The 141,500-nt window shown below is 33.2% G+C and overlaps 17 protein-coding genes, 1 non-coding gene and 1 pseudogene across 30 annotated transcripts; 9 read left to right on the top strand and 10 right to left on the bottom strand.

Annotated features, from left to right (window-relative positions):
- Positions 1–14,736: 14,736 nt before the first annotated feature.
- Positions 14,737–15,996, bottom strand: LOC110620263 (nicotianamine synthase). The gene has a single exon (XM_021763926.2). It carries the CDS (start codon positions 15,915–15,917, stop codon positions 14,949–14,951), a length of 969 nt encoding a protein of 322 aa, XP_021619618.1. The 5' UTR covers positions 15,918–15,996; the 3' UTR covers positions 14,737–14,948.
- Positions 15,997–22,297: 6,301 nt separating this feature from the next.
- On the bottom strand, positions 22,298–24,660 carry LOC110620264. The gene is made up of 2 exons (XM_021763927.2): positions 24,338–24,660; positions 22,298–23,383 (listed from the first exon to the last, which is right to left on the bottom strand). Exons 1-2 carry the CDS (start codon positions 24,411–24,413, stop codon positions 22,587–22,589), a joined length of 873 nt encoding a protein of 290 aa, XP_021619619.1. The 5' UTR covers positions 24,414–24,660; the 3' UTR covers positions 22,298–22,586.
- Positions 24,661–30,144: 5,484 nt separating this feature from the next.
- On the top strand, positions 30,145–39,441 carry LOC110621016 (lon protease homolog 1, mitochondrial). Its single transcript, XM_021765009.2, has 20 exons — positions 30,145–30,603; positions 31,402–31,467; positions 31,590–31,781; positions 31,934–31,999; positions 32,142–32,183; positions 32,289–32,411; positions 33,008–33,106; positions 33,244–33,309; positions 33,401–33,487; positions 33,580–33,619; positions 34,660–34,831; positions 35,620–35,744; positions 35,899–36,029; positions 36,117–36,221; positions 36,403–36,516; positions 36,784–36,951; positions 37,238–37,339; positions 37,692–37,910; positions 38,119–38,637; positions 38,927–39,441. Exons 1-20 carry the CDS (start codon positions 30,292–30,294, stop codon positions 39,110–39,112), a joined length of 2,934 nt encoding a protein of 977 aa, XP_021620701.1. The 5' UTR covers positions 30,145–30,291; the 3' UTR covers positions 39,113–39,441.
- An 8,738-nt stretch (positions 39,442–48,179) lies between these two features.
- Positions 48,180–51,148, top strand: LOC110620627. Of its 2 annotated transcripts, none has more exons than XM_021764428.2 (6): positions 48,180–48,614; positions 49,171–49,392; positions 49,478–49,651; positions 49,750–49,856; positions 49,942–50,246; positions 50,338–51,148. In XM_021764428.2, the coding sequence occupies exons 1-6, from the start codon at positions 48,408–48,410 to the stop codon at positions 50,958–50,960; spliced, it is 1,638 nt and encodes a 545-aa protein (XP_021620120.1). In that variant the 5' UTR covers positions 48,180–48,407; the 3' UTR covers positions 50,961–51,148. The 2 variants fall into 2 exon arrangements, with proteins under 2 accessions (XP_021620120.1, XP_043815357.1); XM_043959422.1 differs by having other exon boundaries at positions 50,359–51,148.
- Positions 51,149–52,556: 1,408 nt separating this feature from the next.
- Positions 52,557–54,698, bottom strand: LOC110621765. 4 transcript variants are annotated; one of them, XM_021766055.2, is made up of 4 exons: positions 54,552–54,698; positions 54,281–54,436; positions 53,856–53,971; positions 52,557–53,318 (listed from the first exon to the last, which is right to left on the bottom strand). In XM_021766055.2, exons 2-4 carry the CDS (start codon positions 54,395–54,397, stop codon positions 52,934–52,936), a joined length of 618 nt encoding a protein of 205 aa, XP_021621747.1. In that variant the 5' UTR covers positions 54,398–54,436; positions 54,552–54,698; the 3' UTR covers positions 52,557–52,933. The 4 variants fall into 4 exon arrangements, with proteins under 4 accessions (XP_021621747.1, XP_021621748.1, XP_043815358.1 ...); XM_021766056.1 differs by having other exon boundaries at positions 54,530–54,663; XM_043959423.1 differs by having other exon boundaries at positions 54,523–54,653.
- Positions 54,699–56,105: 1,407 nt separating this feature from the next.
- On the bottom strand, positions 56,106–59,300 carry LOC110619940 (peptide chain release factor PrfB2, chloroplastic). Its single transcript, XM_021763461.2, has 7 exons — positions 58,585–59,300; positions 58,133–58,345; positions 57,648–57,749; positions 57,319–57,456; positions 56,812–57,116; positions 56,572–56,725; positions 56,106–56,478 (listed from the first exon to the last, which is right to left on the bottom strand). The coding sequence occupies exons 1-7, from the start codon at positions 59,158–59,160 to the stop codon at positions 56,344–56,346; spliced, it is 1,623 nt and encodes a 540-aa protein (XP_021619153.1). The 5' UTR covers positions 59,161–59,300; the 3' UTR covers positions 56,106–56,343.
- Positions 59,301–59,427: 127 nt separating this feature from the next.
- LOC110619939 (pyrophosphate-energized vacuolar membrane proton pump) lies at positions 59,428–66,835 on the top strand. 2 transcript variants are annotated; one of them, XM_043958859.1, is made up of 10 exons: positions 59,428–59,651; positions 61,036–61,420; positions 61,562–63,552; positions 63,733–64,307; positions 64,411–64,790; positions 64,869–64,955; positions 65,057–65,387; positions 65,804–66,214; positions 66,287–66,346; positions 66,430–66,835. In XM_043958859.1, exons 3-10 carry the CDS (start codon positions 63,330–63,332, stop codon positions 66,634–66,636), a joined length of 2,274 nt encoding a protein of 757 aa, XP_043814794.1. In that variant the 5' UTR covers positions 59,428–59,651; positions 61,036–61,420; positions 61,562–63,329; the 3' UTR covers positions 66,637–66,835. The 2 variants fall into 2 exon arrangements, with proteins under 2 accessions (XP_043814794.1, XP_021619152.1); XM_021763460.2 differs by lacking the exon at positions 59,428–59,651 and having other exon boundaries at positions 59,850–61,420; positions 61,615–63,552.
- LOC110621563 (RNA pseudouridine synthase 1) lies at positions 60,059–60,956 on the top strand. The gene is given in 7 exon segments (XM_043958860.1): positions 60,059–60,266; positions 60,269–60,348; positions 60,350–60,407; positions 60,410–60,494; positions 60,496–60,562; positions 60,564–60,626; positions 60,628–60,956. Coding segments are annotated over 7 exon segments (636 nt in total). The 3' UTR covers positions 60,703–60,956.
- Positions 66,836–68,699: 1,864 nt separating the features above from the next.
- Positions 68,700–72,336, top strand: LOC110619942 (calreticulin). The gene is made up of 14 exons (XM_021763462.2): positions 68,700–68,860; positions 69,679–69,786; positions 69,914–70,106; positions 70,203–70,461; positions 70,544–70,600; positions 70,706–70,753; positions 70,838–70,924; positions 71,012–71,069; positions 71,154–71,221; positions 71,296–71,391; positions 71,469–71,516; positions 71,755–71,784; positions 71,876–71,980; positions 72,074–72,336. Exons 1-14 carry the CDS (start codon positions 68,728–68,730, stop codon positions 72,083–72,085), a joined length of 1,302 nt encoding a protein of 433 aa, XP_021619154.1. The 5' UTR covers positions 68,700–68,727; the 3' UTR covers positions 72,086–72,336.
- Positions 72,337–77,700: 5,364 nt separating this feature from the next.
- On the top strand, positions 77,701–79,543 carry LOC110620816 (GTP-binding protein SAR1A). The gene is made up of 3 exons (XM_021764706.2): positions 77,701–78,048; positions 78,426–78,557; positions 79,067–79,543. The coding sequence occupies exons 1-3, from the start codon at positions 77,920–77,922 to the stop codon at positions 79,385–79,387; spliced, it is 582 nt and encodes a 193-aa protein (XP_021620398.1). The 5' UTR covers positions 77,701–77,919; the 3' UTR covers positions 79,388–79,543.
- Positions 79,544–80,204: 661 nt separating this feature from the next.
- LOC110621564 lies at positions 80,205–82,921 on the bottom strand (annotated as a pseudogene).
- On the top strand, positions 82,912–84,944 carry LOC110620817 (GTP-binding protein SAR1B). The gene is made up of 3 exons (XM_021764707.2): positions 82,912–83,266; positions 83,753–83,884; positions 84,359–84,944. Exons 1-3 carry the CDS (start codon positions 83,138–83,140, stop codon positions 84,677–84,679), a joined length of 582 nt encoding a protein of 193 aa, XP_021620399.1. The 5' UTR covers positions 82,912–83,137; the 3' UTR covers positions 84,680–84,944.
- A 1,220-nt stretch (positions 84,945–86,164) lies between these two features.
- On the bottom strand, positions 86,165–87,964 carry LOC110620706 (pentatricopeptide repeat-containing protein At1g09190). Its single transcript, XM_021764526.2, has one exon. It carries the CDS (start codon positions 87,859–87,861, stop codon positions 86,407–86,409), a length of 1,455 nt encoding a protein of 484 aa, XP_021620218.1. The 5' UTR covers positions 87,862–87,964; the 3' UTR covers positions 86,165–86,406.
- A 585-nt stretch (positions 87,965–88,549) lies between these two features.
- TRNAP-CGG lies at positions 88,550–88,621 on the top strand. Its single transcript has one exon. It is a non-coding gene; the product is annotated as a tRNA-Pro (tRNA).
- Positions 88,622–92,851: 4,230 nt separating this feature from the next.
- LOC122724446 lies at positions 92,852–93,292 on the bottom strand. Its single transcript, XM_043959407.1, has one exon. It carries the CDS (start codon positions 93,290–93,292, stop codon positions 92,852–92,854), a length of 441 nt encoding a protein of 146 aa, XP_043815342.1.
- Positions 93,293–96,417: 3,125 nt separating this feature from the next.
- Positions 96,418–98,219, bottom strand: LOC110620046. Its single transcript, XM_021763607.2, has one exon. It carries the CDS (start codon positions 97,917–97,919, stop codon positions 96,711–96,713), a length of 1,209 nt encoding a protein of 402 aa, XP_021619299.1. The 5' UTR covers positions 97,920–98,219; the 3' UTR covers positions 96,418–96,710.
- Positions 98,220–102,107: 3,888 nt separating this feature from the next.
- Positions 102,108–107,263, bottom strand: LOC110620065. 6 transcript variants are annotated; one of them, XM_021763641.2, is made up of 7 exons: positions 106,850–107,263; positions 106,658–106,734; positions 106,092–106,202; positions 105,896–105,954; positions 104,040–105,803; positions 103,311–103,443; positions 102,108–102,845 (listed from the first exon to the last, which is right to left on the bottom strand). In XM_021763641.2, the coding sequence occupies exons 3-7, from the start codon at positions 106,192–106,194 to the stop codon at positions 102,244–102,246; spliced, it is 2,661 nt and encodes an 886-aa protein (XP_021619333.1). In that variant the 5' UTR covers positions 106,195–106,202; positions 106,658–106,734; positions 106,850–107,263; the 3' UTR covers positions 102,108–102,243. The 6 variants fall into 6 exon arrangements, with proteins under 6 accessions (XP_021619333.1, XP_021619332.1, XP_021619330.1 ...); XM_021763640.2 differs by having other exon boundaries at positions 102,108–102,893; positions 105,896–105,951; positions 106,850–107,262; XM_021763638.2 differs by having other exon boundaries at positions 102,108–102,893; positions 106,850–107,261.
- Positions 107,264–109,357: 2,094 nt separating this feature from the next.
- On the bottom strand, positions 109,358–116,417 carry LOC110620931. Of its 3 annotated transcripts, none has more exons than XR_006351726.1 (11): positions 116,058–116,417; positions 115,142–115,313; positions 114,062–114,743; positions 113,842–113,926; positions 112,820–112,907; positions 111,611–111,801; positions 111,348–111,480; positions 110,817–110,953; positions 110,613–110,745; positions 109,829–109,948; positions 109,358–109,686 (listed from the first exon to the last, which is right to left on the bottom strand). XR_006351726.1 is itself a non-coding variant. In XM_021764883.2 (11 exons), the coding sequence occupies exons 2-11, from the start codon at positions 115,287–115,289 to the stop codon at positions 109,591–109,593; spliced, it is 1,755 nt and encodes a 584-aa protein (XP_021620575.1). In that variant the 5' UTR covers positions 115,290–115,313; positions 116,058–116,417; the 3' UTR covers positions 109,358–109,590. The 3 variants fall into 3 exon arrangements, 1 of the variants encoding a protein (XP_021620575.1); XM_021764883.2 differs by having other exon boundaries at positions 110,613–110,687; XR_006351727.1 differs by lacking the exon at positions 110,817–110,953.
- A 17,801-nt stretch (positions 116,418–134,218) lies between these two features.
- LOC110620650 (calmodulin-binding protein 60 D) lies at positions 134,219–137,367 on the top strand. The gene is made up of 8 exons (XM_021764460.2): positions 134,219–134,678; positions 134,786–134,861; positions 134,937–134,989; positions 135,094–135,590; positions 135,717–135,877; positions 135,959–136,162; positions 136,261–136,432; positions 136,659–137,367. The coding sequence occupies exons 1-8, from the start codon at positions 134,599–134,601 to the stop codon at positions 137,084–137,086; spliced, it is 1,671 nt and encodes a 556-aa protein (XP_021620152.1). The 5' UTR covers positions 134,219–134,598; the 3' UTR covers positions 137,087–137,367.
- The last annotated feature ends 4,133 nt before the right edge of the window (positions 137,368–141,500 follow it).

The following is a 141,500-nucleotide window of genomic DNA, read 5'->3' on the forward strand; positions in this document are numbered from 1 at the left end:
AGATGCTGCTTCCAAGAACCGCCAAAGTCTAACACACACATTCTGAGCATATCCTCTATGGTCTGGATGGTCCTCTCCGTCTGCCCATCAGTCTGTGGGTGGAAAGCAGTACTAAAATCTAACCTCGTGCCCATCGCACTCTGCAGACTTCGCCAAAATTTGGAGGTGAACTGAGGTCCTCTGTCTGAGACTATAGACATTGGAACTCCATGTAACTTTACTATTTCGTCCACATAGACCTGTGCCAGCTTATCCACAGAATAGGTACTCCGTACTGGAAGAAAATGAGCAGATTTCGTGAGTCTGTCCACAATCACCCATATGGAGTCTATCCTGCTGGACGCTGCCGGTAAGCCCACAACAAAATCCATAGCTATATTCTCCCATTTCCATTCTGGAATCGGCAGTGGGTTAAGCATTCCAGCCGGCTTCTGATGTTCAAGTTTCACCCTCTGGCAAACCTCACAAGCTATCACAAACTGCGTCACTTCTTTCTTCATAGCTGGCCACCAATATATCCTCTTCAGATCTCGATACATCTTGGTGGCTCCTGGGTGAATACTATACCTTGCATTATGAGCTTCCCTCATAATGTCTTCCCTCAGATTACTATCATCTGGTACACAAAGTCGACTCCCATAACGAAGGATCCCTTGACTATCAAATCTGAACTCTGCATTATTGCCTGACTGAACAGTCTTGGCAATTTTGTCCAACTCAGGGTCTTCATGCTGTTTCTGAGCTATCTGCTCAAGAAACACAGGTGTCACTCTCATCTGTGCTATCAACGCACCTGTATCAGACAACTCTAATTGTAACCCTTCATCAATGAGCTTATAAAGCTCCATCATCACTGGTCTCCGCTCTGCTGCTATCTGGGATAGACTGCCTAATGACTTCCGGCTTAAGGCGTCTGCCACAACATTTGCCTTACCCGGATGATAGTGGATCTTACAATCATAGTCACTGAGCAATTCTACCCATCTTCTCTGTCTCAAATTCAGCTCTCTCTGACTCAGGATGTACTGTAAACTCTTATGATCAGTGAAGATCTCGCATTTAACCCCGTAGAGGTAATGCCTCCACATCTTGAGTGCAAAGATAACTGCTGCCATCTCTAGGTCATGGGTGGGGTAATTCAACTCGTGCTTCTTCAACTGTCTAGAAGCATAAGCAATCACCCTGTCTCTCTGCATCAAAACACAACCCAATCCCACTCGAGACGCATCACAGAACACTGTGAAATCTGTATTACTAACAGGCAGAGCTAACACTGGTACTGTGGTCAATCTCCTCTTGAGCTTCTCAAAGCTCTCTTCACACTGGTCTGACCAGACAAACTTCTGGTTCTTCTGAGTCAATTTGGTCATAGGAGCAGCTATTTTCGAGAAGTCCTGAACGAACCTCCTGTAATAACCTGCCAGTCCCAAAAAGCTTTTAATCTCTGTTACTGTAGTGGGTCTGGGCCAGTTAGTTACAGCCTCTATCTTCTTGGGGTCTACCTCAATCCCTTCTGCTGATACTACATGTCCCAAGAAGGAAATGCTCCTTAACCAAAATTCACACTTTGAGAACTTGGCATATAATCCACGCTCTCTCAGTGTCTGCAGAACTATTCTCAGATGCTGGGCATGCTCCTCTGCATTTCTGGAATACACTAAAATATCGTCAATGAAAACAATAACAAAGTGATCCAGATACTCGCTGAAAACTCTATTCATGAGATCCATGAATGCTGCAGGGGCGTTAGTCAACCCAAACGGCATTACTAAGAACTCATAATGCCCATATCTGGTCCTGAAAGCTGTCTTAGGCACATCTGTCTCTCTGACTCTCATCTGATGATATCCGGATCTCAGATCTATTTTAGAAAAACAACCTGCTCCAGCTAGCTGGTCAAATAGATCATCAATCCGAGGTAAGGGATACCTATTCTTGATAGTGACCTTGTTCAACTGTCTGTAGTCGATACAAAGTCTGAGGGATCCATCCTTCTTCTTGACAAAAAGCACTGGAGCACCCCAAGGTGAGGTACTAGGGCGGATGAAACCCTTATCTACCAAGTCCTGCAACTGCTCCTTCAATTCTTTTAACTCTGCTGGCGCCATCCTATAGGGAGGAATAGAGATAGATCTAGTACCAGGCAACAATTCAATTTCAAACTCTATCTCCCTATCAGGTGGTAGTCCTGGAAGTTCGTCTGGAAAAACGTCTGGAAACTCTTGGACTACTGGTATCGAAGCTGGCTCTCTAACCTGACTGTCTAGCTCTCTCACATGAGCTAGAAACCCCTGACAACCCCTCCTAAGCAAACGACGAGCCTGAAGGGCTGAAATCAAACCTCTGGGTGTACCTCTCTTGTCTCCTCTGAAGACACACTCTGACCCATCCTGGTCTCTGAGACTAACTATCTTATTTCTACAGTCCAAGTTAGCACCATATGTAGACAGCCAATCCATCCCTAGAATGACATCAAAATCAGTCAAGTCTAGAACCACAAGGTCAGCTGGAAGGCATCTACCCTCTATGAACACTGGACTGAAACGACAGACTGACACTGCCACTGATGGGTCACACTTGGGTCCACTGACCCAGAGAGGATACTCTAACTCAGAAATGATCAAACCCAATCTCTCTATGGCTCTCGAAGCAATAAAGGAATGAGAAGCACCGGGGTCCATCAAAGCATACACATCAGAACACCTAATGATGAGATTACCTGACACCACTGTGTTTGACGTGTTAGCCTCCTCCTGAGTCACAGTGAAAATCCGTGCTGGGGCTACCGGATTTCCACCTCGGGAACCTGCTGCTGAAGTAGAGGCTGCCCCTCTCCCTCTACCTCTGCCACTACTCTGAGGCATGACTGGAGCTGCTGGCTGTACTACACTGCCTGAACTCATCTGCTGAGATGGTGCCATAAAAGTCATCTGAGGACAATACCGAGCAATATGCCCTTCCTGTCCACATCTATAACAAGCTGTAGATCCCAACTGACAAGCTCCCCTATGTGGTCTTCCACATCTCTGACATACTGGATTAGCTGTGCCAGAGCTTGAGCCACTACCAAAACCCAGACCAAACTTAACTTTACCCCAGAACTTTTTCTTTGCTCCTTTTGCCTTGTCCCATCTCTTACTGCCTGACGTACCTGTACTAGGGGCCTTAGAACTCGAAGCCTGTGCTCTTGATTGTTTCTGAATATTGGAACTTGCCTCCATTTTCCTGGCTGCATCCACTATAGAGTGGAAACTCTCCTTTTCTGCTGGAAGAATCAAGGAAGAATACCTGGGATGAAGTCTCATAGTATATCTCCTTGCCTTCTTCTGATCAGTATCATAGGCTTGACCCACATACTGAAGCAAATCCAGGAACTTGTCTGTAAATTCATCAACACTCATTTCATCTGTCTGTCTCAACTGCTCAAATTCCACTACTTTCATCTCCCTAGAACTGTCAGGAAAAGCCCACCCTGCAAATTCATTGGCGAACTCTCCCCATGACATACTGGCCATCCTGGGTTCCACATAGTTTTTAAACCATTCCTGAGCTTTCTTGCATTTAAGTGTGAACCCTGCCATTTCAATGGCTCTACAATCATCTGCTCCCAACTCACTGGTTATCATCCTGACTGATCTGAGGTATTCAAATGGATCATCTCCTGGGTTAAACTTAGGAGCATCCAATTTCAGGTACTCTGTCATTTTCACCCTTCTTCTCTCGGGTAAATGAGGTCGAGGTATCTGAATTACTGGTTCTGGTTGTGGTGGAGGTACTGGTTCATCTTGTTCTGGATACGCTATACTTTGATGCACAGGTGAGGGTGGATACATGGGATATGGTGGATCATAATGAGGTATGTATGGCATGTAAGGAGAATATGGGATGTAACTGGAGTACTCCGACACATCTCCCATTGAATAATCTGGGTCCTGAAAAGAGAATGGATAACCAAACCCCGAGGCCTGAGTGCCTCCCTGAAACTCTCCCATACCCTCATCAGACCTACCAATACCCATGCTTTCATCCAGGGCCTGTTCTACCTCCATAGCTTCTCTCACTTCCTCCGATCTTCCTCCCCTAACAACGCCTCTTCTGCTCTCGTCTAAAGACCTTCTAGGGTCCATTGACATACCCTCCCTGCTTGATCTCTGAGATCTTGCCCTTGGCAAAACAGGAGGTTGAGCATCTACTCTCTCACTTTCTGGTGGATCTCTAGTCAATCGAACTGATCGACGAGCTCCTCGCATCTTAACTTTCTGAGAACAAAACACACAATATAGCACATCAGCATATATACAGCACATGTCAATAATACACATGCATATTCATGGCATATCATAACATCAAAAGACAGGACTAACATCCTATCCGAGTGGACATGTTTTCCTATTGTGCTTGACCAATTCTATCCTCTATGAGCCCGACACTCTCTCTATAGGTCTGATCATGTGAACCTAGGGCTCTGATACCACTCTGTAACGACCCGGAAATGGACCGTCACCGGCGCTAGGATTCAGGTCGGCATAAGGCCGCCAGAACCCGTAGCAAGCCTGCTATACTCTCTGTGTACCTGTAAAAACTCATACATGATCATATATTTTCTGTGAAAATAAAAACTTTTCTTTCTCTGAACTATGGCTTAACCTGTGCATGCACAATCTCTATACTTTGTACTCTGTACCCCTGACTAGAGCTTGCTCTAGATGGGTTAAATCATACCTGTTAAGCCTGGTTTTTCACCTGGTTGTAAAACAGTTATATAACTTGATCATGTATACAAAAGACTTATAAAATAGAATAACTAAGTCAAGCACACTTTAACTATTTACACAACTAATACATCTCTTTAATATTACATATCCACTCTAACTATTACAAGCTCTTTATTTTTTTTATGCACCTCTGACTTGCCCTTGTACAACCTGTATACTGAAACCTGCAAAACTGGGAATAAGGGAGAGGGATGAGCTCTATAGCCCAGTGAGTAGAACAATAAAACCTGTCATTAAAACATGATCTTATGGAATGCATCATATCACAGACAATTCACATCTAGGGTAAACCTGTCACCACATAGTCCCAGTATCTAATCCGTGCCAGGCCGTCGACTGGGGTCCTGGTCTTCCTGTAATGCATACATACATCCATACATACATACACACATATTTTAAATTTCCAGGCCATTGATGAGGTCCTGGATTTTTCCTGTATAAATAATAAATCTGTCAGGCCATCGCATGGGGTCCTGGACTTCCTGTACAAAAACAAACCTGTCAGGCCGTAGAATGGGGTCCTGAACTCTCTATACCTGCCAGGCCGTAGAATGGGGTCCTGGACTTCCTGTCTGGGACTATTGGATCATTCAGCATTCACCCACATCAACAATTAACTATGCAATGCAACATATTCGTGATTTCTAATGCAATCATCCTATGCATACTCATGATGAATGAAATATGCTAAAAACATTACATTTCGTAATTAAAAGAATTAAGTGTAGTTCCACTCACCTCTGACTGACTCTGACTGACTCTGCAGGCTCCTGAAACGGTACTCACTGCTGAACTCTCTGGTTCCTCTGGTCTGTGCCTACACAGATAGACTTAAATGAGGGACCAAACATACTCTAACATATCTCTAAACATCTCCCCAAAAACCCCTTAAAACACCTTAGAACAACCATGGAAAACATGCAAAGGAAAGCTGGACAGGGCACTTTCGGGGGCACCTTCGGCGGCCGAATGTGCATGACAGATCCGAAAGTCCAAATGTTCGGGGGCAACCTTAGGCAGCCAAAACTGCCTTCAGAAGAGGTTCGGCGGCCGAACTCCCACATTCGGCGGCCGAACCTGAGTTCATCCAGAACTCAGCTTCGTGCACAGCCATGCCATCCAAACACCAACCCTCCAAACATGCATCCCACCTCTCCAAACATGCTCTAACACTTAATCATGCATATAGGAGTCTTAAACCACATTAAAACTCCAACCAACAACACACATCAAGCATACATATAGCATAAACGATTTATGCACCCTACTATGCACAACTTATGCATACACATGCATAACTCCCCTTCTCCTTCATCAAGCTTATGTAAAACATGATAAAAACTAAGGATTCACACTTACCTCTTGAAGAACAAAGGCTGGTGTGACTCCAAACTTGAAGAGATGGAGTTTCAAGCTTCACAAGTTCTTAAACTCCACAACTTCTCAAAACTATCTTAAACTCACTTTAAACTTGTTTTTCTTTGACAGATTTGATGAGAAACTAGGTAAGTCACTAAGGGGAAGCATGAACATGTCTCTGACCCAAAGGAAAGCTTAAGCACCTCCTTTCTCGGCCAAAAGCACCTTTAACAAAGAACCACCGCTTCACATTTGGTGGCTAAAGCTACATGCAACACCTCACCACCTTCGGAGGCCGAACATTAGAGTTTAGGGGGCCGAACATGGGGTACTTTCGGCGGCCGAACTTCAACTTTCGGGGGCCAAAAGTGGCAAAGACTTCCTTAGCCTTTTCTCTTCAAAACTCATTTCTTTTCTAAAACAAAAGCTTAAAACATGTAAAAACATTTTAGAAAACCTTCACTCTACCCTTCAGGGATGCTTTGACATCCTAGATTCCATCGGACGGTAGGAATTGCGATGTCTAAACATGCCGGGTATTACACTTTTCATCCTTGTCAAGCTTGGTGTTTGTGCTCATTGGAGTTCTACTTGGCTTGCTATTCTCCATTCCAAACCTTTTGATTAGCTCCTTGGTGTATTTGGCTTGGTTGATGAAGATGCCATCCTTAGCTTGTTTGATTTGAAGCCCAAGGAAGAATTTGAGTTCTCCCATCATGCTCATCTCAAACTCACTTTTCATAACTTTTGAGAACTCTTCACACAAACACACATTAGTAGCACCAAATATGATATCATCAACATATATTTGCACTACAAGGATGTCATTTTCATGATTTTTTACAAAGAGTGTTGTATCCACTTTGCCTTTTGAAAAATCATTTTGCAAAAGAAAATTGCTTAGTCTTTCATACCAAGCTCTTGGAGCTTGTTTTAAACCATATAAGGCTTTAGACAATTTAAAAACATGATTTGGAAGGTCATGATTTTCAAACCCCGGAGGTTGCTCAACATAAACCTCCTCCTCAATAAAACCATTTAAAAAAGCACTTTTCATATCCATTTGAAAGAGATTAAAATTCATGTATGATGCATATGCAAGCAAGATTCTAATGGCTTCTAATCTAGCTACAGGGGCAAATGTTTCATCATAGTCTATGCCCTCCTCTTGGTTATAGCCTTTAGCTACCAACCTAGCTTTGTTTCTAATGATATTGCCATCTTCATCAAGCTTATTTCTAAACACCCATTTGGTGCCTATGGTGGGGTGATGTTTTGGTTTAGAAACTAAGGTCCAAACCTTGTTTCTTTCAAATTGGTTGAGTTCTTCTTGCATAGCAAGAACCCAACTCTCATCACTAATAGCCTCATCTATAGATTTAGGTTCTATATGAGATATGAATGCAATATTATTACATACATGTCTAATAGAAGATCTAGTAGTTACCCCTTGTGATGCATCACCAATTATTTGATCCTTGGGATGATCCTTCTTGTAGGCCCAATCCCTTGGCAAGTCATGTTGGACTCCTTGACTTTGTGTAATTTGCATTTGTTGCTCTTGAAGTCCAATTTCATCTTCCTTTGCCTCAATTGAATCCTCCTTGGGTTGACTTTGATCTCCATGAGGTTGAGGATCTTCAAAGGTCAACTCATCAAGGTTACCTACAAGATCATCATCACAAGATACCTCCTTTCTAGGAGCAAAGGGATTAGATTCATCAAAAACAACATGCATTGACTCTTCAACTATCAAGGTTATTTTATTAAATACTCTATATGATTTACTAGAAATAGAGTATCCTAAGAAGATACCTTCATCGGTTTTGGAGTCAAATTTGCCTAGATTATCCTTATTGTTTAATATGAAGCATTTACAACAAAAAACTCTAAAATAATTAACTCTAGGTTTCCTTCCATTCCAAAGCTCATAAGGAGTCTTATTTAAGAGAGGTCTAATTAAAGCTCTATTTGAAACATAACAAGCCGTATTTATGGCTTCCGCCCAAAAATAAGTAGGTAAATTATATTCTCTTAACATAGTCCTCCCCATATCTAAAAGAGTTCTATTTTTTCTTTCAACAACACCATTTTGTTGGGGAGTCCTAGGAGATGAAAAATTATGAGTGATCCCTAACTTATTACAAAAGATTTCAAATTTTTCATTTTCAAATTCTCTACCATGATCACTCCTTATTGAAGAGATCTGAAAACCCTTTTTATTTTGAACTTTCTTTGTAAAACTTTTAAAAGCATCAAAACAATCATCTTTATGAGCAAGGAACACAACCCAAGTATACCTAGAGTAGTCATCAACTATAACAAAACCATAATGCATGCCACCAAGACTAGCGACTCTAGTTGGACCAAATAAATCCATATGCAAGAGTTGCAAAGGTCTAGAAGAGATTACCTTATTAATAGCTTTAAAGGAACTCTTAACTTGCTTACCCATTTGACATGCATCACATACTTTGTCCTTTTCATATTTGATCTTTGGAAGGCCATCAACTAGCTCATCTTTGCTTAAATTTTTGAGGAGATCCATGCTAGCATGAGAGAGCCTTCTATGCCAAATCCAAGAGTTATCACTAATAGACACAAAGCACTTCATATCTTGGTTAGTCATAGCTTGTAAGTCAATAAGATAAATATTTTCAACTCTTTCACCTACAAACAATATTTTGTTATCCGACATTCTAGAAACAAAATATGATTTTGGTTCAAAGATAACTCTACAACCTTTATCACATAATTGACTTACACTTAATAAATTATGCTTCAAACCATCAACTAATAGAACTTTATCAAGAATAGGAGAGTTTTCCTTACCGACTTTACCTATGCCAACAATTTTACCTTTTCCATTGTCTCCAAAAGTTACTTGTCCACTTCCGTCTTTCTTTTCAAGAGAGATGAAGTGGCTTGAATTTCCGGTCATGTGCCTTGAACATCCACTATCTAGATACCATTTGCTTTCAATTTTTGAGGATTTCAAGCACACCTAGAAAAAGGAATTCAAACACTTTTAGGTACCCAAATGTACTTGGGTCCTTGGGGGTTAGTGATTCCACTATCCAATCCCCATATGCTACCATATCCAAGATGCAATTTTCTAATAGTGCACTTATAATTGGTATGACCAAACTTGCCACAATAGTGACAATGACCATTGAACCTTCTTATTCTAGGTCCATAGGTGAGTGAGTGTGTTTGAGTTCTCATGTGGCCATTTCTCCTTTGTTTATTAAAAGCATGTGAATAAGAGATATGATTAGAGTGGTGATTTTGTGAACTAGAAGTGTGTGTTCTATAATGATCATTTCTCTTATATGCAAATTGCCTAGGTGTGTGTCTTATATGAGTGTTGTAACTAGTGGATTGGTGTACATGTGCATTTTTCATAGACATATTACTAGTAGAGGCTTTAGGCACATTTCCATTTGAGCTAGAAATCTTAGGTTCATGTGAGTTAGTAGCTTTAACAAAAACGGTTTTAGAAAAGTTTGCTTGAGTTGATTTATTATAGCCAAGGCCATACTTGATGCTAGGAGACCTTTGAGAGTCTAAAATTTCATCAAGTTTGTCCTTGCCTTTTAAAAATTTTGAAAGAGAATTTTTCAACTCAAGGACTTCATTTTTCAACTTTTTATTTTCTAATGAGAGCTCATCTAAGGATTTTTGTAAAGAATCATTTGAGGGTAAAGGTTCCTTAGGTGAGGTCTCACTTTCCTTTTTCAAGCTAGCTAACTCACATTTCAAAAACTTGTTTTTCTTATGACTCTTTTCAAGCTCATCATTCATCAATTTTAAAGCACCTACAAGTTCATCATATGAAAACTCAACAACACCATCACATAAAGTAGAGTCATTAAGTATGGTTACCTCATTGGAGCTTTCCTCTAGAGCCATGAAGCACATGTTGGCAATTTCATCACCAACCTCCTCCTCTTCGGTATCACTTGACTCATCCCATGTTGCTTTGAAGGCCTTCTTTTTGAACTTCTTGATAGGCTTCTTCAACTTGGGGCAATCCACTTTGTAGTGACCCGGCTTATTGCACTCATAGCAAATGACAACTTCCTTTTTGCTTGATTCACCCTTTTCCTTTCTAAAATTTTTCCTTGGGATGAACTTTTTATTTTGTAGAAGCAACTTCCTTATTCTCCTAGTTACCAAGGCTAGTTCTTCCTCACTTATCTCTTCTTCTTCCTCACTAGTATCTTCGGAGGCTACCCTTAGAGCAATGTTCTTTTTCATCTTGCTAGGTTCCTCCACTTGCTCTCTCTTTAGAGTCATCTCATAGTCAATGAGATTCTCCAAGAGTTCATCCAATTGCACTTTGCTCAAGTCTTTGGCATCCTTTAAAGAAGTTACCTTTGGTAGCCATTCTTTAGGTAGACATCTAAGAATTTTCTTCACCAACTCTTCATTTGTGAATGTCTTCCCAAGAGATTTCATCCTTCCAATGATCTCAATGAATCTATCATACATTTGACTAATAGTTTCATCGGATTTCATCTTGAACAACTCATATTGATAGATGAGGGATTCCATCTTATTTTCCTTGACTTGATTGGTGCCTTCATGAGTGACAACCAAAGCATCCCAAATTTCCTTGGCGGTGGATTTCATGCATACTTTGTTGTACTCACTTCTACTAAGAGCACAAAACAAGATGTGAATGGCTTTGTCATTGAGGGCTACTCTTCTCTTCTCTAGCTCACTCCATTCACTCTTAGGTTTTTGCTCTTGGTTTCCATCTATCACTCTTGTGGGAAAGAAGGGACCATTCTCTACAATATCCCACAAATCAACTCCTTCCGATTTGAGGAAATAATACATTCTATTTTTCCAATATAGAAAGTCATTTCCATCAAAGAAGGGTGGTCTCACAACCGATTGACCTTCTTGAGAATTGAGGGCTGCCATTTGATCTTTACTCCAAGATAATTAAATCTTCAAGATAGGGAGACTTAGCTCTGATACCACTTGTTGTCCCTTGAGGCAACCCAAGAGGGGGGTGAATTGGGTTTATAAAAAAAATTAAGGCAAAAGAACAAATTAGAAGGCAATAAGGAAGAGGATAATCAACACAAGGATTTATAGAGGTTCAGCTATCCCAAGCCTACGTCCTCTCCTCAAGGTCCACCTTGAGAGTTCAACTCCACTATCAAATCTTCTTTGGGTGAAGATTAAAACCCTTACAATCTTAGAGCAAGCCTTTGCTCTTTACAAATCTCTTTTTCACTCAAGAGCAATTCTTTGCTCAATGCCACACTCACAACAACAGAATCTCTCAACAACCTTTACTCACTCTGAAAAGCCAACCAATTACAACTCAAAAACAAGCTTTCAAGAAATTAATGCCTTGGCTCAAGGTTTAGAGAGAGAGAGAATGAAAAACGCTGTAATCTCAATAAATGTTTGCTTAGATGGTTGTTGTAACCTCTTCACATCAAAAGCAAGTTGTATTTATAGTTCTATCATAAATATTGCCGTTGGGGATGCATTAAATGCAAATAGAGCCGTTTATGTTCAGAAATAACCGTTATACCGTGCCCAGAAAAACTCAGGTTCGGCGGCCTAAGCTTAGAGTTCGGCGGCCGAACCATTTGAGGTGAAGAAACTATTCCTTTAAAAAAGAACTATCGGCGGCCTAAGGTCAGAGTTCGGCGGCCGAACTTGGGTGACTTTCGTCTCTGTTCCTCTCTTTCGGAAGCCGAACTTTTGGCTTCGGAGGCAGACTTAAAACATACTTTCGGCGGCCGAAGGTTAAAAGTTCGGCGGCCGAAAGTGCGGGACTTTCGTCTCTGTCCCTCACTTTCGGAAGCCGAAGATTGCACATTAGGGGGCTGGTTGAAAATCCACTTTCGGCGGCCGAAAGTCAATGTTCGGCGGCCGAAAGTCAATGTTCGGCGGCCGAACATATGGGACTTTCGTTTCTGTCCCTGACTTTCGGAAGCCGAAGGTTGTGTTTAGGGGGCACAAAAATCTTTCTTTAAATCTTTGAAAAATCATAACTTAGGCTATAAAATTCCATTTTTCAATCCATTTGAATTTTTGTAATGTATATTTTTAGATCTTTCATTTTGATAAAGAATAATTTCAAAATCACTTCTTTTGGAAAATTTCATTTTAGTCCCTAAAAGTCAAGTACTTTAAAAAAATGGCCATATCTAAAAAACTTTTAGAAAAGAAGGAAACCTTGAGCCATCACAATTAATTACTTGAAATTCACAATAAATAAATTGACAACGTATAATAAGAAAGAAAATACTTTATAATCCCTTTCTTGTAGTATGCTTCCATAATTAGCACTTTTCACTTTTGTGACTGAAGCAATTCCATTTATTTTAATAAGGGACCTGCAAGCTCAATACAAAACACCTTTGAAGATAATTAGTAGCACACCAATTGTTTATTAATCATCAAAACAAGGATTAGGACATTTAGGTCTAACAGATATATTATATTACTAATATATGATTCACTCTTATAATTAATTAAACACTATAACTGGTGGAAAGTGCATCCTGTAGCCTTGAAAAGTCTAAGCTTCGACTCCCCCAACCCCTTATTTCAAAAAAAAAAAGTAATTAATATAATATATATATATATAATAAATTATAATTAATTAATTAAATCATTTAAATTATACTGTTAGAATTTTTAATAATTAATCAAATTAAATGATTATTTTATAATATTTTTTAGTAATTATTTAATAGTTAAGAGAGAGTTATATTTAAATTATATAATAATTTAATTTATAAAAATAATTTGATAATATTAAATATAAAAATAATGAGAGAGGGTATATATACACAAATTTAAAATAAATCTCAAATAACTGTTTTGTTTATACCTTTACTTATTTATGACTTTTTATTATATATTATTTAACAATGTATAAAATTAAAGTTTAAAGCCATTAAATAAAATCTTATAATTTTAATAATATAAATTATAAAATTATATTAAAACTATATAAATATAAAATATATTACTAAAATTATATAATATATTCATACTATTACTAAAATCATTTAAATATATATATATAATATTAATTTTTTAGTATAGTTTTCATATGATTTTATTTACGGTTTTTGATAAAAAAACAAAATTAAATTAAAATTAAATAACTAATTAAATAAATTCAATTTGATATGATTCAGTTTTTAATTATTTTTTTTTCAATCTTAATATAATTCCATAGAATTTTTTAATTTAATTCGAAATCAAAAACTATGATCGGCTTTAGTGATAACAATCAACATCTCCCCGGTTCACGTTAGCCTTCTGGCAATTTTAAATGAAAAAAAAAAAAAAGTCAGTTTGTCTTACCCTACCTTACCAAGGAAAAGAAATAATAAAAATTAAATATAGTTACCATTGGTTTCAGTCAAGAGAGGGAAAATAAATCCCCATCAGAAATTATAAAATAATACATCAAGATTTTCTCATACGGATAATTCTTCCAACACACTCGAATATATATTTAAATATATACAACCAATCAATTAAAAAATATTAATATGTTACAATCATAATTAATTTCTCATTTATAAAAAATAAATTAATAATTTTTATGTTAGCTAAATATATAAACATCCGAATAAAAAATTTTCTTTTCTTATTTATTTATAGTTTATAAAAAAATTAACAACCATCTTTTTAATGATATTTTTTTTCAAAAATTAAAATTAAATTCTGCGTTTGAAAGTAAAATAAATTTTACAGTGTCTATAACTTAAATAAACGTTTAATGGTGAAAAATTTGTGTATATTCGGTTATTCATGAAGTAAAATACAGTCAGTAGTTTTTTTTATGAAAATTTAAAGAAAATTTATTAGTTAATTCTTATATTATAAAAAATTCTCTTTATTTAAAAAAATATATCAAAATATTTTTGATATTTTAAAAAGTTTATTAATTAATTTTTTTATTAATTTTAATAATTAAATATTATTAAAAAATTTAAAATATATTTAATATAAAAATATTAATTAATAAATTTTTTATAAAATTAAAAATCAACTAATAAAATGTTACAAATCACATAAATCAAATAATAAAATATTTAACAATTAAAATTATTAAAAAAATTAATTAATTAATTTTTTTATAATACAAAATTAAAGAATAATTTTTAAAAAAATTTTAAATATTTTTATTTATTTATTTGGGACCAGAATCAACACCGTCCAGATAAAAATTTTCCATATTTGGTATTGTTAATATCTCCTGGTCGACTTTAGCTAGGTGACAACAGTTAATGGCAAAAGACAAACACCATAGTATTCAAAGGGGCTGTGTGGTAGACTTTGATTTCTGGGAGATGTCATTTAATTTGTCATGATTTCTTCATAGATGCCCAAAAACAAATGCAACAGAAAAAGATGTTTTGGCTTCATTTAGGGCACTAACTTATTCCACTTTTTCTATTTTTTTAATTCTTTATTCTTCATCAATTATTTAAGTAGACAAAATATCTGTGTCCTCGCCAATTTGGATGGCCAATTTCGATGTCTTCTATGTTGAAATTTGTCGCCATGCCAAAACTATTTTCTTGTCCAAATTTTGTATTTCTTAAGATAAGAAGAATCCGGTGACTCTTTATCTTTGTTGTTATTAAAAAAACAAGAAAACACTTAACATAAACTATCCAAAACTAAATCCGATCCGGTCTATGTTAGACATTCATGATCCTGATACAAGATACTACATATAAAGATCCAGTCTCCATGAAGATTCTCTCGACAGAGATAGAGAAAGAGAGGGAGAGGGAGAGGGATGAGAGAATTTTATTAGAGTTGCTCCTCAATGGCCAATTCCTCACCCATGTTTCCATGGTTAAGGGGATTGAAAGCTTCGATCTCAGAACATTTGGTAGGCAGCTGTATTATATTAGGGACAAGAGTTTGGTGATGATCTATTGGTGATGATTGTATAGACATTTGATGCTTACGAGCGATAACAACTGAATTTATGACTTCATCAGTAGGATGAAACACAGAAAGAACCTCAAATCCAACGAGTTCACAAGGATCCACCACTGGGTACAAAAAAGCCCTAGCACCATGAGCACTCCTCAGCATTAAAATAGCCCCAGGAGCCATGTACTTAGCCAAGTGATTAATGACCTTAATCTTTTCTTCCTTGTCCATACCAACAAGAGCTGCCAAGAAAACTACATCAAACTCTTTCAGCCCATTGCCAACATTCAAGATATCAGTTGTGTGAAAGAAGAATCGTTTGGAGACATCAGGATGAGACGAGACCAAGCGAATGGCTTTAGAATTGGCTGATGGGTCAATATCATAGTTGTGAAAAGTGGTGGTGGTGAGGTGATTACAAGCCAGAACAATTGAAGTTAAGGGAAGAGGACCAGAACCCACAAACGCAACTTGGCTAGGGACATGAGGGTAATGCTGATTAAGGATGGTGAACTCAAGGTGGCTAAGCTTGAGATAGTTCGAGTAATAAGGGAATATGTTGAGATGATCAAGAGGGTTTTCAAAAGAACCCAAGATGGTAGAGAAATGATTCTCTAAGTGACCTTCAGCTTCTCCACAGAGTCTAATGAGCTTAGACCTCATTTCTTGGATTTTCTTGGAGAGTTTGCTAACATCAATAGGATTTGGTGGAATGCACGTGAGAACAAGCTGTGTGAAGAGCATGTCGACATCTTTGGATGGTTTGAGACTCTCAAGACTTGAGATTTGATCATAGAAGCTGCAGATTTTTTCTATCAAGAGTTCTTCTTGGCAACCCATGTCGACACTATGAGGTGACGATGTTATGCAAGCTCACACAATAGAATTGGGTATTGAAACAAGTTCCCTTGAGAATTAGAGAGGAACACTCCAATGAGGTCATTATTTATACACACTTCGTGGGGTCCACCACATGGAGGATTAACCCTATTTGTACTATAAAGCACTTTTTATATGAAAATGGAATGAATCCCATTTAATTATTTATTTATTTTAATTATTTATCATAGAGAGAATTTTAAAGTACTATTAATTCTTATTTTATATATATATATATTTTATTAATTTTTAAGTTATTTAATATTAATATATGAAAAAATAATAATAATTTAAATAAATAATTATATTTCTTTTTAAAATAAAAGTGATTAAATAATTTTATTTGTTTTGATATGGCATCGAAACGGCATAAATTAAGGCGGATAGAGAAGATGATTTTTGTTTCCTTGAAAGATGTGATCAAACTCTTTGACTCATGATCCCAATGCCGAGGCATTTATGTTTGAAAAAATATATTAAAATATTTTTAAAATTTCATTAATTAATTTTTTTAATTAATTTTAACAATAAAAAATAAGATAAAATTTAATATATTTTAATTATTTACTCAATAAAAAAAAGATGATTTTAAAATTAAAATTTTATCTTTTTTTTAGTATTAAAATAATGTCATTCACTTTAAAATTTATGAATAAAATTTAATTAATAAGCTTTTTAAAATATTATAAATTTTTTAATATTTTTTTAAAATTAATAAATTAATTTCTTTATATTATAAAAAATAAATAATATTTTTTTTTTCCAAAAGTTTATCCTCACAGTTGCATACCTCACAAATCCTGAAGAATTATAAATGCGTAATTAATTCACCATCATTATCGTGAAATGTCCAAAAAACAAACACTATAGCATTCAAGGGGTTGCTGTGTTAGACTTTAATTTGTCAGCATTTCTTATGCCAAAAAAGAAAAAAAAAAAAAAAAACATGTAAATTGGCCTTATTAATTAGGGCTCTATGGTTTTTCCATTTTCTGAATGTCTTTAAAAAATATATATTTATATATTTTTATAATTCTTTATTCTTCGATTACTTAAGTAGACAAAAATATATGTCCTTACACAATTTGAATGGCCAATTTCGATATTTTGGCTTAGCTAGCTTTTGATTTTGAGTTCTCCAATTCGATTTTCATCCTCTTTATTTTTTAATGAGTTTTAAATATTATCCTTTCCCATATTCCCAATGTCACACCATAATTTTATTGATTTTAACTTACTCTAATAAAGTGATATTTTTATTAATTTCCTTCGTATTATTAATTTTATTTAGTTATTGTTTGGTATTCTCATCCTATTAATTATATCAAATTTAATTATTATTTATGGATGGATCAATTTTCTCCGCTACTATTATTATGGTAATTAAAGATATTACAAGAAAAATTATATATAAAATTACTATGCAGATATGGTGTTTCTCCATTAAAACGGGAGAAGTACATATTGTGATAATAGCAGTCAAATTGATATATAATGCGAGTTTTCATTCTATTTTTCTACTGTATAAGTGTGAGATTCGGCAGTTTCATTGTGGAAAAAAATTTCACATCGACAAAATACTGTAAATCGAAATTATATATAATAAATAGTATGAAATTATTAAATAATTTGAACTACCTATTTTGGGTTAAGTGAAAAATGAGTTTAAAAGTTATTTAGATCAGATTGGACCTGTCTATTTCAATTGGTATCATAACCAGAATTAAAAGTTAGACAAATTGTGCAGAACTAGTATACCACAGAAAGGGATAGGTGGAACATTTTGAGTAAAGTAGAAAATGAGTTCGGGAGAGTGAGATTAAGCAGCTTCATTGTGGAGAACTAGTAGCAATCAAATTGATATATAATGTAAGTTTTCATTCTATTTTTCTACTGTCTAAGTGAGAGATTCAACAATTTCATTATAATAGCTAATATAAAATTATTAAATAATTTGAGTTAATTATTTTGGATCAAGTAGAAGGTGAGTTCAAAAGTTATTTATTTCAGTTTGAAACAGTTTATTTCAATTGGTATCATAGCCAGAGTTAAGAGTTAGACAAATTACGCATAACTAGTACACCTGCACGGAAAGGGCTAAATGGAACATTTTGAGTCAAGTAGAAAATGGGTTTGAAAGAGTGTGAGATTAAGCAGCTTCATTGTGGAGAAAAATATCACATCGACGAAATACGGTAAATTGAAATTGTATATTGTTAGCATGAAATTATTAAATTATATAAGTTAACTATTTAGGATCAAATAAAAAATAAATTCAAAAATTATTTAAATCAATTTAGACTGTTTCAATATGATACTCTTTATAGTGTGTCATCTATAATATAGTGAGAAATTAAAGTTTCAATAATAGTTACTGATATTTAATTTCATAATCTACGTATTTTATTTTATAATAGTTATTGATATTTACTTTCATACTTTACATATTTTATTTTATAGTAGTTACTGATATTTACTTCCATACTCTACATATTTCATTTTAATAAATTTTTTGTTATTGTGAATATAATAGTTAAATTTTATTTAAAAATTTATTATTATTAAAATTAGTAGAAGTATCTGTTGATAGATTTTTTTTATTATAATAAAGATTTATTGTGAGTAGCAGTCATGCAATATAAATATTAATTTATAATAAAAAATATATAATATTTTATGTATTCTCTATGTTGACATTTGTTGTCATAGGAACATTATTTTCTTGTCCAAATTTAATATTTCTTAAGATAAGAAGAATCTAGTGCTTCTTTATCTTTGATTTTCATGTTTTTTCTTTTTATTTTTTTTCCATCACTTTCTATTAGATTCAATGGTGAGCATAAAACATTAGCAATCTCTTTTTGGGAGTAGTGGCTATCAATTTAATTAGTGCTTTTGACATGTCCACTTTTAAGATATGCTGCTTAAATATTACATTTGAATTAATTAATGAAAATCCTCTCTCCATTATTTCTTCTTTTTCTTTTTGTCTTCATTGAGGATAAAATATATAATTATTAAATGAATATAAGTTCATAATTTAGTAATTTAAAAATATTTTGGCATTAAAAGTTTTCAAAATTTTAGATGATATAAAAATTTAAATATATTTTTATATGTAATCGAGTGTATATATATAAATTCAATATAAAATTGATGTGATTTAAAATTATAGTAAATTTAAATCATTTAATATCAAAACATGTGTATACTATTACAGTAATCTAACCGTTATGACAAAAATATCTTGTTATTCCGATTAGGCTTTTATTAAAAAAATATCTTGTTATTCCGATTAGGCTTTTATTAAAGAGCTTGGGAGAGAAGGATCCCAAACTCCTTCATAAACTTATTCAAACATCTCTAATCCTGACTTTCGAGGACTCAAGTCTTCATATCTTAGATGACCATATATAATTTTAAAGTACATGTGATAACAACCTAACGTAACCTGTATCAAGAATAACATAGTCTTAGATGGTTCAATATTAATTTAGTCAACTGGTCGCTATTAATGAGCCGTCTGAACATCCACCCACTCTAAAAGGACATGCCACACATGTACTTTATACGAATTAGGGTATATATACTCCTTCTATCCTCAAGAAAGGGAATAACACTTTATCTTCTCCAACCTCTTAACTGCATTTGCAATTCCGAACCATAATATCTCTTAAAAAACTATTTAACTTCATTATTACCCTCGTTTACTAAAACTCTTTATTTACCACTGAAAGTCTTTAACTAGATTCATATGTTGCCATTTTAGTAACTCTAGATCTCACAATTATCATGTAGAATTTCTGCATTTTTATATAGTAAACGAGTGAAAAAAAATTATTTAAATTGAGTTTATATGAATTCAATTTCAATTCATACAAGAGCTAAAGAACCTCTTGACCTAAAGTGTCATGTTTATATGAATGCTTGTATAGAACTAAAGACTTTTTAAAAATTATTATGGTTTTGACAATATTTTCTATACTTGATTCCTATGTGATAAATTATTTTTGAATATCTGCCTGTGTTTATTTTTGAAAAAAAAAATGGTCATGACATTTGGTATGCAATGACAACATTTGTTGCTTAGCTTCTTTTGATTCTTCTTTTTGGGTACTTTATGCTTCTTCTGCTTTTTTCTTTTTAATTTTTTATTCTTTTATAGCCAAATTGGCCACTTCCACCACCATCATGAGGACCTAGCTACGCGACTACTCGACGTTGAAATTGGGATACTTTTTCTTATGATGGCTCCTTTTCCATAAGTGGTAGAACTTCTAAAGTCATAAAAAAAAATCATCCCATCATCTCCAAATAATTACAACCCAAAAATTCTCATTAATTTTATAAAAATCAAAGCAATTTTCTAAGAAAATTGGAAAATTTTAGCAGAGTAGAATAATGGGAGGAGTGGAGCAAGCAATGATAAGGTATAGGAAATGAAAAGCTTTTGATGTATTGGTTTCTTTTAGAAAGTGAAGTGAAGTAGTGGGGAGGCAAAGGCATGTTGGTTGGCTGTGGATGAAGTCAAATTGGGCAACTGGGTGTGTGTTAACCACACGACACCACATGCTATGCTTGAGATTCGAGTGTGATGCCCTTAAGCTTTTCTCTTTGATTAGATAGGTTTCCTTCTGTACTCTAGTCCATGCAATGCAAATACCCTTTTACTAATTATGCCACTTGGATTAATTGTTTGCTTTTCAATCTCTCTACACCATCAACACTCTCCTTCTTTCCTGTCCCATCAACTTCTTCATTTTTTTTTTTTTTTGGCATATTACATTACATTGAACGAGGGGAGTTTCGAATCCGAGACACCTGAAATTCAGCCGGATGCCCTTGACCCTCAAATTACAATGTCGTTAGCATCAAGCTTCTCACTCTATTCTCTCTTTGAGGTTTTGTTTTGATTTTTTTTTTTTTTTATTCTCTTGCTCTCTTAGATTCTTAAGAGGATATAGCATAAATTAATTTTAACCAAAGAATTACATTAGAAAAATTACATTTCCTTGTTGAAAATTTTTGCATATATAAATAATTATTGTGATTTTTTAAGAGAATGTGGCGACATATTTAATAATCCAATACGATAATTTGAATTGAAAATATTTTTTTAATTTCACTTAATTTGGTTGTATTTATTATTACAATTTGATTTCGACATGATTTTTTTAATTAATAAATTTAATTATTAATTTATAATTTCGCTTAAAATTAAAACGACTAAATACTAAAATCATATATTATTAATAAAATTTTATTTTTTATTATGTATAATAATATACTTACATAATATATTTCAATAAAAAAATATTTTATATTCAATAAAATCATAATTTTAATTGCTATCTTTTATTTGTCGAAAAAAAAATTATTATTTTATATTTAATAGCGAATCTAGATATATATATATAATTGCTTTTAATTTATGATTACAGTTAAATTATATAAAATAATAATTTATAATCGCTGGCAGTAGTATAATAATTTTAAAATTATAGTGGGTGGTTCACTATGTGAGCATAGCTTAATTTATTTTTTTATATTTAATCTTTATGTATGATTTACTAAACGTTGCAAAAAGTTTTTTTTTTTTTTAAATCTGATTTTTACAATAATATCACTAGGCACCCTCACTATTTTATTAATTAGGTTTGTAAATAGAAGCGCTTTAGGTTGAGTAGTTTCTAGCTCTGAAAGGTGGCTGACAAAAGCTTGTGGTAATTACAATCTTTTGAAATTGTTGATTCATTTGATAATTTTGATTTCTTCCACATAAGGTTAATCATTCATGAATTTTGTTCTCTTTTCAATTTTATTGTGCAATCATTGAAGCATAGACCAAAAGCAGGCCCAAATTAGAGTCAATTAAAAAGAAATTTTTAATTTAATTTAGTTTGATTATGTTATTTCCAAAATCAATAAATTTATTTGTTTTTTTAATTAACATGGTTTGGTCCAAAGTCTTAACCAATCGATTGCTCAGCTAGAAATTGAGTGCATAACAAACAGTAGACTAACCTAGCCCAAGCCCAAGTTTATGGAATAAATAAACAAAATAAATAAAGCTTGGGCCTTCCTGTTTGAAACCAAAAGGCTTCTGTTGAATCGGTTAATTCAATTTTTTCATTAATTAACTGAAAAATCGAAAATTTTTTAAATCATTAAGTGAACTGAAAGAGAAACCAATTAATACTCACCCGTACTGTTGATGGCCACGAAGCCCATTCTTCACTTTCTTCTTAGCTGCTAGGTGAGAACTGAAAAGGCCTCAGACCTTGTTAGGCCCAACATTCTGCTTTGAGAGAAGACGGACACCCCAGGTAACTGCACAGCTAATTAACAAGATAACAACAGGTTCATCGATTTCTGCTATTGAATACAATTTCCTTGGCTAAAATCTGATGGAGGAATACCAACCCGTCAGGAAGATAGACGATATATGATAATATTTGCCAAGATAACTTCTCAAACAAACTGCATTATTTTCACTAATTTACAACCACACTGCCATCTATTTGCACACGATTCTCCATTGAGTAATTAAAACTATGGCCTTAACTGCATCTACTTTGGATATCATCTGAACATCAGCGGTGATGACACCACCGAAGAATCAAATTTTATTCATCTAAACTCAGAATTTTCATATGATTCAGAGCTTTCATAGGGCGGAGATTCATAGGAATTGGAGTCTTCAGAAACAGCAGAGCTTGTGTATGCAGGAGGTTCATAGACATTGGAGTCCTCAGAAACAAAACTTTCAAGGTTCTCATGAACTTTACCATCCTCAGAAACGAAACTTTCAATCTTCTCATGTACTTCACTATCCTCAGAAACAAAACTTTCAAGCTTCTCATGAACTTCACCAACTCCTTGGAAAATTTGAAGCAAGAGATGCACTCCATTAACCACATCATATACCATGAGTCCTATCCTGCCTCCAACCCAACTGCCCAGATGACTTCCAACCAGATAGCCAGGGCGTCCAAGCTTTGCCTCGCCAAGAAACCCTCCAGTATATGCACCAAACAATGTCCCACTGCCCCTCAGGAATCCTTCTGTTATGGTGCCACCATAATACACAGCTTCAAAGAAATCCCAGCCAGAAGAAACAATGGGACCTATAATGCGTCTTGCTTGTCGGATTGCCAGTTTTGCAGCCTTTGCCCCTTCTGTCTGTGCTTGTTTTGCTGCATCTTTTGCAGACATTCCCTGTCCCAATGCATCAAGTAAAGCATGCTCGATTGCACGAGTCCTTGCCTTCTCAACGTGAGAAGACCTGATGTTGTAGAAATACAGCTTCACACCTTCTTTCACTGCGCATGCCAGGGTTCCAGTGCTCATGTCAAAGCAGTTAAAGATTGTGAACTTTCCACTCTGGGACGAAGAATCTTCACCAACCAGTTGCCTACATTTATCAGCTACAAAAGGCAATACTTGAGCATATGAGCAACCATTTATGCAAAACAAAATCAAGACACAACCTTTTCAGGCTCAGCTTTTGAACAGATAATGGAAGAAATCCACTCGATCTGTGGTTACAAAGATAGCAATAATTACATGAGAGTGGAATGAATTTCCATATGCATTATACAATCAGGACTGCATTACAAAAGAAGATGTCTTAGAAGCAGTCGCCAAAATTCAACCAAGTTAGGTGGTGTCAACCATATTGTTTCCGAATTTTCAGAATTAAGCACGTAGTTTCTGTATTAGCAAACTGAATGTTAATATTCTTCTTATTTGGAATAAAAAAATTTACAAGAAGTTGATTCAGTTCTTTCACATTTTTTATCTGAAATGGAAGGTTTCATTTTCATTTTAACTTATAAAATTTTCATTTCAAAGGAAATGAAATCGCATATGATTTTACAAGAATTTCATGAAATTTTTGTTTTACAAAATAAATTATGCCAAACGGAGACAACATGACAACAGAAGTGGAAACTAAAAACCCAAATAAATTGTCTCATTATTTTTGAAAAATGGAAGTCAGTATATTTGATGCCCATTCTTTGGATTTTGTTTTCTCACTACCCAAATTATTCTACTTCATAACACGCATACCTAACTAGAAGAAAAAATCCTACAAATCTGAGTTCTAATTACATTCCCCAACACGCTCTTACTCTCTCTTCCCTAACAAAAGTATCCTGAGTTGATAATTGATTCTTCCAGTCATCAACCATGGGAAGTACTCATATTGCAGTATATGATATCCAATTAATAGACCAAATAACTCAAAAAAATTTCATGTACAAAGACTGGCTACTTTCAGCAATTCTCACAATCTCACACTCAATGGAAACCCATGAAAATCATAAGTTTCCGAGAACCCTAAGGAAAGTAAAATGCACGGAAACACATGGACATACCAGTGATGCTGAGAGCAACGATTCCAACGATAAAGATAAGAATTTGAACACGATTCTTCTGGAAATCGAAATCCATGAGGATTTTGTGCTTGAATCGGCCAATGTGATCCGATTTAATCTTTAGTTCAATTTGGTATTCTGTTTTGTAGTTTAAAAGAATCACGAAAGTTCAAACTGTGGATTTGACAACGAAGAGCCCTGTGATTCAAAGCAAAGAAAATTCTTTCCTTGGACATCCAGGAAACTGAGTTGATTGTCCGCCGCCGGACTTGTACTTTTGGTTTAGCCCTCCTCCATATTTCAATTTGAAATTTTGATTTCCAATTTATATATTTGATTTGGCTCCAAATCTAAAGCGACCAACATATCAAATAAATAAATAAATAGTCATCAAATAAATCCAAAATTAAACTATGCGTACTTTCATTTTTATCAAAATATATTTTTTATTATTATTTTACGTAGATAACAAATTAAATAATTTTTTATAGTAAACGGAAAGAATATATTAAAATTAATGCAGAAACAATATCAAAAGTAAATAACAATATTATCGAACCTTCTGTCAGTTTTACGAGCATAAACTCTCACTTCAAAACTTTATTATACTCTTTTCACTACATAAGCACAAATGACACTCTACGATAAAGCGCATGACATTGTCAAAAAATCATCTGTTTCGAGTTCATTCAATCGGTGATAGTTCCCGGGTCTCAGGGCATTTTTAGTTAACAGAACGGCTAGATTCAGTTCCTCAAAGAGAAAGTGCATTCGGGTTAGAGCCAATGCCAGGCACTGAATGTTGGGAGGCCATGAGGAATCAACCCCATATTCGCAGGAATAGACTCAGTAGAAGCATGTACTGCAGTAGAAGACTCGAGAATTGGGATTGAGGGAGAGGCACCCATTGCAGAAGACTCGGGCTATAAGGGAGTCGACTCTTCTGCTATAGGTTGGGGAGGAGGAGGAGGAAGTATGATCATTTCTTCTGCCCAACGAGCATGCTTGGGAAGCGAGTCGGTTGTCCCAGCGACAGCCTTACCTTTGCGGGCAACATGCACCGCTTCAGCAAATTTGTTTTTTGATTTAGTAATATCTGCACAAATTGAAAAGTAAGTAAGTAAGACATATTAAAATATGAAAAGAAACAGAAAGAAAGATATCATGATCTCTAGCCAGAGAAGTGTTCTCCTCAAGGTTGGGAAGGCTGCACGGGTGAGGATCTTGAGTCTGGCTCGCCTGGAGATAACTCTGCCAATCTCACCGCCTTGGTGATATTCATTTTCTGAGGGGACCTAGCCTTCGTCAAGAGAAAGGCTAGCGCCTCATCCTCATCTCTCCTTAGCTGGACCCCATCGTTTCTCAGCTTCACTCACATGTTTCAGCTTGTTTGGAGGCATCCAAAACCCTCGGACATCCAATGAAAAAAAAACGAAAAACTTGTTCTTCAACCGCTTTAAGGAAGAAGGTATCCGATCGAATATTGTCTGACATTTTTGTCCGCTAAAAAATTAGAACTCTTTATTTTTGCGAGTACACAGCTGGTATAGCTGAGAGAAGAGGACCACACTCGATTCAATATTGTTATTGAGATAAACAAATTGGAAAACTATCAAGATTCTCTAACTATTGAGATGTAGCTAAGCAATCGAAAGTTTATAGAACCGAAGGATATCAATAAAAAAGGGGTCTAAGGGGAACCAAAGACCCACCTTCAACTACTCCTTGAATCCTATGATAGTATCCTCTGCAGGAATCGTGAACGTTCGAGGAAGGAGCAGAAAACATGAAAAGTCTCTCGAGGAATTTGATATTTATCGTGAAGTCGATCTACATCCCACTCTGATAGGATGGATGGGGTGCAACCTTCGCCTTCTTGAGCCACCACTAGTAAGACGATTGGAGCAGGGGCACGAATGGGGCCGTCAGAAGAGGAGCTTGAGGCAAAGCTTTCACCAAGGAAAAGAGAAGAAGATGAAGTATTTCTATTCATTTTTAAATAAAAAAAAAAGAAATTACCATGAAAGTAAAGGAGTGTGATCAGGAAATAAGGAGCGACTGAGTATTTCTGAAAGTAAAGATTACATATGAGAGCAAAAGTAATAATTAGGGAAGAAAGGGTTCGTAAAAGATGATTTTGACATCAAGCTTTAAATGCGACTCGAGAAACCGGACAACCATCATTGAAGGGTTTGGTAGGCAAAATAGCGTGAGTAGGGAAAGACCAATATCAAAAGGCCACGTGCCTTAGATTGTGAAAATAATTGTCACCTTCAAATTTAAAGAATCGAATACCAGCAAAGAGACCTTTGATGCAACACAAGAATCGCCCAAAGTGAGATATGAGCTGACACCACAAAATAAGGGCCATGTAGTAAGGATTTGATAAGTGGGTAACGCGGTTCCACCTAAAGAAAGAAAGGTCTGGACACCTTAACATGCGGTTCATCATTAAGACTCACTCTCCCTTGGATATGTCAAGTTTCAGCCTAAAGTTACTGTTAGCAGGCATAATCCAGCGGACTTCCGTCATGCCTATAATCACGGGATCCAAGACCCGACGGGATCCCTTATCAAGCAACTGGCCACATCATTACCGAATCATCAAGAAATTCTATATTTATTTCCATCTTCTTACGGTATAAAAGAAAATGATTCTACTCTCAAGTTTTACATTCGTCATATTCTTCAGTTTACTGACTTGAAGGTTGGAGCAGTTGCCGTGGTTACCCACCACCTCATACTCTCTTTTTTGTAGGTCTAGCCAATCATAGTACAACTTCATTTTTTGGTCACATCACATATTGTAACAAGAAAATATCATAAGGGAAAGGAAAAAAAAAAAGAAACAAAAAGGTACCGATGGGATGAAAAAGGAGATAAAGGTTTTGTTCCTTTGTTGACAATTTATCCTTGTGTCTGGTTATTGCTGATTATATTTCGTTTTTGGTTTTCTCTATTTTGTTGGTTTAGACTCCCTTGCCTCTTGGTATGGGTGGTTGTTTTGGTGTCCTGTTATTTTTCGGCCTCGTCCCTCTCGTTTTTCTCCCTTGTCAAAGGTGGCTGTATCAACTTTTGTTTGTATTTTGCTATTATTTCTTTGGTTTTTGTTTCAAGTCTTAGATGTTCATTGGGGGAGGGGAGCTGCTTGCTTGACCTTGTTTTAAGGGATTTCAACTCTGGCTACTAGAAAGGGATTTTGTTGACATGATATCATTATCTCGGAATTGCACCGCTCCTTTTAGTTGTTATTGGTTGGAATCTACCATGTATCTTGTCTCTGCCGCTGATGCTTTTCTCTGTTATGCCAAGGGTTCCTTTTCTTTGCTTGTTGCATATTTGCATTATGATTGTCGTTTCATTTTTCTAGTCATCGTTAGACTTTGCTTTGCTCTGATTTGATCGTCGCTTGCTTTACGGAGTGATCGATTTTCCGATCAGTCAGTGCCTGTTTGCTGATTTGGTACTACTTAAGTGTGGCGGTGACTGTTTAGTTGCTCAATTTGAATTACTTGTATTTAGATCGAGTGATTTATCATTTAGTTATTTGTTTTTGAATCGAGTGTTTTACCTTGTGTGATTAGATTACTAAAATGCAGTAGGCTAGTTGTCCATGATGAACTCAGCAGCCTAAGCACAATGATTTCCCAATCAATTTTTTCATGGATAATAAAATTGTTCAATTTTTTATTTTGAAATTAAATAGCTTTTGAATTATAAAATGTCCATTTTTTCGTTATTAAATAAAAACAGACTATGATACTCTCGTTTAAAAATATTTACTCTATCTGAAAAAAAAAAATTTACAAAAATTTAATTAATTTATTTTCTTTTTCTTATTTAAAATGAAAAAGAATTTCATTTTCTTAACTTTGAAATTTCAATTTAAAAAAATATATTATACATAATTTTGCAATAATTTTTTTAAATGTATTTTTTTATAAAATGAATCGTTACCGATAGTGATGTGTGATCATTCTTGTGAAAAAAAAAAATGAATTTTAATATATATGAACATAATTTTCTTTTAAAATAAAAAAGTTTAAAAATGCAAAACTATATGAATTAAATTTATTGTGAATTATTTGATACTCAATTAAATAAATTTTAATTTAATTTAATTTATTTTTAATAAAATAAATTATCAACTTTATTTTTTAAATTAATTTAATAAACAATTTAAGCTTGATTATATAGTTATTTAAATTGTTAAGACTAAAATTCTTTTATTTGATATGTTTGTAATTTAATTTGTGAATAAATTCTATTGTTTTAAATTATTATTTTAAATTTACGTTTCGAAATTGATTCACTTTATTAATTTAAATTTATGCTTAATAAATTTATGCTCCGAACACTTTAAATTGTAAAAATATTTCATATTTAAAATTTAAATTCAAAACCTTTTAGTAAAAGAAGAAAAAAATTATATTATTTTATCTTACTTTTTAAAGATTGAAATTAGACTATATTAATAATTAGTTTATATACTTTAAATACAAGTTGTGTAGTATTAATTCATTTACCTCGCCTGAGTTCACAAAGAATTTATGTATATTAAATTATCAAATTTCTACATGAATTATATAGAAACTCTAAAAATATTAAATTTCTCATTGGATTCAAATGTACTCTTAAAATAAATTCAAATAGAATGAGTGGAATATAATTTATATTCTGAAATTATTTTATTTATTTATTAATAATAATTTAGAGTAAATTTAATTTAAAATATAAAATATAATATTTTTATTCCGTCCTTTGTATCCTTTCCCTTCTTTTATCTTTTTGGATCACTCTTACCCATCTAAACATAGTGGAAAGGGCACACTCATGGAGAGGTTGAGTCATGAAAATAATAATTTAGCACAGTAGGCCGTTGTAAAACCCCCATGAGCTGTAATTTGCATAAAATTAAATTAAGATTATGTGAAAATTTCATTTTAGGAAAATATTTATAAGAAATTGGTATTTCATCTGCTTATAGTAAAAACTAAAAAATCAATATGATTTTCTTTTTCAAAAATTAGATATACTTCTGATTTTTAATTTTGATAACCGCTGGATTTTTCACCCGGATCAGGGGTTTGACCACAGCCAAAGGCCCATAACGTAGAGGCCCACGCACCTGATATGCACAACAAGTCTGGCTCATTCAACCTTCAAGGCCGGGCTCAACCAAGCTTCTTCACTCAGATCGGCCCAGTCCGCGACCAGCAGGCCCTCTCCTCTCAGGCTCAGCGTCCGGCCCGACTCTCGGCCCAGCCCAGTATCCAGAGCCATACTAAGACAGCCTAGCAGATCAGCTCGAGCGTACGCACGAGGAGAATCAGAGGCCGTTACGCATGGAGCAGGCTGCTGATACCCTCGTACACCCGAATCTGTATGTCAGAGACGCGTGTCCCAATCATGGAAAAGCCTTTACACGTCACCAGCAAGCATAGCGAAATGGATAAAAAGGGAACCCCTCCCCAGAAAGTTTAAGTTTTATCTTTCAATACAAAAACCATCGTAAAACCCTACTCTATTCGATCTCGTATCATCAAATTTTATTAAACAATATTTTTAAAATATATATAATTAATTGCTTAAAAATTTATAATAACTGAATTATGTTAAAATTATATTAGTAATATTAAAATAAAAAAATATTTTTGTAGTATGTTTTATTTTTGCAAAATAATATTTACTTGAGTTTTTATTTTTGCAATATAATTTTCATTGATAATAATAATAATAATAATAATTGTAAATAATTTTAAATTAAGTGGATATAAAAAGATCTCCAATGTTCTGAAAGGGTTTATGAAGGGCTTTACATTTAACGCCCAACACCTCAAAACCCCCTTCTTCAACCCTCCCCTTCGGCTTCAATGGCGTTTCCCAACTAAGCCCAACAAAATCCTTCAATTCTCAAAATTCGCCCGTCGATTTCTCGCAGTTCTCCACGTACAATGTTGAAGCTTCTGTCCTCCTCTTCGGCGCGCCAAATCCATAACCACCTAGCCTCTCCGTGCCTCCGAGTTACTACCGAGTCGTCCACAAATCCGTTGCTCAAAGCACTCGGTTCCATCACTGGATTGACTCGTAGGACATCCAGAAACCCTACCTATTATCAAAGGGCTCTTTTTTGCTCGGGTTCTTCCAACGATGGGAGTGGCGAGGTGGTAGAGGTGGAGCTAAAGAGCGGAGAGTCGGGTGCTGACAGTACTGACGCAAGTAATGCTATCGTCCCCACGAATCCTAGACCCGAGGATTATCTCACGGTTGGTGCAATAAAGTTCTAAATTTTAATTTTCAATTTTTGGTGTCGTTTGTATTGTTACTGGAAAGTGGAGGCGCAGGAAAGAAGAGGAAAATGGAGGAATCTGTGTTTCTTTTGGGGATTAGAGGTTTATTGATGCATTCTGTATTTCTGTTGGTTACTGTAAGGCCAAGTAAATATAAAGCTTTCATCTTTGTAAATGATCTTATTATTGTTTTTTTTTAATAAGAAACTTTACAGGACTACAAAGAATGAAAATTTTGCCTTTGGGAGCTGATTAAAAAAATGAATTACCTATTTACTTTTCTTTCTGTTAATGTCCAATCACTTGCATCTGATTAGAAACGGGTTCTTAAACGCTTTCAAGTTCCTGATTGTGCATAAGTTTGCCAAAAGTTAGTCTCCTCAACATTTCTGCTAAACTATCTAATTGTTTTGAGTTACTGCAAATGATGATCGCTCCTATGATCAAATTAAGCTAGTTCTTGTGACATTGCAGTTCTATGTATAGGTTATAAAACCTGTATTGGCTTTCTTAAATAGAGAAGCTTATTAGTTAGGCAAATGGTTGGGGGTAAAAAGGTGGTTAATGAAGTGAACATGTTACATGCTTACATGGGCATAGTTCTGCCACATTCTTCTGATGTGTTTGAACTTGAAACACTTGAAGACATTACTGATCAGAATTTTTTTTCGATATTACTGTTTCTAGTACCAGTAGCTCTAATCATAATCTGATGAATTTGCACTTATCTGGATTTGTCCTTTAACTGAATTAACTTTTTATGGTTTTTGGCAGGTGTTAGCATTACCCTTGCCACATAGACCTCTGTTTCCTGGTTTCTACATGCCAATTTATGTCAAGGTACAGCAGTTTTTTCATATTTTTATTGGTAGTGAAGTCCACCGTGATTTTACTTCTAGAGTTGCCATAATCTGCACTATCATAGGAGCTCAGGGTCTAAATTTTTGCAAATTAAATTGTAGGATCCTAAATTATTGGCAGCTTTACAAGAAAGTAGAAAAAGGCAAGCCCCATATGCTGGTGCTTTTCTTCTTAAAGATGAGCCAGGGACTGATCCCAGCGTGGTAACTGGTTCTGAATCAGAGAAAAACATATATGATCTTAAGGGAAAAGATTTGTTTAATCGTCTCCATGAAGTTGGCACACTTGCCCAGGTGCTAAATTGTGTTGCAACTTTTTTATTGTATTTCTTTCTTTTATGCTGCTGTTTCAGGGCAATGCAAATTTCTTAATACTCCAATAGCAAGACAAGTGCAGAATGCTAATGCAGTTTTATGTGTGATCTGTTGTTGTACACTTGTACCAGATTTCAAGCATCCAAGGAGACCAGGTCATCCTCATTGGTCATAGGCGACTTCGAATAACAGAGATGGTAACCCTGGATAACTTCATTAGTCTTTTTTTTTTTTTTGGGGGGGGGGGGGGCCCTCAGGTTTCAAATTTGTCGTTGCATGATGATTTTCTTTGTTTCTTTCTTTCTCAATGCTGAATTTGATCTTCTAGTTTTTTCTCAGGTCAGTGAGGATCCGCTTACTGTCAAAGTTGATCATCTGAAGGTATGTTCTCTATTTATTATTTTTAAAAGTTTATGAAGGGATCTTATGTAGAAGAGACATTCTAGTACCTTTCTCATTCATGGGTGCACTTTTCTCACTTTGCAGGAAAAACCATATAACAAAGATGATGATGTCATAAAGGCAACATCATTTGAGGTTATTTCAACCCTGAGAGATGTTCTGAAGATAAGTTCCCTTTGGCGAGATCATGTTCAAACATATACTCAGGTGTGTTCCTTCTCAAGATTTCAAGTTTTCTGTACTAGTTTTTTCTGGAGCTATTGGAAAGTTAGTTTGTATCTAAACTCTTTTGTTTCTGCTGTGCAATTCATTTTTTATGACGTGCTACTGCATGCTTTTATTTCGTTTTCTAGGCTTATGGACTGTAATATTGATTTTTTTATGACGTGCTACTTCATGCTTTTATTTCGTTTTTTAGGCTTATGGACTGGAATATTGATCATCATTTGCAATTTTCTTTTTTTTGCTGCTTCCTAAAATTCAAAACTATGGTAACCCAATATTAGTATGTAATTAAGTTAAGAGGAACAAAGAAGAGTCTGAAAGGAAAAATGATGTCATGACATCGGTGTACTTTTTCCCCTTCTGTCTCTAAAAGAAAAGGTTATTAAAGTGTGTCTAATTGCTTGCTAGGTATTAGTCTGTGTGTGGTTAACTATGTGTTGCATGGTTTTTAATGGTTGTGCAACAGCTTTAATCCTTACAGCCAGAACTCAAATTTCATTTGCATTATCTGATTGCTGCAGATTGATTGATTGGTCAATAGGTTTTCATGATAATTTAATTTTCCTCGACTACTGCAGCATATAGGAGACTTCAATTTTCCAAGGTTAGCTGATTTTGGAGCTGCAATATCTGGTGCAAACAAATTGCAGTGCCAGGAAGTGCTTGAAGAGCTGGATGTAAGTTTCTGTCAACATTTTTATTTGGTGAAAGGTGTAGATCATCAGAAGCAAATCAAACTAAATACATTTTTACATGAGTTTCTTGTTATGTCTGACACTGTTAGTTTACGCAACTATGTGTTTTGGTACCTCAGGTGTATAAACGTTTGAAGCTCACACTGGAGTTGGTGAAAAAAGAAGTAGAGATCAGCAAGATTCAGGTATATTATATCATAATGTTAATGGTATACCTATTTGTCATCATAATAATGTTTTGATTCACACTAATTAACTTTCAAGGATCACGTTTAGGAATCAATTGCAAAAGCAATAGAAGAGAAGATAAGTGGTGAGCAGCGTCGCTATTTGTTGAATGAACAGCTTAAGGCCATAAAAAAGGTATTTGGTTATATACATCCTATCTGTTACTGGATTTCAGATAAGTTTTATTTATTATGTTGGATGTAACTGGAATGTAACTTGTGATGCAGGAATTGGGATTGGAAACAGATGACAAAACTGCACTCTCTGGTTAGTTCTGCTTTGAATTATCATTTTGTTGCAATTAGTTTATCTTTGATTAGGTTTCTTTGGATTGAAATGGTACACTTGGTGAAACCTAATTTTACATTTGAAAGGAAAATTTTACTATTTAATCTCTAGATTTTATCCTTAATAATGATTTGGTCCCTTTTATTTAGAAACTACTTAGTCCCATAGTTTTGTTTCTGTTACACACTTAGATCATTCTGTCATTTTATTGTTGGTATGTTAAGATAAAGTACTGTTTAATCCCTTTATTTGCTGTTTTATCTCTTAATTTTGCAATTATTTAAAAGTTCAACCAGTAGTTTCCTCTCTTCATCTCTCCTTCTACTAGAGAAGAGAGAATATGATAGATGAAATTATAACTAATTACAAAATGAAGAGAGAATATGACAGATGAAATTATAACTAATTACAAAATTATAAAAGTTGCAATATTCAAGGATTAAATAGTGATTTTATGTATAAAAATTAACAGCAAAATGGATTGGAAGGATCTAAGTGTGATGCAAGCAAAAGTAAGGGGACTAAATAATCTAATTTCCAAGATGCAAGGGCCATCATTGTTAGTGATAAAACCTAGGGACTGAATGGTGAATTTTTCCTATTTGAAATTTGTCAACTGTTTGGGTGTGTGTGTTTGTATTTTAAATATCTTAGTTTAGAAAAAATACTAGAGAAGGGTTTAAGGGGTACTTTTATAGTAAGATTTGAAGTTAGATTTGAAATTTTTATTTACGAGGTCTTATAAAACTAATAAGGAAAGAAATCAAGAACTAATGAAATCTATAGATTTGCATTGCTTCACTTCGTTTGACCTTGATTTAATGTATATATAATTCAGTCTGCCGATGGATTCAGGTTGGTAGAGTGGGATTCAACTCGAATCACACAATTCTACAAACTAGGATAACTGCATTTTTTACACATTTTTGTTTAGTTATTGCTTCTATCAGTAGATGGATAAGAGCATTTGCCTGGGATTGTAACATATCAATTTGAATGTTTTCTGACCTTGGTTGCAGCAAAGTTTAGGGAAAGAATTGAACCAAAGAAGGAAAAAATTCCAGCTAACGTTTTGCAAGTAATAGAAGAAGAGCTTACAAAACTGCAGCTTTTAGAAGCCAGTTCAAGTGAATTTAATGTTACTCGTAATTATCTGGATTGGTTAACTGCTTTGCCTTGGGGTAATTATAGGTTTGTGCCTCCTTTTGCTTGATAGTTGTATATTTCTCATGAAAGTAATATTTTAATCATTGTGGTGTGTATATTCTATATGCAAAATGGATGGAATTTTAGGTCTTTTTGTGGTATAAGATGCTAACATGTTTGTGTGGCTTAAGTTTTGGGAGGGAACAACATGCTCTTTTTGAGTTTCTATTTGGTTTTCTTAAACCGTTAGATTGATAATACAATTATATACACAATTTTCATACCTGGACTGAGCTGGCTGCTTCTACTTGTAAACTAGAAAATTGTTAGCTAAGCCAGTCTCTCTCCCAAATCTTCTTGTGAGGAATTCCAGTAAGACCCATTTTAACACTGAAAGAGATGAACAAACTTGGAAACAGTTGTCTGGAGCAGTTCCATTGGGCTGAACTGATTTGAATAAAAGCAATATGGCTGGATCTTAAGCTACCAGTCACATCATTTACGATCTTGATTACTTTTACAGGAATTGGATGTTGATGTCCACTTCCTTTTTAAAGGATTCAATCTCTTATCAACAATTGATACAAACAATATGTTTGAGTAAATGTTGATAGATGTAATGATTAGACATAGCTTTCTTAACTTTGAAGTTTACATTCAAAATTTGCAAAAGAATTTTGATTATGTCTCTCTTTTCATTTGTGTAGCTAAAAATAACAAATTACAAATTACATTTGTTACATGTATGAGAATGTTGGTTTTGGAAGTGTGACAAAATTTATATAGAACATTGGATTTGTCTCATTTTCTCTCCCCAATAATTCTAAATTCAGTGATGAGAATTTTGATGTCCTTCGGGCTCAAAAAATTCTTGATGAAGATCATTATGGATTAACTGATGTTAAGGAAAGGATATTGGAGTTCATTGCTGTTGGAAAACTCAGAGGAGTGTCTCAAGGTTAGTTCACATTCTTTTTCTTTTGTGTGTGTTTCATGAAGTGAAGGAGATTCCTATAAATTAATTTTTTCTCCCCTTATCATCTGTGTATTTCTATTCTACTAGTTAGAGCAGCAGTAGTATGTAATGCTAATTTCTTGCAAATACGTCACAGGAAAAATCATCTGTCTATCTGGTCCACCAGGAGTGGGCAAAACTAGCATTGGGCGATCAATTGCACGTGCTTTGAACCGGAAGTTCTTTCGATTCTCGGTAGGAGGGTTATCTGATGTTGCTGAAATCAAGGTAGTAAAAAGTTCTTTTAGAATGGATGTACTTTGGCCATCAGTTTCATGAGCATATACATCTTGTCTGACTTTGAGATAACATCAGGGGCATCGTCGAACCTATATTGGCGCAATGCCAGGAAAAATGGTGCAGTGTCTGAAAAATGTAGGAACTGCTAACCCTCTTGTTCTCATTGACGAGATTGACAAGGTACTCTGATGTATGCAAGTTTTATTTTAATATTTGATTATCTTTTTTTTTCCCTTTTTAACAATGTTGTGCTTTTGATGATTCAGACTATGATTGTCTTGTATCGATCATTTGTAGTTTTGTGGTACTCTTGTTTTCATGAATGAACGAAGTTATTAAATTATGCTGTGAATGATGGCAGTTGGGAAGAGGACACGCTGGTGATCCAGCAAGTGCTTTGTTGGAGCTTCTTGATCCAGAGCAAAATGCTAATTTTCTGGACCACTACCTTGATGTTCCAATTGACCTATCAAAGGTTAGTTAATATAGGCTCTGCAGACATTGGATTTTTATCATGGCCACATTTCTTATACTACATTTCATTGCATTGTGTAGAGTACATTCTGGTCTATGCTAATCATGTTATGCAACCAACATTGGCATGTTTTTGCATTTTCAGGTTCTTGCAATTTGTACTATAGAAGTATAGACGGATGAAGAAGTGTGCTAGTTTATTTATGTCTCAGTTATGTCTCTTTCTAAGTTCTATACTTTATTTCATCCTTGGAAACTTCTATTGTAGGTTCTATTTGTATGCACAGCAAATGTTGTGGACATGATACCTAATCCTCTCTTGGATAGAATGGAGGTAATTGCTATTGCTGGGTATATTACTGATGAGAAAATGCACATTGCCAGAGATTATTTGGAGAAGTCTACACTTGAAGCATGCGGCATCAAGCCTGAACAGGTCACTTTCTCTTCATGTATAGGTTTAAGTTTTTTGTTTCCCATGTTACATGGTACGATAATGTATGATTATTCTTTTGTTCCTCCCTACCCCCTGAAAGAAAGAATATGTTTACTAGATTAGAGTGAATTTAATTTCTAGCAACATTAAGATATGATGTTAAGATAATTGTTGACTTAAATTTTGTTAGCGATCTCGAAGTGCATATGCTGCCAGTTGCTGTTAGATTTTTTTTTTTCTTGATGTTACCATTACTGAAAAATAAGTTCAATCAAATATTCTCCAGGTTGAGTTGACAGATGCCGCTCTTCTTGCACTTATAGAGAATTACTGCCGAGAAGCAGGGGTTCGGAATCTACAAAAGCACATAGAAAAGATTTATCGCAAGGTCTGTACTCTATAATTCTTAATTGGACTTGGGATTAAAAGAGTAGGATAAGACATTCACAATCACAATCAGCACATTAGGCCAATATTTTAGTAGTTGAGTGCCTGCCTTATGGTTGGGGCCATCGTGAATTCAGCCCCTTGTGATAACCCCTCAATTTTTTTTTTCAAATTGTGATTATGTCATGCGGCAATTCAGTACATGTTGCATTACATTTCCACACCTTTTGCTTCTCTGGGAGCATCTAAGCAGCCTCTATGTGCTAGTGAAGATGCATCTATTTGAAAAATGCTTGAATGGTGAAGTGTATCTGGTGCCCTGCTGCTTAACATTTTGTGTTATTGCATGCCAGATTGCACTGAGACTTGTACGTCAAGGAGAATTAAGTGAACCTGATGTTTCTGGAGAATCAAAAAAAGCAGAAGCAGAATCCATCCAAAGCTCTTCAGGATCAAATGAGGCTAGCAGAAATGAAGAAAATGATGAAACCTCTGTAGAAGCTGAGACTGTGATGACAGATCAGCCATCTGAGCAAATTCAGTGTCCTGTAGATCAACCTGCCAATTCAAAGGTATCCTAAAGTTAGATACTGCTAGAGATTGGATATCATTACTTATGATGTGGCTAAGGGGAACATGGTAGACAAAGTAGTACAAATACAGTCTTGGGGCTTTACCCTTGACCATATTAAGATATTTTCTTTTAGCACATGAACATATGATAAGTCTTTTTTCCATAGTCACATTTTCAAATATCTTTTTTGGTTCTAATGATGACAGGAAGCAACTGAAACTGAAAAAATTGAGGAAAGTGAAGTAACTAAGGCAGTTGAGAAGGTGTTGGTGGACACATCTAACCTAGCTGATTTTGTTGGCAAACCTGTTTTCCATGCTGAGCGCATCTATGAACAGACTCCAGCTGGAGTTGTTATGGGTCTTGCATGGACTGCAATGGGTGGTTCCACATTGTATATAGAGACCACTCAGGTTGAGCAAGGAGAGGGGAAAGGAGCTCTTCAACTTACTGGTCAACTTGGAGATGTTATGAAAGAAAGTGCCCAAATTGCTCACACAGTTGCAAGAGCAATACTGGTTGAGAAAGATCCAGATAACCCCTTCTTTGCTAATACCAAGCTGCATCTCCATGTTCCTGCAGGGGCCACCCCTAAGGATGGGCCCAGTGCTGGTTGCACCATGATCACATCCTTGCTTTCCCTTGCCATGAAGAAGCCTGTCAGGAAAGATCTAGCAATGACTGGGGAAGTTACACTAACAGGGAAAATTCTTCCCATTGGTGGGGTATGTTTTCAAACTCGTAATTTTTCTTGCACGTTGAAGTTCTGATTTTCATAATCCCTGCTTCAATTGTGGCATTTCTGGCATACAAATATACTGTGAATTCCTTGAATGTAATAATTTTGAATTATTTACCAATTGATGTAGGCTCTGTGGTTTAACTGTATAAACTTTTTATGGTCTTCAATTTGTTATGATTGCAAGCTGCTTCATCTCTACTTTTTGCTCAGCTTTGTAGCTGTCACCCATCATATACGTATATTGAGAACTTCAATTCTTATGAAATAATCAGGTTAAGGAGAAAACAATAGCAGCAAGGAGAAGTGAAGTGAAGACTATCATATTCCCATCAGCTAACAGAAGGGATTTTGATGAGCTTGCAACCAATGTGAAAGAAGGCCTCGACGTTCACTTTGTAGATGACTACAGCCAGGTATTCAATTTGGCGTTTGGATATGACCAGAATGAGGAAAAATAAACAAATCTTAGGTACTCCATATTCCATTCTCGAGATAACTTTATTCATCAGGGTCCTTGATGAAGTGCATTTGTTAATTGTGACCATACCCTGGAACCAAACCCTCTTCTGTACCATGATGGTAATATTTGTTTATGGGGATGGTCTCAGAATACAGATGAGATTTTTTTTCAACTTATGGGCAGGGGACGATTTGCCATTGTTTCATTCACATGTTTTAGTTGATGTAAAACAAAACCACCCATGGTAATCTGAAGGGGGTGAGTTTGTAATTTTTTAGAACTGATATTTACATGTTTTGCAAGTCATAGTTCATCCTGATTTTACCTCTTCTTCATGCTGAGAGGAAAATGAGAGATTTTGGCAATATTCTCTCCATGCAAATGATTTGGGGGACAGCATGGCAAAGGAAATAAATTCTCCTGCATATTGCTTGTAGATTTTAGGCGCATGCGTAGCAGATGTAAAAGCAATAGGGTCCACTAATGATTTTCTTAAGGAGAAAAAGAAGAAATTTGTGAAAGAGAATGCCCATGCCATCTTTTCAATGTCATGCTCTAAAATCCATATCCCATGTTAAAATCTATAGCAAGCCGCCTGACAGATGCACTTGCTGCTTGATCATCTGGTTCTTCTGCCAGAGTCCAAATGCCTCAAGAATTGTGGCTGTCATTGGGCAGTTAGAGAGTGGGTTGGTGACATTTTTGAAGAAATACACTCCTTTCACACTCAAAATAATACCAAATTAGACTTGATCTACCATCTCTATAAGAGGAAAAGAGCATACAATTGGGTATTGAATAAATTTTTGACGTTTTCCCCACCAAGGAATGATTCTTGATTTGCTATGAGATAAGCCGCAATTGGTTTCTGATCACTCTTCAATTTGCTTTTGTGGATAAAGACAGCAATTTATCAAAGTTCATCGTGTCCATGGCTAAATTGTCCTATTGATTGATTTGATGGCATTAGAAGTAATATGTACATGATACCTAAGCAAGTGTTCTTCTGAAATGTCGGCAGAAGACAATACATTGAAACTTTGTTTAATGTACCGAGTAATCATTCAGAAAAATTTATTATTTAATTTTTGATATAGAAAATTCATTAATTAATTTTTTTAATTTTAAAAAACATAAAAAAATATTTAAGATTTTAAAAAAAATTTTTAATTAATTTTTCTATTAGTTTAGTATTGAATATTTTAATATTTAATTTTTATAATATTAAAAAATTTATTAGTCATTTCTTTAATTTTGTATAAATATTTATTAATTAATTTGTCTATAATAAGGGTATTTTATATTTTTTTATACAATACTTAACTATAAAATTAATAAAAAAAATTAATTAATAGACTTCTAAAATTTTAAAAATATTTTAATATATTTTTTAAAACTAATAAACTGATTAATAAATTTTTTTATATTATAGGGATCTAATAATAATTTTTCCTCTATAAAACTTGTAAAGAAAAGAAATTATCATCAATTTTATGCTGTGAGATGAATACTTCAAATTAACATAATGTAATTAATAATACAAAATTAATAATTAATTCCATAATCTTAACAATATCATATATGTTGTAGCAATAAGCTTTTCTTGATTTTATTTTTCTTCTTTCTTAAGGATAAACTAATAATTATGTGATCTTTGCTTACCAATATGATAAGAACCTTTGGGATGTGACTAATGGGAAACAAGACCACTTTCTATCTTCACAACTACTGTGTTACTGTTATGCCTCATCTCCCTAGCTTCTATTTTGCACCAACAATGCCATTATTGATAAAAAAAAGAAAGAAAAAAAAAGCTTAGCTATTTTGAGACTCACTGTGTGTGTTCAAGAAAATAATGTTCCATGAATATGACATTTTCCATTTTGATTTGCTATTGATTCTTTGAATCCTCTTTGTAAAGTGAACACCTCTTCCTTCCTACTAATTATTACTGCTAATCACTTGCATCAAGACTTTTGCTTAAAACATGATGACTTCTGTGGACTCTCATCATGACTTCAAAAAAAAAAAAAAAAAAAAAAAAAACTAACCAAGATATTGAAATTCAGGTACTGTAATTAGTAGATTATTAAAGAGCAAAGAGATTTGGTAAGATTCTGAACTTGGGTCAAGCCAAGATCAAAGTAAGCAGATAATTTAAGCATGAATTAAATAGTAGAGATCCAAGAAAAGATAATGCATGCACCTTCATGATTAGAAGAAAGATTATCAGAAAAAAACCCATAAACAAACTTTGAAAGACCCCACAAAGATTTAATCAGTAGAATATTAATTTTGTTTATAAAATGGGAAGAAGAAAAGAAACCCATGTGATTTACAATGCAAAAAAACTAGATACCCAACCACTAGCACAATCCAAAATGTGAGTGACCTCATCATCTGGAGAAAATTGGATAAGGCTTGAGAGAGAAAGATTGGTGGGGGCCATGTTTCATCATACTTCCACCAAGAAAATAGGGATAGAGAGGAGGGGAGGAATTGTAAAGGCCAATCTTCAAGAGACTTGCTTTCTAAAATGAAGCCATCCCTATCATGGTGAGGTTGTGATCCTTCTCATGAAAGTGTATATGATTAGGTCATCAGAAATTATAATAATAAAGTTAAAGAAAAGTAGAGATTTTCACATTTTTAATTTCAATAGCAATGCGTAATCTTCGTCATATAATTTACCCAATAGATTTGAGTATAGTAAGTACCTAACTAACATTATTCAAACTTTTATATACTAGCATGGAGTGTAAATGAATCAAATCGTTAATGAGCTATTTGAGGTTCGATTCGATAAAAATTTGATCGAATTCGACTCAATTTTTAAATGAGCTAAATTTAAATTTAATTTTTAGACTCATTTGGTAAACAAGCTAAACTTAAACTCCATAATATTCGGTATGTTAAGACTCGTGAGTTCAGCTCGTTTTTTAATTCACGAGCAGACTCGCGAATAGGTTTACAAACCGTCTCGTTAAATAAGTTAAAATTATTATCATAAGAGAAATAAATTCAAACTCTGTATATACTTTCATGAGCCAAACTTAAATTTTTTAAAATTTAGCTCTATATAATTTAATTACACTCTTAAATTTGCATATATTTGCATCATTAAAATTTAAAAGCTCATCTTTATAAATTTATGAGTTAATTTATAAATATACTTATTTAATTAAAATTATTTTAATTTTAAATTTATTGATTTTAAACTAAAACTTGTTATACCTATAAATAAATTAAATTACTGGTTAAACTTAACTATTCGATATTAAATTTGATAAAATCTCGATTTGGCTAAACTCATTTATTAAAGGAGCCAAACTTAAACTTGTTAATACACGACTCGAATTCGAAATAAATAAAATTTGAATTCAACTCGAACTCGACAAAATTTTAATAAACTAAACTTGAAATCTTTAAAACTCGATTCAGTTCAATTCGTTCACATTTCTATTTACCTGCAGCGAACCCATTTTAAAATATTATTATTAATTTCAGAAAAAAAACTTAAAGAGATTTCCGCCGCCCACAAATATCCAACTTAAAACTCAAAATATTAAATAAAAATAATACAAAATAAACATTTATGCATGTAATGATCATTACATTATTTAAATTATAATTAATTATATTATATTATATAATTATCAACGCATTACATAAATTTTTGTAGTAATTAATGTAATCACAATTACATTATATCTTCACCATAGCCTTAGAATTTCAATTTGAGATATGTATGGAGCATTCTATTCTATCATTGAGAAAGAATACATGCACAATAATGCGGTGTCGTTTTCAAAATAAAGTAAATTCCATAACTGGAGAAGCATTAAGCATTTCAATTGTAATTCTAATTCTTTAAAAAGCTAACCAAACTAATTGCTCAAAAAAATCAATGCTATATGCAAAGTCTTTGGACATTAATCAACCCATGAATTTTAATTTTAATTTTAATTTTAACTGCACAATTATATTTTAATATTTTTATCAATCAAATACTTTAATTTTATATTTCATTTATTATATTTATGATATCATATTTATCACCCTTTATTTTTATTTTTTTATTTTTTATTTTAATTAGACTTTAGATGATGATTCCATTGGCAATAATCAACCAAAAATTTCATTGAAATCAGGTAATTATACCCACAAAGCAAAGTCAGCTATGATATCTAGGGACTAGGAGTGAGTATTCGGTCGGTTCGGTTTAAAACCGAATTCAATTGAATAAATCAAAAATTAAAATTTTAGTGTTTATGAAAATCGAAGCGAACCGATTTTAGTAAGAAACCGAATCAAATCGATCTGATTCGATTCGGTTCGGTTTGATTGGTTTCGATTTTTAATCATTTTTTTATTTTTTACACTTTATTTTTAATATTTTAAAATTTAATTAAAATATTTAAATTTTAATATAATTTAATTTCTCTATATTATTGAAAAAATATATTATTATCACTAATCGGTTCGGTTCGATTTTTTCAATTTTTTTTTATCAAAACTGAACCGAACCAAAATAACCGAAATTTTTGAAATTAAAAACCGAACCGAATCAAAATATATAAAAAACTGAACTAAATTTTCAAATTGATTCGGTTCGATCAATTTTTTTAGTTTGAACCGAATACTGCGCACCCCTACTAAAGACAACAAGCTAGCATGATTTACTTAAATTCAATCTTTCTCATATTCAATTAAAATATAATTTTATTATACTTATTTTTTAAATTAATTAACTGTTGATAAAGCAATTAAACATTTGGCAAACTATTTTTTTAAAAAATATTTAACATAAGTCTCGGTTTAATTTATAAAAAATATTTTTTCCACAGTTCTCTAATAGTTTAAACATTAAAAATTGATTAATAGAAATATTTTTTAATTATAAAAAATACTTTCATGTATAAATTATTTATAACAAATAAATAAAGCTTCAATTTACAAAACTGAAAATGAATCTAATAATCATTAAAATAACTACTATATTAAATTATAAAAATTGATTAATAAAAATTATTTTTAATTTTTTTAATAAAAATATTTATATTAATGATATTTTTATAATTATCTATATTTTCATTAAAACTTAATATAAAAAACCAGTTCAGTATAAGAAATCATATTAACAAGTAAAATTTTCAAAATAGAGTTGTTTCACTTATTTATATTTTTATTATTTATCTTAAATAGAATGTGGAAAGTTTAATTATGAGACAAAAAAGTTATATTTATTTTTAAATTTAAATATTACTTTAATTAAGACTTTTTTTATTAATTTAAGAGTTTTTTATATTAAAATGGATTTTTTTAAATATTATTTTAATTAAGATTTTTTTTATTAATTTAAAAGTTTTTTATGTTAAAATGGATTTTTTATTAAAAAATTAAATAAAATATAAATAGAAAATAAATTGTAAAAATGTTGTTAATATAATATTTTTTTTTAAAAAATAAGCGTACAATGGTAAAAAAATTGCAAAGTTTGTAATTTTATAAACATTATCTAAAAACTAATTAAAATAGATATAAAAAATGCATAATTATTTAATCTATCGAATCAGTTGGGTTGAATATTTAGTTGAATTTAAAATCGAATAAAATAAATTAAAAATTAAAATTTTAATATTTATAAAAATTAAATTAAATTAATTTTAAATAAAAATAAATCAAATCAATCAGTCTTATTCAATTTAATTGGATTAATTAAATTAATTAAAATCTAAAGTATGCAAAACATTGATAATGCTTAGGTCATTAAGTTTTTACGTGTTGAATAATCATTACTCAATCTTCTATTTTTATTCATATTCAAGAAAAAATTCTTCTAATATTATTTAATTTCTCTCCCTTTTTCAAAGAATTTAATTTCAAAAGGATTGCAATTATATTTAGCATAAAATAATATAAATTTCTTCAAATTTCACTAATATTATAAATAATTAATTAACTTAAAATATATTTTTATAAAAATATTTATATTCTATAATATTATGATTTATTAGCAAAAAAATCAATTTTATGAGTTTTTATATTTATAATCTAAATTTTTAATTTTTAATTTTAAATAAAAATTTCAATTTTTAAATTTTATAATTATAGTAACTTTTAAATTAATTTTGAACATATTTTAATTAGCTCACGTAATGAGTATCATTATTTTTATCATATAAATAATTTGATTAATTTGAATTAAATTTTAATTAAGACTTTAAACTTTTAATTACTTAAAATTCTCAATTAAAATATTTATTTAATTATAAAAGAATTAAATATTTTAATTATATAATTTAAAATTTTCATATAATTAAGAATTTAAAATATTAATTAAAATTTAATTTTAATTAATTAAATTACTTATATAATAAAAATAATAACATCGTATAAATTAATTTAAATTTAATTAAATTAATTTAAAATTTTACTATAATTACTATAAATTAAAACTTGTAACTTTTTTTATTCAAAATTAAAATTTTAGACCATAAATATAAAAATTCATAAAATTAGAATTCTTTTGCCAATAACCTAATATTATATATAAAATTAACGAATTTAAATAGCATTTAGTAATATTTCACTAATTTTAATTAGATACTACATAGATTTCATTAGTGCATATGTGATAATACGTATGATTTAAATAATTTTTAATTAAATAATAAATTTAAATATAAAAATTATTAATTAAATTTAATTATAATAATTTCACCAGATAATATATAGATTAGTTTCTAATTTCAACCTTTTAGTTTTTCTTACTATAATTTTTTTTAGTATTTTAAGATTTTGTATAGGAATATTTAATTCATTTGATTTAAAATTGAATCGAATTAAATAAATTGAAAATTAAAATTTAGTATTTATAAAAATTAAATCGAATCAATATTGAATAGAAATTAAATTGTATTGAATCAGTAAAATTTAATTCGATTTAATTGATTAAATTTTTTAATAGATTTTTGTTTCATTTTATTTTTAATATTTTAAATTTAATTATTACATTAGAAAAACATAAAATTTATATATATGTTATTTGTAGAGATCAGAAATGTTAATCTTCCTCAAATGTGAATGTTTCTCTCATTGTACTTGTTGCCAAATAACGAGTTCAATTAAAAATTTTCCCTCTATTATGGAATAATTTATATACCCTCACTAATCACGTGTTAAAAATTAGTTATTTTTTTAAAGGCGGCTGTAGCCTTGAATCACCGGCTAATCTGGACATGGCAATGCTTAGAATCAAACCAAAAATCAAATCGATTAAATTTAAAATCGAATCACTTAATTGAATTTAATTTTTGAATGGAATCGAGATATTCAATTAAGAGGGTTAATTACAATTTTCTTAGGGTGAATTAAATTAAAATCAAATCGAAACCGATGGATTCTAAATTGATAATCCAGTTTAATTTTAATTTAATTTTTTATTTTTAAAATAAATTATTTTATAAAATTATACTATTTAAAAATTATAAATAAATAAATTAAATTATCAAATAATTAAATTTAAATTTATTTTTAACTTGTAAAAATATTATTTATATTTAAATATAATATTATTTTATATTTTTATATTATGTAAATAATGTATTTTGTATCATTTACTTATTTAATAAAATATATATTCAATAATATTTAAAGATATATTTATTTCTTTATATTTTATTTAAATTTTTCACTTTAATTTTTTTAAATCGAAATTGAATTCAATGTTTGTAATTTAAATTTAATTAAAATTAAAATTAAATTATTAAAAAATTAAAATCATTTCCACTATTTTTAAATCAAATCGGTTTTAATTCAATTTAAAAAACAAATCAAACCCCAAATTTAAACCGAAACATGCCCGGAACCGGCCATGGCCACGTCTAGTCCAATCCATCTAAGACATGTTTCTGGTTACTACCTTCTTAATTTTTTTTTCCAATTTTAATGAACATTTAAAATTTTTGGTGTGAATTTTTTTAATTGTTTTTTCTATTAAATTTGTATCAGGATTAATTTCAGAAAAGAGTGAAATGATTTGAAAAGAAATAGCCTACGTGGATTACTATTAAATAATTCTATTTAGTCCATTGCTAACTTCATTTGAAGCAAATTATTAAAAAAATCAATATATTTTGCTAAAATTAATTATTTAGTTTATATTTTTAAATTTTATTAAAATGTTTTTATATTTTATAAAATCAATTTATTTATAATTTTATAAATAAATATTTAATTTATTTAATTTTTTTAACAAATTATTTATATTATTTAGTTTTTATAATTTTAATCATATTATTTAGTCTCTAATTAAATATTAAATAATTAATTTTATTGAAATACAGAAGTACACAATCATTTATAAAAATATTATGGGATGATTTTTCTCCCCAAATAAGATGAGTATGGAAATTTTTTATTTAGATTAAGTTTATTATAAATTTAATATATATAGTATTATCTTATGATGATAATAAAAATCGTGAGAGTACGAGTGCTGATGACGTGGCTGCAGGATCAACCAAGATGCGTATTGTGCATGGAACACCAAATGGCGGCTGCCTCATAACGGAAGGCTGCTTGCAAATTACACTCTGCCACGTGGATGCCAACTCTTCCTAGTCTACGCGCTTTGTCAGATTTCTGATTGCATTGCATCTTTGGAGAGTTAAGCTGCATCTGATTTACGATAAAAAAAAAAAAACAGCTGTATCTTATATAAAATTGTTTATTTTATTTTTTATACATATTAAAAAAATTTTTTATTAATTTTTCAATTATTTTCATTATAAAAGTATTAAATTTTATTAAATTTAACAAATATTAAGAAGTTGGGTTGAATTTGAACACAAACTAAACTGTTAACAGGGAAAGGCAAAACCTGATAAATTAATATATATCTCCACTTTCATTTTATTTCTTCATAAAATTAAAAATGAAAAAGATGACCTAATAAAGATAAAACACACGTGGGCACAGGATTCTGATGTCATCAGACTTCTTCATTAACACCTATAAATTCATCATTGGATTCATGATTCATTCCCTGTTCATAACAATTACTGCCTCTCTCTCTCTCTCTCTCTCTCTAATTTTTATTTTTAAAATTAACTTTTATTTTTCTCTTGAAATTTTCTTCTCTCTATTTTCTGTTATGCTCTGTTTCCCCTGTTTTTCGCCTCCTATTCTCAAGGGTCAACTAAACATATATGCATATACCAGAGTGTATATTTCTGTTATAGAATCAATTAAAGAGAAATCTTCAAGTGGATTTTAGTTAAAGCAGAATCATGGCTCGAGAACTAGCCGGGTCTAGTCGGAGCTTGCTGTGGAGCAGTGATGATTGGAATGGTAATGGCGGATATCAGAACCCATTACATGGGTTTGTTAATCACGAAAATGATCAGCTCCAAGGTGATGATTATGTCTACTTGCTTCGCTGCACTGAAGCTGCTAATAACAAGATTAAGGAAACCCCAAAAGAAAACATTAAACAGGTTTACTGATTTCTCTGTTTCTTGGTTGTTCAACTTGGATTTTTCTTTTCTTTGGCTTTTTCATCTATAACAAGAAAAGAAAAAAAAAGTTGACGTTTTTGGGATGTTTTTATTTTTTTGTATATTTGCAGATTTCGTATTTTTATTTGCATGGGTGACCATGACATTTGATATTAGTTCACTTTCTTTTTTGTTTTCTTGTGCTTTATATTTTCTCGTTAATCTTTCGTTTCTCGTTCAAGAACAAGAAGTAGAATTTTAAGCGTGAGTTTATGCAGAAATGGATATGAATATAGATTTTTTTTTTTAGTCTGAAGCACAGAACATTCATCCATTTTTCTTATCAGTTGCTTGCTTTTCTTTTTCATGGTGGGATGTTTTTATCCAACTTTATCGACTCTCCCTATTCTTCCTTTTTTTTTTTTTTTTCTTTTTTCCCTTTGATTTTGACTCGTGGGTCGTGGCTTCCACTGTTCAACTGTTCTCTTTTATCATTTGAAATTCCTTCTTGCATAGATTCCACTTCATTAACTGATCATCATCTTCTCCTTCACAGATCAAGGTGGCTGATACCCTCTTGAGTTTACGCCCATTTGGTTTAAAACTCAACCTCACCCCCCATTTCTTAGATAAACTGGAGGAGGATCTCAACGGTTATAGAAGTGCAGCAAAGGCTCACCATCATCCGAAGGTTGATGATTTTAGTTCCCAGCCAATTTCTGAGAAGTTGAAGGCATCTAACTTCTCAGCTTTGTTACTTAGAATTGGCAACTGGGAGGTAATTCTTGTAAATTAAATCAAACCAGTATGGAGGCTAAGTGTATTTTTAATATGATTATCTAAGATTGAATAAATTTTTGCAGAGAAGATCCAGGAATGAAGGTGAGCTTGTAGCTAAATGTTATTATGCTAAGAGGAAGTTAGTGTGGGAATTCTTGGAAAGGGGTTTGAAAAGCAAGATTGAAATTCAATGGAATGATATAATAGCCATGAGAGCTAATATTCAGGAGAATCAGCCTGGAATTCTTGAACTTGAGGTTCTTTTCTTTTATTTTGCCTAACATTTAAGTTGAATGTAGAAGTGATGTCTAGAATAAGTTCTAAATGTTTCTGCTTACATTGTAATTTCTTGCAGTTGAACCAACCTCCTACCTTTCACGAGGAAACTGATCCACAGCCAAGAAAACACACTATTTGGCGACCCACATCAGATTTCACTGGAGGCCAAGCTTCTATTTACAGGTTAACTCAATCAAACAAAGTAGTTTCATCATCTGTTTCCATTATTGCATCTAATGTATTGAATCTCCTGGTGAATTTATTTCAGGAGGCATTATGTTATATTTCCTTCCGGATCTCTTGACAAACACTATGAGAAACTTATACAATGTGACAGCAAGTTGTATGAATTATGCCAGAAACCTTTCCCAAGTCGAAAATCTCCTTACTTTGAGACAAAGGATTGTAGTTTTACAAATTTTTCTTTGGATTACCATCCGAATAGCCGAGATATCAACCTTGGTTCGCAATTCAATTTTGACATTCCACCTCCTTTGGTGACTACCCAACAAGTTCAATCTTACCAGCAAGCACCTCTGCCATCTTTTAAGGAAACGCCTTCACCCATATCAGGTAATTTGATAATTTTGCCAAGCCATTTCATGTCTTGTTTTCAATGCTTCAGTTTTATTACACACTAACTCTTCTTTCTGTGATAACACAGTTATGGATTTTTTGCATCCAGATGAGCATATTAGCAACAATGTAATTGAGAATCCAAGAATATCAATATGGGGACAAGGGATAAACAACAATTTAGCACCTGCAGATGCTTTTGCTCCTAGTACTGCTTCATTCATCCAAGTGAATCCAGTTGTTCCTTACCAAGATTACAACAACCCATTAAGTTACAATCAAGGAGGTGATCCTTACGTTGTGCATAAAATGTTAAATAATCTTGCAGACCATTTGTTTACTGATAGCAAGGTAGAAGGTTATGACGAGAAGTATTACATGGCAAGAGTGGAATCATTGAATGCTTTGGTCAATCTCTCCCAAGAAGAGAAGCCTGCAAGTGAACATATTTCACAGCATACATTCTATGGACGAGAAACAAGTTCTGCTGATGACATGGTTTTGGATACCAGTGAGCAAGCAATTGGATTTGGCGTTAAACAAGTCCATCAACAGCTTGTTTCTTGCTTGTCTTCTCATATCTGTCCTAACAATCCAACAATGCATCAACTTTGGAGCAACACGTCCTATCCTTCTGTGAATCCTGACCTAGGGTTGCAAAATGTTGACCTTGTCAATAACCTTAATCAATTCAAAAATTGGACTCTCTGATATGGGATTTTAGATGGTAGATGTAACATGCACAAATTAGCATCTTCTCATGTCCATATAGGTTTTTTGTTTCCTTTCTTCTTCCTTAAATTAACCCCTTTCCCCAATTTAGTCAATTAGATCGATCTTCTAATCAATGCAAATGTCAAGAGTAGGAAATTTATGAATCAAATGAAAATTTTCAATTATTTTGGAATTACTACAAAATAATTACTACCAGCTTGAGCGTCATGTAACCCCTCTTTACTCTCTCAAAGAGAATATATTAATAGGTGGGTAGTATTATCAATCTAACATAATACTTTTGTCAGAAGTGAAGATTTTAAAAATAATGAAATCAAATTATTAATTCATGAAGGTTGATCTCATTGAACTTTAATAAGACTTTCTAACATTCTCATGCGTGATTATCAATAAACGCGCAAAAAGAAATAGCTAACTTAAATATAAAGAATCTTCAACGATATGAAAATCACTCAACCAACATTCTAGTAGCCGTCATTTGGCATTAAGGATTGCTTGATTCCCACACCAGTGGAGGATATGTCCTAAGCATGGTTGCTAAACGCAACTCACAAGCTGCCATTGTAAGGCACCTCATAAACCTTGATCAATCTCCCAGTTCAGAGGTAAGAACGCAGTCGTCAACTTTCCCTACAAGATATGTTTTTCCTAGGTTTCATACTGTCTTCAGTAGGTTTGAAGGAAACATGTGGACTTTCCAGAAGCCAACCAGAGATTCACTTTTTAGCAGAAAGGAGGGTTCATAGAATAATCAATTATGCTAATGAACAAGTCTGGAGAATTATCATAATGTCCCTAAGCTTCGACGTTATTTATTAGTTTTGTTCTTGCATTTACCATTGTCCATCTCTCTTCCCTGAAAATTAAATTCAAGCTATCTTCACATTTAAATTCCTGCACCTTCCTTGAAAGTGTCAAGTATCAATTGATTAACGAAAACAACAAATGCTCATCTCCCATTAATATAAGCCAACTGAATGAAATGGGTGATCGAGAGAGAAAATCCCAGCAACAGCAAGGGAGCTGGAGTGATTGTGAATGCCAGTGTGAGAAAGTCACGGCCTTTAAGAAACCCATTTGTTTTTTATTGTATGTAGGACATGAGCCCATAGTTTAGTGGAGAATGGTCACAGGGAAAAGATTTATGAGTGCCTGGGGAAAAAAAAGAATGAAAGAAAAGAAAAGAATGGATGAAGAATGGAGAAAAAGGCAGGAATATAGAGTATCTGTGGCAAACAACAGGTTGATATTGTACAAGCCCACAACGGTGAATTGCAGCCTGCCAGTCATACAGCTACAAGAACTCATAACACTAACGATTTATTACTGCAAAACTCTAGTCAGATCTCCATATATTTAGCATGCAAGGCAACTTGAATAAGGTACAGAGCTTCAGAAAAAACAAAGCGAATGCTCCGCAGTCAGGACAGAGGCAGTAAGTAAGAAAAGGAAGCATTATATATAACCGTTAAGCACCTTGGAGCTCGCCCAATGTCATTGCAAATTATGCTTAGTAGAACTCAAGTTTACCATGGTATGAACTACAAACAGATGTAAATATAAACACATTAATTTTTACATAAAAAATAAACTTGAGATTTCCCATGCCAAGCTCTATGTCAGAAAAACATACAGTAACAGATCAAACTTTTACAGATCACCACAGCTAAAGGACTTATGCCTGTTCAAGCAATAGACATACTACAACGAGGAAAATATGCGCATGTCAAGTGTAAACACAAAGGTCATGCGACTAAAAGCTTCAAAAAGGTCATGCAACTAAAAACTTCAAATATTTGCAGTTACATGCACTTCCAGGAAGTACTAATGATGTCAGGTTAATTCTAGAAGGAAAAGAGTGTTATCTGATGACAAATGAAATGTTGGAAGATAACTGAATGACATGTTGCTTCGGCAATTCATTGATGGTTTCAGACAAGGGCTCTAGTCTATGAGGTTTGTAGAGGGGATTTACTAGAATTTTCTTGTTGACAAGGAGGGTCACTGGGTTTTCCTGAAATTTCATTTGCTGTCTGGCTTGCAACTTCATTACCCCCTCCTTCGATGTTCATTACACTGTAACTCCTTTTCTTTGAATTTGAGTTCGGCTTTTCCTTCTTCCCTTCACTTTCATCTCCTTTTCCCTCTCCACCCTTTATCTCTTTTTCTTTACTTGACTGGGTTTCGGCAGTTTGAGGTGGAAACAATGGAGGTTCCCGGCCACTTAATCTACAAAACACTTTTTCAACTGTTTCACTTATTTCTTTTCCCAGTCCATTGTTGTCTAGGATCAACTCCCATACAGATCTAGAGGCCTTCTCAAGTACTGGTGTTCTGCAAGACAAATAAGATCATAAGAAAATTGACAAAACTGGTCAAGGTGTGAATAATGACATGCTAAATGATCCTCTACATAAGGCATAACACTCAACGCCTTCCATCTGACCACTTTTTGGGGAAAATGAACCGAAGATATTGGCAAGCGACAAACCATAGAGATAATCCTTACTTTTTCCAAGGATAAATAACTGGAGACACGAGTGAAGGACAATAATCGACAATGCAGCTTAAGCATGTAAAAGAAATAAAGGACCTTCAATGTAGATTACGTGTCCATGAGAGTGTTGCTTATTTCCCCACGTTTGTCGTGTAGCTTAAAATTATATTTGATATTTTTGGAATATAAATTACAGTTGCTGCACTTATTTATGAATAGATTCTCCAAGTTTCTCATAACAACATTGCACCGTTTACATATCATCCATTCCCATTATACTGGTAACAAATAGATGGAAAAACATAACAGGCAAGCAGTTGATTAAAATCCCTAGCACAGAGAATAACAAGTTTGAACAAAAAAGGAACACCTACTCGAGTTCTTGTCGAAGTGCATCAAATAATTCTCTTTTGGTCTGCTTCTCAGCCCCAGGTGTATTTAAAACCTTGCTCTGTTCAGCCATTTTAATAGTGGTATTCTTTAGCTCTTCCTACAACAGAAATAAATTTAGCCATCGTTTCCATGTACACCATACTCATGCTTCAACCTCCCTAAAGCAAAAGTAAAAACGAAAACAAAATACTAATTTGTTTCTTTACACAAACATATTTAATCAATCCACACATTTAGAACCCAGAGCTCAAAGGTTTCATTGGTAAATCAAAAGGCACAAGAAGGAGTATTTTAAGGAGGGGAAACACACACACACACACAAAATTCAACTTTCCATGGAAACAAACAGACCACAAAAAAAAAATGAGAAAAATAAGAAGAGCAACAGCGACAGAGAGAGAAATACATTAGCTTTGAGCTGATTGATGATCTTCAATCTGAGAGCGTCAATAGTGCCATCATTCATGAGTGATTCTAATACATCTTCTGGGGTTATAATTGAAGAAGATGACGATGATTCCATTCTTTCAAAACTCCTCCTTTGTTGTCAAATTTATTTCACCTGCAAAAAGGAACGATTTTTAGAGCTCAAAATAAGCAAAAATATACAGCCTCGATGGGAGGAGAAGAGCAGAGAGCTAAGACAACATTAAACCCAGAATCAAAAGTTGATCAACCATGCAAGGCGAAATTTCGCGCAATTCAGCAAAGGTCGTCTGTGTTTGTCAATTCGATTCAAACTTGGCGAATTGCGACCTATTTCAATCGCAAATTCCTCCCTCCTTTGATTTGAGATTTATCTCTGTTTTATTGTTATAAAATGAATATAATTTCTACGACACCGTTTCAATGGCGGAGACAACCATTCGGCTAGCCTGTCTTAAGCCCAAGTCCATGACTTCATTTTTTTTTTAAAAAAAAATATTATATTACAATGATATAACCTAGTATCACATATTAATACTCACATCTAGATTTCCACGTATGATTTCTCTCCGAATTGATATTTATAATTTGACAAAAACCATTACACGTTCAATTTAACTTAAATACACTCATAGAATATTGATTAATCTCTTTAAACTCCATTTATTTATAAAAAATAATTTATATTTTAAAAATTATTTTTTAACAAAATAATTTATTTTTTAATTTTTAATTTTAATTTAAAATTTTATTAATATATAAAAATCTTAATAAAGTTTTGAAAGTATGAAATTTTTTTAGAGCCATGAAGCTTCGTTATAAAAAATATATTAAATTATATTTAAAATTTTAAAAAAATTTATTAATTAATTTTTTTATTAATTTTAATTATTAAATATCATAAAAAATTTAAACTACTTTACCAATTGATAACTTTTTTTATAAAATTAAAAAAATTAATTAATAAATACATTTTATCTACAACCCATTAAATGTATTGACAAAACCTTCACGACTAGGATTCGATTCATTCTCTATTTTAATAAATTGAAATTTCATTTAAAATCGAATCGCAATTAAATAAATTAAAAATTAAAATTTTAGTATTTATAAATTAAATTAATTTTAATTAGAAATCAAATCGAATCGAACCGATTCAATTCAGTTTGATTTAATAATTTGAATTTTAATAAATTTTTTATTTTTTATATTTTATTTTTAATATTTTAAAATTTAATTGAAATATTTTAACATTAATATAATTTATTTTTTTATATTATTAAAAATTTTATTATTATTAATGGATTCGATTTAATTTTTAAAATTTTTTTTAATTAAAATTGAACCGAACTAAAATAATCAAAATTTTTAAAATTAAAAATCAAACCAAACTGAAATAAAAAAAAATAAAATCAAATTTTTTTTAAAATTAATTTGAAAATTTAATCAATTTTTTAATTAATTTCAATTTGATCAATTTTTTCTGATTTGAATGAAATATTACTCACCTTAAAAAAAATTAATAAATTCTTTTACCATATAAATTAAATAATAAAATACTTTTTATTAATAAATTCTTTTTACCACATAAATTAAATATTAAAATATTTAATAATTAAAATTATAAAAAAATTAATTAATAAATTTTTTAAAATTTTATACATTTTAATATTTTATTCAAAATAAAAAATTAACTAATAAATTTTTCATGAGACTAAATAATAGCAATTGAACCCATTTTTCTTTTTTAATTAAATCTGAGTTTCACAATTCCATGAACCTGTAATTCTGGGTATTCAGAAAAATTAGCCAGGAAATTGACATGTTATTCAGGTAAAAAACGTTAATCAATTAATGGCACAGCTTCAACTAGCCATGACATAAATTAATATACAGCAAAAAGCCAATAGAACTACTCTTTAGGGGCAAAATATTCACCCTTCTTTCCACTAAATGGGCAAAATTTGTATTCAACCCCTGAATATTGTCGAGTGGGTATTGCAGCTTTGATCACCATCCAGCTGCTGAAATTCAGAACAAGGCTTAATGGTAGACTTCCTCTTTATCCAAAGATGCTGATAAGTAGCTCAAGATGAAGCCATCTATAGCTCCCTCGAGCACGGAGTCAGGGTCAGAGACCTCATAATTGGTCCGAAGATCTTTAACCATACGATAAGGCTGCACCAAAAAGGAAATGTAATTAAAAATTTGGTGAGTCTAGATAGTTGATAGTTTTTAAGGAAATCAATGGCAGTTGCAGTGTTGCCATACATGGAGCACGTAAGTTCGAATCTGGTTTCCCCAACTTATTTCGGTGAGTGATTGCGTATGCTGTGCATTCATCTGAGCCTGGCGAGCCATCTCAAGCTGATCCAACCGAGATTGGAGCACTGCCATTGCTGAAGCCTTATTCATATGCTGTGATCTGTGAATTAAGGGAAGGATATGGAATTTAAAAAGGTAATGGTAACTCCCACTTCTATGATTAACACCAACAAAGATGTTTCTTACCTTTCGTTTTGACATGTGGCAGTGATTCCTGTTGGGATATGAACTATTCTAACAGCACTCTCTGTTGTGTTAACATGCTGGCCACCAGCCCCTCCAGCACGAAATCGCTCAATGCGGAGATCAGATTCATTAATTTGTACATGAGTGGATCCGTCGCCCAGGATTGGAATTACAGCAACAGCAGCAAATGAAGTATGCCGGCGCTTTCCACTGTCGAAAGGGGAGATACGTACCAACCGGTGCACACCTACTTCTGCTTTGGCATAACCAAATGCATACTCGCCATCTACCTTGATTGTTGCTCGCTGGAAAGAAAACCTATTTCAGGCTAGAAACCTAATGGATGTTTTTACATATAGATAGAGAGGCATTTCACAACTGGCCATGCAACATTGCAGCAAACAAATAGCAGGTGATTCCCTTCGATAGAAAAAAATGCAAATAATAGAAAAAGTATATATGATCATGCATTTTTAAAAATTGGAGAAGGATAGAAGAAAACTGAACCTTGATTCCGGCAATCTCACCAGGCATTTCATCCACCACAGTTACTTTATAACCCTTTCGTTGAGCCCACAACTTATACATTTGCATGACCATTTTCGCCCAGTCCATGCTCTCAGTACCCCCAGCTCCAGCTTGGACCTATCTTATGCATCAAGATACTAAGATTTAGATCAGTGAAACCCCATCATACATCTAGTCAAAAGAAAGACAAGTTCACTACTAACCACACCAAACAATAAATATTCTTTACATATTTGGCAGGAGATTGAAAAGACCCAAAGAACTGTAAAGCACGAAATGTAAGGGCAAAACAACAGTGTAAAATTAACCTCTATATAACAAGGGCAAGAGTCATGCTCGCCACCCAACAAAGCTTCAAGCTCTTTCTGTTTAGAATTTCTTCTCATCCGAAGTAAAGTATTCAAGGACTCCTGCAGTAAAAAGTAGGGCATTTTACAAAATAAATTCTGGCATAGAAGAACTGAGTATAAGTGCAGCGCAAGAAAAATGTCAAATACATGTTATTAGTACTTCACTTTGTCTCACTTCAATCTTAGTTTATCATTTTTTAGTCTGTTTTAACTCAGTGATCTATTTCTAATGCCCAATTAGTTGTTACTTAGGCTCAGCAGGACTCATAACTATTGCATTTTATAAATCACAACAATTGGCCATTGGCTCCATAGTACAGGCCACATTGTGTTTAAGAGAGTCAAAAGGCAAACATCACTCAGCAATCTGCATTGTACAAGATACCAGACATCAACGATGAAACAGAATGAATACATGCCTAGAATAAGAAGTGAGAGCCCACCGATTCCAACTCAGTGTCATCCTCTTCACGAGCCAGCTTTATCATGTCAATATGCTCAAGCAATTCTCGCTCAAATGCAATCACTTCTTTCATTTTAGCCATCAGTGAACCATGCTCCCGGCTTATCTTCCCAGCATGTACAGGATCTCCCCAAAGGTCAGGCTTGTTCAGCTCTGCTGATAACAGATCCAACCTAACCATTAATTTCTTCCACTGATACCACAGACAACAAAATAACAATTCACATTATCAAACTAAAATAAATCACATACAGCAAAGATACTAAAAATCCGAAAATTTTCTAATTCTAAATTTATACATGACAGACTAAAAAATTCAAACTTTATTCAGAGTAAATTAGCAAAATAAAACAACAGATCGAGCTCAAATACATAAGGCCATTCAACTTCAATAAAACTAAAGAGAAGTAGCATCTAGATCATAGGCTACACCTGCAAACGCCTCTTGACCACTTGAATGGATTGAGAAATAGCAGCAGCATGACTCTTCCAATCGCTCTCACTCTCGTCAAGAATTGTCCAATTACTGGCAACAATTCTATCAACAGTCAATCCATCAGAGGTTGACAATTCGACTGCTGTTTCTGTACTAAACATGCAAAAGCGCTTTGAATGGAGCTGATCCTTATTAGAATCATATGGAAGTATAACTCTCGAAAGCAGAGCGGAAGCAGACCCCGAATTATCTCTTTGCAAAATACCGATCCCTGAAGCCGAAGCCCTGCATCTTTCACTCGAACGTGAAGAAAGGTAACGCTTTGATCCCCTAAATTGGGACCGAGGTGGTCTTTCTATAGTTTTAAGCAAAAATGAAGAGAACCCAGAAAGCAGAAACTTGTAATTTTGATCTAAAGATGGAAAATCACGAAGTCCTGACGAGGGTGGAGACTTAACTTGGAGTTCTGACAGAGATGAGAACAAGGAGGAAATAAGTTGCCTACCGGTGCAAGACTTCTGGGACAGGAGCAAGGATCTATTGAATGATCTTTTGAGTATCAAAGATGACATTTTTCCTATTCCTTTCTAATCTAACAACCGTGATTTTTCAATGGGGATTGAGCTTCTGGGGTTTAGCAGGGAACCAGGATTCAGGGTTTATTAGAATTTGGAACGGAAAAGCGAAAGCAGATTGCCGCGCTCATACGACACCGTTTTTTCCGGCTTTGTAGCCCAATAGTCACGGGTAAGACCCAAATGCCCTTCCCAGCAACGGTCAGTCCCTTGTTCTCGCCCCAAAAGGCCGAAAGCCCATAATAATCTTCTCTCGCTGCTCTCTTCCCCACCAGTTTCCACTTCTCAAAGCAGATAGCGCTAAGCAGGGCCATGGCTCGTTCCCTCTTCAAGATCAAGCCTTTTTGCTTTGTCAACAAGCGGTTTTATATGTGAAGATCAGTGGGTCATTGCTGTCAACGAAACTCGAGGGATTGACTGTGAGGCTGTGTTGGGATGGGTACCTCGTTTTCTTTCTGACCCGGCCAAGTCTACTGATCTCAGCGAAGGTATGCCTCATTCTCTTTAGAAACAAATGGAAACATTATAAAATGGCAAATGATGTAAAATGTTGGAAATAGAGGTAGTGTTTGCTGCCTCTGATATCATGTTAAGCTAATTCAATTACTTGAGATTTTGTGAAATGTGCTTTCCGTTAAAGGTTTATTACGAGAACAGCAATTTTATGGCCAGAATAGAATATGTTCTACTAATTTTGCTAATCTTCCTGATAAGTAGTTACGTATTTCCTGGTGAGTTATATTTAAACCTCTGTCTGAATCCAATCAACGGCAAACTATTAAATATTAGCATAGATAAATTATTTTGTGTTTGAGAATGGAGGTTTCTGTTATGTGTGCAAGGATCTTCTGCAGGTGAGAGATAAATATTGTGTTTCAAGAGTAATTCACATAGAATGCATTTCTCTTCATATTCTTGGAGCCACTCCTGGCCAGGTCTGTCAGATGAGTCGCCATGTAATTGCTATAGCCAGATTCTTCAACTGATAACTGTGTATTTCTTTTTGTTGGTGGATATTAAACCGAGGTTTAACACTTCAGGGACCAAGGGCACTCTGCCAGAACTTCATCTTCCTAACCGACTTTATCGAGATACAAGTAGAGTACAGTGATGACCAAGTCACGCATAGTGGCTTCTAAGCTTGTAAAGGCTTTTACTGAACACAAGGTTAAGAAAACTTACATTTGCGCTCAGTGTTGGTTCAGCTCCAAAATGGGGAACGATCACCATAAGCTCTGGTCATGATTGTCAAATTTTGGAGCCTGGAGTGTATATGCTGCACGAGATGTGTGTCGGACACTACCAGGTGGGTCCATTGTAAAAGGCATGGAAGTTCTATGAACTATTACCTATTAATGGACAAGGGAGACTCAAAGAGTTAGCTGAAAATCTGAGAAAATAGTAGTTGAAGAGAAGTTGTGAAATATGCTGATATAAAGAAAGATGAGATTTTGGTAAGAGCATTTCAGCCCATTTCCTATGAGTGGAAGAACACATCAAATCCAGTTACTATCTAGGATATTTTTTTTTTCCCTTTAAGAGGGGATCTAAATTATGGGGGTGCAGCAAATGGAAGGAGAGAATATCCGATGACCATGAACTGCATGCTGAGAGCTTGTCTTTTGAACATCCATTTCCTGGTCTCCAGTCATGTTCTATGCGCCTCTATCTTCATGGGCCAAAGAGGTCTTGCAAACTTTATGACATTAAATAGGCATTCTGGAAGTTGTGACTTTGGAAGGGCTAGCTAAAAATATTGTAACATGATATACTGCTGATGTTTTTCTGTGGAATAGTGAATGCTTGATTTTACTGTCACCACCAATTACAATTTTCAGCCGTACAGCTCACAGTATCATTTCTTTTACTCAGTAACCAAGTCAGCAGACAATCAAGTTGCAGCTAACCATGACAGATACATTTGAAAGCTGATTTCATTTGAGAAACAAGCAGTAAGAAGTGAAGCACAAATGACTGGAACAAGGATGTTGCTAATAAACTTTGTCAGAGATCTGAGTCTCTTGCTATAGTACGCTTGCAATCAAAGGTGATATGTAGGTACTTGGCTTAATGGTCTAAGCTACAGTAGTAAAGTTCTACATGTGGTTATCAATGAAACTACATGAATTGAGTATCCTATATCAAATTGCATGATATAATCATCAACATTATCAAGTTGAAAGAAAATATTTCTGCTTTTCTTACTAAATGGCAGAGCAGTTGAGAAGCTGCCTGAGTTGTTCCACTGAAAATTCAGGTGATGACTTCAGCTGAGATTCCTTTACACAAATCATTTTGATTTCACTTTGAAAACAATACATCGAGTTATTCTTTCTTCATTTGTTTCCATAAAAAATATCCAATCCACTGCACTAATATTAAATGTTGTTTGCGTTAGGTTCCTTGAATATTTACTATATTCATGAACATTGATGACTAATGGATATCTAGGGAGGAGTAAGGTCAGGCCCTAACGAAGAAGGCAAGTCTAAAGCCCACCAAACCTTTCTTGAAGTGAGTCGGTTCAGATTGTGTGTCCCAGCCCAGTCGAGAAAGCAAGCCGGATAGACCTCACATGCGGGTCGCTCCGAAGGAAGCCCAGCTCGGTGATGTGATCCGAGGAAGGAGAGCAGACCCAGTTGCTTCGCAGCCCTGTCCGCATGTGTGCGAGAGGAATTAAATGGCCGTTTGGTGTGAAGAGGAGTTTTGACACATCCGTATGTACAGACCTGAAAGTGATAGTGACAGAGACGGATAGCTCTGTAGCAGAGAGACGGTTAGACGTCACTGGCGTACAAAAGGAAAAGGGATAAAAGGGGAGAACGTCTTTCTCTCCGCCTAAGCTCACATAACCACTGAAAATCCTATTTTCTGGATCTCAAAACATTAAACATCAAACATTCAAACATTCAACCTCCGAAACGAAAATCAAATAATCAAATATAGACATAAACCAATTAATCAAATATAGGCAGAAGAGTTATTAATCTGTGATGGAAAGGATTTGACCATGTAATAATATAACAGCTAAAGATAGCTGAATCACAACTTGATAGCTAAGTAAAGAAACAAACCACCCATAAAACTTAGTAGCTAAGTCTATGCTAGTAAATAAATGAATTTTGAATTTTCCAGTTTTTTTTTTAAATAATAATAGGAGACCAGCATTTTATTTTTTAAACATTATGTTTATATATATGTAAGAATAATTATTTTCTTTTACCCACCAGAATATTAAAATTCAATCTTGTTTGTGTTATAATATAAACAATGGAAGGAAAGTAACTGTAATAATAAACGAGTAATCGCAGCTGCATTTCGTTGATATTAGCAGCCGCTAAGACGCGTTTATACAACGAAAGGTTTTTCACGAAATCAAGAATATATTACGTATGCGCACAAATTAATTTTAATAAAGATTTCTTTAGCCAAAAAATAAAAAGAAATGAAATTATTATTGTTATGTTAGAAATATACACGATTAAAACCAGTTTTGTTATTTTTATATTTCACAATGACCAAGACCAACAAATTTTACACGTAATGCAAGAATCTAGCCATCTTGAACCAATTTTTATTTAATTAACCTCTTCAACTTTGCTTTGGCTGTTGAATTATTCTTATTAACCCTATTCAGACGGAGGGAAAAAAAAAATAAAAAAGCATTTGATAATTTCTTTCTAACAAACAATAATAATTAATAAAATAAAATAACATAAACTAAAAGTCATGCATTCAGTAATTAATGTTTCTTCGATCTTGGTATTCTCCGATAAACTTAACTCTTAAGACAAGTACTTTTCATACTCAACATTGATCGAGCAAGCAATAGTTTAAATTCTTACCTACAAAGAGACAAAGCTGGATCGAAGACAAGGAAATTTGTGATATCTTAGAGGGAGACAGTAACATAACTCAAAACTGCTATCCTAACCTGCTGGTTTACGAATACAAGGACCTGAAAAAGATCTTCTTTTGCACCCAGCTCTAATCAAACCAACCAGTTGTTCTTGCAGATTCCAAGAGCCATGCAGGGCCTCTAAAGATATCTTTCTTGGATAATGCACTTTCTCAGTTGTAATTTTCATAGGCTGTACTAAGAACCCATCAGTGGCTTTTGGCTATATTTGCTGCAACACTGTTCAAGAAACCAAGTGAATTGTGAAATGGGTATGTTGAGTGAAGGGCATACACAGATTTTGATACTTGTAGCTTCCCTGGTTGGCATTGGGTTTGCTTTGCTTCAATGGTTTTTGGTTTCAAAAGTGAGAGTCTCTGGTGAGTCTGGTAATATTTATAATGATATATTGATTGGAGAGGAAGAAGAAGGTGTTGATAAGCATGATGTTTCTCTCAAGTGTGCTGAAATCCAAAATGCTATTTCTGTTGGTGAGCTCTCTCTCTCTCTCTTTCTCTATCCTTCTCTGTCTGTGTGCTTCTTTGTTTTTTTTGCAAATTTAGATAACTGTGTTGTGGCTCATTGTCAGTTGTTTTTTATATTATACAGCAATTTGAATGACTATTGCAAAGTTGTAATTAAATTTGTAATTTACAATTTCATTTCTGCAGGGGCAACGTCTTTCCTGTTTACTGAGTACAGGTATCTTTGTATCTTCATGGGTGTTTTTGGGGTCATCATCTTTCTCTTTCTTGGTTCAGTTAAGGGCTTTAGCACCAAAAGTGAACCATGCACATACAACAAGGGGAATCTTTGTAAACCAGCTTTAGCCAATGCTTTCTTTAGCACCATTGCTTTTTTGCTTGGTGCTCTCACTTCTGTCCTCTCAGGTTTTCTAGGAATGAAGATTGCAACTTATGCCAATGCTAGGACAACTCTACAAGCAAGGAAGAGTGTTGGAAAAGCCTTCATCACAGCTTTTCGGTCCGGTGCAGTAATAGGTTTCCTTCTCTCTGCCAATGGGCTTTTGGTGCTCTTTGTATCCATCAATTTGTTCAAACTCTACTATGGAGATGATTGGGAAGGACTCTATGAGTCCATTACTGGTTATGGTCTTGGAGGCTCCTCAATGGCACTCTTTGGAAGAGTTGGAGGAGGTATCTACACAAAAGCAGCTGATGTTGGTGCTGATCTTGTTGGTAAAGTTGAAAGAAATATCCCTGAAGATGATCCAAGAAATCCAGCTGTAATTTCCTTGGAACCCCTTTCTCTTATTAGCTTTTTTAAGTTCTGCATTGTTCATGATCTTCTTATGGCAGTTGTGGTTATAGTCTATGGTGCTTGTGCAGGTTATTGCTGATAATGTGGGTGACAATGTAGGAGACATTGCTGGCATGGGTTCAGATCTATTTGGATCTTATGCTGAATCATCTTGTGCAGCACTTTTCGTCGCATCAATTTCACAGTTCGGTGTCAACCATGACTATACAGCCATGTCTTATCCATTGATTATAAGTTCAATGGGGATAATAGTTTGTCTGATAACTACACTTTTTGGTACTGACATGTTTGAGATTAAGAATGTAAGTGAAATTGAACCGTCATTGAAGAAACAACTACTTATCTCAACCATTCTGATGACGGTTGGGATTGCCATGGTCAGCTTCTTAGCCTTACCATCAGAATTCACTCTCTTTGATTTCGGGACAGACAAGCTTGTAAAGAACTGGTATGTTAATGTTACCCACTCAAGCCCTGCCTCTTTTTAAAAGATTACATCATGTTGAATGAATTAATATCGCTGCAGGCAGCTTTTCTTTTGTGTTTCCATTGGCTTGTGGGCTGGACTTGTTATTGGGTATACGACCGAGTACTATACTAGCAATGCTTACAGGTGACTTTCTTATCAGAACATGATTGTAATATCTGAAAGAAGTACTGGGTTAATTTTTTTCATCCTTCCATGAATGGCCTAACTGGTTTCAAATTATGCAGTCCAGTGCAGGATGTAGCAGATTCTTGCAGGACTGGTGCTGCAACAAATGTGATATTTGGATTAGCTCTAGGATACAAATCTGTCATAATTCCTATTTTTGCAATTGCAATTGCTATCTATGTTAGCTTTAGCATGGCTGCCATGTATGGCATTGCCATGGCTGCTTTGGGAATGCTTAGTACAATTTCGACTGGTCTAGCAATTGATGCTTATGGACCCATAAGTGACAATGCTGGAGGTATTGCTGAAATGGCTGGAATGAGTCATAAGATACGTGAAAGAACAGATGCTTTAGATGCTGCTGGAAACACCACGGCCGCAATTGGCAAGGTAACACTTCCACTCATCTGTTATGTCTCACCGTCTAGCAATTTTGTTCTTGTACAACATTGAAGTACTGATGTCCAAATTTATATTGTCCCATATTGAGCTTGTGAGGCTTCCATGAATTACTGCAACAAATTAAGCCCTTTGTGGCAAAATTTTAGTGCCAAAAGAAAAAATTGTCACTAAAATTTTAGTCCAAATTTGTTTTTTTTCTGTTTGCAAAACCATTATTTCGCCAATAAGTATGAAAAATTGCCACTAAAACTTTTAGCATGCAGTTTTTGTAGTGATTTAATGGTGAATTTTATACATCAGTGACGGTTCTTATCCCTATAAAAGGACTAATTTCTTGTAGTAAATCTTCATGGTCTTAAATCATTTGGAGGAAAAGTATAACATCCTTTTCCTCCATGTTCCAGGGTTTTGCTATTGGATCAGCTGCTCTGGTTTCCCTTGCTCTATTTGGTGCCTTTATCAGCAGAGCAGGCATCAAAACTGTTGATGTTGCTAACCCCAAGGTCTTCATTGGGCTGATCGTCGGCGCAATGCTTCCATACTGGTTCTCTGCCATGACAATGAAAAGTGTGGGAAGTGCAGCACTAAAAATGGTCGAAGAAGTCCGTCGACAATTCAATACTATTCCAGGACTTATGGAAGGTAGAACTAAACCAGACTATGCCAACTGTGTGAAAATCTCAACTGATGCCTCACTCAGGGAGATGATCCCACCTGGTGCTTTAGTTACACTTACACCACTTGTCGCTGGAACCTTATTCGGAGTCGAAACTCTTGCTGGTGTTCTTGCTGGTTCACTGGTTTCTGGTGTCCAGGTCTGCTCTCATCATCCATTTCCCCCCAGCAAAACTCTGCTAATCTAGCACTAACATTGTTTCCAATATCAGGTGGCCATCTCAGCTTCAAACACTGGAGGTGCATGGGACAACGCCAAGAAATACATTGAGGTAAATCTTTTTCTTTGTCAGTCAATGAATTTAACTAGTTCCCAGCTTCTTATATTGTGAATTTGAACTGTAATGTGGCGTAGGCCGGTGCTTCTGAGCATGCTAGATCACTGGGGCCAAAGGGTTCAGACGCTCACAAAGCTGCTGTGATTGGTGACACAGTTGGGGACCCTCTTAAGGACACTTCTGGTCCTTCACTTAATATCCTGATCAAGCTTATGGCAGTGGAATCATTGGTGTTTGCTCCATTCTTTGCTGCTCATGGAGGCCTGTTGTTCAAATTGCTTTGAATCTGAATCTTAAACATTGAACAAATCTGTTAGCCAAGGTCAAAGAAAAAATATTTGCTAGTGAAGCATTATCAGGTGATGGAGCTCTTACTGCGGGAGTTTGGACTTTTGATATGTAAATGGAAAGCTTATGATAAGGCTTTGCTTCTGCTACCTTTGCCAATTTTACCATCAATAAAATTACCACTTATTTTAATACTAATTACTTAAATAAACAAAAAAAATATATACAACTACAACTATATATTATATAATTTTCCATTGTTGAAGGGATTAGAGCAATTTAACCCACTTTTAAATTCAAAATCAAACCGATTAATCAGATTACATAACTACTTTATCTACCTAAACCTCTAAACATTCAAATCTTATTTGGTTGATGGTTAGTTAACAAACGGATTTTAAGATTTAAAAAATTTAATATATTCAGTTTGTTTAGTTATCATTTTATTTAATTTTTTAAAAATTTTAAAAAATTATTTATAAGGAAAGTAATTACATATTAAATAAATAGATAAATAATTTAAAATTCAAATCATTAATCAGATTACATAATTACTTCGCATACCTAAATTTCTAAACATTCAAATGTTGCATCCTTATTAGGTGGATAGTTGGTTAACAAAGGAATTTTAAATTTAAAAGAGAATATATTCGATTTGTTCCGTTAGTAATTTACATATTTTTCTCAATAATTAATATAAAATTTAATATTTTGAGCTCTTATCTCATAATTTAGCCGGCTAAAGGCTGTGCCGGCTCAATGGCAATGCCTACAGTATTCAAAATTAAAAACTTTATTTTTAATTAATTCCTCACAATCTCAATTTAAGAATCGTTCAACTTCAAGGAGGACATATATTGGCAGACAAAGCAAATGATACCAATTCTGCTCATACCCATTTCTTTATCTTCACCCACATATTTAAAAATGAGAAATGTCTTCTTTGAATAGAAGCAAAGCAATAGTTACATCATAACCATAATTCAATTGAATAATAAAATTCAAAATGGAGGTCTTCAAACCCAAGTTAGTAAAACCATCATACAAACCAGCTTCCTCAACAATCCAATATGTTTTTTAGATTAAAAAAATTATTTATTTATATAAATATTAATTTTAATCATTAATTATTTATAAGATGTGAGAAAATATTTTTTTAATATACTAATTTTATATATAATTAAATTAGTGGTTAGAATGTTAGTGCACATATGAGCATAAATGTTCATAAAAATCTTAAATTTTGTATTTGTTTATAATTATACTATTTTTTTTAATTACAAAAGCTAACTGCATAATATTTTTTAATTAACTAATCATTTTAATTAGGTGTTATAACTCTAATCATGTTTAGTTTAAGAGATTAAGAGGGATGGTTGACAAATCTATTTGTTTTTTTAATAGATTAGTTAGTAGCATGATGCAATTTTGTTATTGTCAATAATTTCCATATATCGACTACTAAAAAAATTATTAATTCAGAATGCAACTATGTAAATTAGTAAAATTTGAGGGTTTTTTTTTTTACCAGTTTTTTTATTTTTATTTTTTAATCAATGATGCTCAGCGACTACAATTCCTGAAGCATTCCCCTCTCTCCCTTGATTTTTCTTTTCTTTTTTGGGATTACAGAGAGTCGGAGTTATCCAAGCATATCTTAATCATCATATTCAAATTTTTTTGGAAAAATAAAATCCAAAATCATCATATTCAAAATTTTCTAAAAAAAAAAATCCAAATCCAAATTCAAATATAAAATTTAATTTATTTTATGTCGCAAGCAACCTCCACGTGGGGTCTACTGATTCCACTTATCACTCTGCGCGCGTCACGTGTTAAACCATTTTAACGAATAGAAACGCCGGAGGGCAAATCAGGAAATCCGCATCCGTTTCCGACGTGTCACATCCATTATGCTATGTGTATGTTGCCAATCGTTTATTACCACGTCATACCAATGACACTCGTATCTGATCTGTCAGTTGCCAATTAGTCCACGGCAACACAATCTTGTCCAGATAGGACTTTTACCGTTCCGAAGTGCAAAATTTACCCACCGTTTATCCCGATGGAGAAGACCGCTATAAATGGGCCTTTCACACTCTCGCTCTACAGCGCTGATTCTCACCATGGTGAACCCTAACTCCCTTCTGTCTCTGATTCTCCTTTCTCTTCTCGCGATCGCCTCTGCGAAAGTCTTCTTCGAGGAACGTTTCGATGGTATCTCTTACTGTTCCTCTCGCTCTCTGCATTTATCCGTATTTGATTGCATATGTAGACGTAATTTGAACACTGTCAATGGATTCACTGTTCTCAGTTTGAGAATGTAGATTGCGGTTAACATTATGGAGTTTGTCTCGTGATTATAGCTGAATTTTGTTATGATATGTCAATGATAGGTTTTTTGGTGCGCTTAATTTTCCTATCTGTGGATCTGGTAGCATTATACAGCTGCTTCTTCTAACAGCGTAATTTAAGCTAGAGATGTGATCATTTTCGATAGATCTGTTTTTAGTCTGATCATGAAGTTTCGTGCTGCATGTTTTCTGGATGATTGTTTTAAGATAATTGGTTGTTGTTGTTTGGTTTAAGGCTTGCATGTGATAATCGATTGAGAAATTGTATGGTTACATGAACGATTTCTGGATTGAATAAGCATTTTTTTGGATCTGTATGTATAAATGTTGGATAATTGAAAACTATGCCTTTATCGTGTTTGATCGATGATTGAATGTTGGGTTTAAAATGTCGGAAAACTTACATTCACACTTGAATTTTCAAAATTTGGAATTGAGAAAATGTGTGCGATTGTAAAAAAAATTCTGACAATCAGCATTTTCATAACTCGGCATGGTCAAGGTTAGATTTTAAACTTCTGGAAGCAAAGGAAGCATGGATTTGATTGTAATTGCATATAAATTGTGCTGTTTATTATTCACTTTTCATGATTTTTACTCGGTGTTGGTGTAGTATTTGCAATTTTACTTGTTATGCAAGAGATTCAATTGATATATTTTATTTGCTTCATGAACGTCTAGATGGGTGGGAAACGAGATGGGTCAAATCTGATTGGAAGAAAGATGAGAATACAGCCGGTGAGTGGAACTATACTTCTGGCAAGTGGAATGGAGACCCAAATGACAAAGGTATGATTCTGGCTAGTGGTGCATGAAACTTGAGTCGCAAATAAAAATTTTGCTACTTGTACATTGTCGTAGTATTTCAGTGGAAAATATGAGTTGCTGGATGAGAATATTCAACATCTTGATACAGGTATTCAGACTAGTGAAGATTACAGATTCTATGCAATTTCAGCTGAGTTCCCTGAGTTCAGTAACAAAGATAAGACGCTAGTATTCCAATTTTCTGTTAAGCATGAACAAAAGCTTGACTGTGGTGGTGGCTACATGAAGTTGCTCAGTGGTGACGTTGACCAGAAGAAATTTGGTGGTGATACCCCTTATAGGTTAGCATTATTTGCCATTTAATTAAACTGTTTGCTCATTTACTTGATTATTATTTGCCTGATATTTTTGTTTTGCATTTTTATTGTTGGTTTCAGTATCATGTTTGGACCAGATATCTGTGGTTACACCACCAAGAAAGTGCATGCTATCCTTAACCGCAATGGAGAAAACCACTTGATCAAGAAGGAAGTTCTTTGCGAAACTGATCAACTCACTCATCTTTATACATTCATAATCCGTCCAGATGCCACATTTAGCATCCTTGTTGACAATGTAGAGAAGCATACTGGTAGTTTGTACTCTGACTGGAACTTTCTTCCACCAAAGAAAATCAAGGATCCAGAGGCCAAGAAAGTAATTGTCTAGCACCCTAATGATCAACTCTACCTTTTCATTTCAATTTTGATGGTAATGCAACATTATAACTTGATGGCAGCCTGAAGATTGGGATGACAATGAGTACATTCCTGACCCCGAGGATAAGAAACCAGAGGTAATTATGTTCTATTTCTCATAGATTCTCTTGCCAATGCCAAAACTTTCAATGTACTAGAAAATGTATATCTGAAGCGCACTTTTTGTAATCTTTTCATTTTAGGGTTATGATGACATTCCAAAGGAGATTCCAGATCCAGATGCTAAGAAGGTAGTCATTGAAATTCCCGTGTAATTATTATGCCTCTTTTGGAAAGTAAAGAACGTTGTTGATAAAATTAGTTTACAATTGTAGCCTGAGGATTGGGATGATGAGGAAGATGGTGAATGGACTGCCCCAACCATTGCCAACCCTGAGTATAAGGGTCCATGGAAGCAAAAGGTTTGTGAATATGTGACTTATGTCAAAGCTTATGATGTCAATTATGATTCTGGAACCCTAGTTTTGATAATTATGTTGTATTTGCAGAAAATTAAGAACCCCAACTACCAGGGCAAATGGAAGGCACCAATGATTGACAACCCAGGTATGGTCTGGATCTTAATTTTATGTATTTGAATCCTTTAATTTGAATTGTTTGATATCCTTTAACGGGTATAAATCTTTACAGATTTCAAGGATGACCCTGATCTCTATGTTTACCCCAACTTGAAGTATGTTGGTATTGAGTTGTGGCAGGTAATTGTTTATCTGTCTTTATTTGTCACATCCATAGCTTGGAGTCTGAAGAACTAATATCATTTGTATATCAGGTGAAATCTGGAACCTTGTTTGATAATGTCTTGATTACTGATGACCCTGAGTATGCAAAGAAGCTGGCAGAAGAAACATGGGAAAAGAATAAGGATGTATGTTGCTTTATACTCTTTAGTCCTTGGAAGTGATTCTTGTCTTGATAGTTGAGTGATATTTTTCGATTTTGCAGGCTGAGAAGGCAGCTTTTGAGGCAGCAGAGAAGAAAAGAGAAGAGGAGGTACTTTCTGTTATTATTATTTTTCTTATTATTTATTATCATTATTAATGTAGTATGAATGACTTTTTTTAAACATAATTAGTCCGTGAATGAAATTCTTGTGATTTGTGAACATGATTTCACTTCTTCCTATAAGCAGCAACTTCCTGTTCTGTGTATTTGAAGTATTTTGCACCGTTTTTTTAACAATTATCCTTCTGAAACCACAATTCATACCTCCAAATTCTTAATCTTTCAGGAATCCAAGGGAGATCCAGCTGATTCTGATGTGAGTCTGCAAAATGCTCACTGAGCCAATCGATTCCATTCTATTTTTGCTCCTGTAAGTCTGGTCTTAACTTTACAATCATGTTTGTCAGGCTGAGGAAGAGGAGGATGATGCTGATGACAGTGAAGGAGATGACGATGGTGAAATAAAAACTGGAGCTGCAGAGGACAATGCTGACAGCAAAGATGACATGCATGTAAGTTTTTCATTTCTCATGGAATAGTAGCAAGTAACAAATGAACTGTTTGGCACTTGTGCACTCATGTTTGGATCCATTCCATGTTCGCAGGATGAACTGTAGAGAAGCACTTTTTGCAGACGATCAATCTAGAGATTAGCCCGGACATCTAGCAGTGTTTCTAAAATTTTCTGTTTTCTTTGGATTCTTGGTGGTAGGATTTATCTTGTGGGAAAAAATTGAGATGGAGTATGTGTGCAAACTTGGCATATTATGTTAGTCTCACTTGAAACTGCAAGAACGTCATAACAAAAGAGTTTTTCTTTTCATCATCACAATTATGAAATGTTTGGGTGGCTTCCTACGTTTTCTAATTTCTGTTTGCTTAAGCTTTTTAATGATTGGGGAAATCAAAACCCCGGCTGGTTGGAGGAGGATTATCCACACTGTATCATGCGCTTGGTTAATGAGCTTGTTAACCATGTTATGTTAGTGCGTGATATGGCCCAGTCAACTTTGGTATCGATTACTGTGCGGCCGGAAAGTGAGCGCTGGGTGTTCTTTCTATCCAGTCAGTCGCGTTGGAACGGGGAATTAGAATTTTGCAATTCGTCTACACATAAAATAATCCAAGTAATTTGAAAAGAATAATAAATATGAAGTGATGATATTTCAGTTTAATAATTGAGAAGGAATACCACTCTATTGAATATATCTGTTTTGCTCAATCCATTTTGTTAAATTTTAGTTGTAATATTTAAATTGAAAATATAACATAGCATATTAATAATTTAAAAGAATCCCAATTATAAATTATAGAATAAAATTTTGAAATCACATTAGACATAATACGTAACTGAAATATTAATTTATTTATCCTGTTTTTTATCCCCTTCAGAACAAATCCACTGATATAATTTTATAAACAATATAGTATGGGGCTAGTTACTCTTTGAGGTAACTGGGATTATATAATTAACAAATTTAAGATTAAATCCTCAATATAATTTGGTATTTAAATTTAATGGTTGGATGAGCTAAATATTTAAATCAAGCGTTTAGTAAAATTTGATATCTATGGATCAGCTCTAATTTTAGAGGAGTTGATATCGGTTGTGATTTTATCTATTCAGATTATATTATTATATTATAATTTATTAATTATAATTTTTAAAAATAAATTTCTTATATTAATAAATCATTTAAAATTATAATACATAACACATAAATAAAAAATATTATAAATAATAATTAAATTAGTTATAATATTTATTATTATATAATAAAAAATACATATGTGTATAAATAATATTTATATTTCAAAATTTACTTTTAATTATTGTAATAAATATATAATAAATTAATATTTTTATACTTATCTCATTAATATAATAAACTGATATATACACTTATTAATTATTTTTATATTAATAATAATTATTAAATATAAATTAACAAACACCTAATATTATTAGTTATCAATAATCAATTATATTCACTAATTAAACTAAAAAGGTCCAAAGTTCATTATATTATTTAAATTTTTGACATCGTACACACAATTTTATATAATTTTTTACAATACTTTTTAAGATAATATCCATAATTTAAATGTACGCTTAAAATTTTAAAATAATAAAATTATTTAGTAAAATATAAATAATCAAATTAATATTATTTATAAAAAATTATTAGTTTTTATTATTTACGGACGTTTTCTCCTCTTGAACCAAAACTAGAAATCGATGAAGTTGAACCATCAATTCTAAACCAAAATCACTATTATTAATTTTTTTTTTAGAAAATATTATATTTCAACATGAGTGCACTACCGACCATAAATGTCTTTTCACTTATTCATCTTTTGTTACAGATTACGAGATACTATATGATAAAATAATAATGACATAAATTAATTTTTTTTTAATTGGTACATGAAAAAAAAAAACAAAAGAATAAATTTTTTATTTTATTTTTTCTTTTACTTATTTATTTTTTTATCTATATATTTTAATATTATTTGTATATGTTAGTAATCTAAAATTCCTTCCAGATTACCATGCCATAATCCTAACAACTTGTATTAAAGTTAGGTTGTAGACCTTCTAAAACAACAACCTTTAGATTTCGTTTTTTGTTTTTTTTTTTTTCAAATATTTTAAGTAAGATGTTATTTTGGTCAAATCTTGCACTTGACCAATATCACATCCTAGAACACTCTTTATATTTATATAATTTTTTTATTAATTTTAATATAAAATTTAATTACATAAAGAACATGGCCAAAATATGGAGTTTTTGCTTTTTTAAATTTAAAAAAAAAATTTTAAATCTTAAGTTTGATCTAATGATAAATAAAATTTAATCCTCCAAAGTCAGATTTCACATCCAGCTTGTCTAACAGGTCTCAGATTGGGGAACCTGTCTGTGGTGCCCCTTATTATTATTATTTTTTTTCTTTAATATATAAACAGCCTACCCCACATTGGGCGGTAGGCTGTTCAAGCCTGTCCAGGCCTTACAGTTAAAGCCTGCTGGGCAAGTTATAAAATTTTAAAAATTATTATTATTTAATTATTATTATATTATAATTATATATTCAATATTTAATTCTCTCTTCACTATTAATTATTATTTTTTATTTAATTATTTTTTTAAAATAAAAATTAAAAATTAAAAAATAGAACTTAAAATTTATAAAATATATTTAATTATGTAATTAATAAATAAAAAAATTAATAATAAAAAGTCTGTTATCGACTTTTTAAATATAAATAAAATATATTTAGTTACTCTTATTATATTTTTTAAGTGCTTCCAAATTTTATAATATAATATTAAATATATTTCATATAACAGTTAAGGTTATTAATATAAAAATATTTTTAATTTTATATTATATTTATTTCTTATCCATAAATTATAAACAATTCAATAATATTATATACGTTTAAGCATAAAATAATATTATTTTATAATTTTAACTATTAATATATATTTTTTATTATTAATTTTTATAATATTTTTATATATTAAAAATAATAAAATATATTAAATATAATAATTATATATCAATAAATTTATAATTGGTATTATTTAATTAGAATGTTATTATATTAATATATTAAAAATGATAAAATATATTATAAAAAATAATTCAAAATATTTATTATTATAAACGATTGTATTATAAATTATATATAATATAGCATATATTATAAAAATAAAAAATATTAAAAAAATTATGTGAACTTGTAAAAAAAATTATTCGAGTGCTATTTAATTTAGTACGACAACAGTTAAAAAATATTTTTTTTTTAAATGCCATTTTATTTATTTTCTATATAATAAATTTATATGTTATAGTAATAAAAATATTTATTATTATAAAAAATACTATTAAATTAATATAATATAAATATATTATTATAATACATTAATTAAATAATTAAAATAATATATATATATATAATTTTTTAAATAGAGTACTGCCAGCTGCGCTGGCTTTGTTTTTCATTTAAAGAAAAAAAAAAAGCCAATGGAGCACCGTCGAACAAGCGCAGGTGAGCGGTTTAACTGCTGCTATATAAGCGTTTAAATTCTTATTTTTCAAATAATTTTGAGACAAACATAGCAGTTAAATTCTTATTTTTCAAATAATTTAGGGTCAAATTTATAAAGAAAACTATTTTTTTTTTAACACTAAAATTCAAAAAGCCTCCAAAATATAAATAAGTAAATATTCTATGAATGACAACAATAATAATTGATTACATAATGATATTTTACAATTCTTTAATTTTGACTCCTTATAATATCAAATGTCACGGTACAGATTTTGACACTCAGTTGAGACCGTGTGACACTTGACTTGAATATTATCAAGACAAGTCAGTCGATCTATTTACACGTTAATCTGCATAACAAAACATGTTAATTAACAAAGAGACTATAATATTATTAAAGCGAGCAAGATAAATACATATCGAGCAGATATCCACATCCAACAAATATAAATGCATAAACAATCAAAGTATCATATGTAAGCATAGATATTTTGATAAAAGGGTTACTCATTTCATTTCAAAGACAAAACAGTCGTTGCACAATTCAACACAAGGTCCTCACACCACTTATAAACAGTAACTCGATATGGGCGAGGCATGAGTCATGAAATAGTGAAAACTTACAAGGAGCTTCTGTGTAAATATATACTATTCATAGTATTTCTTATAGAAATTATGAAGTAATGTACATGGGAAAGTCTTACTTAAATTATTATTATGTCTCTAAATTTTTAAAATTTTCTTAGTTCATAAAAATTTAAATTTTTTAAAATTATTCAGGTATGTTTAGATAATTTTTTTTCAATTCTAAATAAAATAGAGAAAAATTATTATTAAATCTTTAAATCTTTAAAAAATTTATTAGTTCATTTTATTTAAAAATTATACAATTGACTATATTGAATATTTATATTTTTAATTCATATAATTTTAAATATATATATTATTTATTACCTATAAATTTTTACACTATTTAATTTTTTATCAAAATCTAAATAAATTCACTAATAATTTTTTAATAAATTACTAAATTATTTAATTTTATAAAATATAAAGATATTTTTACACATGTAATTTTAATATAAATACGAACTAATAAATTTCTAAAAACTCAAAAATTTGATAATTATTCGCTCATAAATAAAATCGTAACTCTAAATATTATTTTTTATACAATAAATTACTCTATTATATTTCAATCCAAAAAATATACTTTTAATCTTCTATATTTCTATTAATCTTCTATATTTCTAATTCAAGTATACTAATATTTGTCTTTTTTAAAAATATTTATAAGATAAGTTATTTATATTTATTTTTTACAATTACTTTTGAATAATAATTAATAATAGTTATTTTTATTTATTATTGAAATTATATATTAAATTATTTAAATTTATAAAAAATAAATTTTGAATTTTTCGAAAATAATAATAATAGTTAGATTATTTAATATTTTTATAAATTATTTAGATATAAAAAAATGAATTTAATAAGTTATGAGTTGGGTTAATTTAAATAAATTATAAATACAGATTAATTCTATTTATGTGAATAGTAGATTAAATGATTTAAATTAAAAAAATAAATAAAAAATTTCATCTAAATTTATAAAATTTTATCTATGTAAATTTTATTTAATTAGTTTGACTCTAAACTGTTTTTAACATTTGTATTAATAAAAAAATTAAAATAAATAAATTTAAAATTTTACTGAAAAAATAAAATTCAACCACTAATTAAAATTTTTGAATCTATCACGGTATGTAATGTAAATTTTTTGTAAAAATAAAAAAATTATTATTAATTTTTTAAATTTTTTAAAAATTAATTACTTAATTTCTATTTAAAAAACACTCTATTAAAATATTATTGTAATTTACAAAATGAATGCCATCACTCTGCCTTGTAAGCGCCAGGCGCCAGCCGACTAAAGAAAACAACCAATTAATTGCTTTCCCACCAAACACCCTCCCGAAAGTACCTATAAGCTAATCGCATCCGTCCATTCCAATTTCAACGGTCAATATCCCTTCAATGACGACAACTACCCCAATTCTCAATCTCTGATTGGTGAAAGCAACTCAAGCCCGGTAACCCGATCCACCGAAAACCAATCTCAACCAGTTTAGCCAATAAATTCTTACCAGCTCACACTGATAGCACTGTCTTGTACACACATATCATTCCACTTGTGTATATATACATCTAAGCATTTGCAAGATTATTGTGTGTAGGTTTTGCTCTGTAATTTCTGCATGATATCTCTCTAGATTCTTTTTTGACCAATCGATTATACAATCGAGAGGTCTCTGGTTTTCGTAGGGTTAATCTGGCTGCTTTTGGTGGCTAATTTTGGGTTAATTAGCTTTCTTCTACACTAGTTCAATCATGTTTTTACTTGATTGGTTCTATGGAGTGCTAGCTTCGCTCGGTTTGTGGCAGAAAGAAGCCAAGATCTTGTTTCTAGGTCTTGATAATGCCGGAAAAACGACGCTGCTTCACATGTTGAAGGATGAGGTACACGATAGATTGTTAGTTTCGTTATTGGTCTGTTTGGCTGGGGAGTAAATGGAGTAAGAGAAAATTTTAGAAAACTTTATATTGTGGGTGAGATTTTTTAGCTGAAGAATTGAATTCTCTAACTATTTGACGTCATATAGCTTAATTTTGACGTGTTTGTAAATGACAATTATGCTGATTAACTATAATTCAGAGAAAATAGAGAATGAATTGGGTATTTTAAGGATATTTTCATCTTCTTATTTGGGGATTGATGTTCTATCAGAAGAAAGTATAATTCGTCGAATTGACATACTATAGCTGTTTACAGGCTTTGGACAATTTAGGGGAAGCTTTAAATTTGAATTTTTTGCTCTGTCATGGTCCTTTTGCAGAGATTAGTCCAACACCAGCCTACACAGTATCCAACATCTGAGGAGTTGAGTATTGGGAAAATCAAGTTTAAGGCATTTGATTTGGGAGGCCATCAGATTGCTCGTAGAGTTTGGAAAGATTACTATGCCAAGGTTTGTATCTGTTACTTGCATTGTATAATTTGGTAACTAAAACTCAACATCTAAAAGGAATTTTCACAATTAGCGCCAGTGAATGTTGAATCCAATTTTGCTATTTATCAATTGGGCTCTGAGTTTTGATGAAAGAATTCACGAATCTTGTGAAACAGGGACAAAAAAAATATATTTGTTTTACCATGTATAGCAATGGGAAGCAAGTACTAAAATGGGAGTTTTGCTGATAGCACTTTCTCCTTTGGAATTGTTTTAATAGTAGCTCACAATACGTATTGCCAATTTTATTTGGGTTTTCTTGATAAGAAATAGCGCACTCTCGTTGTATTTTTGAAATGTGGAAAGCCCTATTTTTAATCAATAGGTCTCTACGTTTTTGGTAACCAATGTTGTATTTTTTCCAAAGAGGCAATCTGCTAGGATAAATTTCTGAGCCTTTGTTGCCAGAAATTTTACCCTTGTATTAACCTCTTGATTTCTTTCTTAAAAGCTTCTTTTATATGAAGGTGGATGCAGTTGTTTACCTGGTGGATTCTTATGACAAGGAGAGATTTGCAGAATCGAAAAAAGAATTGGATGCTCTCCTCTCAGATGAGGCTTTGGCCAATGTTCCATTCCTTGTCTTAGGCAACAAAATTGATATACCATATGCAGCCTCAGAAGATGAGTTGCGTTACCACCTGGGCTTGACCAACTTCACCACTGGCAAGGGTAATGTGAACTTGGGAGACTCAAATGTTCGTCCCATGGAGGTATTCATGTGTAGTATTGTTCGAAAAATGGGCTATGGAGATGGTTTCAAGTGGCTTTCTCAGTATATCAAGTAGTGAGGTATGGGGTATTAAGTCCTATTAAGTTCATAATGAGACTTGAAAAGCGACTCATGATTCGCGTTATGAATTGTATTGAAAAGATGCTTGTGATTTCTTTCTTTGTCGCTTGCATGTATTTCAAATGGTTTTCACTTTCTTCTTCCCCAGCAACTCAATGGCTCTCATCCAGTCTCTGATGAGATGATTATCTGTCGCCCTGAACCAAATTCTTGATGAAAAAAGAAAAGAAAAGAAAAGAAAGTAAATGTAATAGCAATTCTCATTCGGTTTATGGTAGATTAGAAAACAACTATATTGATTTCATTTATTTTTGCATTATTCCTAATTTTGGTACAGGCCATTAGATTAAATTTTGTTGCAAGGTTTTAGATGGTTAAAGATTTGGACAGTTCCGGCTCCATTTTGGAATGAGAGAACAATGGCCTTTAATAGAAAATGACTAGGATATCGTTGACCATCAGATTCTGGTCATTCTGTACCTTTTTTTTTTTCTCCAAGTCATTCTGTACTTTAATTAACACAAAATCATCTTTCGATTTTTTTATTTTAAATTAATCATTCAAATTATTTCAAAAAAAAAAATTAAAATAAATGTAGTTGTAAATTCAAAAAACTCATAAGTTTATCATCAAGTCATTTTTTTAAAAGAAGAAAAGAAAAGAGCACCATACATAAAGAATAAAAAAAAATCAGTTATATCAACATCTTTGACACAGCTCTTCTAAATTGAATTCAGGATTGGATAAAATTATAGACCATATTGAAAATTTGAACTATTATGCTAAGATTTAAAGAATTAGATTAAAGCCTCAAAATACACAAATATTTGACCTTTTAATACAGGGATCAGAATGCTAAACCCTGCTTTCCTGAGAATTCTATTTCACACTTGCAGAATTAAGATCAGGATATTTGCTCTTGAAATTCAGATTCAATCAATTCATCATCACAAACTATCCAACTGAACTTTGCCCTGCCGCTTTCTCGACGCTCCTCTCTTTCATTGTTCTTACCTCCTCAACTTTGTCCCATCTCTCTTCTTCAGCATATATATTTGATAACAACACACAATTTTACCAGAATTCCATGGTATGCCTCCCTTGCCCACCCACTATGCCCAAGAAGATCAACCAGGCATCCATAGTGCTCAAGCTTTGAAACAATTTGGTGATTTTCAGTCATTGAAGCAAACAATTTCCTCCCCCTTTCTACCAACCCTGCATGAGCACGACATGATAAAACCCCTACAAACGATGCGTTCGTTTGTCATCTCCTCAAACAAGTCTACCCCAGATTGACCTTTCCCATTAAAAGCCATAGCTGAGATCATCACGTTCCAAGAAATCACATTCTTTTGAGGCATCTCATTAAATTGTTTTTTAGCAGTCTCCAAAAGGCTACATTTACTGTAAAAATCCACCAAAGCGTTGCCCACGGATACAGAATTTCTAAAAAATCCGCTTGACTCGGCATAAGACTGAATCCACTGCCCCACTTCAACAGCTCCCAGACGAACACAGAAAGGCAAAACTACGACCAGAGTTGCCTCGTCTGGCTTGAAACCCTGATCCTGCATTTCATGAAAAAGCTACAAAGCTTCGCTATCCCGCCCACTTTGTGCCAAGCAAGAAATTATGGTATTCCAAGAAACAACACTCCGTTCACTCATCTGCCAGAACAAATGAAGACCCATATCAAAATCTCCTCCCTTACAATACCCACGAATCATTAAATTCCAGACAACGACATCCATGTCACGCATTTCATCAAACACTTTTTTAGCATCCTCCATTATCCCACAAGTTGTGTACAGCTCAACAACCCCAATTCGTATCGAACTAAAACAATGAAACCCAACGACTATAACTTCCTTATGAACACACCGACCAAGTTTAAGGTTGCAAAGATTCGAACAAGGCTTGAGCAGAGGCGCAAAAGTGTACTCATCAGGCCAAATGCCTCCATTTTTCATATAGGAAAACAAATTGAAAGACTCTCCCAACGGTCCACATAGAGTGTAACCTTTGATCATGGAATTAAAGAGCAATAGACTAGTTGTTCGGATTGCGAGAAAATGTGATGCGCATAGGCCATTTTGTTATATATATATATAACCTCTTAATAAAATAAAATGGTGTAATTTAAAATTCATAATTTATAATAAGATTAAATTCAAATTTTAATTTCAAATATTGCATTAAATAATTCAATATTTTGTGCAAAAATTGGTGATATTTGATGTAAATTTCATCCAATTATTTAAAATTACTTAGCCGCAAGTAAAATTTGTGGAGTAATTTTAGAGTAAAACGAACATATAACAATTTAATTAAATTGGATGAAATTAAAAAATTAAATTTTATAAAATATATAGAAATTTTAATTAAATAATTTTAAAATATTAGCTTTTATTTTATTCTACATCTCGTAATTTATTTTGTAAATAATAGAATTTTAATTTATATATAACTTATTTTTATGTAATTTTATATAAAAAATAAAATAAAATTAGAATTTAAGTATATGAATCATAATCTTAAATTTTAAATTTTTATTAATTTTTAACTAAAATTAATTTAACAATAAAAAAATTTCTCCCCCTAATATATAGTATAGATAAATTATAAAAATTAAAAATATTTAAGTGGAATAATTTTTAAATTATTAATTCACTAAAAATTTAGTAATTTTATATACTTCTTATTTTAATACGTTTATTTCATTAATATTTTTAATATTCATAAATAATATTTAACTTCTTATTTAATTTATACTTTAAAAATATGAATTTATTATTTTAATAACCTTCTTAATATTTATTTAATATCTAAATATGTTATTTTAATAATTTTTATTTTAAAATTAATTTAATAGTATTTAAATTAATTTAAACCTTTACTCTAGATTTTCTTAATAAACTCTAAAATTATTTTAAAATAATAAAATTATAATCTAATATATATTCTTATTTAAAAAATTTAATCTTATTATATATCTTTTAAAATTTTTTTAATTAACTCAAATTAATTTAAAAATATAATTATAATCTATTTTAAAAATTAAATTTTAATAATATAATTATTAACTATTTAAATAATTAAATTAATTAATTTAAAGATATTATAAACCATCTTATTATTCTTCACTTTTTCCTTATATATATATAAATAAATAAATAATTTTTTTAAAAATTCAGAGCTCATAATAATTAAAACAAAAAAAAAAAAAGAGAAAAATTTTTCGGATGCCATCATTCTGCCTTGAAAGCGCCAGCCAGCTAAAGAAAACAACCAATTAATGGCTTTCCCACCAAACACCCTCCCGGAAATACCTATAAGATAATCGCATCCGTCCATTCCACAATCAACGGTCAATATCCCTCCAATGACGACAACTACCCCAATTCTCAATCTCTGATTGGTCAAAGCAACTCAGTCCGGTAACCCGACCCACCGAAAACCAATCTCAACCAGGTTAGCCAATAAATTCTTACCAGCTCACACTCACAGCACTGTCTTCTACACACATATCATTCCACTTGTGTATATATATATATACATGTAAGCATTTGCAAGATCATTGTGTGTAGGTTTTTGCTCTGTAATTTCTGCGTTATCTCTCTCTAGATTCTTTTTTGACCAATCGATTATACAATCGAGAGGTTTCTGGCTTTCATAGGGTTAATCTGGCTGCTTTTGGTGGCTAATTTTGGGATAATTAGCTTTCTTCTACACTAGTTCAATCATGTTTTTACTTGATTGGTTCTATGGAGTGCTAGCTTCGCTCGGTTTATGGCAGAAGGAAGCCAAGATCTTGTTTCTAGGTCTTGATAATGCCGGAAAAACGACGCTGCTTCACATGTTGAAGGATGAGGTACACGATAGATTGTTAGTTTCTTTATTGGTCTGTTTGGCTGGGGAGTAAATGGAGGACGATAAAATTTTATGAAACTTTATTTTGTGGGGTAGATTCTTTAGCTGAAGAATTGAATTCTCTAACTAGTTGAAGTCATATAGCTTAATTTTGATGTGTTTGTAAATGACAATTATGCTGATTAATTATAATTCAGAGGGAAGTAGAGAATGAATTGGGTTTTTTAAGGATATTTTCATCCTTTTAATTGGGGTTAGAAGAAAACAAACAAACTATGGGCATAAAAGAGCCAAAGTTTACTTGTCAAATTGAGACTATAGAGAAATTGATGTTTATATATAGTGATTATTGTTTGGGGGATCGTAATATTCTATCTGAAGAAAGTAAAATTCATCCAATTGGCATACAATAACTGTTTACAGGCTCTTGGACAACTTAGGGGAAGCTTTAAATCTGAACTTTTTCTCTGTCATGGTCTTTTTGCAGAGATTAGTCCAACACCAGCCTACACAGTATCCAACATCTGAGGAGTTGAGTATTGGGAAAATCAAGTTTAAGGCATTTGATTTGGGAGGCCATCAGATTGCTCGTAGAGTTTGGAAAGATTACTATGCCAAGGTTTGTCTCTGTTACTTGAATTGTATAATTTGGTAACTGAGACTCACCATTTTACAGGAATTTTCACAATCATAGCAAGTGAATGTTGAATCCAATTTTGCTATTGATCTTGGGCTTCTGATTTTGATGAAGGAGTTCACGAATCTTGTGAAACAGGGACAAAAAATATCTTTGTTTTATCATGTATAGCAATAGGAGCAAGTACTAAAATGGGAGTTTGCTGATAGCACTTTCTCCTTTGGAATTATTTTAATAGTGGCTCACCATACGTATTGCCGTTTTATTTGGTTTTTCTTGATAAGAAATAGCGCACTCACGTTGTATTTTTGAAATGTGGAAAGCCCTAGTTTTAATCACTAGGTCTCTACATTTTTGATAATCAATGTTGTATTTTTCCCAAAGTGGCAGTCGCCGGAATAAATTTCTGAGCCTTAACCTCTTGATTTCTTTCTTGAAAACTTCTTTTATATGAAGGTGGATGCAGTTGTTTACCTGGTGGATTCTTATGACAAGGAGAGATTTGCCGAATCAAAAAAAGAATTGGATGCCCTCCTCTCAGATGACGCTTTGGCCAATGTTCCATTCCTTATCCTAGGCAACAAAATTGATATACCATATGCAGCCTCAGAAGATGAGTTGCGGCACCACCTGGGCTTGACCAACTTCACCACTGGCAAGGGTAAGGTGAACTTGGGAGACTCAAATGTCCGTCCCATGGAGGTATTCATGTGTAGCATTGTTCGAAAAATGGGCTATGGAGATGGTTTCAAGTGGCTTTCTCAGTATATCAACTAGTGAGGTATGGGGAATTAAGTTCTATTAAGTTCATAATGAGACTTGAAAAGTGACTCATGATTCGCGTTATGATTGTATTGGAAAGATGCTTGTGATTTCTTCCTTTGGCGCTTCCATAGATTTCAAATGGTTTTCACTTTCTTCTTCCCCAGCAACTCAATGCTTCTCATCCAATCTACGATGAGATGATTATGTGTCCCCTGAACCAAATTCTTGATGAAAAAAGAAAAGAAAGAAAGTAATGTAATAGCAATGCTTATCTTGATTCGATTTGTAGATTAGAATACAACTATATAGGTCACATTTATTTTTGCACTAATCCTAATTTTGGTACTGGCGATTAGATTAAATATTGTTGCAAGATATTAGACGGTTAAAGCTTTGGACAGTTCCTGCTCCATTTTGGAATGAGAGAACAATGGCCAATAATAGAAAATGACAAGGATATTGTTGACCATCAGATTCTGGTCATTCTATACTTCAATTAACACAAGGTCATAAAGGAAATTAATATGTAACGGAAAAAAAAGGACATTAAGCCGAATCACTTTCTGAGTTGACCGTCTGTACACGCACTAATTATTGAGATTCAAAGACAGTGTTTAACTTAAAACTTAATAAGATTGATTTATAAGCACTAAGCTTATGTGTTTTGTTAAAATATCCATAAGTAGCAAATAAACGGTAAATATATTTGATAATAAATAGTTTATATATATATTTATTATTAAATAATATATACAGTGAAATTTTAAAATTAAATAAGGGCAATGTAATATTTTTAATGCACTCACTAATATATATATAGAATTAATTGTTTTATTCTATTAAAGCTCCAACAATATGGCATTATCCTAGTTTTTTTCCATATAGCTTGCTTAAAAGAAAATTACTTGAATGAAGCAACAACAATAGCATTTGCTTTCCATTTTCACAGTATTTCATTTTCCAAATTGTTCCTTGTTCTCAAAGGAATTTAATGACTTAAATCTGAAATATATTTTATGACTTTAGCTCCAAATTATCACGGCAGTTAGAGAAAAGTCGATAGTGAAGAGTTGACTAACGAGAGTTAAACTGAGCTGGGTGGCTAACTTATTTTAGTTCATGTGCTTGCCTAACTAAAATATATATATATTTTTTTTTGGCCAAAGAATCGTCTGGTTAGTTGCTTTTCTTCAACTACTGTGATTCATACATTCTTGGTACAACAATCTAGATTTTCAAAGTTAGCCAATTTTATCTAATTTTAAAATTTAATTTGGAGAAAATAACATAATAATAAAATTGGTACTTTTTTTTTGTTCTTATATGTGGATACCATAGGCCTATTTCTAAAAAAATAAAGCATGGTTAACTAATAATCTAAATGTTAATTGTTGCAAATTAAAAAAAAAATCCTAAGTTTATCATCGATTCATTTTTTTAAGGAAAAAAAAAAGCACCATATATAAATAATAAAAAATCAGTTATATAAACATGTTTGACACACCTCTTCGGAATTGATTTCAGGATTGGATAAAATTATAACCCATGTTGAAAATTTCAACTATTATACTAAGATTTAAAGAATTAGATTAAAGTGTCAAACACAAATATGTGACCTTTTAATATAGGGATCAGAATGCTAAACCCTGCTTTGCTGAGAATTGTATTTCACACTTGCAGACTTAAGATGAGGATAATTTGCTCTTGAAATTCAGATTCAATCAATTCATCATCACAAACTATCCAACTGAGCTTTGTCCTGGAGCTTTCTCGACGCTTCTCTCCTTCATCATTGTTCTTACCTCCTCAACTTTGTCCCATCTCTCTTCTTCAGCATATATATTTGATAACAACACATAATTACCAGAATTCCATGGTTCAAGATTTATAAGTTCTTCAACTGCAAGTTGCGCTAGCTCCACTTCACCATGAGTACGGCAAGCACCGAGTAGAGAACCCCATAAAGAAGCATTTGGCTTCTCAGGCATGCTTCTAATCAAACCATAAGCCTCCCTTACACACCCACTACGCCCAAGAAGATCAACCAGGCACCCATAGTGGTCAAGTTTCGGAACAATTTGGTGATTTTCAGTCATTGAAGCAAACAAGGTCCTCCCCCTTTCTACTAACCCTGCATGAGCACAACATGATAAAACCCCTACAAAGGTCGCATCATTGGGGGCGATGCCTTTGTTTGTCATCTCCTCAAACAAGTCTACCCCAGGTTGACCTTTCCCATTAAAAGCCATAGCTGAGATCATCACGTTCCAAGAAATCACATTCTTTTCAGGCATCTCATTAAATACATTTTTAGCAGTCTCCAAAAGGCCACATTTACTGTAAAAATCCACCAATGCATTGCCCACAGATACAGAATGTCGATAAAATCCGCTGGACTCGGCATAAGATTGAATCCACTGCCCCACTTCAACAGCTCCCAAACGAGCACAGACAGGCAAAACTATGACCAAAGTTGCCTCGTCTGGCTTGAAACCTTGATCCTGCATTTCATGAAAAAGCTCCAAAGCTTCACTATCCCGCCCACTGTGTGCCAAGCTAGAAATTATGGTATTCCAAGATACAACACTCCGTTCACTCATCCGCCTAAATAAATGAAGACCCGTATCAAAATCTCCTCTCTTACAATACCCACGAATCATTAAATTCCAGACAACGACATCCATGTCACACATTTCATCAAACACTTTCTCAGCATCCTCCATTATCCCACAAGTTGTATACAGCTCAACAACCCCAATTCCTATCGAGCTAAAACAATGAAACCCAACAGCTATAACGTCCTTATGAACACATCGGCCAAGTTTAAGGTCGCCAAGATTCGAACAAGCCTTGAGCAGAGGCGCAAAAGTGTACTCATCAGGCCAAATGCCTCGATTTGTCATTGAGGAAAACAAATTGAAAGACTCTTCAAAGGGTCCACATAGAGAGTACCCTTTGATCATGGAATTAAAGAGTAATATATTGGGTTGTTGGGATTGGGAGAAGATGCGATGTGCATAGGCCATTTTGTTTTGAGATCCACAAACAGAAACAAAATGAGCAAGGATATGGTTCAACTGGTGAAGGCCATGGCGAAGGAAATGGGCGTGGATTTGGCGGAGTTGGGTTCTGGTATCATGGCCATGGAGTAGGCGCAAGATCTTGCGCTCAATCTCCCTGCAAGTTCCGCTCATTTCTAAATATTCCCGCAGGCCAGGTTAAGAAAGAACACAGACGAGTTCGTTAGATTTTGGCGGGAGCACGAGGTAACCGTTATTTGAAGGATAGTGTAAGGTCTTGTAGAAGTGGAGGTCTTACTTTCCATAATTTTTTATCCCTATACTTTTTTATTAGTATTAATAAAAATAATTATTTTATTAATTTTTTAATTATATTTATTTTTTAAAATATCAAATTTTATTATATACTAATAAATATTTTAAAAATAAAATAAAATTAAATAGAATTATAACAATAAATTAAAAAAAAATAAATTAAATCAAATCAAATAAAATAGTCGAAGTTTGGGTTGACCCACTGAATTAAACATTCGAGTTACAGATATTGGATTTTTATTTAGTATGTTTGGTTTGGATCTATAGTGATTGGTTGCTTGTTCATAGGGCTTAGGGCCTTATGGGCCTCCTCATGCTCTTTTTGACCTTTACGGGAAAGAAAAAAGGGAAGATTGTGGATGTGAATGGCTTTTAGTCAGAGGTGAGAAATCAATATAGCTGGCTTAGCAACGATGTCACGGCTTTGTTCACTTCCTCTCCTCACATGCATAATCTCTATACTCCAGCAGCTTCGTTCTTGAATTGAAATGGTGCTCGAGTGGAGAATACTCAAATTTTTCTCTACCATGAGCAACGAACTTGTAGCGGGCGTTTGGTCTAGTGGTATGATTCTCGCTTCGGGTGCGAGAGGTCGCGAGTTCGATTCTCGCAACGCCCCAACATTTATCAATGTTCATTTTATTTGAAGTCGGAAAGCACCTATTTTGAATTTGAAAGATTCGATCAACAAAAGCAGAGGAGAAAGTCCAACTCTCTAGCCTGAAGATAAAAAATGTCGAGCTTAAATTTCTGTAAAACCTAGCTTTTTTGCTCTTTGTCTCAACAGTTTAGCAGACGATGTCGTTGTCCTTACTGAGGTTTGCCAAGATCGTGGCGCCTTGTCGAGTTGTGCGCTCCCTGGTACTATCATATCTCTCAGTTCATTACTCGATTCTCTATTTTGTTCATGAAACGCTAAGAACTCTTTTCATCACATCCCAAACAGTAGGTGAACTTGCGACGCTGATTTTGATTCTATTTAGATGTCCGAGTTGAGAGGTAGCTCCTGCGATTCATGAGCTAAGGGGTGATCTCTGTTGATTTAGCTTTGTAATGCCATTTGTGTTTCGCTTATTCCATTTAGATATTGGGGATGCATATCTCGTTCACTGTCTTACAGTTCTGAGATATAATGTTATGTGATCACTGTGGAAACAGAGTGTTTAGAATTGAGGAAGTTAATAACTGATAATACATTATGGACGCTCAATTCAAGCCATGAATGCTTATGTATAGTCTAGACACGCTTATTTCTGCATGCTAGAAACACCCTGCAATTGGATGCCAAGTGATTGCAGTTGCAAAATGATAATACACGCACAAGAGATTATACAACTTTTGGAACTAGAAAATGGGAATGGGGTATGGATTTCTAAATTCTTATATATTTTTCTGCATGTTGTCATTCATGTCCTCATTCAATTTTCGTGGGATTGTTTTGATTTGGTTCTAACATGACCTGACCTGGAATAATGCTTGTGTCATCTACATCAGGGCTTTTTTTTTTTCTTGTTTGCTAAAACCTCAAATAGCTGGATGCCAAATCTTATGATCAGCGCTTCACAAAAGGTTATATATTTTTTGAAGCTAGATGATGTGGCATTAATTTCTGAAATGTTTATTTGTATTATCACTCTTGCATTTTCATGATTTGTGGTTGCTTTTTTCAGTTATAACATGATCAAAGACATCAGCCTGGTATTATGTTTTTGTAATATGTGACTGGTGTGCTCACCTAAGAGCTTGTTCCAGAGTATGAGATGCTTGGCACAAGTTTCAAGAAGGCAAAATCTGTTTAAATTGGAAGGTCAGCTCTTCAGATCCCAGTGCCGTTGATTTCTTGCCTTTTTTTGGTCAAAGGTTGAAGCTGGAGCTGTCAAATGTAATTGTTTATAACTTATATATAACCGATGCTCTCTCTCTCTCTCTCTTTCATGCACGCACACTTAGGCACACCATTGTATCTAATTTTGCAATACTTTTGATGCTGCCTTCCCAACTTAACATGAACATGGTGTAGCTCTCCTCACTGCCAATCATATAAAATTTCCATTCTCTTATTAATATTTCTTGCTGTAGTTGGATTGTGATACATAAAGGCCTCTGCAGGCAAATATGGTGTTTCTGGCTACTCCACAATTAAGTGATTTACTAAAGGGTCATTGGATCCCAAAAAGTAAGCGCATTCTCCCCAAACTATCACCCTTTATTTCTTCTCCACAATATAAAATTTAAGGACTACTATGGACTATTTTTGCGTACCATACTCACGAATACTTCTTATCCTCTCCGAACTTCATGCGATGCTTTCCCTTAATTTCTTGAAGTGCACAAAACCTGTGCTGACATGGCATGTACATACTGCAGAAACCCTTACAGATTTTGTGATTTCTGAAGAGTAGTATTTTATCCTTGTAACTGTACATACTGTTGATTTGGTGAGTAGACTACTTGTCATCATATAATAATGCTTTGTCTGTTATTTTTATGTCTGCAATTTTTCCTGCAACCTCATTTATTTTATGATTTTTTTCTATACAGCTTTTTTTTATATTTAATTTTAATTTGGGAGTTCACATAGTTTTTGTTGTGGTTTGAATCTTGAAGTTGGTATGTTGCTTTAAAGTAGTTGCTGATTTTGTTCACATTCTAAATACGTAATCTTTTTCCATTTATATGTAGGAAACAATGTGAAAACAGTTGCAATCCCATCAAATATTGTGGTTTTACCACCAGATATCTTTTATCAGATCATCCTAGATGTAACAAAATGTGTTTTTTTGGTTGAGGTCTATGCACCATCGTTGGTATTATCCTCAATGTTGTTTGCATGTTCTTCAGCGTTGTAATTGAGCAGAGTTAAGCAGCTCAAGCTTGATGTAAACCTAATTGGCTACTTGTATGAAGTTCTTGCCATAAGGATGAAATGAACTCTTTCTCTTCCGTTTTCTTTTAGTATAGGATTTATGTTATGACCAGTAAACATTCAGTTGACTCATGATTAGCAGTAATAGAAGTGCAGTTTACAGCCTTTGTCTCTTTGAATTCTTAATAAAATGTTAAACTTAGTGAAAGTCAAATGGCCTTTGTAAGGAAATAAGGAATCATCACACCAGATGTAATGAAGATGCCGACAATAAGCCAATACAGTTTAGGTAGGCAGGCTTGTCTAGTTCACTAAGTTCCTTGATTCTAAGGCTTCAGATTATTGGATTTTTCTTTTTGAATGACCAAATGAGGTTCTTCAGCCAAACTATGCCTTAGGCATCCACAAAAAGCGCAATTCACTTTTTTTTGCAGTATGCTATGTTGAAATATGTTATAGAAAGTAAATATGTTAATATAGGAACTAGATATTGATGGATGTGTTAGTTGCTTAATCTTAGGGATTGCATGATCATAGCTTAATTTCTTGATTTCGTTTCCTTTCTAGATACGATTTCTCATGTATAAATATGTTATAACCTCTACCATAATAGATACAATAAATATTACCTTTTTACATTGATATCAGAGCCTCTCCCGTAGATATTTGAATTTTTTTTCTTTTCTATTATATTTGGAGACTTAGGGCTCCTGTTCTTTAAGGTTACCCATATAGGGTAATATTTGTTTCTCACCACCCACCCAGAGCAGACGTCGGACCGCCGGCAAAGCTGCCCTGAAGAGCCGACGATTGTCCGGCCGGCGTCACTCGCCGCGGCAAGGTTTTTGACGCCGTCCCACTCGCCAACGCGTCGAGGCGCGTCGCGTGTTCGTTGCTACTTCGATCACCTCGCCGGAGTCACCTCGAAGCCCTCTCGTCAGTTCTATGGTCCGTTTGCTGTTTGGGTGTTGGGTGGAGGTGTTTTGGTTGGGATCACATTCTGGTATTGTTCACGTCCTGTTTCTTCTGTTTTTTTTTTTTTTGTTGCCATTGCTTTGAGTTAGTTGTTCTTATGGTTGAAGTTAAAAACATTGTAGCTGAGGTGATTACAGAACATAAATTAAATGGATTTAATTTTCTGGATTGGAGTAAGATTATCCGTATTTATTTACTAAGTATCGGAATGGATGATCACCTTACTAAGAATCCTCCAGTTGATGAAATTAGGAAAGATTGGATGAGAGGATGATGCTCGATTATTTTTGCAGGTCCAAAATTCCAACCTTATTAATCATTGTGCATTTGTTAAAAAATTAATGGATTATCTGGAGTTTTTATATTCTAGCAAAGGGAATATTTTTCACATTTATGATGTGTGTAATCTGTTTTATCGAGCTGAAAAATAATACAGAACTCTCACCTCATATTTTATGGATTTTAAAAGAGTTTATGAGGAATTTAATTGATGTTTTTTAGTACATATGTGAAAACTCAACAAGTTCAACTAGAGCAAATGACTGTTATGAGCTTCCTTGCAGGTCTTTCTCCAAAGTTCGAGACAACTAAATCACAGATTCTTTCCGACTCTGAATATCATTGTTACATGATGTTTTCACTAGGGTGATGCATACAGAATCTCCAGTTCCTTCACATACTACTACTGCTCTTGTTAGTCGCAATGGCAGACAGAATAACAGAGGTGGGCACAGGGGAGGTTTTAATAGTGGTAGAGGATCTCAGCGTCTCGGGGAAATAGTTTTTACTTCTGATTCTAGTGGAATCATTTGTTATTTCTGTCGTGAATCTGAACACATTAAGAAAACATGTCTGAAAACATTCACCGTTACACTTTCCACAAGAACAAGAAGAAAGAGGTCTATGGATCCTAAGTTCTTCCCATATTCCATTTAACTCAATAAAGTATGCATCTATAGATTTTGTATCTATAGATTTTGTTTCTTGAGTGATAGTACAGACCAGATTTTACAGGTGACAAATTTGTGAGTCATCTGGCTTTGAAAACCTTCTATGCAACTTGTCCCAAATTTGTTTTGCATCCTCCAGATAAAAATTAGTTGAGGCTATTGAGGGGGAAATTGATCGAAGAAGCCACGCAACAATCAGATTGTTGCATCTTGTCGATCTCAAGTACAGAGGATCAACTGGTGAAGGTTTAGGAACAGTACTATCTAGATATCCTTGCTTGTTTCTTATGGGAACAGTGAGTTGGAAAGATCTTCGCCAGGATGGAAAATTGTTTGGCACCAACTCAGGCGTTATAACAATAGAGTTGTGGTTCTCAAAGTGATGAAGGAAGAAAGGAGAGGAAGCATCCTCAAGAGGACTGACCGAATGATCGGCCGAATTTGATTCTTGTGCCATTGTAGACGGGATTGAAAGGGAAGAAGAATAAGAAAAAGCCATTATCGGCAATAGAAGAAGCTACTAGAGATTCAAGGCTCTAATATCATGTCACAAGTTTTGTGTGGATGAGAATAATTTTATTCATATGGCTGTAATCTCTATATACAGGTATAACAACATTCTCTATTCACGTGTTGCATGCTAATAACAACTAACTACTCTAACTGAATAAGTTAGCTAACCAACTAATTAACCAACCAGCTAACTAAGCTCAGCTATACTATACAAATCATCTTGTTAAATACTCCAGGAAAGAAATTCAGTGGCTTGTGAAAAGGTGATATTATCTGATCTCGAACTTGTATTAACTTCTTGTGTACTGGTTTTGTTACTTTGTACTTGTTTTTTGTTTGCCTCAAATTCTCTTCCACAAGGAGTCAGTGACTTGATTGTGAAATTATTATCAAAATCAATCAAGGGTAACGGTAAAACCTGATCGGAGTTTTTTAAGTTTGTGCAAGTACTAAATTCTTGAGGCTTCATAATATACAAGTTTTTATGAAGATGATAAAAGGCACAATTGGAGGTACACTTATCAACTAATTTGCTATTATTTATTTCTATACTCCTCATTTGGCATGAATAATTTTGCAAAAAAAGAATTTAAATAAATTTTTATAAAATCATTCATAATTTCATTTTTATATATAATGAAAAATTTTCAAATTAAAAAGTTTTAAATTCTTCTATTCAAATAAAAATTTTGCAAGATACTTGCAAAATTAGTGATTCCAAACGAAAATGAAGGGATAAGGATGTTTTCTTTTTTATTTTTTCTTGCCAAATATAAAGAAAATGGGACTGGAATGTTAAACTTGGGATCTCTTGGGTTTTGTTTGAATAGTTTCCCATGTTTTGTGTATACAGTCAATTAGTGAAAAGGCAGATGAGTTCACTCTCAAGAAGAACATCTGGTCAAGGTAGCCCCAAGTGAAGTCACATCCTCGTTTTGCTTGGATGTATTGGCGGCCTTTTTCATGGGGATTTGGACCCCAAGTAATGTTTGGGCCTGAGAAAACAGTGTTGCGGTGGATGTCCTAACTCACTTGTCAGGTTCTGGCAACTGAACTCGCAATTGTAGAACAGAAGAAAAGGATAAATGGTATGTAACAATTAGCAATTATAGAACATTTTCACTTTTGAGATCCATGGACTTTTCTTGCATGTTACATCGTAAGGGTTAATTTGGGACCATTAATGACCAAACTGCTTTAGATGAATGACTTTGTTGTGCTAAAAGTTGAGCTTGCAGGGCTTGTCTGAACACAAGACCGAGCCTCTTGATCATCAATTTATCGTCTTCCATTTTGTTGTTTCTTGACTGCTGCTGTTACTCTGACCCACGACTCTTAATTACATATGCCATGGACTTGGGCATGTGGCGTGTTTGGATAACGTGGGGCAAAGTTAAAACCAGCCCAAAAGGTACCCTAGTTAACCGGTATATGTACATGGGAAATTCTTATTTAGACCATAAATCCATAGTCTAAAATAAGGAGCAGATAATAATAGCAGAATCACCTTTTCTACAGCACTGTGGATGAATCCAGAGAATAGTAAATTATATCAAAATAATTTTAAAAAATGATTCTATCAACATCAGCTACAATGCCAAATAAACTTCGACGATGTCCACCCCATTATGAGTCTTATGAAAACAGAAGAAGAGTGCTGCCATAGAATTTGGGTTGCAGAAAAGGTACAAGCTATGCTCTACTTCTCACATGGATGATGGATGATGCAATACCTAAACATCCTTTATCAGAAAACTGTGTTGTACTTCGTCACTGATTGACTTGAGACGACGTTGAAATGTTAAATTTTTATTCTTGTTTATGTCAACTTTTTAAGATGCTCTCACCTTTCTATGATTCGATTCACGCCATCTTTGCATTGTGATACTAACATTATTGCACTTCTCTGTAATAAAATGTTTTTTTTTTCTCAACTTAAAAAGTCTTTGTCTAGCTCGGATGCTTTACCCTTATAGAACAGAAGCAAAGAAAATGGAAAATTGTTGTTATCATCTTAGAACAGAAAATGCAGTCACTCAAGAATTACCTCATCAAATCCATCATAAACACTATTCAGGAAATAAGAATTAAAAAAGGAATCAAGAAAACAGTTGGAAGTGTTAGTAGATGGTGATAGAACAATTACATGTGGAATTCTGAAAGAGACTTTTCTTGGTTCATCATAATGGTTTCTTGCTATGTAAAATAGAAATAAGAATACCACCAACCCATCAAAGGAAAAAGAGAAAAAGAAAATAAGAATGTTGATTTTGTTAGTTCAAGTGCATGAGAGAACTCAAAAAGGTTCATATTGAGAATGGCAAGCAAGATAGTTCAAAGTATTTTGTTAAGTGTTTTTTTTTTCCTTGTATGAAATAATGATGGAGCCTCTCAGTCACATAATGATCAAAAGCTAGAAAGGCCCAGATAGAATAATCCAAAAAGAGGAGAACCATTTGCTTAGGAGTTTTAGAATGACAACAATTATATCAAGATCAAGTCTGTCTCATCATCCCCAACTCCTTTATGTCATTGTCTTGTTATCTTCTTTATGTCAATGTCTAGGAGACATCACATACCCCATTATTAAAAAATAGAGAGATTATAAGGACCCAATTGCAATTTCAATTTAGATCTAGCCAATCCATTGGTGCAGATGGATCAAGCTAAACCAAATTAAGATAATGAAATAGACAAGAAGATTCTTATGGTCCCCAAGCTACCAATATTTGGAAAAACAAACAGGTGTAAGCAAACTGATAAACTCAACCCTCATTCAATATCCATCTCATAAATATCAATATTTGTGTACTCAATAAGATTTACTAAGCTGGACCAGCAAGATGCAATCAAAATCACAATAAGTTTCTCATTGTAATTGTGGGTCAGTATGAGGGCAACCTCATTGAAACTCTGGGTAACATGGGACCTCCACTACCTAACATAACAGGGTTTAGAGTTATGCCTCTGCACTATGTCTAACAGGGTTTAGAGTTATGCCTCTGCACTATGTCTATTGTATTATTGGTTCAATGATCCAATTAGAGCACTATTCCATTATGATGCAGTTTGGTAAAATAGACCTAATATATATCAACAGTATCCACTGTTGTAACTAAATCCAATAAGGCACTATTTCAAATGATCCCTTTTTACTCAACCAGAAGTAATAGATTGAGCTTTCTCCTGGCTTACAGTTAAAACAACCCTATAACTGAGAGGGTACAAAATACATGGATCAGGAACTTCTCTTTGTATCAAAGAGAGCAGAAGGTCAGACCCAACAATAAATACATAGATCATCATAAAATTACACATATAAAAATATAAATTAATAATAATAATAATAATAATAAGATCTATACAATTTCTTTAGACTGATGATGGTGATGGATCACAGATTTTTACCTTGAGGATACTGGATTCAAGGCTCTAGCAAATCCATTCATAGCACCATAGCCCTTCGAACTAAACCCTAAGCAACCAAGTAGTCCTTGTCTATAAGGCAAGAAGGTCTTCTTCCTCATCTCCTCTGCCTGTGCTTTACTTGCTTTGTAGTGCAACTCATGGGGTGATGTTGGTACCCTTCTCTTGCCTACCCCATTCACTGGCTTCTTGCCTGAAGGCATCCCACTTCCCTTCACTTTCTGATTCTCCATAGACACAGCTGAGGCATTGGCAACCTTCTCTTTTGTTGCTGCAGGAACTTGCAAGCTTGCTGGTCTCGTGGACTTTTTCTCCTTTGCTGGTGAAAAAGAAATGTTGGACCAGAACTTGTTATTGCTCCTCCCTTCACTTTTACTTCTGTAGAGAAAATCTTTCAAGAATACCCATCTTTTTGAGTTCCTTCCAGCTGATGATGACCTAGAAGAAGATGCAGAAACTGATGGAGTTGCTGACTCCTCAAGCTTTATATTCTCATTCGCTTCCAAACCAGAACTCTCACAAGACTCATCAGTGGAGCAATGGATCTGGTTCTTTTTGCTATCTTCATCATCATTAGCAAACTCAAATAAAGTACTTCTTAGTGGAGACATAGATCTGGTTCTTCTACGCAAAGATTTATCTCGCAATCTCAGATCTCTGCCTCTCGTACTCTCACCACTCACTTTTCTTCCATTATTCTTGATATCCATATCGTCCTCTTCTTCCTCTTCATTATCAATATCCAACAATGGAGCCAGCACTTGGGGTCTCTCCAAATGTGTCGAAAGCTTCGTGGGACGGATCTGCCCATTCAAAAACAACTCATCAGCCGAGCTCATGGAACCTGTTTGACCCGACCCACTAGAGCCAAGTCTTGCAGAGAATTCAAACTCATACCCAATAGGCACCGAGCCGTTACCATTATCCGGTGAAGACACAGCTGATACAGAGTATGAAGCAGCACTTGTGGTTATAGCGAAGTGCATTGGGCTTGCTGGGCAACTGTAAAAGAAGCCACCATTAATAGGACCAGGACCAGCGCCACGGCCGGGGCTAGAAGGAGCACTAACGTAAGGAGTTGAACAAGTACTGTCAAAATCTTCAGAGAGGAGATGGGGCTGTTGGGCAGAGAGAGGAATGCCATTATTGGGGTTTTCAAGGTCTGGAGTAGAGAGTTGGAGCTCCATTTTCTTGGTGTGCGGATGAGTATGGAAATGGCGTGAGAAGATGGATTTGGGACTCCTTTATATCGTCTGCTGCCATTGTCTTTTCATCGTCCCTACAAAAATTATTACCAACAACACCAAAAGTCCATTATTTAATCTCTATTATTACTCTTTAATAATAATTCTATTATAGATCCAATCAAGTTTAAGTCTTTTTGTTTCATTATTAAATCATTTTTGTTTCAAAAAACAAATTATGAAAGGACATGTTATTTCATTAGTAGCAAACCGATTACAGTAATAAAATAATATTGAATTTTTCTTAGAGATTTCTCTCCCATGGTTGTGAGAGTTACTTTGATGCACACACCTTATGTGGTCTCTCTAATTTTTTCTTTTTCCTTTGATTGCATATCGACAATAGGAGAATAGGATGACTTGCTATCCCTGCATCAAAATATCTCTCTTTTATTGTTAGTATGAATCTTTTTAGAGATGACTTCATCGGCCTAAGCGGTGGTGTCGAGGAGCCATTGTGGAAGTTTCATCTCCTGTCTCTTTTTGTTACTTGGTTTGTAGCGATCGTGAAAGTTTCGTTTTCTATCTCTTTTATTGTTAATAGAAGAAAAAATTATTTTTTAGTTTCTGAAATTTAACATAATTAATATTTTTATTCCTCTATTTTGACGACCCAATACTTAAATCCCTCACTTTCTCTTCCGTCCAAATTCGTAACCCTTCCATTCATTTAAACCGTTTGGTCAAAGAATCAAAGGTGATAGATGGTAATTTTTTTCAAAAATACCATTCTTTTAATGTGAAATCTCTATTTTTTTTCTTTTTCATGTTTTCTCCGGTTGCAGAAAGGATAGAAAGAAGAAGAAGAAAAAGAAGAAGAAGTTGTAGAAAGGATAAGAAGAAGAAGTTGCAGAAAGGGTAGGAAGAAGAAGAAGAAAGAAAAAAGAAGAAAAAGTTGCAGAAAGGGTAGGAAGAAGAAGAAGAAGAAGAGGCATTTGAATTTGAGTTTAATAAGGGTTAATTTTGTCAATTCACATGTCCCAAACAGATATTTTGGATGGAATGACTACGAATTTGGAGGAAAGAACTACGAATTTGGAGGGAAGAGAAAGTAAGGGACTTAAGTGTTGGGTCGCCAAAATAGAGGGACAGAAGTGTTAATTACGTTAAACCTCAAGGACTAAAAAGTAATTTTTTCTTAATATAATAATTTAATTTTTATTATTTAATTTTAATTTTAAAATTAAAATATAATAATAAATTTATATACAGAATTCTCAATAAAAATTGTGAAAAAAAAATTATTATTAAACTTAATTGTTATTTTTATATTAACATACTCATTAAAGAATTTTAATATTCTCGTTAAGGAGTAAATTTCTTATAAGCATCCAAGATATGAATCAACAAATAAAAATTAATATATTACAACTTTAGTAGATAATTTTCTTAATCTTTAATTTTTATGCTTACAAAATATAGAAAGAGATAATTTTCTTAATCTTTAATTTTTATGCTTACAAAATATAGAAATTAATTTTTAAGAAAAATTAAATTTATTAATTATTATTTTTATACTTATAAAATATTAATTTTATATTTAAAAATTAAAATTATTTACTGTAATAACAAATAAAAGATAATGAATAAATCAAAAAAAAAAAATAAAAGATAATGAATGAAATTCAAAAGTTGACTGATTTTTAAAAAATTAAAATAGTAATTTTTAATTTTTTATTATAAAAAAATAAAAATAATTTTTTATTAAAAAATATTGATCATTTAAAAAAATATTTTAATTATTAAAAAATAAAAAATCTCCAATTAATGGTCAATTAATAATAATTTATATTATTTATTAATAGAAACAATATTTTATTAAATGAAAATTAAATTTAAATATTAATTTATTATAAAAAATTTAATAAAAAATTATTCCATAAATTTTATAAAATCTCAGAAAAATTTATATAATGATAATGAAAATTAAGGATGATATTGTAATTTTTTTAATTAAAAATTAGATAGTAGAATTTGATATTTCTCGTAATCATAATATCCATATTAAAAGTGAAAAAATGAAGGGAGAGTCAGAGAGAGGAGCTGACCGAAGAGGGTTCGTGTGATTAGGTTTCAGCAGTATTCGGTTCAAATTGAAAAAATTGACCGAACCGAATTGATTTAAAAATTTAATTTAGTTTTTTATACATTTCTGTTCGGTTCAGTTTTTAATTTCAGAAATTTTAGTTATTTCGGTTTGGTTCGGTTTTAATTAGAAAAAAATCGAAAAAACCGAATCGAACCGATTAGTGATAATAATATGTTTTTTCAATAATATAGAGAAATTAAATCATATTAAGATTAAAATATTTTAATTAAATTTTAAAATATTAAAAATAAAGTGTAAAAAATAAAAAAATTATTAAAAATCGAAATTGATCAAACCGAATTGAATCGAATCGAATCAGACCGGTTCGGTTCGATTCGGTTTTTGATCAAAATCGGTTCGGTTCGATTTTTATAAATACTAAAATTTCAATTTTTGATTTATTCAGTTTAATTCGATTTTGAACCGAATCGACCAAATGCTCACCCTGCTGTGTGATGTCGCAACTCACGTGACATTATCTCCGCTTTGTCCTCCCCATCAAAGCCCATATCTTCTTTGCACCTCAGCCGTCAGATTTCTTCCCAATTCCCTAATCTTCTCATACCTTTTATGGAAATTTGGGTTACGTTGTACTATAGGTCTGTTTAGGGGGTTAATTAATATAAATTTAAATTAATAAATTTTGGATATTGGATAATTTATAAAAATAAAATAAAATAAAAAAATACAGAATTGGTAGGTGCAATGATCCAAGGGGAGGGCATCGAGAATTGCATAGGTGCAATGGTCCAAAGGCAAAACCCAATAACCCAATCTCTAAGGCAGATGTACACTTTTGTAACACAAAGCAACAGGTGAATTCATAGGATCCTAACTTTAGGCAGCTGCTACGAGGCAGAGGTTCTGCATCTATAAACCCTAATCTAATTAATAATTAATCATTACAGCATTAAACTTTGCAATTAGCAATCCTTTTTATTAAACAATTACTAATTACCAATTATAATATAAATGACATATTAATCTGTTAAGATTTGCAGAACACATGCTCTCTCTTTTCAGCTGTTTCTCTATTCAAGAATATTGGAAACATTTGTCCCCACTATGCAAGTGGGTATGTGAGTAACGGATTTGAAACTGTGTACTATTTGATTTAAATTAAAAAAATTAATTAAATTGAATTAATTTAAATTTTTTAATTTAATTTTTTATTTATTTTAATTTGATTTATATTTAATTTTAAAATTTTTAGTTATTTTAATTCAGTTTAATTTTAATTAAAAAAAATTAAAAAAATTAAATTGAATCAATTAGTGATAATAATATATTATTTTCAATAGTATTGAGAGATTAGATTATATTAAAATTAAAATATTTTATTTAAAATTTAAAATACTAAAATTAAAGAATAAAAAGTAAAAAATTTATTAAAAATTCAAATCGAACTAAATTAAATTAAATTAAATCGATTCAATTCGATTTAATTTCTGATTAAAATCAATTCGGTTTGATTTTTATAATTATTAAATTTAAAATTTAAAAATTTTTAATTTAATTTAATTTTAAATCAAATCAACCAAATATTCACCAACAAAATACTCTAAAAATGTTTACGATTATACATTCAGGTCAATTCTAAACCCTAAAAGGCCCAAATACATGGAAATCTTAGGGTAGATGTCTTAATTTTGTTTTCTTTTGGGAGCCATGATAGCCATGGCCATTAAGAATTTAATGAACTCAGCCTACTTTTATTTGTCAACCTTTTAACGAATTAACTATTGTTGAATTATTAAATGATTTTAAAGATGGGATACTGGCCAATAATTTCATCACATGTGGACTTTGGACAGCTCTAGGTATTAATTCTTGGATGTCTGCACAAAGTTACAGAGGAAAGTGTGGGGACTGCAGCTTTTGTAATATATTTTTATAAATCTGGTCATTTCTTCAAAATTAAATGTTTTTATACATGGGGAAGCGTTAAAGTTTTGGAATAGAATTTTCAACCCATCATTTTCTTTTCTTCTTTTCAATGAGAAACACTGTTGATGCATGTGGTTTGAGAAGTTAAAGAAATGGAGAAGCAAGCTGTATGATATTGATAATGGACATGAATGTATGATATTGATAATATATATTTGCTACTCAAAAACAGAAGAAAATTACAAGGTCAACACTAGAAATTAATGGAAGAGAAGCTTTGCTTCAAGGGCTTTACATGATAAACAAATCAGAAACCAGTTCATCAATCAATGAAGTTAGAATCTCCTTCTCAATCACTACACCCTCTTCATATACTTCTATGTTAAAGTCAAGCCATGTTCCATACAGAGAGCTCATGTCCTTGTCCACAAGCTCATCCACCATTAAGTCTCCCATGCTTTTCCAACCTGAGATCTCCTTTACCATTTCCTCTGCCAACCACCCTTTCCTTTGAAATAATGTCCATAGTTTAGCCCATGACTTGCAGCTCCCAACAAAAGCTTGTCTGAACATGAGCTCCAACCGTTCGCTGACACAGTCAAACAAGACCTTTCTCCCGAGCTTGTAGTAGTCTTCTTCATTTCTTTTTACTCCATTCTCTTGATTCTCCAATTGATGGAACAGATGTGGAGTTATGACCTTCTGCGTCTGACTCGGCGTGAACTCTTTCAACATTGTTTCTGCATTGTTAAGTACATCCCTCACATAATCCAGTTCCCAGTCGCTTGATTCCATAAATTCTGTTGTGGTGAATGTTCTAGTCAGCTTTCTTCTCATGTCTACTGTAGATATTGAGGAGGCTGAATCTGATAATTCTGCCTCTCCTTCCATTTCTAGGGATTCATAAGTAGAGCAATCATTGAGCAAATCCTCAGATTGAACTGGTGAACAAGAGTACATTTCTTCATTATCATCTTTATTATAACGTATATTATTCATAAATGAACAAGAGGGAAAAAGAAAAAAAAAAACATTCTTATGCAATCTAGAAAATTTACTGTCTTACATCTTCTGAAAAGTTTATGTTGCTCAATATCTCACACCAAATAGTAATTAATGAAAATCTTAAATGCTGCAAACAGTTGCCAATGTAATTAACGGGTGCAATGTCTTGTCACTAAACAGAGAGACTCTGTACAGGATTAACAGGTAAAAGGTCTTATCACTCTAGGCTTCTGATCAATTACTAGTTCATATATTTGGTATTCGGAATATAATGAAAATGTAGAACAAGAATTTTGAATCCTAAATGTATTTAGTAATAAAAAGAAATCAGCGGAAAATGGACATGCTTTTACCGTAGGCATTTGAGCAACTTCCACTCTCAAAAGAAGGTTCAAGAATTGAAACTGGACTAGGATGTTGACATTCAAGATCTTTTTCAACTTCACTGAAACAACTACAGCTGTGCTGTTCCACTTCTTCAGATCTCTGAAACAGTTCATAAGAAATATCAGTGATTAAATTATGACAAGAACTTATATAAACAGTTCATAAGGTTATTAGGAAAATGAATCAATATCACTACACTAGAAGAACCAAATGCTAGATTAACAGAGTTCGAGATACTGTGAACCTTATTCGTAACAGCAAACTATGTATTCCTCCAAGTTTACCAGCTATGTCTATAGCCGTAAATAAGAGGCAAAATGGTAGAAGCATAACACAAACAACTCCATTGACAGCAGAGAATAATGATGGCAATTCAAAAACGTTGACAGCAGTGATATTGCACTCTCTTAAACTTACTGGTGAAGAATGAAGACTCCATTTTTGGCATCCAATGGTAACATCAATCCAATGAAGTTCAAGGTTTTCACTGTCTTCAATGTGTAGTAGCTTTATATCCTCATTTAGGAACAAGTATCATGACTCTTAATTACTAATTTTTAGGTTTTGAAAACAAATCACCAATTTTCTTTCCCGCTCAAACATATTGGAATACCAAGAATCATATGAATGAGAAAACACCAAGAAAGAATGCTGCAAAGTAGTACCATAAATTGATAAACATGTAAGAGACAAACCTGCCATTTCTGGTTCTTGGTAAATTTTGGACCCTCCACAGAAAAGCAATCGAAGTTATCTGGGTGGTCTGACTTGTCTTTTTCTATAAGTTGAATCCTCCTGTTTTCTGCAGCAGGAATGATGTTAACTGCATTGAATTTGGACATGGAATTTTGCAAACTGGATGTAGAACTAACAGAATTGTCATCTCTGATTGTGTTACATTCTGATGATCCAAATTTATTTGTTAATTCCTGCAGCTTTTGTTCCAAAAGAACACCCAAAGCATCACCTTCAATTATACTTAACCCAGGAAAAGAAGATGTGGACTTTTGGAAGTAAGGATGATCATTACTACCAAAAGAATCAACAGCGGAGCTGTTACATTTTCCAATCGCCGAGGGCTGGAAATTAGGTGTTGTCCTCTTCACATGAGATGTGAATGTAAACGAAATAACATCCATGCCATTTTTCCTGTTTTTTCCAGCTGTGGTGATGCTTCCATCTAATACAACTTTACATTTTAAAGATGCATCATCTTGATTAAATGGTACATTATCAGAAACACATCTCTCAGCATTATCAGAAACACATCTCTCAGTTAGATTATCACCCTTTACAGACTGTTTCCTCCGAGATGTATTATTTGGTTTGTCCCTTTCAGAATTTGTCACCACAGAGCGCAACCTTCTGGACATAGATTCAGGCTTTAAAACAACTTTATTTGCTGTCCTACTTTCCCCAACAGAACCACTCGTGGACTGAACTTTTCTGCCTGGCTGGTTAGGAACTGAATTCTCCAAAGTAGAACTCGCTTTGCCAGATAGACAATTTTGCTTCTGGTTATTCTGCCTGAGTGCATTGTTAGTCCTTCCTTCAGAAGTTCTCTTGGTCTTTTGTATACTGGGAAGGCTCTTTACTGACTGGTTAGAACTAATCTCCTTTTTCTCCTGCTTAATGTTGTTATTTCTTGATGTTGCTTCCTCTCTTCTATGAAGATTGGGCTTTGCTCGTACTGAAAGTGGAACCGGTTTTCCCTTATTCTTTGAACTAGAAGCATCTTTTTTAGAAAATGTTGAAGCATTGCATGATGGCATGCTTTGTGACCCACTCTGACTCTTGTCACCATGCTTTGCTTTTGTAATCTTGGCAGCAAACAATGCACTTGATCTTTGAGGCTCAGATGATGCTCGTGCAGTCTCCATTTTCTGTTTCAAATCCTGAATTCTCAATGGAACTGAAGACGCCCCAGTAGATGGCACTTTGCCATTTATAGTTGCCTTAGGACTTGTCTCAATTATCTTTGCAGCTGCCTCCATTATGTAAACCGCATTCTTTGTTGGGATGAATCCAGGAGTCTTGATTGGAGACAAGAGCTTATGGTGGGTTATAGGAATTGATCTAGCTGATTTTGGAGGCAATATTTCAGTTTGAAATCTCTCAATTGGCCGGTTCTGCACTTTTTGCAACCCTGATAGTGAAGAATTCCAAGAATACTCTTCCTGGTTACTGAAAGTGTTAAGGTACTCCATGGCATTATAATCACTAAACATATTAGGAATGCTCCCATCATATTGGGATGCTCTAAGTAAAGCAGAATCATAAACAGTAGTAGAAGAGGGTTCCACAACATTTGATGTCGGCAAAGAATCCAAGCCCATAAGTCTAGCAACCAAACCAGGTGCTTTGGTTGAATATCCTTCATCACTAGTGACTGATGAAGCACAACGAAAGTCACTACTCTCTTTGTTGCTCGAATTTGCTCTTCTATCATCCGTCTCTGTCTGGATATACAGCAAGTGTTAACAATTTTCTTAAGATTAAAAGTCCACTGGACTAATAGAGAAAGATAGTACAGCAGGAGAGAAACTCTCACCACATGAAGCTGTGGTTTAGCCATACTTTCCACATTTTCTTTTCCTTCCTTTGATCCTTCTACAATCAAAGTGCGGGCGTGAAAAGGTGAACAGATAGACTGACACCATAACCTTTTAAATTTTGGACTAATGCAGAAGTGATAAACAAGCTAGAATAACATATGGACTAAATAATCTACAAGAAAAAAATTGTACCAGATAATTCAGAATTGTTCATGAACAGCTTCTTATGTGACTTCCCATTCCAATCAAAGAAGTGAAAAAAGCTTCCCTTTGGACGCTTTCTCTCCGCCTCCATTATCTTATCTACAACCCAAAATCACTTGATGATTTTCAATTTATAATCACAGAAGAATAGAATGATGTGATCAATAATTAGAATAAACCTCCATTACATTATCTTCATTATAACTCAAACAATTACAAATTAGATCAACAAATGAAGATCAAACAAAACCCATAGCACAATTTGGACAAGTTACTCCCACGTATCGATTTGAAAATTCCAAAGAAGTAATGGGATTAACAATTAGAAGAAATTATGACACTTTCTACCATAGAAACGCCTAATTTTAGCTACATTGCTCATTCAGCTAGGCAAAACCAACATTGACAAAATACAAGGATAAAGGGAGCACAGATGAATAAATTTCGTTGAACTGAGCAATCCTTTGAATGATTTACCAGAGAAAGGGGGGGGAGGGTATGATAGCGATAAACATAGAACGCAAAGAGCTTGACCCAGATCAAACAAAGCTTACCTGAGATCCTAGAATGCAGGAAACCAGAAGCTCCTTCTTTTCTCCTTTCTTAGAAACAGAAATCATCCAAATCCCATCTGCTTATAGCCAGTAAGCATAATGGAGTATCCAAAATCAACAAAAAATCAAATGGGTAGTCTTGAAATCAACAAAAAGCACAAACGTTAAACCATTTCGGTTAATTAATCTCACCAGTAACTCAATATTCACACAACCATATTCTTCAACTTCAACTCTTCAAGCACAAAACTTTTTATCAACCTATTCCTGTAACTTTCACTGGCAGATAGAGGAACAGAGGAGAAGAACTAGCATCCAAAGAACGAAATTAGGGTCCAAAAGAAAAACAAAAGCCAAAGAAAAACCCAAAAAGAGCCAAGAAATGGTGACATTAGCAGACAGAGGTGTTAGGTACTCAAGAAATGGTCCAAAAAAAAATTGCAGTAAAAGGATCGGCCAGTTAAATGTGTCAGTAAAGAAGAAGAGAGGAATAAATCTGGTAGAAGATGAGACACCCCCTAAGATTTTAAGGCCTCTGAGCAGAGCAGACCTGAGCCTGAGACACCTTGACCTCTCCTGTGATACAGTGAACTGTTATCCTCCATGTAAAATCCATTTTTTCACTTGTATCCGTGTACTGTTGGCTTCTCGCCACGTGGCTCTTTTTGATGTGGGGTCTGAGATGTTAACCATTTGCTGGGTTCCGCGTGGTTTTTGGAAGATTAATCATATAAAAAAAATTATTATTTATTCTCTGTATTATTAAAAAATTTATTAATTAATTATTCAATTTTAAAAAATTTATTAATTAATTTTTTTTATTAATTTTAATAGCTAAATATTATAAAAAAATTTAAATTTTTTTAATATAAAAAATAATTTTTTTTAAATTAAGAAATTAAATAATAATTTTTTTTAATTTACAGTAGTTAAATAATAAAATATTTAACTATTAAAATTAATAAAATTATTAATTATTAAATTTTTAAAAATATTTATAATATTTTAATATATTATTAAAAATTATAAAATTAATTAATAAGTTTATTTATAATATAAAAATTAAATAGTAAATTTTTTAAAATTAAAATAGAATTAAAATAGTAAGAATGTACCTAAAACGTTTAAAATAAAATCTTCAATTTTATTATTTACTCATTATAGTTGAACAGGATCAAACCCATCAATTATATTCCCTAAAAAAGAAAAAAAAAATCTATTTGGCATGAAGTGATGTTAAGGAAACTTCTCTTTGGCGAGGTGATGTTTGGAATAATTAAAATAAGGGTCACCATGAATATCTCTCTAGTGCATAATCCCTTTTCTTAAAATATGGCTCCAAGAAATTTCAAATTTTACTCATACCCATTAATTTTTTTTTTCATGAATGAAGTCCATTAATTGCCCTTGTAATCGAATTTGTGCATTTTATTGCTCAGGAGTGTTTCTCTGAAGCTAGGTATCCTATGATCTTTAGCAAACAAAGGAATAATAGTATTAGCTTTTTGGATTTATTTATTTTAAAATTATTTAATTAAAGTTTTATATTTTGTTTGTTTTTCTATAAAAAATTATTAGTCAATTAATTAAAATAATATAAATATTTAAAAGGGTTGACGATTTTTTAGTAAAGAGTTTAAATGTATGAAATATAATAATATTTTAATTAATAAATTTAAAGTAAAAATCAACTAATAATTTTTAAAAGAAAATTGAAGATAGAATGGTAATTCTTGCTATAATTGGGCTTAGCCCTTTTTCGACTCAAGTAAAAGTAAACGGGTGGCTGGAGTGTTAAGAAAGATATGGATTTGGCGAAGGTTGACATACAAGGCATATAGGCAAAATTCATATATTGATATTTTATTAAAAAAATGATACAATAACTATTAACATATGATTAACTTATTGGGTGGTTATTGGTTAACATATCACACTATAATTTATTAAACATAAACAAAAACATGAATGACAATTGCATGGTGGTTGATGATTTGAAATTCAGAAAGAAATCCTTTGTCCGGTGGTTGATAATTTGAAATTCAGCGAGAAATAAGTGAGGCATATAAGAATTATTGGTATAGTGATACTTAGATTTGCCAAAGAATTGAAACATGCAAGTGTGACCCATGGATTTAAAGCTCCTAATTAGAGAAATGACAAATCATAGCCAGTTGTAATGAGCTTTTGATCAACTTCATAACATCTTAACAATCAGAAAACAAAATCCTACCCTAACACCCACCAAAAATAGCTTTCACATTTTTATACAATTTTACAACTTTATTTTTTTTCTTTAATAGAATAATTAATACTTCTGCCATATATGGCCATGAATTAAACTAACTAAAACACTTTTTCTGAATCATTTACTTCCCTTTTAATCCCCAGTAGTTGTGACCTGACACTGCCAGTCTACACCAGCTTATCTCACATAGAAACTCCTGTTTTCTACACTTTCTCTTGCTGTTCCTTTTGGTAAAATTTCATGGCATTAAATCTTTCTGGAATTAACTTCCTTGACAGAAGAGAATTGTGTCCGCAGTAAGATATGGAAGTTAGATGAAGCTGGCTAGGAGATGCTTGTGGTTGGTAATGAGTACAAATGAAAGATAAAACTAGGGAGTTGTTTGCCCACAAATGAGAGTACAAATGAAAGTACCTATTCACAGGGACACAGGTGAAAATTAATTCAGCCTATTCAAGTTCCAAAACGACCTTTCTAAATATTCACTTTTCCAAGAGATATACAGCCTTAGTTTCATTTCCTCTAGTTTTCTCAGTATATACATATAAAAAAAAAACGAGGTTAAAGTAGTCCTACGATTTTAGAAAATTGTTTGAAAAATCTAACATCTTAAACTGAATGCGCATATGTACACAAGGCCTACTTATTGTGAAATGGGATAGCCAAGAAAAATACGCCAAGACCGCTAACTTTTTTGCCAATGCTGGTCGATCTCCCCTTCTGAAGCCTTCTTACTTTTAGGCCCTTTTTTTGGTTTTTTTGGGTTATCCATGTGAGAAACCTATACACAAATCCAAGAGAAGAGTTTTTACATAACACATGCATCATTAATAAACAAAGACAATTCAATTGCAAGCAAAAACCTTAATCAAAGATCAGCACACAGCCACAATATTATTTACCATAATACCATCACCACTTACAATATAGGATTTCCACTCAATTTTGTCATGCCCCTCGGGGACGCTGGCAGGCTGAGGATGATTATGAATGTGATGGAATATGTGAACAAGTACAGCAGCATCAAGTGCAGCATACTCCAACTGCAGAATATATTGTTTTAGTTTGGCTTAATTAAACTTTAAAATGGATATAAAGATCAAAAGGTTCAATAATTGCACAGCTCCTACACTTATCCTCATGCCCACATATATACAAATCTGGTTTTTTTTCGAAAGAAAAAAAATACCAGATTTGAATTTCCAATATTAAGAAAGTCTCTCCATCAAAATATCAGTTCAGCACTGCCACCACATATAAAGCTTACTCAAACAAAAGGGATGCAGCAAACCTGATTTCTCTACAAAAGTAATTCAAATCAGCAACAATGTTGGATTTGTGCAAGTTTTGGGTGAAAAGGCAGAGACATGCTTTTCTTTTTATGGAAAATAAATTACTGATATCTCAATGCAAGTTTAAAACCAAAGAAAATATCTCATTACATATCCTAAGTCCTAATCTAATCTGGAAAAGTTAATGGTATCAGTACTAGGATAAATCTCACTGACAGTTATATGTCCTAGATAATCATTGGATAGTCAGGGCAAAACTAAGCACAAAAGCATAAATAAATGCATGTTGGAACTGTACACATAACTTTTAGCTTAAATCAATAATTGTGAAGTCTTTTACAAAAAGTTTGACTTTCTCCCCCCAAAGGCAAGAAAATATGAAAATGCCAATTTAAACAAACAAAAATAAATATACCTGGTTCCGACTCAGAGGCCGTTGCTCCCAATTGCTATTCCGTCTCATTTTATTCAAACCCACTCCCAATATTTTCTGATTTGAAAGAATGTAAAACAACAATGGGTAGAACAAGATTGCGAATTAAACAAGCCTGAGTTCAAATGCATAAGAGAATATATGAGTGACAGGAACTGCTGGTGGAATTTTTAATGTTTTAAATACCTTTGCAAGCCCTGACAGACCACCTCGAGGTTCTCTGAATAAATTCTGAATGTCCAATAACATTTCATAGTGCTTGAAGCACTTCAATTCTCCATATGAATGAGCTAACTGTTTTATATCGCATTGAAAGTTATAACCTACACGTCAGCACCTTTTATGTAAATTACCATTGTTCCCATCTTAACAACATATATTTCATCACCAACAATTTTCTGAAGAGAAAGTTTGTTTATAATGAACACTGCCTTCTACCATCAATAATCCATTCTAATGTCCTAGATAACATTTTATATAGACCACTTTTTAGGGGTCCATTAGCCACTGGGCACCATAGAAACATATTAAATACCTCATTTTTTGATAAGCAAATTGTGTTCGAGTTGTTCTAAAATCTAAGAGTTTATAATACCTGCAAAAGGAAAGTAAATAAAGAGACTCTTCTCCTCCATAACAGAGAGAGATTTCAATGAAGGCTTAAAACTTGAATGAAATGTGGTTTTTTCCCAACCTATGTGTCTAGATATGCCATACCAAGTTTTAGAATTCTAGGAGACTGCAAAATCCGAATTAGACAGTTGTCCAAAACATCAGGTACATCTTCAAATAACTTTATCAAATCAAAGATGAAAACTTTCTCCTCAGAAGCAATTTGCATGATAGAAACCTGAAACATAAGACATTCATTTTCATTATAGAAAGAAAGGGGAAAAGACAAAATGGAGAAATATTATCAAATTTTTTTGTGTGAAGTGAACCTCTCTTTGCAAGAAAATAATACGGACATCTGTCATTACCTTGTTTGGTTTGCTGCCTTTCTCATAGTTGGGCTTCCATTCACAATCAATACCCACAACTTTACAGCCCTCAATGTGGCTTGTAGCATCACACAGACGATCAACTTCATCAACCCAGCCAAGATCATCAACAACTAATTCATCAAGTTGCAAGTATCTATCATGTGGGAGACAGGCCTCAAGTTCTGCTTCTGAACACCAAATAGCAGCAGTTTGAGTGTCCTTCCATGAGAACTTGCAGTATCAATATCCATTTACCAGCAATATTTATCAAGCTACATACACAATATAACGATTTCCTATGACAATCTTTTTTAACATGACATTTTAGCAACATCCCTGAGGGCCAAAACTAGATTATTACTAAATGCTTTCTAACATGACATGATCCCTCCCATAGTCATAGCAGCAAAGTCTTTGCCAGTCCGTATTCCATTTTACCAGAATAAAACTTCAAGCAGCAGGTAGATGCAGGAGCAGGCTGGTTCCAGTTAACTCATCATGCTAAAAGCATCAGCATGATTTTGATCCTGGGTGGTTCCAGTCTGCTTTGAAAGTGATTCCAGTTTGGTCCAGTGTGCCATGTGGTGCATCCTGAAGCTCACATTTTCTTTTTCAATTTTCAGTTCAAATTAGAGATTCTGATCTGGTCTGATCCTAGGTGCAAGGGAACTCATTCGAAGATGATTCTGTTTGGTCCCGGGTGCCATATTTTGAGTCCCCAAAGCTCACATTTGCTTTTTCAAGTTTCAGTTCAGACTAGAGGTTCTGATCTGGTCCAATTCAAGGTACGAGGGAACTCCCAAACCAGGACCGGTCCTATGCTACCACGGGTTCGGTACAGCTCAATCCGAAGAACAGTTGACCAGTTCCTGTTTTGACTAGTGCAGTTCTAGTGCCAAACAGGTACCTTTACTATAATCTAAAAGAATCAATGCCTAGGACAAGGGTTTATACTTAAAAAACATCTATTATACTGAGAATATGCTCAAACTTTTAATCACATCACCATCAATAAGACCCTTGAAAACACATGCTTGGACGCTTTTGCACCCTTTTCCTTAGTCAAAACATTATGATAATCAGTTAGAAAACAAAGTATAAAGAATCAGCCAATAAAATATGTAAACACAATTTTGGTCACATAAGTGTCCAAACCCAAAAGGTGAATATAAGCACATAAATATGACAAGCATGCTCAAAATATACCTTTGCCTTTCAAAAAACCTTCAAGTGAGTAACGATCACAGAGTTCATCAACCTTCTCTGAGTAACCAGCCTCCATTGCCAAGTAAACCTTACAATTAACAATTTCCATACAATAGTACATAAATTTAAATGTTAATAAAAAAAATCTAACAGAAAATAGCAGAATATGTACTTGCCATTATTTCTTCAAATGACAAGTAAAGCAACTACAAATGTACTCTCTACTCCTTCAAAAGCGGCAGGGGAATGATGCTGAGTTGGGTAAGGGATAGGCCCAACACAGCATCGTCAACCTCAACCTAAGCATCTCTCCTTAAGGGTTCTACCGCAGTCCCATTAATGCCTATCTACAATAATCATCCATACACATGACTTGAAGCTATAATTAAGTATGGATACTGCAATCCTCTGTGCCCAGGTAGCAGTAGAAAAGGGGAAAAAAAAGTACTCCCTCCATCCCATAATTTTTGTCCATCTTTCTTTTTTTTGTTGTCCCAAAATCATTGTCCACTTTCCTTTTTTAAACTATAGTAACATATAAATTGACTATTATAACCCTATTTAATTTTATCTTATTTCCAAGAAATCTCCCAAAACATCTCTTAGTATTTAATAAAACCTAATGTATCTAAGATGGGTATAATTAGAAAGTTAATAAAAAAATTATATTTCTTAATATGTGTGAAAAGCAAAGTGGACAAAAATTACGGGACGGAGGGAGTAATAAACAATATAAATTGTCAAACACTCAAACATACTGAAATCAACTCTACTCCAAAAACCATGAGTTTAACCTCCCTATCCCACTATATGATGACAAGCACATCAAGTTGAAATCAGATATGAAAAGAAATATTCCTTGCTGAAAGATTGCCAGTCTCACAAAAGACTTTGAGCTAAACCATCATACAGCACCCCTTGGTTTCTTAGGCATGATCTTCACTCCTCATTACATATCACAGCAATAAGAATCAGTTTAACAAAATCACATATATAATAATACAGCCATCGGATTCACATACCAAATATTCAAGAAGCTGCCTGTCACCATGTGTCTTTGCCTCTGCAAGATCCCATAATGTCTTTTCTGCTAAATTCTTCAATGATCTGCCAGTCAGTGTAATGTTCTTGTTATGCTTAAATGCATTAAAGGGAGATGGAGTAAAGGCTATAGAGTCCACTAAAAATATAATCTGAAAGGAAAGAAAACCCTGGATTACAGGAAATACAAAATTGGAATACCTTTCTTTGCATTTATGGTAGACATCTGGAAATTCTTCCTTCAGATTGTTTTTCTTTATAATCTCATACGCATGCTTTAGCATGTTCCTATCAACATACTCCTTAACAAGTAAACATAACATTGGCTTCCCCATAAATGTTGCCCATTTTTCAGCTGCCCTAAGTTCTTTATTCTCAATCATTTTGAGAAGGAAAGACTGCCCAGACTGGCGGATAGAGAAATGTTCTAGCAGAGTGACTGCTGTCATATATGACTGAGATTCTACCAACTTAAAAATATATTGTTCAACAAATGTTTTTGCTGTGTCAAACCTATTATCATTTTGGGCCTTTAGTCGGTGCATTGCTTCCTCAATGTGTATCAACTTGACATCAAAACCTTCAAGTATCTTGACAACTATCCTCTCATCATGATCAACTAAGCCTCCCACAGTATCTACAAACAAATTGGCTGCTAGAACTTTTGATTGCAAGGTGTCTTCTGAGCTTGGTGCTAGTTTTAGAAAACGACGAATAGCAGATACAATCAAGTGACTGAACCCTTCAGAATATAATCCAAAAATGGGCAGGACATGCAGGCATTGAATAACGAAAGTGGCAGGTCCTGGTTGGGGAGAATTATATAGTGCCTGATAAACTTGTTGCTGAAGAGCTCTAAACTTTTTTGTTGCCTTACATGAGCCTGCAATATGTGAACATAGAGAATCACATACAAGAACATTTTCAATACTATTATATATGTTAAAAAAAATTGTAACCAGAAGGCAGAAGGCAACAATTGTAAATGAATGTTCATGACAGCACAAACATGATTTAATTTTGGTCAAAACATTGAGTCTCATTTATAGAAACAGTAGTACTCAAAAAAGTTTACAAAGTTAAAAAGGTTATATGCAGTTGGATTGCAATTAACAGTTCAACCAGATTACATGTAGGAGACTAATTTAACTTTTACAAGGAACTTAGGTTCAAGCAAAACGATCTGGCCCTCGGAAAAACAAAAGAAGAGAGTATTATTGGTTGTCTAGGAAACTTCCTCAATAGAACAAAAATCAGGTCATCAAGGATGAGACATCTTACCATGAATATAACATTCTTTCAGGAGGTATAAAAATACTATAGGAGAAACATAGGTTAAGTCAGAAAAAGCATGCACACTTAAGGTCAATGTTTGATGATCTTTTTCTTTTAAGTCGTGCAGGTTTGGAACTCCCTCCTCCAAGCCCATGGCAAGTAAAAACAGCAGCAAATCCTGGACAACAACACAAACCAGTGGAAGTTGATTCCAAACATCAGAACATAAAACTGGTGTAAGATACCAACACATAAGTAAGAATGCAGAGATTTAACTCACAATTCCTAATTTAATAAAATTACAGGATTGCAACTACGACCATATAACTTAGAACAGCTAAATCATTATACGGAAGTAATAAATCTAAGACAAATTTAAGCAGTTCATCGCTTGAGAAACAGTCAATTAATGAATTGACATAATATATTAAGAGAAAAGACAAACTAGATACTGTTTCCCCACTTCAATCTATTGGCTTTATTGCAACCAAAACCATGCATTCTATCTCCTTTGAACCAGAGAAAGAATAATTTTTTTAAAAAAAAATGCTGCATCTACAGTTCAATCGCCAACCAAACCCCAACTTAAAAATAAATAAATTAAAAATTAAACTCGAGCCGTTGTTTCATCATTTAAAGTCAACGTAATATACAACTGCTACTCTCTCGTTCTAGGCAACAACATAGAGAGCGTATCACCAAAATCAACTGTGATTCAAATGCTACAAAGAAAGAATCACACATCATTTACCGCTAAACAGAAAAACAAATGGCACTAAGAAATAAGAAAAATGGCAATGACACTAATAGCCTGTTTGGCTGCTCAGTAAATAAACAAGCATGAATTGAAGTCTCTGAAAATGCAGAATTCGAATTTTTTTTATCTTAAAAACCGGGAAAAAGAAAAAAGTAGAGAACGTACCGAGCAGAACGCTGTGGAACTCTTCACCTCGCTCTCGATTCTCAAATGCGACGTCTCTCAGGGCTGTGTGGACATATATAGCCGTAGGGACTCTAGTGAAGGACAAAAACCACCAAAAGAGGGAGAAAAAACAGGGGAATGATACAATGGTTGCAGACTTGCTGGAAGTTCCTCTCCCTCTGTGTGTGTATCCTGATCCTACTCTCAGGCTATCAGCTGCTCCGTATAAAAGGGCCAAAATCGCAGATACGCAGGGTTATAATTTCTCGTGGTTATCGCCTTTAGGCTTGATGGAGAGTGGACCATCTCTAACCGTTCACATCCCTTCAAGGCCTACGGTTGTTTGTTTCAGAGGAGATTATCATGTGCTCGTATGTATATATATATATATATATCCAATAGATATCTATTTAGTAAAATGTATACTTCCGCATCATCCCTACATCTTAATTGATTTAATAAATATTTAGATTTTTTACAACATTTACTTTTAAATATAACTTTAAAATCATAAATTTAAAAAATTATTTTTAAATATAACTTTTAACCATAAATTTAAAAATTTACTTTTAAACAAAACTTTAAAATTATAAATTTCATAAAATTATATTTAAAAGTGATATTACACAATAATCACCTAAAAAAGACTATATGCTAACACTCAAAGAAAGATTTACGTGTCAAGAGTATGATTAAATGATATTCAATTCCACTAAGGAAAAAAAAGATCCGAACACTTCAAATCGGCCTTAGATCAGTTCAGTTCGTCAGGACTCACCCTCTTAGGTTAATTAGTTTGTCAGGACTCACTCTCTCAACTATAAAGCGAGACTCCATAAAAAGTTATCGTTAATGGCTACAATCTAGAAGATTCCCTTTACATTTGTAATTACGGAGTCCTCAACCAATTAACCGGCAAGATCTCTTATCACGAGCTGACCACATCATTGCCGAATTTTTAGAAAATATTATAATTAACTCCAGACAAAGAACAAAGGCCACAAGGTGGGTATACGTCAGGCCTACCAACCGGTTGTTAATCTCGTTTCACAAAGGATTTCTAAGGTATCTTATGCCAGGCCACGAGGCGGGTATATGCCAAGCCGACCAACTGGGTGTTAGTCCCGATAAACAAAAGTTTCAAAGGCTACAAAATAAAATTCGCCAGGCCAATGACTAGGTGTTAGTCCCGACAAATAAAAGTCTCAAGGCCAGTCGCCATGCTAATGACCAGGTGTCAGTCCTAATAAACAAAAGTCTCAAGGCCACAAGGCAGAATCCGTCAGGCTAATGACCAGGTGTTAGTTTCGAAAAATAAAAGTCTCACAGCCACAAAGCAGAATCTACTAGGCCAATGACCAGGTGTCAGTCCCACAAACAAAATTCTCAAGACCACAAGGTAGAATCTGTCGGGCCAATGACCGAGTGATACTCCCGACAAACAAAAGTCTCAAGGCCACAAGGCGAGAATCTGTGTGGCCAATAACTGGGTGTCAGTCCCACCAAGTAAGGCATTTTAAGCCAGTCCTCAATGCAAGTACTGCCAGGCTGACCAACTGGGTGTCAGTCCCACCAAGTAAGGCATTCTATGCTAGGTCTCAAGGCGGGTTCCACCAGGCTGACCAATTGGATGTCAGTCCCACCAAGCAATGCATTCTATGTCAGGCCTCAAGGCAGGTACCACTAAACCGACCAACTGCGTGTTAGACCCACTAAGTAAGAAATTTTATGCCAGGCCTCAAGGCAAAAATCTGTCAAGCCATCTAGGTGTCAATCCAACCAAGAAAGGCGTTCTATGCCAGACCTTAAGGTAGGTTCTGCTAGGACGACCAACTGAATGTTAGTCCCACCAAGCAAGGCCTTCTATGCTAGGCCTTAAGGCAGGTATTGCCATGCCGACCAACTAGGTGTTAGACCCATTAAGCAAGGCATTTTATGTTTGGCCTCAAGGCAGAAATTCGTCAGGCTATCCAGGTGTTAGTCCTACAAAATCAAGGCATCTCATACCAGGCCCCAAGGCTGGTAAACGCCAAGCCGATCAACCGAGTGTTAGCCCCGTTTCACAAAATGTCTCCAAGGCATTTGTCACTGCTCTTACAATCACTCCCAAAAATTAAAAAACTTTTTGAGAAGGAAGAAGGCCCATTGTAACCGGGCAAGACTCTTTAACAAAGGCGAGACAGACTGCTAAGTGAGCGAGTGAAGTCCACAATGAGGAAAATGACTAGAAACTCATCAAGACAGGTTAGGGAGAGAAAATGCCCGAAAGCGTGCCAGGGCTAGAAAATTCTCGAAGTCTCGTCAGAGCTACAAAATGCCAAGAAACTCGATAAAGCTAAAAAATGACCAAAAGCTCGTCAGGGCTAGTTAGGGCTACAGAATGCCCAAAAGCTCAATAGGACTAGAGAATACTCAGGAGCTAGTCAAGGTTAGAGAATGTCGGAAGCTCACCGGGGCTAAAAAATGCTCAGAAGATCATCAGGCCTGGTTGGGGCAAGAGAAAGCCTGGAAACTCTCCAAGGAGTTTTACATCGCTCGGATCAATTTTGGTCATACGCTGGACAAGAACTTGGACCAGGCCGGTTGGCAAGGTGAGTAAGAAGGAAGTAAGGATGGTGTGCGCTCAGAAGCTAACTTAGTTCGAGGAACTAAACTAAAGGTTGCACTCAGGATTGTCGGTATGATTCACACTCTAGGACCATAACACATTTCGCGATCAGGCCACCAGGCTAACGACCGAGGGGTCAGCCTTGATTAAAAGTTTCAAGTCGTTAAAGTGACTAGGTATTAAGTTTGATTTATTATTTTTAATTTTCATAACCACAAGGCAATTGTCATTTATGGGCAGGAGCAGAAAAAATGATGCAAATAGGAAAAGGTCAATCTAAATGAGCCAAGTACCACAGATCGTGAAAATGAAAATCATCTTCAAACCTCAAGAATTGAAGACCAGCGAGGGGACTTCTAATATTACAAAATAATTACACAAAGAAGGCCATGTGTTGGCACTCGAAGAAAAGGGTACGTGGCAAGAGTCTAGTCAGATGATGCTCTATCCCACCGATGGCAATGAAGACCTGAGCACTTCAGTTCGTTAGGACTCACCCTCTCAACTACAGAGCTAGGCTCTATAGGAAGTTACTGTTAATTGCTACAATCCAGTAGATCCCCTTTACGCCTATAATCACGGGATCTCCTACAAATTAGCCGGTAATGACGGGCATCGAATCCATCAATTAAAATTGATTACCCTTTTCTAATTAATATTTCTTATAGACAAGGTGAATGAGTGTCTATCCCACATAAATATTAAATTTATTTAAATTAAATGCGAAGTGAAGAAGAAAAATTGTTTAATACGAAAGAAAGAAGAAGGAAATTTCTATTTGAAATTTAATTTCAAAAAAATTTAAGATGAAATAAAATAAGTGTAATTGAATGATAAAATAATTAATTAATTTAAAAACTCAGCTGAAGGTAATCCGAGTTAAAAGGTTTTCAGTTTATTATTGATCCAAAAGATAGTTCATTTAATTTTCTATTATTTGATTATAATGTTCAAACAAGCGAATCGCACCAATTATTCTTTAAGATTAAATTAAATTGTAAAGCGCTAAATTAATTTATAATTAATTAATAATTCCAACAAGCGTGTATATTTAATTAATTAATTAGTTTAAGAAAAGAAGAACTCAAAGTTGATTAACAATTGTAAGCGAATTATTTAAACCAAATCAATCAGTTTTTTAACATAAATAGATATGTTAATTACTATTTGTATTAGTCCAATTAAACAATTACATATCTATTTGAGTTAATTAGCAATATGTTGTCTATTTAGAATATTTAATAAGTTTTTTAAATTTCTAAAAAGACAACAATGGATGTGGTGTTTCTCGTCAACAGAAAAATAATGAAAATATAAATTAAGATGAAGAGAAAATAAGATTTGATCTCACAACTTAAATAAAATCTCAACTAGATTAACTTTCAACTGAAAACAAATATTTAACCACTAAGAGACATAACAAAATTACAAAAAAAGTAAAAAGAAGAAGAAAAAAAGAAGGGTTCAGCTAGAGAAACTGAGAGGAATAGGTGAATTGTGTGATAAGGAAATGTGTGTGGAGATGCTTTTCTATTTCTAAAACAACCTTTTAGGATTTTTTCAACGAAAAGATAAAAAATAATATTTAAAATTTAAAAGAAATAAAATAAATCAATATCTTTTTATGGTTGTTATTCTAATTCTTTATCTGATCGTATTTGCAGCTATTTGAAATAATTTAAATTATGTACAGCTGTCAAAACAAACACTTTGCAATATGTTCGTCGAGTTTGGATCACAGCCTTGGGTAAGACAGTACCTTCCAGTCTAAAACAGCTCTGAAACAGCATCTACTAGTTCTTTTTCATATTTTTAACTCCAAATCTGTTCAAATTTAAAATCCAAGTAAAAATCTAATTGTTTAGATCAAAATCATAATAAAATAATGAAAATTAATATGAAAAAGTGGTGAGTTTTATAACTCATCAGGTAATATCCCTTATAAACGAACCGGTTACATCATTGTCGAATTTCTAAAAAATATTATAATTAATTCCATTTTCTTATAGTATAAAAGTTAAGGATTACAGAGACAAATGTACGATATTCTCTCACACAAATACTCTTGAGTTTTAAACAATTCCTTATACTCGCCCTATTCTTCAGTTTACTAACTTGAGCGTCCGAGTGACTGCCATAAGCACTAACCACCTCACATTCTCTCTCTTGCAGGTTGACCAATCGCAGCACAGTTTTGTTTCGGCTACACATCAACTTCATTTTAGCAACATCAAAAAGTAATATATTCTTTTTAAAACTTTGGTATTTATTAGGTCATGATTAAAATTAAGGTATTTGATAGGTGATGCTACATAAGACTCACCCAAAGTAGGTAGTGAGTTGTCATCATAAAATAGGGCCATATGGCAAGAATTTGATAAACCTATATGCGGTCCCATCCATAGAAATGAAGACGTGGACATGTTAAGTCGGCCTCAGGACAAGTAGGATTCAGGTCGGACAGACATGCCCTCTTAACTTCGAGGTAAGGCTTCATAAGGAAATTACTGTTAACCGCTATAATCCAGTAAATTTTCTTTACGCCTACAATCACGAGATTCCCAACCAATTAGCCGGTGAAGATTCCTTACCAATGAGTTGATCACATCATCGCCAAATTATTAGGAAATGTTATATTTATCTCCATCTTTTTACAGTATAAAATGAGAATGATCACAGAGGCAAAGGTATGCAATTCCCTAGAACAAATACTTTCAAGTTCATTATTCACCATTTTCTCCAGTTTACTAACTCGAGCATCGGAGTGGCTACTCCCACCACCTCACTTTCTATGTCTTGCAGGATTAATCAATTACAGGACAGCTCCATTCTGGCCATGTCATCAATTTAGTCTCTGCAACATTATTTGATTCCACTAACGGGAGATCCATTGAATCCTTTCAAATCATTTGCATTAAAATCGGTCTCTTATCCCTTCACTCTTAAAAAGAAATCTTTCTTTTATCTCTTGAAATGGCCGATAATTCATGAGCTACTGTTAAGGTTGCTACCAATGTGGATGCCATCATTTCTTCCACCCATGGCAGTGGACAAAACATGCCCTCAATAGTCAATGAAGCATATCTTAACAATATGAGTATTGAGCAAATGCTCCAATATGTTAGAAGGTTACAGGTTACTTTCAAGCAATTAAAGCTTAGGAGGAAGCGTCGCTCATGGCTCCCAGGGGAAGGGAGGAAGTCTCTATTAAGACCTCAAGGCCTCGAATAAGGGCAATCCACACACAGTTCGAAGGGAAGGACCAGTTCGAAAAAGAAAAGTCATCAAACGATGCTCTGAAAGACGTCAACTGAAAGCTAGTATGGATTACTCCAAAGGACCATAGAGGGCAGGAAGAGGATAAAAAGACGAGCCTAAAGCAAGACCAAAAGTGTAACGACCCGGAAACCGATACCCCTCTGTAACTGCCCGAACCGCTACCGGCGTTAGGATCCAGATCGGCTTAAGGCCGCTGGGACCCGTAGCAAGCCAAACATACATCCTATCACCCGGTCAAATCCCATACATGATCAAAACTTTAACATAAAAACTGTAACATCTGATGTAAATATCGAGCTTGACCTGTATGCAACATAACTGGAAACATAAAGAACCCCCTACTAGAGCCCTCAAAAACTCTAGCTGGGTCAACATAACATACATCAAGCTGGGATCACATCTAAAGAACTAGAACCTAACCTGTGCATGCATCAAAACCACAAACATAAGACCTCCACTAGGGTCCTCATCAAACATTAGTGTGGTAAACAGCACATGCCACCAGTTTAGTTCAAACATAACTCAACATCTGACATAACATACATCATGTATTAAAAAGGGACTAACCAAGTCTTAGGGCCAAGCACAGTACTAATCCATAAACATAACTCTACTAACTTTACATTACATTATCTTACAATTCATTATATCAATTTACATTACATGTCCACACACCTCTAATCTATTACAAGACTTTTACCCTTGACGTCTTCCTGGCCTACCTCTGACCTGCAAAACTGGGATTAGGGGAAAGGGCTGAGCTAAAAAGCCCAGTGAGTAGAAACAAAAAAAAAAACAGTTCATTAATTACATGCTTTCATGAAATGTGTCACAGCACAAATAAATCATATCACGGATTGGACCCAACCCCAAAACATCCCTAAGCTATTTGCCCGGTCACTCTGAAAGGTACCACAGGACTTCGTAATGCCTGGCCCAGCCAGGTCTTATCCATAGGGCTAGTGGGGTCGTCCTTGGTCCAATCTCCATCAACAGTAAATAATGCAATGCTTCATATTCGTGGAACTAGTGCAATCAACCTACTATAATCATCATGATGCATGAACATGCTTTAGGCATTTGATTTCTTGAAAATAAAATATTAAGGTTAGTTCTACTCACTTCTGGCAGACGCTGAACTAACTCTGCAACTGCTAAAACTCATGGCCTCCTCGATCCTTCGGGTCCAATCCTACACAGGTGAACTCGAATGAGGTGCCAAACACACTCTAACAACTCATAAACAACTACCCAAAAACCCCTAAAACATCACTTACACATGCATAGAAAACAACCTTGAAAAGGCTGGACAGGGCACTTTCGGCGGCACCTTCGGCGGCCGAAAGTCCCACTCCAGAGACGAAAGTCAGGCACTTTCGGCGGTCGAATCCTTCCTTCGGCGGCCGAAAGTCTGCTTTCAAGCCAAAACTCAACTTTCGGGGGCAAGGTTAGGCGGCCAATCCATGCATCCAAAGGCAGGTTCGGCGGCCGAAGCTACTTTCGGCGGCCGAACCTGAGTTCTTCCCAGAAGGGCAGAACTCAGCTTCTCATGCATTCAAACCTCCCAAGCCTTCCAAACACCCCAAAACAAGCACCCAACCTTACCAAAACATGCATAAACCCTTAACCATGCACAAAGGAGCTTAAACAAGCTTAAACTCCAACAAAGAACATAAAAAACATACATAGATAGCTTATGACCCACATAAGCCAAAACCATCAAAACAACCCAAATCCTCACATACTCTCTCCCCATCATGCATACTTACTCCCACATGCATAAACTAGCTTAAACCTCCTACATATCATCACATAAACATATATAAACATACATTTGCATAAAAAAACCCACATAAAGCCTAACATGCATATCTACCCATACTTAACCATTAAAACCTCTTAAAACTTACTTAAAACTTCATTAAAACACAAAGGAAGCAAAGATCTACACTTACCTCTTGAAGATCGAGGGTTTGTGCGAGCTCTAACTTGGAGATGGAAGGAAACTACTCCTTGGGTCTCCAAGCTCCCAAAACTTAGATCTAAGCTTGAAAACTCTTCAAAACAACCATGAAACTCATAAAGACATGAAGGAGATGAAGAAAAACATGAAAATGGCCAAGGGAGGACAAAAACTCACCTGAGCTCGAGAATGGGGAGAAAACTCGCCCATTTCTTATCTGAGGGCTCTTTATAGGTGGCCTGGTCAAAAACCTTCGGCAGCCTAACGTGCCCCCTAAACTCATGCATGTTCGGCGGCCGAACTTGAGGTTAGGCGGCCGAACCTTGGCTCGGCGGCCGAACCTTGGCTCGTTCAAACAAAGCTTTCGGAGGCCAAAAGCGCTCCCGAAACCTTTCCATGTTCGGCGGTCGAACTTCACTTTCGGCGGCCGAACCTGGCAAACGCCTCCTTGGTCTTTTCTTTTCAAAACTCAATTCTTTTTCCATTTAAAACCATAAAATCAGTAAAAACATTTTAGAAAACACATTTTACCCCTCTAGAAGCCTCTGGCATCTTCAGAATTCCAGATTTCAACGGAGATTCCGCCGGAAGGTAGGGATTCCGATGCCGAAATCTAGCCGGGTATTACAAAAAGCTAGAGAAGCAAGGATATGAGGGAGATTACAAAAGTTACTCAGTCTCTCGAGAAAGGGACGAGTGAGGTAAGAATAAGAATTACACTCCACTAAATGACTCATGGATACAAATTTTAGTGTGGATAAAAAAAATACCAAGGAAGTTAGATGGACTCTTAAACTCAACCCTAATAAAGCCGAAAGATAAGATAAGACCAAGTATTATCGCTTTCATGAAGACCACGGACATACAATGGAGGAGCGCCAACATCTAAAAGACGAGATCGAGAAGTTAATAAGAAATGGCACACTTCGAAAGTTCATCAGAAAGAGTATAAGAGATAGGAGACCCGAGTGCAAGGTAACAATTGCTAAAATCACCCTTGATAGTGAATCTGTGGGGGTTACTCATGTATTTGTAGGAGGACCGAGTATTAATAGAAGTGGCCATAAGGAGAGTGTCACAGATGTTCAGCTCCTGGGTCAAACTCTGAGTTTTCAAATTGGTCAAGACAGATGACCGAGTCTTTTATTTTATTCTTAGAAAAATATTTATGATTTATGAAAATATTACAAAAACTATGATGCATTTTTCAAGCTCTTTTTTGATAGGAAAGTCAGAAATATTGGAGGTATGAAAGTATAGAGACAAGAACAAAAGTCACAGGCGAGTTCTGCCAGACCATCCGATTGTTAGTCCCATTAAAAGGCCACAAGACCATATGGGCGTTGGTCCCACATAACAATGCATCTCATGCTAGGTCACAAGGTGAGTTCCACCAAACCATCCGAGTGTCAATCCTACTAAAAGATCACAAAGCCATCCGGACATGGGTCTCGCATATAATCCGGGCATTGGTCCACAAAAATAAACATTTATAAAAGGTCACAAGGTCATCGACTAACCAGATGTTAGTCTCGCTTCACAAAAAAATTCTAAGGTATTTCATGCCAGGCCACAAGGGTATATGCTAGGGCAATAAGGTGTTAGTCCCGCTTCATAAAAAGATTCCAAGATATTTCATGCCAAGCCACAAGGCGAGTATACACCAAGCCAACCAACTGGGGGTTATTCCCGCTTCATAAAAAATTTATAAGGCATTTCATACCAGGCCGCAAGGCGAGTATACGTCAGACCGATCAATAGGGAGTTATTCCCGCTTCACAAAAAATTTATAAGGCATTTCATGTCAGACCACAAGGTGGGTATATGTTAGAGTGATCAACCGAGAGTTATTCCTACTTCACAAAATGCTTCTTAGGTATTTGATGCCCAAGCCATAAGGCGGGTATGAGCCAGGCCACGCGACTGAGAGCATTGGTCCCATCTCATAAAGAGAATCATAAGCATGTGTCACTACTCTTACAAATCACTCCCAGAAATCTATAACTTTTTGTAAGGAGGAAAATGACCAAAAGCTCGTCAGGGCTGGTCAGGACAAAAAAATGCTCGGAAGCCCGTCAAGACTGTAAAAGGCCAGGAAGCCCGAAAGGGCTGTAAAAAGTCAAGGAGCTTGTCAAGGCTGAGAAAATGCTTGGAAGCTCGTTAGGGCTGAAAAAATACACGGAAGCCCATCAGGGCTGTAAAAGGCTAGAAAGCTCAACAAGGCTGCAAAAAGCCAAGGAGCTCGCCAAAGCTGAGAAAAATACTCGGAAGCTCGTCAGAGCTATAAAAATACACGTAAGTCTGTCAGGGCTGTAAAAGGTCAGGAAGCTCGTCAGGACTATAAAAAGATAGGGAGCTCGCAAAGGGTAGAGAATGCTTATAAGCTCGTCAAGGCTGGTCGAGGTAAGAAAATGCTCAGAAGTACGTCGAAACTGAAAATGCCCGGAAGCTCAATAAGGTTGGAAAAGGTTAAGGGGCTTGTAAGGGCTAGAAGATGCCCGGATGTTCCCGAGGGTTAGAGAGAAAATTCATCAAGACATTACTATATCACTCGGATAAATTTTTGCCAGACAAGATCTTGGATCTAACTGGTCGGTAGGACAAGTAAGAAGAAAGTAAGAATATCGTACGCATAGCCCGGACAGTCAAGCCACATGCCCCAAATCATAAAGATAGTTGTTACCTTCCAATCTAAATAATCGAAGACCAGCTGGAGGACCTCTGATGCTACATAAGACTCTTCCAAAATAAGTAATGAGTTGTCACCATAAGATAGGGTCATGTAACAAGGGTCTGATAAACTTATAGGGTCACGTGACAAGGATATGATAAACTTATATGCGGTCCCACCCATAGAAATGAAGACTCGGGCACTTCAGGTCGGCCTCAGGACAGGTCGGACAGACTCACCCTCTCAACTTCAGGACAATGCTCCATAAGAAAATTACTATTAACAGCTATAATCCAGCAAATTTCATTTATGTCTGCGATCACGAAATTCCCAACCAATTAGTCGGTGAAGATCCCTTAACAACGAGCGGGTCACATCATCACCGGATTATCAGGAAATACCATATTTATCTCCATCTTCATACAGTATAAAAAGAGAACGATCACATAGATAAAACTTCTTTATTCACCATTTTTTCAATTTACTAACTTAAGTATTAGAGTAGCTGCCGTGGGCACCCACCACCTCACTTTCTTTGTCTTACAAAATTAGTCAATCACAGCATAACTTCATTCCGGTCATATCATTAATTTAGTTTCTACAACATTAACAAATAAAATTATTAAAATATAGATATATAAATATATATTTAGTATATCTATTTTAATCGTAATTAACTAAAACACTCACAGTTTTATTCTGGTGGTAAGTGTATTTGAATAAATTTTTAAATTTCATATGAAACATAAGGGGAGGCAGACTGAAATTCGGAAAACCCAATATGAAGCCTAATGTCATTGTTAATAAAACTATGAAACCGTTGATAAAAGTAAATAATTTTTAAGATTCACTTACCAATTATTAAGTAATAATGATTTGATTTGAATAAAATTTCAACATTCTTGCCAAACATGACTTTAACGGAACTTTAAAGCTTATTTATCATTTAAAATATTTAAAAAATTAGTTAACGGATAATTTCTTTTAATGAAAAAAATTTTATTAAGATTTTCATATATAAATTTATTAATATATTTTATTTTCTAAATTAAAATTAAATAATAAAAAAAACTATTTTATTGAAAAATATTTTTTACTAATAACTTTTTTTCAAAAAGTTTTTTATAAATATATTTTTTAAGTATATATTATTTTTTGTAAAATAAACAGAAACTAAGAGTACAAGAATTCAAATCCGTAAAATACTCTTTTAATCACGGAATTAAATTAAATTAGGTAAATTTATTTTTTATATTATCATAAAATTAGTATTTTATAAGAGAGAAAATATATAAAAAATAAAATAGGGAAACAGATAAGGATACAAGGTGAGACCAAACAATTCTTATTTAAAAAAAGAATAAAAAAAAAAGGGTGAAGCCAGACAATAATTGTAAAAATCCAAGAAAATTATCAGTTTTCAATATGTAGTAAGCCAATATCCACGTAAGAGTAATTATTTTAAATAAATATCTACATTTTAAATTCCCATTATGAATAATACATGGGTTTACATAAGCGTTTCTATTTGTATTTATCCAATTATGTGGGTGTGCCTGCCATGTCACTCACCTTTCATTTTATATCTGCTTATGTCATATCTGGAGCTCTGCCACGTCGAATACACGTACTATCACTTGATTTCCAAATTAGATGACGGAGAATTAATTTAAAAAAAAAAAAGAAAGAAAAGAAAAGAAAGAAAATGAGGATGAAGAGGAAAGAAAGTCACTACTTTAGTTTCTTAACCCTGTCACCTTAGCCTCTTTTATACATTGTGGCAATTGCAGACATGTATCTCAATTGTTTCGCCTCTTTTTTGAATTTGTATATAATCGAATAATAGAGTTACTGATGTAATAAATAAGCATAAATAGCACATGATAATAAATTTAAATTTGTGTATCCTCGTATTACTAACCATTAGATGGGCCCACAGCAGAGATGCTATGATGTCCAAAATCGACAATGAATGTGCGATGGTAACCCGTGTAAATTGTATTCGATTTAAAGTCAAGAAATTAATTGAATTGAAATAATTTAAAATTTTAATTAATTTTTTATTTATTTTAATTTAATTTAATTTTTAATTTTAAAAATTTTAATTTTATTTTATTTTATTTAAAAAATTAAATCGAATCGATTAATAATAATAATAATATATTATTTTTAATAATACAGAAAGATTAAATTATATTAAAATTAAAATATTTTAATTAAATTTTAAAATATTAAAAATAAAATATAAGAAATAAAAAAGTATTAAAAATTTAAATCGATTAAATTAAATTAAATCGAATCAGATCGATTCACTTCAATTTAATTTTTAATTAAAATTAATTCGATTCAATTTTTATAAATATTAAAATTTTAATTTTTAATTTATTCGATTATTAACCCATGACTCAAAGAGCAATGGCTCAGAATGTGCAAATGGGACCCTAAAGAGTGTATCCTCTACTATCATTTAAACCTTGCTGTTGACCATACAGTCTCCTTAGCTGGAGTTTGAAGCTGCGTTTTTCCATGATTTGAAATGTGGCAGTCTTAGTTTGAAGCTGTTCGCAAGGGAGGTGTTGTTGGGTCCGGACTTGAGCTTCCGGGTCAACTTTAGGCTCCAGGATTGGCCTGTTTATGACGTTCTTATATATATATTTTTTGGGCCTTAAAGGCTTATTAATCATTTGTATTTTGTATAGTTTGGGCAAAATTTTCACATTAATAAAACCCACCATTTTTTGATAAAAGAAATTAAAAAGACCAAATTAAAATCTAATAAGTTTTTCATTTGATTTTAGCTAGGGTGTAAATTAACCAAATCGTTCGTGAGCTATTCGAGGTTCGATTCGATAAAAGCTCGACCGAACTCGACTCGATTTTTAAATGAGCCAAGCTCGAGCTTAATTTTTAGGCTCGTTTGGTAAACGAGCCAAACTTGAGCTCCATAGTATTCGGCTCGTTAAGGCTCGTGAGCTCAGTTCATTTCTGAGTTCATGAGCAGGCTCGCGAATAGGCTCGTGAACAGTCTCGTTAAGTAAACTGAAATTACTATCGTAAAAGAAATAAATTCAAACTCTACACATACTTTCATGAGCTAAATCTGAATTTTTTAAAATTCAGCTCTATATAGTTTAGTTACACTCTTAAACTTGCATATATTTATATCATTAAAATTTAAAAACTCATCTTTATAAGTTTACATGCTAATTTGTAGATATACTTATTTAACTAAAATTATTTTAGTTTTAAACTTATTAGTTTTAAACTAAAACTCATTATACATGTAAATAAATTAAATTACTCGTGAACTATTTGAGACTCAGCTCGATAAAAACTCGACTAAACTCGATAAAAACTCGATTCGTCTAAGCTCGTTTGCTAAACGAGCCAAGCTTGAACTTCTTAATACTCGGCTCGAGTTCGATATGAGTAAAGCTCGAATTCGGCTCGAGCTCGAAAAAATTTTAACGAACCAAGCTTGAGCTCTTCAAACTTCGGCTCGGCTCGGTTCGTTTACACCCCTAATTTTAGTCGGAACTAACCAATTTCTTTCCTAAGTTCAATGATAAAATTTTCCAACAACAATGGGAATTAGTGAAATAATGCTACATTTTCCCATATAGATAAGGATTTGCCAAGCTAGATAAGTCGCACAATTACTTGGTTTTTTTTTTTTCTAATAAGGGTTTTTTAAAAATTTAATTTTTAAACTCTCATCTGAAAAAATTATTTTTTAGATCAGAATAAATTTATAGGCTATTGCGATAAAATTTTTAAAAAAAATTTTAAGTACCGCGCTTGTAAAGCTTATTACTAAAAAAAGAAAATAAAAAAAATTAAAATTAATATATTAACGCACTATATATATTAAAATTAATTTATGTAATAATATTTAAAATTTAATTTTTTTTATGAATATGGATAAATTTTAGAGAATAAATATTTTAATAATAAAATAAAATTTTAAAAGTTAAATTATTATTTTTAAATGAAAATTATTTATTATTTAAAATTTTTAGATTAAATTATAAATTTAATTAAATTTTAAGAATTATAATATAAATTAATTTTAATATATATATATATATTATGGCCGATTTATAAGTGTGATAAAATATTAATTTTTAGTGCGGTAAAATATTAATATTTTTTATTTTATTTAATATTGTATAAATAAAGTACAGTATTTTTTATTTTATAAAAATTTTATTATATTTTTAAAGTATAACGAATTTTATGGCATTTTAAAAGTGTGATAATCTCTAAATTTAGACTGATTTGTGAAATAATTTTTTTAGAGCAGAGTTTGAGAATTATTTTTTATAAAACTCTTATTAAGCAAAAAGCCCTCGTTACTTAACAATGCAAAACCAAAATTTATCCAAATTCCAAAACCTGTGAAAGGTTAATTCCTTTACCGGTTCACTTTGGGCTAAAATCAAGCAGCGCATGTCATTTGAATAACAGGTCCACTTCAAAGAGTCTCTCATGCCTAGGGGTGGGCATTCGGTCGGTTCGGTTCAAAACCGAACCGAACCGAATAAATCGAAAACCGAAATTTGAGTGTTTATGAAAATCGAATCGAACTGATTTTGGTCAAAAACCGAATCGAAATTTTTTTATTTTTTAAACTTTATTTTTAATATTTTAAAATTTAATTAAAATATTTTAATTTTAATATGATTTAATTTCTATATATTATTTAAAAAACATATTATTATTACTAATCGGTTCGGTTCGGTTTTTTCGGTTTTTTTCTGATCAAAACCGAACCGAACCGAAAAAACTGAAATTTTTTAAATTGAAAACCGAACCAAACCGAAATATATAAAAAACCGAACTAAACTTTCAAATCGATTCGGTTCGATCAATTTTTTTGATTTGAACCGAATACTGCGCACCCTACTCATGCCTAGAAATTTAACTAATTGTTAAAAAATAAAAAAAAATAATTTTAAAGATAAAAATAATGAAACAAATATGGTACTTTGAAGATACATCGTATGGCCTTTTCTTTCCTTTCCTTTTCCTTTCTTTTCTTTTCTTTTCCCCCTTTATGAGTGGACAAGCATCCATTCAATACTTCATGATATTATAGTTCCTATGAAAATCCCATCCCTAATAGTATTTATGCAAACAAATTTGAAAGGTAATTTCTCTAAAAGGAACAATTCAAATTCATTGGAATGCTGCGTAATATTGCAGTGGGACGCGGCAGGTCCAATAGAGAGATATGAACTAAAATTCGAGGCCAATGAATAAATCAATCAACCGCGATTGGTTTAATAAAAAAAAATGATAAAAATAAATGAAAGTTAATAAAATAAAATATTAAATTTAAAAAGTTGAAATTTTTTAAAAGAATAAAGATGGTGAATTCAATAATTAGAGAATATTTTAAATTCGGGCTAAGTCAGTGATATATATATTCCTGATCATTCTAATCGTGTCTAATTGTGTCTACGATTCGTCTTATTGGACTAAATAGAAATTTCTTTTACAAATACGTGGCTAATAAATACAAATATTATATTTATTTTGTACATCATATTAGTATAATTTACCGCATATACATTTGTATCTTTGAAGATATAAAGAGAATATGACTAATCTATATTCAAATTTAATTTATTCACATCATGTCCGTCCTACTGAATTTACATCGTAATGGATCTCATTTAATTAAAAAAGATCGAACTATATATATTTATCTTATTAAAAATTTTATATTTTATATGTTATCAAGTAAAAATAGAATTTCACGACCATAAAGTAAAAAAGTCATCAATCAATAAAATACACAAAACATAATTAGGAAAATGGTAACCTATCAAGCCTTATTTAAATAATTTAATTTCCTTATAGAAGAAAGTAAAATACTTTATTTACTAGAAAATTAACTTAAAAATGAAAACTAAATAAAAAAAATTTTGTATTGAAATTCTACTTAGTTTATTTATTCCAACTAAATAAGGTTAAAAAGTCTACATTTTATAAATATTTAATTTAATTAATTTTTTTATTAGTTATATTATTTATAATGAAATAATTTAAGTATTCCGTGCAATATAAACTAAAATTACACTTGAATTTACACGAATTTATCTGATTTTTTTAAAAATTCATTATTTGAATTTTTTAGTAGCATTATTCAATTTTTAAATGCTAAATTCTTAGGTTTTTTCACTATGCTCTAGACGTAAAATAAATCTAAAAATTTTTTAAAAATTAAGACATTTGGAATAATTATGTTATTTCTTTCCCAGATTTTATATATATATGAGAGAGAGTGGAGAAAGTGAAAATAATAATAATAATAATAATAAATACTTATACACTTACCTTTAGATTTGAGGATGCAAGTGAAAGCTGTAAGAAAAGAATGAAGAAGAGACGATAAATCCCATCTTAATAAACAAAGGAGAAACGGCAGTTCCTAGAATTTTCTTGGTCATGAAATATACATTTTGATTTCCTGGAAAATGCATCTGCGTTTAGGGAATTTTTCCAGGAAAAAAAGCATCCATGGAAATTTACGACGGAGAGAGCAAGAAATTGCCCAGAATTTGTGATTCTCCTCCCACTGCTTGACTTATACAAGGAGAGATTTGACTGCTCACACCAAATCAAACCATGGCCGCACAAGCTCTTCCTTTAGTAGCATTTTTTTTTCTTTGGCCTTTTTATTTAATATCAAAAATCTTATTTACCCTAAAAAGTGGTTATTTTTATTTTTTTTACCAAATTGAAAAATAAAAAAAAAATAACTGAGAGAACATATTTTTGAATAATTAAATTAAATTAATTAAAATTTTCAATTTAATTCACAAGAATTTATCATTATATAAATCACTTTTTTAATTTTAAAAAATATATTAAAATATTTTAAAAGTCTATCAATTAAATTCTCCAAACATTGAGCCGGAGCGACTATTACCGTTAAAAATCTTGCTGAGAAAAATTTTTTTTTTAAAATATATTAATTAAAAATAATATATTGTAATTATAAAAATATAAAAATATAAAAACAGCAGCAAAGCTAGAAAAAGAAAAAAGAAAAAAAAAACACATAATATAATTAAAACCGAAAAAAGAAAAGAGAAAAGAGAAAAACTCTGCAAACGAGTGCAAATCAGGCAATAGTCAATATGTAAAGAATGACTTGAACTAATTAAAAATCAAAAAATGAATATACCCTTTTCAAGAAAAACAGTAATTAAAAGAATAATTTGAATATAAGTTGAATTCAATTCAAGATTCAATTGAAATTCAGATTTCTTTAAAATTTAACCTTCCTGTATATTTACAAACAGAGTGGTTCAGAGTCCATTTCAATGCCGTCACTCCACCAACCCAAAACGCGGTTACCCAGAAATTCTGTCAGCAGCTTCCATCAATCTTCCATCTCCATCTACTCTGTTACGCGTCGACTCACCGTGTTTTTCATTTACTGCTCATGTTCTTCCAAATCTGTTATAATCTTTTTTGTTTGTTTTTAATATTTTAATTATAACCTAAACGTACATTTCAAGCATTACGCGGTTAGTTAATGCTTGAATTTCAAGAATTCAAATAATAAAAAATAAAATAAAAAATGGTTTCTTTTAGTATAAAATGCCTGAGGCTTGTTTGGAAGTTAATTGTCTGTTTAGTTAATGCTAACTGATAAGTACTATGTTGTCCGCTTTGATACTTTGGAGATTCCAAATGCAGAGTTGTTTTTTGAGTTGGTTATAGTTTACAAGAAAATAATAAATATTCTTAATTTGAGCTTTTTATTCAACTTTTTGAATGATGAGTTCGATTCTTGACTTTTTGTGCATGGCTTAGCGCGTAGATTTTAGAGTTTTTAGGTGTTTAACTGAAACTTCTATGTAGCTTCGTCATCCTTTTTCTTGCAAGTGAACATTTAAGTTAGCTTATTTATACCCATATAAGGTTGTCCGAAGTTAGTTGCTCTTGTTCTTTCCACCAGAATTTGCACTTTCAAACTGTACATTTCTTTGTCTGAATCTCCTAAATGGTGCCAAAGAGGCCTTTTCATGGCGATTCTGAAGATGGGACTGATTCTCCAGCTCAGGACTCTAAGCGGTTCAAGAAGTATGTGCCCATTAATTTATAGAGCTTTCTAACTTTGAAGCTTTCATGTAATTGACAAATTATTTGAGTTTCTAATGTGGGTTTCTTGTCTACTTTTGCTTGAACAGTGCCATTAGAGATGTTCTGGGAATGCTTTCAGTGCAGGATATAGTTGCCGAGATCGAACCTTTCATCAGAGGAGTGGTAAGATAGTTTTCTTAAAGAATGATTACTGGGTTGGTTTCAATATCTGAAGGTAGTTCTTATTTTTTCGGTTAGGTTCGAGATGAGATCGAACGGACTGTTCAACGAGTCCTTCAACCATCCTTCAGGTTAGTTCTTGTGTCACCTTGCTTCTTAAGAAGTCAGTTCTAAGAGATTCATTTGATCAAATTCCATCGACTAACAGTTTCATTTTGTGTTCTCGTTGCTGTAGAACCTCCTCCAATCAGACTGAGACGTCAGGAGCAAGAGGCTTCCTGTTGCAGTTCGTTAGCAGACCACCATCCACCATTTTTACAGGTAGCACCATGGAAGCTGAGGATGGTAACCCGATCAGGCTTGAATTGTTGGATGCTAGGACCAAGACCCTCGTCAATTCTGGTCCTCTATCTTCTATGAAGATTGAGATTCTTGTCCTTGATGGTGATTTCGGTATAGATGAGAGAGAAGATTGGACTGAAAATGAATTCAATGCCAATGTTATCCGTGAAAGAGAGGGTAAAAGGCCTCTGGTGACTGGAGGAGATTTAAACATTACACTAAAATCCGGAAGTGGCCTGATTAGTGATATAATTTTCACCGACAATTCTAGTTGGCAAAGGAGTCGAAGATTCCGGCTAGGAGCTAGACCTGTTACTAAAAATTATAGTGAAGCAAGGATTAGGGAAGCTAGGAGTGAAGCTTTCATGGTGAAGGATCATCGCGGAGAATGTAAGTTCAAACCTTTAACTTTAGCTCTAACCTTTAACTTCAGCTCTGTTTATAGGTTCTCTATTATGAATGAAATATCAGCAAAATCTATAACTAAAAATTGATTGTATCCATTTGTTGATTCAGTGAATAAGAAACATCACCCTCCAAGATTGGTTGATGAAATCTGGCGTTTGGAAAGAATAGCAAAAGGTGGTGCAACCCACAAAAAGTTGGCAACATGGGGAATTCATACTGTGAGAGATTTTCTGCAGACATATGCAATTAATCCATCTGAACTGAGGAAGGTAATAGAAATTCCTTCTCTTCTCTCTTTCCCCTTTTAATGTGAATCCATCCAAACTGAGGCATCTGTGGGATGCATGCAGGTGATTTTAGGTGGAATTTCAAATAGGATATGGGACATGATTTTAGACCATGCAAATGAATGTGTTCTGGATGATAAGCTGTATACTTACTTTGAAGCTGGACCAAGTGTGGGGCTTCTTTTCAATTCAGTGTACAAGCTCGTAGGAGCAGCATTTGAAGGTCAGATGTATAAGCCTCTGGACAAACTAGCTCCTTCCCAAATGGTAAGGACTCAATAAAGCTGGACTTTGAATTGATCCGACCATTTGTTGTGCGTGAATAATTTTCATCTCATAGGTCGACTTTTCTGTTGAATTGACAGGCTCTGGTGGAAAGTTTAAAGCAAAAGGCTTATAAGAATGTACATAGCTTTATCATGCTTGATTCTCGTGACATTTGTGGCCCTTTAAGGTCCTTGGCATGTCCACAAGCTGAGCCATTCAATGGTCCAAATCTCAGTCTGCAGCAACTTGAACTCCCAGCTGCATGCCCAGGTATATGATCCCTTCAATTCCATGTTAATTAGACACAAAGCTCCCTGTGATCCTTTCAGTTCCGTTTAAGGATTGCAGTCGATGCATGAATGCAACTGCAGAAGTGCAGAAACTAACTATATCTTTTCATCTCCTGATTTTCACTGCAAGTGATCAAATTTCTGTGTAATTGATGTTCTTAAGTGGTTTTTTCTTTTTTTTCACTAAGACTTCATGTTTTGTGCAGATCAACCAGAGATGCTGCTGGATTTCAACACCATGGGCAATCAGTTAGAATTTTCTGTAGCACAGAATCCTAATTCACTGCAAGTGTTTCCTCAAACACTAAGGAACAGTTTCAAAATCAGGGACATCTTTCCCGTTTCCTACCCTGGAGAAAACAGTTGGTCTGCAAGTTCATCACGATGGCCACTAGGGACAACTAGTCAACTAACTCCAGAGGATTCACAGACACAAACATCAACCTGGTCTCCCGTAAACACTTGTTTTTTCAGTTCAGATAATGAAGGAGAACTGGGTATCATCTCTTCTCACCCAAGCTTTGGTATGCTTGAAAAGTCCAAAGTAGGGTGGTGCAAGCTAAGAGCTGCCATTATGTGGGGCTCAGTCAGGAGAGACATTGCTAAAAGAATGTGGCAGAGCTTCTGTATGTAAATTACTAAAACAGTAGACAGTTGTAGAAATCAAAGCATCTCAAGGTTTAGGGTAAGAGCTGAAAGCTGAAAGCTCTCCTAGATACATGAGAGGGAGTCAAGGTAGTTTTTAGCTTTCTTGTTTACTTGTAGTTTTTTGTTTTTCCTTCTTGCAACTTGCAACTTGCAACAAAGACCAAGTTACCAGAAAAGGGTCCTGTTTTGTAGTTTGTGTATTTGCAGCAATCCTTTCACTGCATGTACAAATTGTCCAATAGAAATCATTTTCACACTGTTTAGCTCTATCTGCTGTTGATCTTGTTAAAGTTTCTTTGGATTTGCAGATATGTGGTACTTGTATTATGATGAAGTTTCAGAAAATTTTAACTATTATTGTTGTATCAGAAACTCAAATCAGTTGCACAATCACAATATGGATAGAAAAATAAAAACAAAATTTTATACATAGCAAAAAACTCTCAAATTCTAGCATGAACTGACGTCTGTCTAGTTTTTTTAGAGACAATACTTCTCTCTATTTTCGTTTACCTTCTGGGCTTCCAGATTAGAGTGGTTTCTCCCTCCTTGCCTGTGGGACAAGTTTGTAAAAGGTTACTTTGAGTTTTCGGTTGCAGCTTTGCAAATCAGCCTTTTCTACTGTTGAGGCTTTGAGTCTTGGGGCCTGCTGCCCAACGCGCCCTTGGAAGCTCTTCTGCTCTTTGGGGGCATCGCTGATGCATCTGTTCTTTGAGCCCAAAGTGTGTGTCATAAAAGGAGACTCGTTTGCTATCTTGGCTCCATTACTTGAAGACTGCCAGTGGAAAGATGCGATTTGTAGAATTGTGGATGGATCTGGATCTTATTGCGACCTCGCTCTGATGGCTGCCGCACCCCGTAAGGGTAAGACGCCATTAGAAATCTGCCTCCAACTCTCCATACTGCTCATCAGATGCGTTTGTTTTTTCCTAAGATCCTGTTGCCGTCGGGGAAAAGAGGGAAACTTTGAAGGCTTGTACACCGCAGTCCGCTTCTTTCATCGGTAAAAGATGACGGCAACGCCAATTTGGGACTGCATCTTTCGCTTTAAGCCCCGTCGATTGTTGTAGGCTTCTTTTGTACATTGGACTATGGGCCTCCATGATGTAGGGCTAATTTAGTTTTGGTCCTCTGTTTTTTTTATCTTCCTCTGATTGGGCTACTAGTTATTTATTGGGCATGGGCCTTGTAATCTATCCCTTTTTTCCAATGAACTTATTGCCTTTGGTGGGAGGCGGGGGAAATTGTTTTTTTTTTTTTTTTACCATACAAAAGGATTTGCATCATACAAGACCCAAAGGCAGAAACATACAAAAAGATTCAGTCTTTACTAAAGATCCAAAAAAAAAAAAAATTAAATTGAATAAATAAAAAAAAATAAATCAAACCAAGACGCAAAACAACTCAAGCAAACCAACTATATTTCGAAAATCAAATAAAAAACTAAGATACATCAATCTAGATAAACCAACCACACCTCCATCAGCCCAAACACCGCCATCTCAAACAACCATTCATCACTGAATAAGGGAAAAAGATATCACCGATAGCACAAGAAAGACCAATAAAACACCAATAAAATTGTCCAACAAACATGGATCAACAACCAACAAAACAACAAATGCAAATAAGAAGAAAGAAATAGATTCTTAACAAACAGAGTCAAACAGCACTGAGCCACCACCAGGAAGACAACGCGACAGAAAGCTATTCACTCCTATTATTTATAATACTTTTGGAAAAATAAAGAAAGTTCACTCATACAAAAAATGAAAAAATAATAAAGAATGTGTTTTAGCATATAACACCGATCAAATCATATCTAAACTCTAAAAGGAAACTAATTAATTTGTTTATAATATTATTTTATCTTATAGATTTAGCTTATAATAAAATAAATCAATAAGTTGGGAATTATATTTGCAATTAAGAAATTTATTACATTATCTTTATTTAACTTTAAAATTTTAAATAAATTATTTATTAATTTTAATAATAATTATGCTTATAAAACTTATTATTAAACATATCAACCGTTTATCAATTAATTATAAATATTTTAACTAAATACATAATTATTTAAATACTAATAAATTTTAAATAGTACTTATAAATTAATTCTTATAAAATAAAGCAAATATACACTTACAACCATGAGAATATATCAATTTATATAAATAATAAATAAAATAATAATTATTAAATTAATAATTTATTCACTTCAGACACATTTTAAACTTAATCTTTCTCTAGAATCTAAAGACTAGAGAGAGAATTTTCTCTAGGTATTTGGCAGTTTTTACTTTCTCAATTCAATCAAGAGTATAGTTGATATTTGAAGAATACCTTGGTGTGGGTTGGTTTTTCCCGATTAGGAGAGATTAGCCGGTGGAAAACTGCGCCACTTCGAATTTTTTAAAGATTTACGGTAATCATGCCTTTTGAAACTCAATAATGCAATTATTGTGCATGTCTAAAAAAATTATTCTCTCGTATTGGGGCAAATGATTATTGAATTTTATTTCAAAACAATACACGTGAGGAAGAGTTTAATTTAAATGAGCTTAAGAAGTGGGTTACGTGTTTAAAATAGTTTGCAAAATTTGATTATATTCTTTTGAATATTTGAAATAATTGGTAAATAAAATAAATATATGAAATATATATTTCATATCCATTTTAAAAAAATTAAAATAATTTAACTGTAGGTATTTATTTAACATAAACTTTATTCAATAAATTAATTCTTATAAAATTATTCTATTTTTTAATATATTTTTATAAAATAATTAAAATAACTAAGAAAATATAATCCAAGAGACAACTCAATTATCACAATCTAGTAACAAACAGCATCATTCAAACTTGAACTTGCTCACCGAAATTCCATCGCACTCACACTATAGAGCACCGCCTCCCCACGACATCTGCGCCGCTATAGCCATTGGACAAAAGATCAACGAAAACAAACGATACAGCAGCAATAGGTAAAGAACAAGAAAAGACAATTGGATAGCAACGAGAAAAGCAAAGAAGCTCTTAGGAAGAACAAAACAACACAAGCAGCTCAAACAAAAACTAAATCGCACATGGAGTGGACATCGCAGAGTACTCGATCGATTATCAACCTTCTAAGAGCGTGAATCATCGCATGTGGCGGTGCGATTCCGTGTTGCTAGCATCATACCAAATGAATCCCTCTCTGGAAGCCAAAGTCGAGTTACCACCCCATGCATTTAGATCCAAATAGCATCCCTCAACAAAAAAAATAACAAAGACTTGTAAAAATCAACTAGAGCAAATGAGCAAATAAATAAAAGACACAGAATCGTCATCACCGTTTAGCCGTAGTGAAAGACAACTACGAAAACGGATCTAACTCCTATTCGAAGACAAGCTAAACAGCCAAACAACTAAAGAAAAATCAAAACAAAAACCAAAATGTCGACGAAAATCAAGCTCACCATCATCCAACCGCCGATCGATGATTTTCCTTTGCCTCAGTCAATAACTTTCTCCCTTCTCTATTTTTCTCCATTTTTCTTCTAAAAAGTTCGCATCAACTCTTATTAGATATATGTTTGATAGCTTGAGATTTTTTTTAAAGCGATTATCCATGCAATATGTATATATATATATATATATATATATATATATATATATATATATATATATATATATATATATAATGATTCCCACAGTCCTTTGCCGATTATAGTAAAAATTAAATATAAAATCAAAAATTTATAATTATTAAATATTAAATTAAATATTATTTATATATTCTTACTTAATTATATAACATTCAGTATAAATTATAATTTACATGAGTATTAAATTTATTTTTATATAAATAAAATTATATTAAATAAATTACATATGACTCTTCTAACCATAATTGCATGTATTTAACATTATTCTTATTTTTTTTTTATCAGGGAGTAATTTCATTAAAAGAAATAATGTATAAGGTATGGGACAGAAAAACAAATTAATACAATTAAAATCTAACTCCAAACAAGGCCCATGAGACAAGCATGTGAAATAATTGGGAGCCCAATTCAAACCAAGCTTTCAACGGTACATGGTTGTATTTTTTCGAGACCAGCGGCAACACCGTTCGGCGATATTAACTGTTATAATAGATATTAATTATTTTAGTGAATATTTATTTGATAATAATGAGTTAAATATTACAAAAAATAATTATTTATAATTTATTTTTTTACCTACTATTTTAACCGAATTAAAATATTAGATACTACTTATAAAATAATTATTGAACAAGTTTTATCTCATTGAAAAACAAGTGTGGAAAACACTATTACTTGCTACAAGCTAGTTTCAAAATCAATAAAGGAGATTATCAAGACTAACGAGACACAAACTTAAAGCCTGTT

This window comes from Manihot esculenta, chromosome 8 (assembly GCF_001659605.2).
Source record: "Manihot esculenta cultivar AM560-2 chromosome 8, M.esculenta_v8, whole genome shotgun sequence".
Taxonomy (NCBI): Eukaryota; Viridiplantae; Streptophyta; class Magnoliopsida; order Malpighiales; family Euphorbiaceae; genus Manihot; species Manihot esculenta.

Coding starts and splice junctions, on each gene's coding strand:
- LOC110620816 (XM_021764706.2), top strand. CDS start 77,920: ATGTTTTTACTTGATTGGTTCTATGGAGTGCTAGCTTCGCTCGGTTTG. Junction 78,049..78,425: donor TTCACATGTTGAAGGATGAG/GTACACGATAGA, acceptor GTCCTTTTGCAG/AGATTAGTCCAACACCAGCC. Junction 78,558..79,066: donor GGAAAGATTACTATGCCAAG/GTTTGTATCTGT, acceptor TTTTATATGAAG/GTGGATGCAGTTGTTTACCT.
- LOC110620065 (XM_021763638.2), bottom strand. CDS start 106,194: ATGGAGGCGGAGAGAAAGCGTCCAAAGGGAAGCTTTTTTCACTTCTTT. Junction 105,955..106,091: donor GAACAATTCTGAATTATCTG/GTACAATTTTTT, acceptor CTTTGATTGTAG/AAGGATCAAAGGAAGGAAAA. Junction 103,444..104,039: donor CCAAGAACCAGAAATGGCAG/GTTTGTCTCTTA, acceptor GAACTGTTTCAG/AGATCTGAAGAAGTGGAACA.
- LOC110620264 (XM_021763927.2), bottom strand. CDS start 24,413: ATGGATTTCGATTTCCAGAAGAATCGTGTTCAAATTCTTATCTTTATC. Junction 23,384..24,337: donor CGTTGCTCTCAGCATCACTG/GTATGTCCATGT, acceptor TGCCTTTTGTAG/CTGATAAATGTAGGCAACTG.
- LOC110620706 (XM_021764526.2), bottom strand. CDS start 87,861: ATGAGCGGAACTTGCAGGGAGATTGAGCGCAAGATCTTGCGCCTACTC.
- LOC110620627 (XM_021764428.2), top strand. CDS start 48,408: ATGGCTCGAGAACTAGCCGGGTCTAGTCGGAGCTTGCTGTGGAGCAGT. Junction 48,615..49,170: donor CAAAAGAAAACATTAAACAG/GTTTACTGATTT, acceptor TCTCCTTCACAG/ATCAAGGTGGCTGATACCCT. Junction 50,247..50,337: donor AACGCCTTCACCCATATCAG/GTAATTTGATAA, acceptor GTGATAACACAG/TTATGGATTTTTTGCATCCA.
- LOC110619940 (XM_021763461.2), bottom strand. CDS start 59,160: ATGTCATCTTTGATACTCAAAAGATCATTCAATAGATCCTTGCTCCTG. Junction 57,750..58,132: donor ATGACACTGAGTTGGAATCG/GTGGGCTCTCAC, acceptor TTTTTACTGCAG/GAGTCCTTGAATACTTTACT. Junction 56,479..56,571: donor TTCGAACTTACGTGCTCCAT/GTATGGCAACAC, acceptor TTTTTGGTGCAG/CCTTATCGTATGGTTAAAGA.
- LOC110620650 (XM_021764460.2), top strand. CDS start 134,599: ATGGTGCCAAAGAGGCCTTTTCATGGCGATTCTGAAGATGGGACTGAT. Junction 134,862..134,936: donor AACCTTTCATCAGAGGAGTG/GTAAGATAGTTT, acceptor TTTTTCGGTTAG/GTTCGAGATGAGATCGAACG. Junction 136,433..136,658: donor ACTCCCAGCTGCATGCCCAG/GTATATGATCCC, acceptor TGTTTTGTGCAG/ATCAACCAGAGATGCTGCTG.
- LOC110621765 (XM_021766055.2), bottom strand. CDS start 54,397: ATGGAATCATCGTCATCTTCTTCAATTATAACCCCAGAAGATGTATTA. Junction 53,972..54,280: donor TCAATCAGCTCAAAGCTAAT/GTATTTCTCTCT, acceptor TTTCTGTTGTAG/GAAGAGCTAAAGAATACCAC. Junction 53,319..53,855: donor GCACTTCGACAAGAACTCGA/GTAGGTGTTCCT, acceptor TTTGTCTTGCAG/AACACCAGTACTTGAGAAGG.
- LOC110619942 (XM_021763462.2), top strand. CDS start 68,728: ATGGGCCTTTCACACTCTCGCTCTACAGCGCTGATTCTCACCATGGTG. Junction 70,925..71,011: donor AGGGTCCATGGAAGCAAAAG/GTTTGTGAATAT, acceptor TTGTATTTGCAG/AAAATTAAGAACCCCAACTA. Junction 71,070..71,153: donor ACCAATGATTGACAACCCAG/GTATGGTCTGGA, acceptor AAATCTTTACAG/ATTTCAAGGATGACCCTGAT.
- LOC110619939 (XM_043958859.1), top strand. CDS start 63,330: ATGGGTATGTTGAGTGAAGGGCATACACAGATTTTGATACTTGTAGCT. Junction 64,791..64,868: donor GACAAGCTTGTAAAGAACTG/GTATGTTAATGT, acceptor ATATCGCTGCAG/GCAGCTTTTCTTTTGTGTTT. Junction 64,956..65,056: donor TATACTAGCAATGCTTACAG/GTGACTTTCTTA, acceptor CAAATTATGCAG/TCCAGTGCAGGATGTAGCAG.
- LOC122724446 (XM_043959407.1), bottom strand. CDS start 93,292: ATGGCTTTTTCTTATTCTTCTTCCCTTTCAATCCCGTCTACAATGGCA.
- LOC110620931 (XM_021764883.2), bottom strand. CDS start 115,289: ATGGGCTTGGAGGAGGGAGTTCCAAACCTGCACGACTTAAAAGAAAAA. Junction 112,908..113,841: donor GGCAGCTTCTTGAATATTTG/GTATGTGAATCC, acceptor GTTAATTGTAAG/GTTTACTTGGCAATGGAGGC. Junction 109,687..109,828: donor TTGAGTGGAAATCCTATATT/GTAAGTGGTGAT, acceptor ATTTGTGTATAG/GTTTCTCACATGGATAACCC.
- LOC110620817 (XM_021764707.2), top strand. CDS start 83,138: ATGTTTTTACTTGATTGGTTCTATGGAGTGCTAGCTTCGCTCGGTTTA. Junction 83,267..83,752: donor TTCACATGTTGAAGGATGAG/GTACACGATAGA, acceptor GTCTTTTTGCAG/AGATTAGTCCAACACCAGCC. Junction 83,885..84,358: donor GGAAAGATTACTATGCCAAG/GTTTGTCTCTGT, acceptor TTTTATATGAAG/GTGGATGCAGTTGTTTACCT.
- LOC110620263 (XM_021763926.2), bottom strand. CDS start 15,917: ATGGGTTGCCAAGAAGAACTCTTGATAGAAAAAATCTGCAGCTTCTAT.
- LOC110621016 (XM_021765009.2), top strand. CDS start 30,292: ATGTTGAAGCTTCTGTCCTCCTCTTCGGCGCGCCAAATCCATAACCAC. Junction 32,412..33,007: donor ATGTTCAAACATATACTCAG/GTGTGTTCCTTC, acceptor CGACTACTGCAG/CATATAGGAGACTTCAATTT. Junction 36,030..36,116: donor CTGATGTTGCTGAAATCAAG/GTAGTAAAAAGT, acceptor AGATAACATCAG/GGGCATCGTCGAACCTATAT.
- LOC110620046 (XM_021763607.2), bottom strand. CDS start 97,919: ATGGAGCTCCAACTCTCTACTCCAGACCTTGAAAACCCCAATAATGGC.